We start from the raw sequence: 137,906 nt of genomic DNA on the forward strand, positions 1-137,906 counted from the left end.
AAACTGAGGCTTAGGGAGGTGAGCTTGTCCACTGCCACTCAGAGCTGAGAGTCAAGCCTAAATGTGGTGGTACAGCTGTAAAGTATCGCTTTATACCATGCCCTGACCCAACTCCACCTTCCCCACAATGAGCACGGGGGCAGGATGCCCACCCCAGCGTCCAGTAGCTACCAGACTGTTTCTGAGTTAACTCCTATGAGGCATGTAATATGTAAATTAAAGCAAAATGAACAACTCTGTGAATTATTGTTTTGGTTTAGTAATCTAATCATCTCTATAACAGGCTTTTATAAACTCATAAAAGGTATTAAGAGTGTGATAATTTTTATTTGAAGAATTTTGTCTAGCCAAAGATTAAGTTAATGATGTTATTTTTCTGAATATAGTTTGATAAATGTCATTCACTTTTCTATCCTTTTACTGTTTTCTTTTATTTTGCCTTGCATTGAATCAAAAGGTTGCAGCTTTTGGAGAGAGAAACACTTTTTCACAGAGAAAGCTGTTTGAAAATATAAACTACTTCCTTCCTCCTTTTTATTGGATGATTAAAGAAAAAAATTAAACGTCAACTTTACATTTGTTACACAGTGGGTAAAAATGTCCCAGGCTGACAGCGGAGGGGTTTTTCTTCATGAAATTGGGTTTGAATCAGGAGAGTTGTTTCTGCCCAGTTCCAAGCAGGTAGATGGTGGTGCATAACCAATTAGGAACCTCTCTGCCCTTGAGGACGGCCTCCAGTGAACATCTGAGACTTGGCTGCCTTCTCATCACCTCTTCACTAGCCACTTACCTCAGTCTCCAAAAAAGAAAATTTTGACATCTTAATTTTAATGTGGGCATTTGATATGGTGCTTGAGATAAATATAACTCTATGTAGTATGGAGACGGTTTAATGGGAAATGGTTGGCATTCTTTCTTGGTAAAGGCATGGGGGACAGGAGAGGTGGGGGAGGGAGAGAAAGGGAGGGGGTGAGGAGGAGGGAGAGAGAGAGAAAGAGGGAAAGACACACACACACACACACACACACACACACACACACACACACACACACACAGCAGTGAGGAAGAGAAAAGCAGAGATAAGCAAGGCTCCGCAGCAGCCTCCTTTCTAACTTGACACTCACCAGACCCTGGCCAGCATGGTTGTCCTGAATCCAATGACTTTGGGAATTTATCTTCAGCTTTTCTTCCTGTCTATCGTGTCTCAGCCGACTTTCATCAACAGCGTCCTCCCAATCTCAGCAGGTAAACGATGGCCACAACTTTCCTCTCTTCCATCTGTCAGGGGATGTGGGAGGAAGGAAGATTGTTTTGCAATGTGTCCTGATGTTTTTGCCATTCAACTCCCGGTGGAGGGAGGTTGGAAGGGAGACAGCTGCCCCAGCAGCTTCCTGACACCCGAGCTAGTCTCGGAAGCCCTTTCTGTCCTTGTTCCAACCGGCTCCTACCTGGCTGCTCAAAGCAGAGACGCTTTGAAAAATGGTTTCTGCCTCCCCTACTTCTCCCCATTTGCTGCATGATTTCATCTTGGTCAGGAATTTGGGAGAGCTTCAAAGAGACAGAGGAGTGCAAGTGATAGAGAAGTGGGTCTCAGATGTTTCTATAAATACATCTCTGACCTCTTCTTCAAAGGGGGCTTGCCTCACAGGGGCTGTTGTGGAGTAAACAAACCTCTTTCCAGACCCAGGCAGCATCCATGGCCACAATAGTCCCTCAAAGGGAAAATGCAGATGGCAGGGGACAGTGGGGTCGGGGGTGGACAGCGGGGAGCAGTTGCAGCCTCAGGACTAGGTTTTCCCTTTCTTCAGCCCAGTCTTCCTGGGTGCGACCTCCCTTCAGCCTCAGACACGGCAGCTGGAGGTCCTGAGAGAAGCGAGCTTTCTCTCAGGAGAAAGTGAGAGAGAGAAAGGAGAAGTGGAGGGGGTTCCACAGAGACAGCCAGGTCTGGAGCGGAGTGTGTCTCCCAGGTATGAGGCTGGGAGATTTGGGGAAGGGGCTGTTCTGCCAGCCTGCAACCTTTTCTGAGGTCACCAGGCTGTTGCCCTTGTCCTGTCTGGCCCAGAGCAGGGGAAGTATTGGATTACGAGGATGGCCTATTTAAACCTTTCTGAGGAAACTCAGATGTTTCCGGAGGCTTGAAGGAGGCAGGCAGACCCTCACAGCCCCCCTCAATTCACCTCAGTGGCTCCCGACTCTCCCCAGCGAAGTTTTAGTTATGCCCTCCAACATGAGTCTCATAAATACTTCAACTGAGATAGAAATTTCACGTCACTGCCTTTGCTGGAAACACAGGGAGGGCCAGAAATGCCAGGCTCTCGGAGAGGGCACATCTCTGAATCCAGCTCCCAACTGCTGTCCATTGATAAAAACAGCTCATCAGCAAGTTGTGTAGCCAACGTTTGTGGGCCGTGAGGGAGTGACTCAGAGACTGGTGTGGGGCTAATTATAAAAGTGTGAGAAACAGAAGGAGGCGGGGGCGGATTTGTGGAGAATTCAGGAGGGTGGGCAGGCAAGGTGGCATGGTGGTGTCACCGTGGGTGTGTGCCCACATACCCCTGCAAATTCAAGTTAAGAGCATCAAGCCTCTTCTAGGAGTGAGTAGTCATTATTCCCCAGTTGAAGGGAGAAGCTTGAGAGTTAATTTGGCCTAATTTGGTGGTTCTTAATCATGTTTGGGTCATAGATTCCTTTGATAATCTGCTGAAGGTTAGGAGTTAAGGAAACTCAGTTTTCTGGTTCCAGCCCTGCCTCTGATGAGCTCCCTGACTTCTGAGAGACAGTGGCCTTACACTATAAGCACCGTGTGGGCAGGGCATGTGTCTCTCTTGTACTTTACTGTTTTCCCAGGGTCAGAACAGTGCCTGGCACATAGTAATCAATAAATATTTGATGAATGAATAAATAAAAGCGTCTCATCTACAAACTGGGGTTTACCAACATTTTGCATTACTTAATGTAAATAGCACCAAAGTGGTTAAGGAGTTCAGAAAACTAGAGAGAAAAGAACCTCTGGTTTTCTTTTGAACTCTTTGTCTTGGAGAGGCCCTGGCACAGCATAGCTATCTCTTAGGTAAGGTTTTTGCAGACTGTACCAATCAGGGCAACAGCAGAATAAAGAAGCAACTCAGATGGTTCAGATAAAAAGATTTGAATGAAGAGATCACTTTGAGAGGTGTGGGTGGGGTTAAGGGAACCAACAAGGAATGCTGAGGCACCTAGAAATTAGCAACTGCAATACGCCTTTACCACCCTGTGCTTGAAGAGGCAAGAGGGGAAAACAGGAAAATGGATCCCAGGGAGATTTGGAGCTTTGGAGGAGAGGCCATCAAGCAGGAGCATTGGTCATGGAGGGACCTAAAGCAGGGAGAAAGTGAAGGAGAAATACACCATCTTCTCTCTCCTCCCATCCAAGCACCTATTGGCAGCGCCTCTCATTGGCCATCCCAACTTGAAGGCAGAGGGCAGAGCATGGAGATCAGGGACCGGAACACTGAGGGCAGAGAGCCAAGGGGAGGGTTGGGATGGAGAACAACCAGTGTGCACATCCACAGACACTTCTGGCTGGGAATGTGGTCATTAGACATTTGGTAAAACAATGGAATAGACCTAGGGGGAATCACTAAGGTAACCAGCTCAGTATCACAAAGATATGTTTTCTCTGGTGGTCACTTGGCTTTGTCCCCCTAATTTAGTCACCATGACTTTATGAAAGCACAGTTCAGAAATAAACTCAAGCTTAAAAAGAGTGGAAACTGTTCCTTGAAAAGACAACTTTAATCCTTTGAAAATACTTTCCAGCAGTTTGATATAAAATATTCTATATTCAGAAGCTTATAGACTCGTATTCTTCTATAGATAGGCTGTGTATACACAGAAAATAAGGGCAACCAGGAAAATCTTTTCATTCTGTGCATATAACTTAGTGAGTGCCTACTGTGTGCCTGGCACTCTAGTGTGTGCTTCAGGGGACACAGAGACAAGTAGGATGTGGCTTCTGCTCTGGGGGATTCCATGATCACCTGCTTTTGAAACACAGGTGGCATGTGGTAAATGCCCCGGAAAGGGGTTGCGATGGAGGAAGAGCTGTCACGGGCCTGTAGGCCAGTACTTACCGTCATAGATAATCCACTCCTTCACTGTCTTCAGGAAAGACTATTCCAGCAGTGCCATGCACAGCACCAGCTATCTGGATCTGAGGTTCATTACCTGGCAACCTCCACCGCTGGGTCCCAGAGGAGAACCAGGAATGGAGCAAGAAACATCAGAGGCCAGAACTGATAATAGAAATGCCAGTGCTAAAGCACATAATGTTTGATATACACAAAACTATTTCAGGCCTTTACTCTATGCCTATTAACTCTTACTTTGGACACCACTCTAATAGACGTAGATAGTACGTGACTTGAAAGGTGGTGAATTCCATGTAGCATATTAAATTGGGGATGGAGGAGTTGCTGCTGAAGATAGACACAATGACAGATGATAAGAATGATTTCAAAAAAAACAATAGAGAATTAGGAAATGGGTCTGAGATTTCAAAAAGAATAGTAGGTCAGATGCGGTGGCTCACGCCTGTAATCCCAGCACTTTGGGAGGCTGAGGTGGGTGGATCATCTGAGGTCAGGAGTTTGAGCAGCCTGACCAATATGGAGAAACCCCATCTCTACTAAAAATACAAATTTAGCCGGGCATAGTGGCGCGTGCCTGTAATCCCAGCTACTCAGGAGGCTGAGGCAGGAGAATTGCTTGAACCTGGGAGGCAGAGGTCACAGTGAGCCGAGATCGCGCCACTGCACTCCAGCCTGGGCAACAAGAGCGAAACTTCTTTTCAAAAAATGAACAAAAAATAGTAGATTAGAACTAACTCTAGAGACTCTGCTCTATCTGTAACCCCTGAAGGCATCATTGACTACAGCACATTAACTGGTTTTCATTATGATGAGCATGAATGATGACTGGATTGTGCCTGCTTTATCTTGCTTAAGAAGGTAGATAAATGCCATTTATATATTAGAATGATTTCTGTTGACATGGCAATTATTAAAAATGCCAAAAGCCCCACGTTTGGTGTATTGCCTTAACCACTGGTGGGTAATAAACCATCGTGACACTTGGTAGATTAAAACAACAATCATTTATTGTTGAAGTTCCTGTGTTTGTGGGTAAACTAAGGGTCAGCTAATCTAGCCTGGGTTTGGCTGGCCCTGGCTGGACTCAATTCTGGGTTTGTGGATTGACTTGGCTCCAGTATCCACCCACAGCTGTAGCTTAGTAGTAGTACAATTTCCAGAATGTGGAGGCACAGACACAAAGACAATAGTATTTACAGGAGGACAGGCCTTCCACACAGTTTAATTTGTGTAATTCTCACAGCACTCCTGAATGGGGGCAGCACCACTTCCCCTTTCAGATGAGGAAATGGCAGCTCAGAAAGGTTGAGTGACTTGCCCAGGGTCGTGCAGCTGGTATGTGGGAGAGCTGCAGACTGGAATCTGCTTGTTTACTCTAGGTTCAGGGCTTTCACCAATACGGACCAAATCTGCTTATGGTTTTGGATAAATAGTGATATTGGCTTTTAAAGTCCTGTAGGCTACCCTCCTATCCTCTGGAAACTCTCCTCTGGATTCTTTTTTGTTTGTTTTTTTGAGACCAGGTCTCACTCTGTTGCCCAGGCTGGAGTACAGTGGCGCGATCTCGGCTCACTGCAACCCTCCGCCTTCCAGATTCAAGTGATCGTCATACCTCTGCCTCCTGAGTAGCTAGGAGTACAGGTATGTGCCACCAAGCCCGGCAAATTTTTGTATTTTTAGTAGAGACGGGGTTTTGCCATGTTGGCCAGGCTGGTCTCGAACTCCTGACCTCAAGTGATCCGCTGGCCTTGGCCTCCCAAAGTGCTGGGACTACAGCCACCATGCCTGGCCTGGATTCTTTATTTTCCATTCCTTCCTACTTTTTCCTCAGGATATCAATGCCCAAAGCTCTAGCAAAAGATTGAATATTGCTTTATCTTAAAGTGTGCATGACTTACCAGGATACTGATTTATCTCTCCTTTGATGGTTCTTGCATTTTAATGGAGGTTAAGGATCTAAGCTAAACAATACTCTAGTGAAATGGTGTCAGCCAGGGTGTTTGGGGGTGGGGAGCCAGGGGAATCCACTTCCCAAGCCTTCTCTTTAGGCATGGTGAGCTGACCCATGGAGGCCCCTGCAGACACATGTGGCTTCCCTCATTGAATACAGGATTTTCCAGGAGGGCAGGATACTCCAGGTGATGTTTGGGTCTGGGTGTCAGAAACAAGATGGTTAGAACACCCAAATCCAGTCCTGCAGAGTGAGATCAGATGGAAGGATGTGATTTCTGTCGGGGTACTATAATCTTCTCCCGTTGCCTGCTGGGACGTAACCCAGAGCAGGCATTTTGTGGCCTATAGGGCCTGATGTCCAGCCTCGTGCTCCCCTGCCTGGAAGCCAGCCAGGCCACCACTTGGGAACTATCCATGTTCTTGGCACTAGATTATGGACCATTTATTTGTGTCTGATGCTGATCAGCTATTGTTTAATGCTCCGTAATGCACTTGCCAGCCATCTCCTCTGATTTACCGCCCCATATTTCCTATGGATAATAAAATCAGAGAGGGTTCTTAAATTAAAGAACTCTCTAAGGGGTCCCAGGCTTCCTGCCAACCCCATCCCAAGCCTCTGCATGCAGCAGTGGGCTCATGTTCCATTCAGACACAGAGAGAGGTGGGTGTGAGAGAGGGAGACTTTCCCTTCTGATAAGTTGGGCCAACCCCCCACCTTACCATTTGCCACACTTACACCTCGTTTTTCAGATCCACAGCCACCACTGCCACATCCATACAAAAACAACACAGCTTCAGAGTGAACAGAGAGCCGCTCTGGCTTTGATGAGACACCAAATAACCTCATGTCCCATTTTCTTTATTTTATTTTATTTTTGATTTTGATTTTTTTGAGACGGAGTCTCGCCCTGTCACCCAGGCTGGAGTTCAGTGGCGCGATCTCAGTTTACTGCAACCTCCGCCTCCTGGGTTTAAACAATTCTCCTGCCTCAGTCTCCTGAGTAGCTGGGATTACAGGCACCTGCCACCACACCCAGTTAATTTGTATTTTTAGTAGAGACGGGGTTTCACCTTGTTGGCCAGGCTGATCTCCAACTCCTGACCTCGTGATCTGCCTGCCTCGGCCTCCCAAAGTGCTGGGATTACAGGCATGAGCCACCGCACCCGGCCCCCATCTTCTTTAAATGCAATCCAGTCATAAGTACCACTTGTATTTCTCCTATGGACTGGCACCAATGATCCCACAAGCCTCTTGTTTTACAAATCACTTTCACAACTACAGTTGTCTTGCTCTTCACAGTAGCCCCTGCTGTGAGGGGTCTTGGGTGCAAATTGTGCCTCCCTTGGTTATGAACCGTGTGATGGTAGAGAGCTCACTTCATGCAGTGAGCCCCAAGTTTCTCATCCGAAGAATGGATACAGTAGTCTCTGTCTCACAGAATTGCTATGAGGATTTATTAATTCAACAAACATTCCATGAGTGCCAGCTATATGCCTGGGGATGCAGCAGTGAGCAAGCAGACAAAATATCCCACCCACATGGAGTTTCTGTCGTCTCTCTGAGAATAACTTATCCAGTCCTAAAAGATGAATGACAGACACGTGGGGCGAGACGGAGTTCGTGAACCAGCTACCCAAAGACTAAATCCAGCCTTTATGCTTAGCCCTTAGAGTACAAAAGGCGGGAGTTGGTGATTTCTAAAAATTGCCTTAGTGGCTAACATTTAAAAATTGAATGCTTTAACATTTTTTTAAAAAAGTATTTCTGGGCCGGGCGCACTGGCTCACGCCTGTAATCCCAGCACTTTGGGAGGCCGAGGCGGGCGGATCACGAGATCAGGAGATGGAGACCATCCTGGCTAACCTGGTGAAACCCTGTCTCTACCAAAAACACAAAAAAATTAGCCGGGCGTTGTGGCAGGCGCCTGTAGTCCCAGCTACTCTGCAGGAGATTGGAGTGAACCCGGGAGGCGGAGCTTGCAGTGAGTCGAGATCGCACCACTGCACTCCAGCCTGGGTGACAGATATAGGCTCCGTCTCAAAAAAAAAAAAAAAAAAAAAAAAAAAAAAGTATTTCTGATATCTATTTAGCAAAAAAATAAAATAAAATAAAGAAGCAAACCTCTTGAAAAGCAGGGCAAACTGCTGGACGCACATTCTGGCCATCACTGGAATGGAGATTCTGCAGCTCACTAAGTCTGCTTTTAACCCCCATCCACCTCCCTTACTACATCTACCTCTCTGGCCCCCTCTGGGCATGTGACGCTGGTCTCTGGGACCAGGAGCCTAACTGGCTTGGCCTCTGCCTTCCCATTCTTCAGCATCTGTCTAGAATCCCGAAGCTCTGCACAGCTCAGTTTGAAAGTCAGTGTTCTAGATCAGAGAGTCTCAAACTACAGCATTGGTTCCCAGCCCTGGTTAGACAAAAGAATATGCACCCAGGTTGCATTATGAAAGTCCAGAGTCCAAGCTGAGCAGACGAATTAAATCAGAATCTCTGGGGTGTTGAATCAGGCATCGGGAATGCTTAAAGTCTTCTAGGTGATTCTAATCTCTGGCCAGGGCTAATCACTGAACTACGGCCGGGAAGGAAATCACCTGGAGGGCTTGTTAAACAGCAGACCACTGAGACACACCTAGGAATTTCTACTTTAGTAGTTCTAGTGTGAGGCCCAAGAGTGTGATGCTGCTGGTTGGTGGACCACAGTGTAAAAGCCTCTGCTCTAGCTCACTTCTGAGTTCGTATGTTAGTTTCCTATGGCTACTGTAATAAATCATCACAAACTTAGTGGCTTAAAACAGCACACATCTATTATCTTATGATTCTGGAGGTCAGAAGTCTGAAATCCATTTCATTGGGCAGAAATCAAGGTGTTGGCAAGGCCAATCTCCCTCAGAAGGTTCTCGAGAAGCATCCGTTTCCTGCCTTGTCCAGCTCTAGAACTGCATTTCTTTCATTCTTTGGTTCCTGGCCCCTTTCTCCACCTTCAAAGCAAGCAGCATAGCATCTCGCTTCAGTGGTCACTTTACCTCATTCTGTGTCAAATGTACTCTGCCTGTCTCTTATAATGACCCTTGTGGTTGTATTTAGGGTCCACCCAAGTAATCCAGGATAAGCCCCTCATTTTAAACTTCTTAATTTAATCACATCTACAATGTCCCATTTTCCATATAAGGTAACAGTTATAGGTTCCAAGGATCAGGATCTGGATATCTGTGGGGGCCGCCACAGGTTACCTAGTTTTTCCACTAGGTAAACAGACCCATGAGTATTTTGTTAAAGTGACATCAGAATCAAAGACACAGGGATGTGTACTGTCTTCATTTGGGTTCCTTCTCAGATGCGGAGCCTGAGACAAGGATTTGAGTGCAAGTAGTTTATTTGGGAGGTGATCCCAGAGGGGCAGTGGGGAAGTGAGACAGGGAAGAGAAGGCAGTCAGTATGGAGTGTGTTTGGGAACAGATTACTGCTATGAGCAACTGGGGCTCAATTCTACTGGGGGCCTTAGGGAGACAAGCCTTAGGGAGACTGGGATATTTATCCATCAACTCCTGGGGATTTTCACCACTCTATTCTTCCTGCTTACCCCAAACAACTTCCCATGGTTGGAGAAGTGCTCTGGCATAGACAGAAGACCCTGTGATGGGAAGCTGAAAGCATGAGCAGGATTAACGAATGGGTGGGACTAATGAATACGGACAGGGAAGTGTCCTCTGCTGTAGACAGTGTGAGAGACCAACTGTATCCTGCTGGCCCTTACACAGTTCCTTGCCTCCATCATCCCTCTGGACAGTAACAGTTACAGCTCAGCAGCCCTTCCCTGCCGGGATGCGGAAGTTGGGATCCAGCGGGCCATGGAACCACCACTAAAAACACTAAAGTTACCTTTCATTGAGTGCTTTCTGGTTGCCAGACTATTGACACATACTATTTTTAATCTTCACAACAGTGTCACAAGGTAGCCATTAGTACCCCTATTTTACCAAAGAGGAAAGGAACATTCGTAGAGGTGCAGTCACGCAGTGCCTGGGTCAACATTCCACATCAGGACTTCAGACCCCAAACCGTGACACAGGCAGAATCGCAGAGTGGTTAGGAGTAGGGCCTCTGGTGCCACACTGCGGGAGTTCAAATCCTGTGTTCCCTTAGCTTTGTGACCTTGGCACATTACCCTGTTGGTGCCTCAGCTTCCTCGTCTATGTAATGGCTCTAAAAGTAGGATTTAACTCCCAGAGAAGTTGTAAGGATTAAGTGGTCTAATTGTGAACATAAAGTACTTTCAATAGTGCCTGGCATACAATGTGCGATATATACATGTTTTCTGTCATTCTTTCCAGAACCTCATGGTGTGTCTACACATGGCAAGAGGTCATGATCTTTTTCTATAATTGACTGTGTCAAAAGGCAGAAATCCCAAATACAACCCAAAGAACTTTTTGCTTAAAATATCCAGTGAGTTACGGCAAAAAAGAAGAGACTCAGCTTCCACCCACTTTGCATTTGTAAACCAGCCCCTAAAGAAGGAACACGTTGCCCAGAGAAGGAGGCTCTTCTCGTGGTGACCGGCTTTCCCAGATGCTTTAAAAATACACCTGGCCCTCTTCCATCTCCCAGCCCAGGAGCATTTAGCTCCATTCAAGCCCGCACTTATCTCTCATGGCAACCAGCATAAACACAGGCATGGGGCGCGTGTTTGGGAGCTGGCGACAGCTGAAGAAGAGGCCTCGTGGCTGCTACAGGCTTTGCACCATCAACCAGCTGGGGGTTGCAAATGAAAAAAGAGGAAAGAAAAGAAGGAAGCATCAGTGTGAGTCGGGCAGGTTCCTCCCTCCCAGGCATCCCGCACTTTCCTCACTCATCCTTCTGTACCACTCTCCTCTTCCTATGGGTGTCTTTGAGAGGTTTGGAGAAGGCACCAGGAGCATTCCTGCTGCTGCTGGGAGTTCTCTCCTAGGATGGTGCTCCACAGAGGACTTTCCAGGGGTTTCGGGCCTGGCATGGGGCTTCTTGGGGACCCAGGAGGACAAGGAATGGGGCGACATTAGCCATCCTACTTGGAGAGACCTTCCTGCCCACCTGCTTTTCTTACTTCACTAGGATTCTGGGTTTGTTCCAGTGTTTGGACTTGTCCCCTGCATGAGGGGCCTGTCGGGTGGGTTTTGATCATGGAGAGTTGAAATTGGACTGCCCATTGTCTCCAACAGGGCCAACTTGGCTTCTGAGACCATCCTTACTGGGATGGACCTCATGGAGTGGCCCCCAGAATGTTTCCACATTCTCTGTGGTCATCTAGGAATGAAATTCTCAATCATTGAGCACAATGTCCAGGACTTAGGGAGTCTCCAGGTGAGGAAACAATCTGTTTTCCTTCTGTCGATCTTCTTGAGAGCTGCGTGGAACAAGGTCATGGTAGGGAACCATCATGGTGGAAAACACAGGTGTCCCCTGTCTCTAGAGAGCAGCAGGGCCCCGCAGGAGCAGCGTTGGTTGGGTGGTTTGTCCCCTCACTCTTCCTGTCTGCCAGTAGAAAGTGAGGATTGAAGGACCGAGGTGACTTTAGGAACAATTTGGGCCCCAGAAATGCTCTCCCCAGAGTATCTGAGGGAAATGGTTTATTTGCCTTTCTTTTCTTTTCTTCCGTTATCTGAGTCCGCTGCTCTGGCCCTTACTTCTCTCTGCTGTGGAGTCCTGAGAATAAGAGTGCATTGACTGGACAGGCTTAGAAGCCGGCTGCCCTGGGCATGACTGCCAAGATGATTTTGTTCATGTTCGGTAGAAAGTCATATGGAGACATGTAGGCAGAGGGTTGGTCATTTGCCTGTTTACTTGTGTTTTTAGACAGACTTGCAGCACAGTCCTTAGGAGTTCAGGTAAAATTAGGACACATCTGTAGTGTTGGACAAGTCATTTGCTCTCCTATAGGACCCAGTTTCCTCATCTGTAAAATTAAGCGGGGGGACCAGACTTTAAATATCCTTTTAGACTTAGACTTTCCCTGACTTTGTGGCTAACATGCTGTTTGCAAATTTACAGAATTAGCACCCACACAAAGAAGGGGTCTTGGCGTGTGTTTCTCTTCTAAGCATTGTCACTGAGAACCCATGATGTGAGAGTTAAAGGCCTGGAGTTCCCATTTACACGGCTCTGGACTTCAGTGAGTCTCTGTAACCCATTAGCTGAGAGATCTTGGCCACGTGATCTTTGTTTTGGTTTCCTTCCTTCCTTCCTTCCTTCCTTCCTTCCTTCCTTCCTTCCTTCCTTCCTTCCTCCCTCCCTCCCTCCCTCCCTTCCTTCCTCCCTTCCTTCCTCTCGCTCTTGCTCTCTTTCTCCCCTCCGTTCCCCTCCCCTCTGCTCCATTCCCCTCCCCTCTGCTCCATTCCCCTCCCCTCCCCTCCCTTCTCTTCCTCTCCTGTTCCCTCCCCTCCTGTTCCCTTCCCTCCTTGTCTCACTCTGTCACCAGGCTGGAGTGCTGTGGCAATCACAGCTCACTGCAGTCTCCACCTTCTGGGTTCAAGGGATCCTCCCACCTCAGCGCTTCTTTCAGTAACTGGGATTACAGGCACATGCCACCATGCCCAGCCAATTTTTGTATTTTTTGTAGGGACAGGGTTTTGCCATGTTGCCCAGGCTCATCTTGAACTCCTGGGCTCAAGTGATCCACCTGCCTTGGCTTCCCAAAGTGCTGGGATTATAGGCAGGAGCCACTGTGCCCAGCCACGGTTTAATTTCTTAATATTGTAGTTTAAACATCTATAAAATGGAGATAATAAGAGTCTCCATTTTAGATTGTGATGGGGATAAAATGAACTAATACATACAGAGCTTTGCACTGCACCTGACATGCAGTTTGCTCTCAATTACTGGTTGCAACCATTATTCCAAATGGTGGAGAGAAACTGGAATTCAGCCACTTGCCTCCTCCTGGGATGCTTCATTCCACTATCATCCCATCTGCTTTTTTTTTAGACAGAGTCTTGCTCTTTCGCCCAGGCTGGAGTGCAGTGGCGCGATCTCGGCTCACTGCAAGCTCTGCCTCCCGGGTTCACTGCAAGCTCCACCTCCCAGGTTCACGCCATTCTCCTGCCTCAGCCTCCTGAGTAGCTGGGACTACAGGCGCCCGCCACCACACCCGGCTAATTTTTTTTTTGTATTTTTAGTAGAGATGGGGTTTCACCATGTTAGCCAGGATGGTCTTGATCTCCTGACCTCGTGATCTGCCCACCTTGGACTCCCAAAGTGCTGGGATTACAGGCGTGAGCCACCGCACCCGGCCCCATCTGCTCTTAATCGATGCTGAAGATTCCAGTTTCAGAATCGAGAGTCTCCATCTAAAGCCTGAGGCTGAGTTGGGGACATCCCAGTGCACAGGCTATGGAACCGGAGGTCTGGGTTCAGAATCCCAGCTCCACAGGACCTTGGATGTCATAGAATCAGTTTTCCTCACCTGGAAAAGGGGAATATACAACCCATAACATTATTGGGAGGATCCAAGGAGAGAGCCTGGGAAGGGCCCAGCTCTGGGCCCAGGTCAGAGTATGTAGTCAGGAATTACTATTGTACTTTGAGGGGCAACATTTGACTTTCAGGACATGGTATGCTCACACCTGAGAACAACACCTTAGCCATTCTGAGTTCGCAGCAGAAAGGCCTACTAACCGGCAGAGTTCACAGGCAGGAGCTCTTCCTGTGGCTGTGAGGGAGAAAGCGTCTCCCCTTCTAAGACGGGGTGATCTTACGAGGAAACCCCACAAGGCACTGCAATCCTGAGAGTGTCCACTTTTTGGAAACTCTGCAACTCTATGCAAAACCTAGCAAGAAGACAAGCCACTTACTGTATCCAATTCATCCGCATCAGAGCAGGCCCTCTGTCCACATGGCATCTGTCTTGTATGCTTCCTTTGAGGTGACAATGGCCATTAAGTCAGCAGGCCTGCCTAGTGCAGGTCCTCCTGGGCAATCAGAGGAAAATGATTAAATATGAGATTTTCAAGTGGAATGCCAGCAAACTGTGGCAAATTTAACATAGATGCCCAACTTTCTGGCCATATACCCATCCGCTGCTGCTTTGCATTTTGCTCAATGTTTTTTCCTAATTAAAATAATAAAATATAATAAAATCCATTTGAATTAAGATCCTCCTTCTTCTTATAGTTATTATGTATGTAATTTTTTTATTTTTAGTAAAGACAGGGTCTCGCCATGTTGCCCAGGCTGGTCTTGAACTCCTGAGCTCAAGCGATCTGCCTGCCTCAGTCTCCCAAAGTGTTGGGATTACAGGCGTGAACCACTACACCTGGCCTGCAGTGTGTTTTTAATTTTCATATAATGAAAATTATATACAATTTATAATATATAATTTAATTCTTATGTAATGAATGAGACTCAAAATTTACCCATTTTTCATCTACAGGATGGGCAAAATTCAAAAGGTGCAACATCAGACTGTTGGTGAAGGTGTGTGGAAACAGACACTCTCATCCACTGCTCCCAGGAGGGGATGTGAATTGATGGGGGCTTTGTGGAATTATTTGATGGACAATTTTATGAATTATTCATTCGTCAAACCTGGCTTTCAGTCTCTAGATTCATTACGACCATTACTTAAGATACATAGCATTTGAGATATTTCCCCTCAATCAGATGACCAGTATTTATTGTACCGCCTACAATATGCTTGTTATACAAGTGGTTGGAGTTTGTGTGAGAGCAAAGCAATCAAGACAAGGAGACAGCCCACCTGTGTTCAAGTCAGACTCTACTTCTTTGAGCTTCAGTTTACTTATCTCAGATAAGTAATGTTTCAAATGAAGGCCACATTCGGACTGTTGTAGGCCGATGCTTAGCACGTAGTGAGTGCTCAATACGTGTTGCTGAGAGTTGTGACAGCTGGTGTTGGCAGGCTACCTACGGTAGTTTAAAGACTGTTTTTGTCTTCTGCTTTAGGCCACAGGAAAACACCAGAGTAAGTTACAAATGAATTAAGATTTAAATATAAAATATGAAACTATAAAATTACTAGAAAAAACCTTGGGAGTTTTTTTGAGTAACTTTGGTGTGTGGAAAAACCCAGAAACCATAAAAGAAAATAATTATACATTAAATTCTGCTACATAAAAAAATTATGTGTGGCAAAAACAAACTCAAAAGGCCAAACAAACTAGGAAAAATATTTGCAAGTCATGTAATAAAGTGTTTCTTTCCTATGTGTAAGAAAAATAATGTAAGAGAAAAATTGACAACCCAATGAAAAAAATGGAAAAAGTATAAATGGCTTCAAAATGTTTGAACATATTCTCAGTCTCATTCACTATATGAGAAATGAAAATTAAAACCACACTGAAGGCTGGGTGCAGTGGCTCACGTCTGTAATCCCAGCACGTTGGGAGGCTGAGGCTAGCACATCACTTGAGCCCAAGTGTTTGAGACCAGCTGGCCAACATGGCAAAACCCCATCTTACTAAGACATATGAAAAATTAGCTGGGCGTGGTGGCATACACCTGTAGTCCCAACTTCTTGGGAGGCTGAGGTGGGAGGACTGCTTAAGCTTGGGAGGTCAAGGCTGCAGTGAACCGTGAATGCACCACTGTAGTCCAGCCTGGGCAACAGAGTGAGACCCACTTTTCACCTATCAAGTAGGCAAAATTCAAAAGGTCAAACATCAGACTGTTGGTGAAGGTGTGTGGAACAGGCGCTCTCATCCACTGCTTCTAGGAGGGGATGTGAATTGACAGGGGCTTTCTGGAGATGAATTAGGCAGTATGTATAAAAATTACAAGTGCCCATAGTTTTTGACCCAGTATTTTTATTTCTAAGAATTCATGTAATGGATAGTCTTACCAGCATACACAAAGATGCATGTGGAAGGTTATTTAGTTGCATTGTTTGCATCAGCAAATTTTGCAAATCATCCAAATGCACATCAGTAGGGGGCAGAGTGAACAAATTATGGTTCTTCCAAAGAAAGGGATATTATGCAGCCATAGAAAAGAAAGTGGGGTGGGCACAGTGGCTCACGCCTGTAATCCTAGCACTTTGGGAGGGTGAGTTGGGAGGATCACTTGAGGCCAGGAATATGAGACCAGCCTGGGCAACATAGCAAGACCTCATCTCTAAGAGAAAAAAAAGAAAAGAAAACAATGTGCATGCATTTTATGTAGTTATAGAAGAATAATTTCTTAGAAATACTGTGAAGACCCTGGTGCACTGGTGTGTGCCTGTAGTCCCAGTTACTCAGGAGACTGAGGCCGGAGGATCACTTGAATCTAGAAGTTCTGGGCTATAGTGCACTATGGTGATGGGATATCCACACCAAGTTTGGCATCACTACAGTGTCCTTCCAAGAGCGGGATGCCACACTGCTCCGGGAGGGGTGAACCCGCTCAGGTTAGAAACAGCAGGTCACAACTCCTGTGCTGATCATTAGTGGAATTATGCCTGCACTCCAGCCTGGGCAGCGTGATGAGATGCCGTCTCTTAAACAAAAATACTGTGAAGAAACCGAGAGGAAGTACCATATGTATAACAGAATGTTACAAGTAACCCTTTGAGTAAAAGGGGGAAAATATTATACCTACCTATTTGCTTGTATGTGCATAAAATAGTCCCAGAAGTATACATAGAAAACTAAGTAATGATCGATAATAAATAATTGGAACTGGGTAGCTGAGGGAGAGGAGTAGGAGAAAGAATTTTAATGTATACTTGTTTATATGTTTTGAGTTTTGAATCATATGCGTGTATTACCTATTCTAAACAATTAAAATACTATCTGTACATATAAAGTACCACCTTTCATCTGGAGCACAGGATGGGATTTTTTGTCTTTAAAAGTCCTTAGATCCAAAGCAGCAAGGAAAATTGAGATCTCAGAGAGTTTCCAGATTGGTAGAATCACAGGATTATAGTGCTACAGAAAGCCTAAGGTTTATCTTGCCAGCTTGCTCAGATGATAAGTGCTAGTGCTCAACTGAGTCCAGAGGGATCTGCCCTCGGTTCCCCAATTTCTGGAATCCAGGAGTTGTAGTGACTTTGAGACCAATGGGTAGAGATGCCAGTCTGTGCCAGTGGGCAGCCATGGGGCTCCCAGGAACCCAGCCTCCCTCCTCCCCACCTGTTGTGGACCCTTGGGCAATAGATCCTGGAGGTGGGGTGGGGGGGGTGCAGGGATGGATATGGGGAAAGGAATAAGTGAGCCAGGTGGTTTTGAATTACAAATGCCTGTAGAGCTAAACTGTCACCATGGAAAAATGAAGGCATGGAAACGTAGCGGCTGGAAGCACAGGGTCTTTCCACACAGTCACAGTTGTCAGCAGGTGTTGGAAATAACCCACCCTTTGGGCTCGATGCAGCTGGAAGCTTTTGTCTCTGACCTATGGCCAGATCTCCCGAATAATTTTTACAAACTTGTCCTCCCCTGTCAAGCCCTGGCAGAAGATTTAATAGCACCGGCTGATTTATGTTGGCCGCTGTAATCAAATTCAGAATCAAGGCGCAGCCAGCCATGGAGAGGTTTCTTTATGTTCCCTTGGCTCCTAATAGCATTGTCTCCTCCTTCCTCTCTACTTACCACATGCCATTTGGTCAGATTAGAACTTGAACTCAAAAAGCAGATGCCTTTCTTTAGATAAGGTCCAAAATAATTTCCTGGTCAGGGGAAAGAAAGGGGGATGGATTTGTTTTCTTGACTATGTGTGCAAAGGAGATATTTTTGATATATGACTTATATAAAATAATGACCGATATGAGATGACTGATTTTCTTTCATCCTCTTAGTGAGGGTAGACTTTTCCTCCTCAAGACATCTCTGTGGGTTAGGGGTGGGAGACAGAAGAGAGTAACCTTCTTATATTGTTTGCAGTGATTCAACAACCTGCTCAAGGCCTCTCAATGAGCGGCTTCAGGTTCCTCCAGGAGGCGCTGGTGCCTTAGCTCTGTGCAGCTCCAGGGGCCCCTAGACATTTGCTAACAAGGGAGTTGGGCTGACCTGCTCCCAACCCTCATCCTTGTGAACGTATCTTCTGGTTCTCTGTTGCCTACCTAAAATTTTTTCATTGTATTCTTTTTAAAATCAGGAACAATTTCAAACATTCAGAGAAAGTAAAAGATAATTGTTCAGGGAACACCAATATGTCCACTGTTTGGGGCTGAATTATGTCTTCCCCAAATTCATGTTGAAGCCCCAATAATACCCAGTATCTTAGAATGTGACTGTATTTGTTTTTGGTTTTGGTTTTGTTTGTTTTTTGAAACTGAGTCTCGCCCTGTTGCCCAGGCTGGAGTGCAGTGGTGCGATCTCGGCTCACTGCAACTTTCACTTCCCGGGTTCAAATGATTCTCCTGCCTCAGCCTCCTGAGTAGCTTGGATTACAGGCACCCACCATCACACCTGTCTAATTTTTGTATTTTTTAGTAGAGAAGGGGTTTCACCATGTTGGCCAGGCTGGTCTCCATCTCCTGACCTCAAGTGATCTACCTGCCTCGGCCTCCCAAAGTGCTGGGATTATAGGCGTGAGCCACCATGCCCAGCCAGAATATGACTGTATTTGGAGATGAGATCTTTATAAAAGTGATTAAGATAAGGCCATTAGAGTGGGCACTAATCCAACTTGACTGGTGTTCTTATAAGAAGAGGAAATCTGAACACACAAAGAGACACGAGGGATGCGGGCAGAAGAGAGGCCATGTGAGGACATGGCAAGCAGGTGGCCATGCCCAAGCCAAGGAGAGAGGCCTCAGGGGAAAACAAACTTGCCACACCTGGGTTTTGGCCTTCCAGCCTCAAGACCTATGAGAAACAAGTCTCTGTTGTTTAAGCCATCCAGTCTGTGGTACTTTGTTACCCCAGCCCTAGAAAACGAATCATGCACCGCATCAAATCTGCACTGGCTATCATTTTGCTGTGATTGCTCTATCATATATCTGTTTATTCATCTTTTTATTGATGGACTTCAAGTGAGTTGCAGATTTGTCACCCACTCTGGAGAACAGAATAGGGGAGGTAAACCCATGTTTGATTCAAGACCACTGGCACACCTGATTGAACCCTGTCTGTGTTTGGGATAAGCAGAGATTATTTACTCATGGGAGTTTACAAACCAGGAAACTGAAACCCAGAGATGAACAGTCATTGGGTTTGATTAGAAAGACGTGATTCTGGGCATTGGTAAGTGGTTCCAACCTTAGCTGGCTGAGTCAACGCTTCTGACTCCTTTGGGTGCCATTTCTTCTGAGGTTTCCTGCTCATTCTAGGTGGTGGTGGCGGTGGAGGATCTCCACTGTGTGCTGGTAACTGTTGCGTTTGACCTTGGGTGCATCCCTTAATCTCCCTGAGCCTTACCTGAAAAAGAGGATGACAGTACTAATATGTACCTTGTGGGGCTGTTGCGGGGATCAAAGGATTGAGTGGGGAACATCAAGGAATGTCTCCCATTGTTGGCACCTCACAACTGAGTTAGGGCAATGATATCTGCTATAACATGTAGCATTTTAGTGGCTTATCCTAATCAAAATTTACTTTTTGCTCACCTAACTGACCAGTGTCCCTGGTTGGGGGCAGTGCACCTCCATTCTGGCATTCAGGGGTGCAGGCCCTTTCCATCCCATGGCTCCACTGTCCCCCAGGAATTGAGTCTGTATACCCAGGCAGAATCATTGGCAAGAATAATGACATGCCCCCACCTTTCTAAACTGCAGAGGGCTGGGAAATGCAGCTACTTCACAGGGATCACTCTGGCCTATGGAAGAGGGAGCACACATTTTGGGGGGAATGTTAGCCTTTCCACACAGCCCCAACTCAGAGGAGGTCCTCTGATGGGAAATCAGTGGCTGGGAGTTAGTAGAAGAGGCAGCCAGCTAGCCCGGGAAACTCACCCCCCTTGACCAGAGCAGTGAGGACAGGAGGAAGGTTGGAAGTGGTTGGGAACCAGTGAGCCATCACCAAGGGTCAGGGTCAGATGACCACAGGAAGGCACCTCCTCCTAGGGCTGTGTGCAAGGTGCCTTTGGAACTCTAACTCCAATTCTGTACTATCTATGTGGTCCAGATCAAGTGACTTAGCTTCTCCAAGACTCATTTTCTCCTCTGTAAAATGGGGATAATCAGCTGTGAGGGTTAAATGCAATAATGCCTGGGAAATGCTGAGCCTGGGTCATTGTCATTTCATGATGTGGGTTTTGCCAAACAAGAGTCTGCAAGTATGCAGCGCAGGCAATGCTCCTTCCTCTCATCTCGGGGAGGATGATACTAACAAGTCATGGCCCTCTTTCCTCAGAGTCCTTCTTAACACAGCATTCCAGGAAACCTGTATTAATCAGCGCAAGTTAGGCTGGGCGTGGTGGCTCACGCCTGTAATCTTGGCAGTTTGGGAGGCCAAGGTGGGCAGATCACAGGAGGCCAGGAGTTCAAGACCAGCCTGGGCAGTATGGCGAAACCCTGTCTCTACTAAAAATGCAAAAAACAGCCAGGCATGGTGTTTTTCCTGTAATTGTGGGTACTCCAGAGTCTGAGGCACTAGAATCTCTTGAACCCAGAAGGTGGAGGTTGCAGCGAGCCAGGATCGCGCTGCGGCACTGCAGCCTGGGTGACAGAGGGGGACTTTATTTAAAAAAAAAAAATTTATAAAAGGCTGGGCGTGGTGGCTCATGTCTGTAATCCCAGCACTTTGGGAGGCTGAGGGAGGTGGATAACCTGAGGTCATGAGTTCAAGCCCAGCCTGGGCAACATGGTGAAACCTTGTCTCTACTAAAAATACAAAAATTAGCCAGGTGTGGTGGCAGGTGCCTGTAATCCCAGCTACTCGGGAGGCTGAGGCAGGAGAATCGCTTGAATCCAAGAGGCAGAGGTTGCAGTGAACCAAGATCATGTCATTGCACTCCAGCCTAAGCAACAAGAGCAAAACTCCATCTCAAAAAAAAAAAAAAAAAAAAAAAATCAGTCCAAGTTAGCAGATGAGATGAAGACTCTTTGTCCCCCAGAGGTCAGTCTTTTACAAGACTCTCCTGAGTAAACAAAACCATTGGATCTAGAGGTGAGATTAAAGAAAAAATTATTCTGACACTGGTTAAAATGGTAAGGAAGACTTTATCCAAGACCATTGCAATAGGTTTAAAGACTATTGTAATAGGACACAGAGATCAACCTTAGCTCCATTACAAGGACAAGTGGGGATTTATAGCCAAAAAGCAGGTTGGGTGGGTCAGTGGATTAAAAACTACTAAGAGGAGACATCATGATAGGGGGATTTTGACTGAACCAACTTAACAGGATTCTTGCTGAAGGCAGACCAGGATGATCAGTTCTCAAGGGTGGGGGATTCTCTCTAAACTGACTTATCAAGATTCTGGCTGTAACTGGACTCTGCAAGGATGGACACGGAAGCCCACGTTCAAGGCCTAGTCAAGAAGAGGGCTCAGGGGAACCTGACCAAAGCTTGGCCAAGGAGGGAATGGTTGTCGGTGGGAAGGTAGAACTTGGGTCCTCCTACCTATTTCTCTGTCCACCAGGGTTCTGGGATGGGACAGCAGACGTGAAGTGCTCCACGCTGGTGGGAGCCTTGGCACTGCCTCAGACAGTCTTTGCCTCTGGGTCCCTGGGAAGGGTGTGGGAGTTATCTGTGCTGCACAGGCTCTCTGTGCGGTAGTGGTGGGAGACACAGCATGAGGAGCACGCAAAGCAGAATCAATTTTGGCCCCATCAGCAGGGAACGGGCCTCTGTGTGGCAGCAGCAGGGACAGGAGCGCCTGGAACAGCTCCCAGGGATGTCGTATTCCAGAAGAGGTCTCTAGCCTGGCTGATAAATCCCAGAGCTGTAATTAAGACAAAATACTGTGAATGTGACACCTGCTGACAGCTGCAGGAAGGCCCCGGAAACTTGTATTGTGAATTAGATTTTGCAGGCAGCTCTGCCATGGTGAACTGGTGCCAGGCTAAGGCACCTGAGGGAACTTGAGGGCAAAGATTGCTCACTAAGGGGGAAGAGGGGAGATCCTTCACCCCTGTCTGGGAACCATCGATGTCTCAGGAATCACAGACCGTGGTAGATGCCAAAGCTGGGAAGGGGTTAGAGCTCATCTGGTCCAAGGCTTTCATTGTACATCTAGAAAAATCCAGACCCACAGGGGAAATGGGTTGACTTAGGTCACACGGTGAGTTAGTGCCAGGGCTAAAGACCAGGGCTCTTAATCCCGGTCTGGCACACTTGGCTGGAGAGCAGTTAAAAGTAGTTGAGCATACATCCAGAAATTTGACTTAAATTCAATGGTACGTGCTTGGGAAGACAGAGACGATGCCAGAGGATGAGACAAAGTTATAGACAGACAGACACAGAGACAGAGAGAGTAAGACAGAGACAGAAAAGAGAGCGGCAGAAGGAGAGAAACACAGAGAAGAGGCAGAAGATATTCGTGAGCCTGAACCATTAGGTTCAAATAGAGATTCAACACCTGCTAAGTTGGACAGGACCCCAGCAATCATCTAGTCCAGCTACTTTTGTGTTTACAATAATGAAACAAAGTACAGCTGAGTGGTTTACATATGTCAACCTTTTTAGAAAAAGTTTGATGCCATGTGGTTAAAGAAAAAAGTGCTTTTGGTGTGAAAAGTGGCAAAACTTCCATCTCTGAAGGTTTGTGAAATGAAATTTGAAAAATGAAGGGCTGTAAGAATATGACTGAGAATAGAGAAAGTTGGGAAAATGTGATGCAGATATTTCTGCAACTCTCTAGGACTCAGGACTGAGGACTCCCTGACCTTATTGCTACTTTCTCTGAGGTCTCAGACCCAGTTTCTGAGAAGGACAAAGGGGAATTCCCCAGAGAAGGAACACAGCCTAAGCCTCACCTCCCACTCCTCCCATCTTGACACAGCAAACCTCTGCTTTCAAGTATCAGCTGAAATGCCACCTCTTCCAGGAATCCTTCCTTGATATCTCACTTGGACCCGCTCCCCCTCAACTGTTACCCATTTCTTCCTTCTATAAAGCCCTTCAGGCATCCCTGCCCTATGTTAGCCACTCTTCTTTTTTGCCTTATACAACAGTTATCCAAGAATATGTCGATAAGAGAGCCCTTATTCTGTGCCAGGAATTCCAAAAGCTGTAGCTCTAATTCTCACAACAAATTATTAAAGTCGGCTTTGCATGCCCACTTTACAAGTAAGAAAGCTTAGACTCCAAAAGAATGAATAACTTCCTCAAGGTCACTCAGCTACTAAGTGGCAAAACCAGGACTTAAGCCCAACTTGGATGACTCCAGGGCCAGTACTCTTCCCATGAAACTGAACAACACATTCCAAGGGCAGGAACTGTGTCTAGTCATTGTATCTTCCACAATTTGGTACTTACTGTGTTTCTGAATGACTAAAACAGTAAATGAATGAATGAATGGACGTAAGTGTCCTTTCTTTCGAAGTTTATAGTGTAGGGCTTGGCAAGCTACAGCCTGTGGGCCAAATCCAGCCTGCCTCCTATTTTTGTATAAACTTTTATAAAACATGGCCACACTCATTCCTTTATGTATTGTCGATGGCTGCTTTCCTGTACAATGGCAAAGTGAGGTTGTAACAGAGACTGTGTGACCCACAAAGCCTAAATATTTACTGTGTGGCCCTTTATAGCAAAACTTTGCTGACTCCTGCTATAGCTTATGGTCTTTACTAAGCTGATTAAAACAACACTGCTTATTGCTAAGTAGTATAATAATGATCTTGTCTTTTATAATCTAAAATATTGTGTGTCCATGCTTGTGCACTGGGTGTGCCTATAAAGAACCAGATAGATTTAAATGTGTAACTGGTATATGCCACCTTATTATGTTATAGGCAGGCTTCATGCAAAAAGACTTGCCCACATGCCCTCTGGAAATCTATATATTTTGTTTGTTTGTGGTTTCGTTGTTGTTGTTGTTGTTTTGGTTACGTTTAGCTTTGTCAGCAACACTTTGACCCAGATGGGATGAGAGCTGAGACCCCTGGCCACGAAGGTCTTCCCTGAAGCAGAGGAGGGCAGGCTCCCTTTGGACAGTCTTGGTGGGGGTTGACTTTGAGGCTTACCAGAGCAGTATTGACAAGGCGGTTTTTGAGCCAAATGAAAAGCAGCCTGTTTGACTGACTGCTCTCCATTTCCTCTTGGCTTGCAGGGGCTAAGTATCCCCAGGCTCCCAACCTTATGTCCTCCCCTGGGCTGAAGGCACTCTTGTACTCCAGGCCTCCCCTACAGCAGTGTTCATGGGCAGCTGGAGCAGGGCTGCCTACCCATTGCTGCTCCCAGGAGCTGGCCCCAGACCCCTGGCATCTGGGGCAGAAACAACATCAGAGCAGGGATTGGCCAACTCCCACCCCTAATGCCAAACAGGCCAGGCACTGGCAGCACTCGGAGGCGTGACGAATCTCAGCCTGTCTCCGGCTAGTGTTCCCTGGCCAGTCCGCTTTGGGCCTTGCCTCACAATGACGGGCTCATCATTCAGCCTCGCTCATCTGCTCATCATTTCAGGACTGCTCTGTTACTCGGCAGGCTGCTTGGGTGAGTTGTGTGTGCATGTGGGTGTGCACGCAGATGCACATGCATTGTTTTGGAAAAAAGACTCTTGGAAAGCAGACTGTACTAGGAGGTTTCAGTAGCCTTTACATTTTTTTAAGTTTTTTTTTTCTTTCACAGGGCTGTTTCTCATTGTGAAAGCCTTTAAATTTTAAACTGCTCGGCCAGTGTTGAAATTGCAATGCAAAGGCGTTTCACGGTAGAGTTGGTGGGGACCTGGCGTACTTGCTCACGAGTGTGTGCACTTGTCTGTGTCCCTCTTGTGACCTTGACTTCAGGCTGGCAGCTGGTACCTTGGCTTGGAAGTAAAATTGTGCTCTATGGTCTGGGCCCCCGCTGGCGTTGGGTGGCTGAGACACTCTGCATCACTCTTGAGTGGACTGCCTTGGGTAATGTGGCTCAGAGGCACAGCCACCAAACCACCAAATTGTTCTTTGCAGGCTGCATCTTTGCCTGCTCGGGGGCATACAGCAGAAGGCAAACTCTACCATGTTCTTTCAGAGAAGTTCAAATTATGTGCAACTTTTAGGATCAGAATTTGTTTCTCAAGGTTTGTTGTGGGGATTGAAGGAAAATTGTAGGGTTCAGCCTTCTCTGGAACAAGTGAATCGGGGGGAATTTTGGGCAAATTGTATTCAGTTAATGTAAGAACTTTACTGTAGCTGAGACTCAACTCACTACAATAAAGTCAAAGCACTCCAAGATGTCATAAAGCATATACCCTTGGCCTTCTCTCTTCTCTTGGGTCTCTCTCTCTCATGCAAGTTCCCACAGGCAGGGAAAGGCCCCAAAGGAGGAGGAGGAAGTAAAAAGCTGACTAGTCCACCAACTGGACAGGCAGGTGCGGAACAGTTATGTGACTGCACTTGTAATTCTCCCAACCTGCTGAGGCAGGATGCTTATGTCAGTTCTTTCCTTTGGCAGTTTCTAATGACACATTTGTTGGGTTGAGGGGGTGGGAGGGAAGGCTACTTGATGGAAAAACAGAAGGCAGAAATGGAAAATGCTGTTTCCAGTAACCTATTGTGGGGCTGGCCTTGCAAGAGGGGAGATGAAGATGGACACAGTGGTGGTTCTGGTGTCATACTTATCTTAAAAAGGGACTAAAGGAGGCCAGGTGCAGTGGCTCACGCCTGTAATCCCAACACTTTAAGAGGCTAAGGCAGGCGGATCACCTGAGGTCAGGAGTTCGAGACCAGCCTGGCCAACATGACAAAACCCTGTGTCTACTAAAAATACAAAAATTAGCCAGGCATGGTGGCACACGCCTATAATCCCAGCTACTCAGGAGACTGAGGTACGAGAGTGGCTTGAACCCGGGAGGCGGAGGTTTCAGTGGGCCGAGAACGCACCACTGCACTCGAGCCTGAGCAACATTGTGAGACTTCGTCTCAAAAAAAAAAAAAAAAAAAAGACTAAAGGACTTTGGAGATGATTCGGACAAAACTCCTTGTGGTACAGATGAGGAAACTAAGTTTCAGATTGAGTAAGCCAGTTGTACTGGCTCACATGGCCACTTGCACCCGGACTTAACACTCTTTGATTCAAATTCATGTCTTTCCAAGAGTAAATTGGAGAGAATCTCTTTCCAAAGATGTGCCTCAGTTTCTTGAAATGAAACAGGAGAAAGTCTCCTTTTCAAGAACGGGTATTGAGTCCAAAGGGTAAAATCAGCATCATCAACAGCAGAAGCCCCAAACACTTGCCCAAAGCCTGCATTAAACAGTTACGCAGAATTTGGCAATGCACTGGCCACATACAACATGACCTTGATGTCTTTAAGTCGGGGCATGAGGTCCTGAAGTTCCGTGGTGGTTGACGTCTCAGCCTGGTGCTGAGCCACGTACTGCACCCGGGTTTCTGCGGCTCCACGGAGGTACGCACAGGATTGCTTTCAATACAACGGAGCCTTCCGGGGCTTTTCCAGACTGGAGCCTGAGCTCAGACACGATTCTACAGAGATGGTCCATGATACAGACCCACAGGCCACTCGGATGACACCAAAATAGACATGTGAAGTCCTGGCTTAGTTGACTGGGAGGGAGGAGGGAGGGGGAAGCTGCTCCCTACACGTCCACCTGATGGAAATATTCTGAGCAGGAATGAGCTGTAAATAAACTAGGCTCCTAAAAACAAACAGCTCCAGGGCGTCAGGGGAGGGCAGAAATAGATGGCCTTCCCCTGCTGGGAAGAAAGTGGGTCAAGGGGGAAAGGGTGAGGGGAATGGGGTGGGGGAGCTGAACAATGCAGAGGCCTCAGCCAGAAATGCAGCTGATAATTTGTGGTCACTGAAGAGGTCTCCAGTTTCCAGGAAGAAAGGAGAGAAGTGATTGCTTTAAATGATACAAGGTCCTTCATCAGTGGAAGACCACACAGGGTGCTGGGTGAAGGAAGGCACTGGAGGCCATATATGGTCTGGAAAAATAATGGTGATGAATGCATATTAGCAGTGTGGGCCTGCCAGCTTCCCAGGTGCTTTTGGAACACTGCAGCCTCAGCCCTTAGCTGTGTGCTGAGGCAAAAGACAAGCAAAGGAGAAACTGTAGCCAGGGGACCTTAACATTCTGGGATTGGTGTGAGCCTGCCAGCCTCCTCCACCCTACAACTGAAGCTGCCCACTCCTAGCTACTCAACCCTCTAGGAAACTTGGAGAAGTTGAAGAGGAATACATTGGCATTAATGTCAAGTTCTGGAACAATGTATCCGTATTATTTTACCACTGAGAAAAGTAGCCCATGGCAGCTGGAGCTGCCCTGACACTCAGAGCTCAGCCTGGTGTTTTGCAACACAGAAGCGATGTCACAGAACACCATCATCAGACAGGGTCACCCTGTGATGGATCGAGACGAAAATAAGAATCACTCAATCACAACTGAACATAGACGAAAACAGGACTATCATCCAACCACAAAAATGACTAAACATTCTCCTGTCCTTGCTAATATGAGTGATTACTGCTGTTTAAAAAACCAATCACAGCTTTAGTCTTGCTCCACTCTCTTCCTCTAGATGTGAATTAAGATACTCAATTATAGAATGACCCTTTCTTCCTGATGGCATCCAATTCAGAGTGAAGCCATACTTCATTTCCTCATAGTGTCCGCTCAATCACCTAGCAAGAGCCCAACCCTAGGATCAGTCCTTCCCAGCATCCTCTAACTGAGATGCCCCACGGTTCCTTCTCGTGTGTGTTCTACCTCTTTGCAGTGAGTCAGTAAACCCAGCTTGGTTCCCTGAAGCCTTTGCTTGGAGGTCACTGACGCTTTAGCCCCAAGTTGTTGTTATGGGACCTTCATTTCTACCACATGCAGTCATGGTGTAGAGCTCAAGAGAAAGGGCTCTGGAACTAGACTGCCTGGCTCTGTCACTTACTAGCTATATGACTTCGGACAAATTGCTTAACCTCTTTGCCTCAGTTAATAGATCTGTAAAATGGAGATGATGATAACAAAAGTAGTACCTAGCTTTTAGGGTTGCTGTGAAGATTAGGTGAATTTATATGTGTGAATCACTTAAATGGTGCCTTGCATGTGGTGTTTGTCACTATTAATTCAGCAAATGTTTGTGGAGTGTCTAGTGTATGTGAGATACAGTGCTAGACCCTGAGGATAAAAGCTGGCTCCTGCTCTCCCAGAAAGCACAGTTTGGTCAGAGGGATACAAGGAAATAGTTTTTCCCCTTGGAGAAAACCTAGCATAGGGGTAAAACCAGAGAAAAATATAGCAGGGCCACTCAATCTTGGCCTGGGAAGTCAAGGAAAGCTTCCTGTTAGAGGCAACACCTGAACACTTCTTGATGGACTGCTTATGGAAGGGCAGGGAGTGGGGTATAAGCAGCAGGCCTCTGGGCTCTGCAAGCCTTTCCAACTACAGATGCCATTTAGGTACTTTCTGCGTCCCACAAGGCCTGGCCCAGTGCCTGGCAGAGTGTGCTCAAATGAATAAATGTCTAATACTCATAAACTAGTGCCTGCTGTGACTTTTCTTTCTCAAACTCTGACCATTGTTGCCCCGGGTCCCCTGCAACTTCAAAACCACCCTTGATTCTCCCTGCTCTTTCCCTCCTGCAACACGTTGGTCCCCAGTTTCTCTGCATCAGTCCCTCCCTTCCTTTCCCGTGCCCTGCTGTATGCTCCCATTCTCCAAGACTGTCCTCCACACACCTGCACCTTCCCTGCACACAGTGTTCTCCAGCACCATTTTGATCCTGTTACTCCTTTACCCTGCACCTGCCGTGGCTTCCTACGACTTTCCGATTAAAGCTTAAACCCAGCCGGGTGCGGTGGCTCACATCTGTAATCCCAGCACTTTGGGAGGCCGAGGCGGGCGGATCACGACGTCGGGAGATGGAGACCATCCTGGCTAACACGGGGAAACCCTGTCTCTACTAAAAATACATAAAATTAGCCAGGTGCGGCGGCGGGCGCCTGTAGTCCCAGCCACTCAGGAGGCTGAGGCAGGAGAATGGCATGAACCCAGGAGGCTGAGTTTGCAATGAGCCGAGATCGCACCACTGCACTCCAGCCTGGGCGATAGAGCAAGACTCGGTCTCAAAAAAAAAAAAAAAAAAAAAATTAAACCCCTTTGTGGGGTATCCAAAACGGCATGATCTAGCCCCAAATTAACTTTCCAGCTTTCCCTGCATCCTGACCCCAACACCCACTGTTCCTCCTCTTCATTAGGCGACCACCTTAAAGTGTCTTGCCTCTGTGCTGTGTTTAACGTTTTTTGTTTGTTTGTTTGTTTGTTTGAGATGGAGTTTCACTCTTGCCTGGGCTGGAGTGCAATAGCACAATCTCAGCTCACTGCAACCTCTGCCTCCCAAGTTCAAGCGATTCTCCTGCCTCAGCCTCCCGAGTAGCTGGGATTACAAGCGTGTGCCACCACGCCCAGCAAATTTTTGTATTTTCAGTAGAGATGGGGTTTCACCATTTGGTCAGGCTGTTCTTGAACTCCTGACCTTAAGTGATCTGTCCACCTCAGCCTCCCAAAGTGTTGGGATTACAGGCGTGAGCCACTACGCCTGGCCTGTTTTGGAGCACCTGTCTGCCTTGCCTTCTTCAGGAGAAACTCCTCCCATAGCCTCTGTTGAGCTGGTGACAGACCCTGAGATCCTGCTAACGACTGGATCTCAGCCCGGTCCAGGGCAGGCTCTGCTCAGCTCCCCCCATGACCTGTCACCTGGCTGGGCAAACAGATTCCCTGTGGTGGATGTTTGAACTAAGACCCACAAGGGGATGTTCCAGACAAAACAGATGGGGGAGGTAAAAGAGGTGAGGCAAGACTGGGTCAGCCGTTATGGGAAGATGGGCGTGAAGACGCCAGAGAAGATGGAATGGATCAGATGTGCAGAAAGAAGCATAAAAAGGGAGATGGGGGGCGGGGGATGGAGGAAGGTAAGAGAAATACCAGGACAGTGTCATGCTCCATTGACTCACTGGCTCCAGCTCTTTCTGACAGTTGTTAACTTTACGATAAATCTCCTTTTTCCCCAGAGCCCACGTGAGGGAAGCTCTGCTTCTCACAATCCAAGTAGCCCTGAATGGAACACGGTCCATTCCTGCCATTCCTCCCGCTCCCCGGGGAGCCTCCCCTCCTTCCATCATCCACCTCCCCAGCTGGCCCTTCAAGGCCTCGCTCAAGTACCCATGACTTCCCCAGATATTTTTGTGGTCTGGAAGACTTCCTGTCTGAATTCTCCTTGCTCTTCCAGAATTAGCACGAATTCCATCTTTCCCAAAAGATGGCCAGGTCCATCCCAGCTGGTGGCCACCTGTTGTTCCTGTTTTTGTGAATTCCTTCAGTCCCTCGTTAACTTGTATGACCTAGAATGGATGCTGCTTTGGTGTTGGGTGTTGGGTTCTATGGAACTTTTTGTGACCAAGCTAAGCACCAAGCATTAGATAGGCCAACAGTTTTCATTGGGGCTGTTTTGGAAATTTTCAAGGTATTTTTAGTTGTTTCAAAGGCCGGGATGGGTAGCACCACTGTGTTTGTTGAGCTGGGTCAGGAGTGAGAGCTATCTTGCAAAGGGTGAGACAGAATTGTCCCACATCCTACATGACTTTGAAATGTCCCAAGGAACATTCATACCTATATATAATTACCTCATTCTATAACTGAATTCTCTTTTACACAGCATTTTTAAAGCACTGTTGTAATATAAATTGAGTTTTCTAAGACTACAATTACAGAGTAATGGTTGTGCTTTGTCTAGTTGGGAATTTTACCCAGTGTTATTTATTATTTCAGAAAATCACATCACATGGTGGACACATTCCTTGTAGCATGGGAGTTGCCAATACCATAATCTGTATTTGAGCTGTTGCATTCACTGTGATTTCACATAAGTGCAAGCATCAAACTACAGCATTATGTATTCTAATATTGTGTCTGACCACTTATAAACAAAATGTTTACTTTTATATCATAAGTCACTTTTTTTTTTCTTTCTTTCTTTCTTTTTTTCTTTTATTTTTTGAGATGGAGTCTCGCTCTGTTGCCAGGTTGGAGTAATCTCAGCTCACTGCAACCTCCACCTCCCAGGTTCAAGCAATTCTCCTGCCTCAGCCTCCTGAGTAGCTAGGACTACAGGCACACACCACCATGCTCAGCTAATTTTTGTATTTTTAGTAGAGATGGGGTTTCACCATGTTGACCAGGATGGTCTCCATCTCTTGACCTCGTGATCTGCCCGCCTCGGCCTCCCAAAGTACTGGGATTACAGGCATGAGCCACCACGCCTGGCCCATAAATCACTTTCTTATATTTTTCTTTTATGTAGAATTAAGAGCACAATATTGATTTTTTAAATCGTGTGTCAGTGTGCTGTATTATTTATGAATTTCATTTCCAGATAATAAAGGTGTCTTTACACAATATTTCCCATAAAATATTGGGCCTGAGAGGGCTGAGGGCCTTTGGCACAGGCCAGTGGAATGCTCCATCATCAAGGGTGCTAGGAAGTGTGTATGCACAGAGCCACCATTCCTGTGGACACCGCGTGACCTGGCGACTTCTGGGGAGCACTCAGCCCTTGTCTAGTGTCTGAGGCAGGTCCTGGAGCACAAAGTGGAGATGGTTGGCAGATGCTGGCCCCTGGGAGATAAGACAGAAAAGTGGGTTCAAGGCTGAGAGCATGTGGTGGTCAACCTGGCGCGCGTGTCCTGTGAGGTCAGAGGTATTGTGAAGGGGTGGAAGCAAAGGTACATCGTGACACCAAAACTGAGAACTGAAAAAGCATAGCTTTGGGTGATTATGGATATTGCTGCTATGAACATTTTAGTGCATACATTTTGGCGAAAACACACCCTTTTTTTTTTTCAGGGCCATTTCAAGAGAAATTTTTACTTGTTGGTATAAAAATAAAACTATAACCATTCAAGCTGGCTCTTAACTAAAAAGTTTATCTTGAAACATTTGCAGTAACTCCCACTGGATTCATTAGTTAGGGACACAAATCAGGGCTGTCTCAGGGCAAACACCAGAGAACACATATATGGTCCTGGCCAATGCACATCATTCAGAGATACTGGGGAGGAGATTCAAGCTTGGAGTCAGAACCTGAAATTTTAAAGATCACTTGCAATCATGATTCCGGATACACCCACTTTTCTATTGGTAGAAACCTAGGAGTGAAATTGCTGGGCTAAAGTGTATGTCTATGTTCAGCTTTAATAGAAGATAACAAGCAATTTTCCAAAGAGGTTGCATCGGTTTACATTCTGGCCAGCTAATGTGTGATAGTTGTGGTTGTTCCACATCCTTGCCACATTTCTTATATTCTGTCCTTTTCATTTTAGCCATTCTGGTGGATGTATAGTTGTATCAACCCAATGAACATCAGCAGTGTTCAGCAGAATGGATGAGCAGGTTGTGATATAGTCGCTCAGTGGGACTCTATTCAGCAGTAACAATGATAAACAACAACCTAGATGATTCCCATAGACAACATGTTAAGAAAGAGAAACCAAAGACAGGAGTTCATATTGTATGATTCCATTTACATAAAGTGCAAGGTTAGTCAAAATGAATCTCTGGTGTTAAAATTCAGGATGGGAAGGGGTGCAGAGATTGGAGCTTGAAGGAGCTTCTGGGAGCTGGGGGATGCTGTTTGTTGACCTGGGTCCTGGTTTCTAGGATTCGTCCACCTTGTGGAGATTTATTGGGCTGTAACTTATTGATCTGTGTACTTTTTGTAAGGCATACTTCAACATTGAACATTTACTAACATTGAACATGGATGAGACTTTTTGTAAAAATAAAGCTACAAAGGTTCAGGGCCCTCCCTTCATTTCCCGACACTGTGGATTAGGCTACCCATATACTGAGACATTAAACCGTAATTCTCCAGTGACATGAGTGACACGTGAATGTGTTTGTAAAGTCTAGAGTGAATATATGTGTTTTAAATCATGGGTGCGGGTGTCCTGTAAGTAATGCTGCCACTGGCCCTGGCTGCCTCCCTGTCTGAACAATTTCCTTCTGAGTACAATATTAAAGTCATTAGCAAGCACTTTCTTCACCTCAACTTCTGAGGGCATATGATGAGTCTGTTTGAACTTTACATTTCCTGCTACATCTACAAAGTAACAAGTCAGTATCTGAGGAAGGAGAAATGAACCTTATAATGGTCACAGTGTCCAGACAAATTATCTGCTTCTTTATGAACCATTTTAATCCAGCAAAGGCAAGGGCAAGGGCATAATTGCTATGTCAAGTAGCTGACAGGAGGCCCACCCACATCCAACAGGCTAGAAATTAGGATTTGGAAGTCTGGGGTGGCAGGATGGGTCTTCCCTGGGCACGGTGGGTGTGACAGAGGCCCCAGCACTGACCACATGCTAACGAGCAGCAGTTTTCTCTGAACAGCCCTTCCTGGCCTGGATCAGAAGAAGCGTGGTGGCCACAAAGCATGCTGCCTGCTGACACCCCCTCCACCACCACTGTTCCCACCACCATTCTTCAGAGGTGGCCGAAGTCCGGTGAGTACTTTGGGATTTATGAGAGAAAAAAAAAGTGCAGGCTACTCATTTGCACACCACACGGCCCCGCCTGCCTGCCCCACTCCACCTGAGCTGCCTCCGGAATCTTGTGAGAGCCTCAACCCTCCACGGTCACCCAGAGGTTGAGCCCTGGAATGGACATTTTGCAGTTCCTGGGGTGTGTCCATTCTCCAAATATCTTAAATAAATGATGGAGGGAGGGAGATTCTTCTCGGCAGGAATTGGATTTGGCAAAGTTTCTCATCTTCTCAAAAACCAGGAGGTGAATTTATAATATAACTTCCTGGGTTCCCATCAGCTGCTCAAATATGGAATTTCCCCTTCTGTTTTTCTTCTTCCCAAGTGTTTATGAAATTCCCTTCTGCAGTCCGTGTCTAACACAGACCATTTCCATGAGGTGACTCAGGAAATAGTTCTCCTGTAGCCACACTGAGGTGTGACAGGGAGCAGAATTTGGAAAGAAAGGACAAGGTGAGGAAAAGAACAAGATTCGGGAAACTGGCCTAGAAGGCAGCAGCCAGAGCATTCTGAGAACTTGGGATTCTCAGCTCTTTCCCAACACTGCTTCTCCTGTGCTGTCCAATTCAGGAGCCACTAGCCGTATGTAGCTATCTGGCACTTGCAGTGTGGCTAGTTCAAGTTGAGATGTGCTGTAAGTGTAAAATACACACTGGATTTTGAAAGAATTAGTATGAAAAAAGAATGTGAACTACTTCATTAGTTCACTTTCTAATATTGAATATATGTTAAAATGATAATATTTGGGTTTTGTTGGGTTAAATAAAGTATATTATTAAAATTAATTTCACTTTTTTCTTTTTAGCTTCTTGAAAGGTAAAAATGTGACTACTAGACAATTTAAAATTACAGTGTTGCTCTTACTGGTGGCTCACGTTAGTTATGTTTCCACTGGACATGCCAACCTAGACATTGGATAGAGGCCCCTGAAATGAGCTTCCTAACTCTATCCAAAGTGGCTGCAATTTGTCTGTAATTCACACAAGCCAGGTTTGTCTCAAGAGCAGATGAGAGAACAGAAACTGGTAGCCCAAGATGTCATCTTCTTGGGGCAGTCATTGGGGTGTCAGGGAACTGCCAGGCTTAGAGACCTGAACCCAGAGCAGGTCTGTGTCCAGGATGGTGACCCTTCCTCTGTCCCCTACGCCTGACCTCTAACTCTGTGTTGCTTTGTACTGAAGCTTCTCTCCCCAGACATGAAGAATCTCATCCTGGAACTGGAGACCTCGCAGTCCCCGTGCATGCAAGGCTCGCTAGGCTCCCCTGGGCCTCCCGGCCCCCAGGTTGGTACACTCTACCGGACCCCTCTTGCTGTCTTCTGTTTAGAGCAGGAAAGCCCACTGCACAGAGCCTCTTAGTGTCTGCTCCTTCTCATGTGATACAAAGCTGTTTTTCCTTCTCTCGCTAACTTCCTGCTCCAAAGCCACATGGTTAGAACACTGGCTCTTTGCTAGGTAAATTCTGGCCTCCCGACCTTGATTTCCTCATCTATGCAATGGGGATAATAATTGTCCCTACAGTACTGAATTTTGGGGGAATCAAATGAGGATGCTACCTCTATGGATATGGTTTTTATTAGTTACAATCAGACAAACACTTGATGATGGTGCCCCTTTTGTAACCATTGACCCGTCCTGTGGACCAGAGCTGCCTGTGTTCAGCACAGGGAAGTGGAGGCACAGAGGAGATTGTTTCCTGCCTCGCTGGGCCCCCAGGTGTTGCTACCAAGTAGCCCGCCCCTGCCCACCAAAGCTAAAGGGGAGAGTGAGAAATAGGCAAAATGCTGGAGAAAGGATTTCTAGACACACAAGGGTACCCTCCAGAAACCCCACCCCACAGACTCCTGGCCCTGTGGCCTACCTCCAAGAGGGTGCTCCATCGGTGAGGGACAGCTGGGCCTGAGCCTTCCATGGGGAGGAGAAAGAGGGCGTAAGGAGCAGTTAGTTCCCCAGGTACCTTCCCATGCAGGGGGCATAAAAATGACATCACCCACCTGGGTAAACCCTCGTGTGGCTTCCGGACACTTGAAGGCTCACCTGGATTACAAAGCTCCACAGGAGGGGACTCCAGCCTGTATCTCCTACGTCACTTCCTACCTCCATTGTCTCCTTGACTCAGACACAGTGACCATCTCTCACGTTCTCAAACACTCCAAACTTGCTTTAGCCACAGGGCCTTTGCACTTGTGGTCCCTGCTGTTTGGAATGTTCTTCTTTCTGGTTTTGATCATGGCCAGCTCCTGTTGGCCACTCAGTACTCAGCTTCCATGCCACCTCCTTAGAAGTGCCTTCTTCTACCACCCACTCAACCACTTAGTCTAAAGTAGTCTCCTGCCCGCACCCACCACCACAATCACTCTCTGCCACAATGACCTATTTTAATTCTCTGCATGATTTTATCATCCTATTATGATGTTCTTATTTGTTTTTCTGTTCCTGGTCTCCCCTCTGTAAAAGGTAAGGTCAATGGCAGGGGTTGGCAAACTATATCTGTGGATCAAATCCTGCAGCAAAGTTTCAATAAAATGTTGAAGTTTTATTGTCTGTGGCTGCTTTTGCACGACAAAGGCAGAGTTGAGTAGTTGTGACAGAGACCAAATGTGACCCACAAAGCCTAAGATACTGACAATGTAACCTTCTAAAGAAAACGTGTGTCAAGCCTTGGTCTGTGGGAACAGAGACATTGTCCATCTCGCTCACTATTATATTGCCCGTCTACAACAGTGCACGGGGTCGGGATAGGTTCTCCATAATTACTTGTTGGATACAAGAAAGAAAACAGGACTTTGAACCCAGAGTTGGCCAGAGGCTGACACAGAGAAGCTGGGAAGCCTGCAGAAAAGCAAGATGAGAATCTTTCGAGGTGCATTTCTATCTTCCCACCTTCAGCCAGTCTCCTCTAACAGGTCTCAGGCATGCTAGAACCCATGGAATATAGAAAAGAAAAGGGGGACTTTCTGCTGACCTCAGGACAGTGGCTCTCTGGTCACACACATCTGTAACCTCGTGCAATCCCCTTTGAAGCACCTGGAGGCTGTGTTGCCCAACTGCAGGGTCCTGTGTAGCCACCTTCATGTCCTTAGAACACAGTGTGGATGCTGTCCCTACTCAAAGTGAGGTCTGTGAACCAGCAACATTGGTATCATATAGGAAGCTGGTTAGAAATGCAGAATCTCATCCCCCTGACAAATTCATTCTATCAGAATCTGCATTCTAACAAGATACCGCCCCTCCACCAAGTGAACGGAGTGAGTCATCTGCACATTAAAGTTGGAGAGGCAATGAGCTAGTGTACAATGACCTTGTGAAATAGTTCTAGTCCACTTCAAGAAACAGAAAGGACTAAGGTTTGGAAGAATCAAGAGAATGGAATGAAAACCCCCCTCTTCCCTATCCAAAAATAGAAGGTGAAGAAATCAAAGATAGTGGTTCTCAAACTTATCTACACATTACAATTCCCTGGGGGAGCTTCAAAAATTACCAATGCTTGTTCCTCCTCCCCTGAGATTGGTATTTATTATTATTATCATTATTATTATTAGAGAGAGGGTCTCACTGTGCCACCTAGGTTAGAGTGCAGTGACTTGATCGCAGCTAACTGCAGCCTCCACTTCCCAGGCTTAAGTGAGCCTCCTATATCAGCCTCCCACAGGAGGTGGGACCACAGGTGCACATGCCATCATGCCTGGCTAATTTCTTAATATTTTGTAGAGACAGGGTCTCACCACATTGACCAGGTTGGTCTCAAACTCCTGGGCTCAAGCAATCCTCCCACATTGGCCTCCCACAGTGCTGAGATTATAGGCATAAGCCACCCCACCCAGCCTGAGGTTGTTATTTAATTGGGCTGGGTTGGGGCCTGGGCTTTGGGATTTTTCAAACATCTCCAGAGAATTGTAATATGCTGATAGACTTGGGAACCACTGGCTGAGGGGAGCTGTTGTTATTTGGACAAGTTTTATAGAAATCATATTTCAGGGAGGGAGGTTCCAAGATGGCTAAATAGGAACAGCTCCAGTCTACAGCTCCCAGCATGAGTGATGCAGAAGATGGGTGATTTCTGCATTTCCAACTGAGTTTTGAAGAGAGTAGTGGTTCTCCCAGCATGGAGTTTGAGATCTGAGAACGGACAGACTACCTCCTCGAGTGGGTCCCTGACCTCCAAGTAGCCTAACTGGGAGACACCTCCCAGTAGGGGCTGACTGACACCTCATACAGCTGGGTGCCCCTCTGAAATGAAGCTTCCAGAGGAAGGATCAGGCAGCAACATTTGCCATTCTGCTGTTTTGCAGCCTCTGCTGGTGATACCCAGGCAAACAGGATCTGGAGTGGACCTCCAGCAAACTCCAACAGACCTGCAGCTGAGGGTCCTGACTGTTAGAAGGAAAACTAACAAACAGAAAGGACATCCACACCAAAATCCCATCTGTACATCACCGTCATCAAAGACCAAAGGTAGATAAAACCACAAAGATGGGGAGAAACCAGAGCAGAAAAGCTGAACATTCTAAAAATCAGAGCACCTCTTCTCCTCCAAAGGAATGCAGTTCCTCGCTAGCAATGGGACAAAGCCTGACGGAGAATGACTTTGACGAGTTGAGAGAAGAAGGCTTCAGACTATTGGTAATAATAAACTACTCTGAGCTAAAGGAGGATGTTCAAACCCATCGCAAAGATGCTAAAAACCTTGAAAAAAGATTAGATGAATGGCTAACTAGAATAAACAGCATAGAGAAGACCTTAAATGACCTGATGGAGCTGAAAACCATGACTCGAGAACTACATGACGCATGCACAAGCTTCAGTAGCCAATTCAATCAAGTGGAAGAAAGGGTATCAGTGATTGAAGTCAAATGAATGAAATGAAGCGAGAAGAGAAGTTTAGAGAAAAAGAGTAAAAAGAAATGAACAAAGCCTCCAAGAAATATGGGACTATGTGAAAAGACCAAATCTATGTCTGATTGGTGTACCTGAAAGTGACAGGGAGAATGGAATCAAGTTGGAAAATACACTTCAGGATATTATCCAGGAGAACTTCCCCATCCTAGCAAGGCAGGCCAACATTCAAATTCAGGAAATACAGAGAATGCCACAAAGATGCTCCTTGAGAAGAGCAACTCCAAGACACTTAATTGTCAGATTCACCAAAGTTGAAATCAAGAAAAAAATGTTAAGGGCAGCCAGAGAGAAAGGTCAGGTTACCCACAAAGGAAAGCCCATCAGACTAACAGCAGATCTCTTGGCAGAAACTCTACAAGCCAGAAGAGAGTGGGAGCCAATATTCAACAATCTTAAAGAAAAGAATTTTCAACCCAGAATTTCATATCCAGCCAAACTAAGCTTCATCAGTGAAGGAGAAATAAAATCCTTTACAGACAAACAAATGCTGAGAGATTTTGTCACCACCAGGCCTGCCTTACAAGAGCTCCTGAAGGAAGCACTAAACATGGAAAGGAACAACTGGTATCAGCCACCACAAAATCATACCAAACTGTAAAGACCATCAACACTATGAATAAACCGCATCAACTAATGAGCAAAATAACCAGCTAACATCATAATGAGAGGATCAAATTCACACATATTAATATTAATATTAAGGTTAATAACAATATTAACCTTAAATGTAAATGGGCTAAATGCTCCAATTAAAAAACACAGACTGGCAAATTGGATAAAGAGTCAAGACCCATCAGTTTGCTGTATTCAGGAGACCCATCTCACATGCAGAGACACACATAGGCTCAAAATAAAGGGATGGAGGAAGATCTACCAAGCAAATGGAAAACAAACCAAAAAAAAAGCAGGGATTGCAATCCTAGTCTCTGATAAAACAGACTTTAAACCAACAAATATCAAAACAGACAAAGAAGGCCGTTACATAATGGTAAAGGGATCAATTCAACAAGAAGAGCTAACTATCCTAAATATATATGCACCCAATACAGGAGCACCCAGATTCATAAAGTAAGTCCTTAGAGACCTACAAAGAGACTTAGACTCCCACACAATAATAACAGAAGACTTTAACACCACACTGTCAACATTAGACAGATCAACGAGACAGAAAGTTAACAAGAATATCCAGGAATTGAACTCAGCTCTGCACCAAGCAGACTTAATAGACATCTACAGAACTCTCCACCCCAAATCAACAGAATATACATTCTCAGCTCCACATTGCACTTATTCCAAAATTGACCACATAGTTTGAAGTAAAGCACTCCTCAGCAAATGTAAAAGAACAGAAATTATAACAAACTGTCTCTGAGACCACAGTACAATCAAACTAGAACTCAGGATTAAGAAACTCAATCAAAACCACTCAACTGCATGGCAACTGAACAACCTGCTCCTGAATGACTACTGGGTACATAATGAAATGAAGGCAGAAATAATGATGTTCTTTGAAACCAATGAGAACAAACACACAACATACCAGAATCTCTGGGACACATTTAAAGCAGTGTGTAGAGGGAAATTTATAGCACTAAATGCCCACAAGAGAAAGCAGGAAAGATCTAAAACTGACGCCCTAACATCATGAAAGTAGAGGAGCAAGAGCAAACACATTCAAAAGCTAGCAGAAGGCAAGAAATAACTAAGATCAGAGCAGAACTGAAGGAGATAGAGACACAAAAAAACAACCTTCAAAAAATCAGCGAATCAGGAGCTGGTTTTTTGAAAAGATCAACAAAATTGATAGAGCACTAGCAAGACTAATAAAGAAGAATAGAGAGAAGAATCAAATAGATGCAATAAAGAACGATAAAGGGGATATCACCACCAATCCCACAAAAATACAAACTACCATTAGAGAATACTATAAACACCTCTATGCAAATAAACTAGAAAATCTAGAAGAAATGGATAAATTCCTGGACACATACACCCTCCCAAGACTAAACCAGGAAGAAGTTGAATCCCTGAAGAGAACAATAACAGGCTCTGAAATTGAGGCAATAATTAATAGCCTACCAACCAAAAAAAGTCCAGGACCAGACGGATTCATAGCCAAATTCTACCAGAGTTACAAAGAGGACCTGGTACCATTTCTTCTGAAACTATTCCAATCAATAGAAAAAGAGGGAATCCTCCCTAACTCATTTTATGAGGCCAACATCATCCTGATACCAAAGCCTGGCAGAGACACAACAAAAAAAGAGAATTTTAGACCAATATCCCTGATGAACATCGATGCAAAAATCCTCAATAAAATACTGGCAAACCGAATCCAGCAGCACATCGAAAAGCTTATCTACCATGGTCACGTGGGCTTCATCCCTGGGATGCAATGCTGGTTCAACATATGCAAATCAATAATCATAATCCGTCGTATAAACAGAACCAAAGACAAAAACCACATGATTATCTCAATAGATGCAGAAAAATCCTTTGACAAAATTTAACAGCCCTTCATGCTAAAAACTCTCAGTAAACTAGGTATTGAGGGGATGTATCTCAAAATAATAAGAACTATTAATGACAAACTCACAGCCAATATCATACTGAATGGGCCAAAACTGGAAGCATTCCCTTTGAAAACTGGTGCAAGACAGGGATGCCCTCTCTCACTACTCCTATTCAACATAGTGTTGGAAGTTCTGGCCAGGGCAATCAGGCAGGAGAAAGAAATAAAGGGCATTCAATTAGGAAGACAGGAAGTCAAATTGTCCCTGTTTGCAGATGACATTATTTTATATTTAGAAAACCCCATCATCTCAGCCCAAAATCTCCTTAAGCTGGTAAGCGACTTCAGCAACGTCTCAGGATACAAAATCAATGTGCAAAAATTACAAGCATTCCTATACACCAATAACAGACAAACAGAGAGCCAAATTATGAGTAAACTCCCATTCACAATTGCTTCAAAGAGAATAAAATACCTAGGAATCCACCTTACAAGGGATGTGAAGGACCTCTTCAAGGAGAACTACAAACCACTGCTCAACGAAATAAAAGAGGTCACAAACAAATTGAAGAACATTCCATGCTCATGGATAGGAAGAATCAATATCATGAAAATGGTCATACTGCCCAAGGTGATTTATAGATTCAATGCCATCCCCATCAAGCTACCAATGACTTTCTTCACAGAATTGGAAAAAACTACTTTAAAGTTCATATGGAACCAAAAAAGAGCCCACATTGCCAAGACAATCCTAAGCCAAAAGAACAAAGCTGGAGGCATCGCACTACCTGACTTCAAACTATACTACAAGGCTGCAGTAACCAAAACAGCATGGTGTGGTACCAAAACAGATATATAGACCAATGGAAAAGAACAGAGCCCTCAAAAATAATACCACACATCTACAACCATCTCATCTTTGACAAACCTGACAAAAACAAGAAATGGGGAAAGGATTCCCTATTTAATAAATGGTGCTGGGAAAACTGGCTAGCCGTATGTAGAAAGCTGAAACGATCACTTCCTTACACCTTATACAAAAATTAATTCAAGATAGATTAAAGACTTAAATGTTAGACCTGAAACCATAAAAGCCCTTCTTTTCAAGAAGAAAACCTAGGCAATACCATTCAGGACATAGGCATAGGCAAGGACTTCATGTCTAAAAACCAAAAGCAATGGCAACAAAAGCCAAAATTGGCAAATGGGATCTAATTAAACTAAAGAGCTTCTGCACAGCAAAAGAAACTACCATCAGAGTGAACAGGCAACCTACAGAATGGGAGAAAATTTTACAATCTACCTATCAGACAAAGGGCTAATATCCATAATCTACAAAGAACTTAAACAAATTTGCAAGAAAAAAATCAAACAACCCCATCAAAAAGTAGTGAAGGATATGAACAGACACTTCTCAAAAGAAGACATTTGTGCAGCCAACAGCCACGTGAAAAAATGCTCATCACTGGCCATCAGACAAATGCAAATCAAAACCACAATGAGATACCATCTCACACCAGTTAGAATGGCAATCATTAAAAAGTCAGGAAACAACAGGTACTGGAGAGGATGTGGAGAAATAGGAACACTTTTACACTGTTGGTGAGACTGTAAACTAGTTCAACCATTGTGGAAGACAGTGTGGCGATTCCTCAAGGATCTAGAACTAGAAATACCATTCAACCCAGCCATCCCATTACTGGGTATACACCCAAAGGACTATAAATCATGCTGCTATAAAGACACATGCACACATATGTTTATTGCAGCACTATTCATAATAGCAAAGACTTGGAACCAATCCAAATGTCCATCAATGATAGACTGGTTTAAGAAAATGTGGCACATATACACCATGGAATACTATGCAGCCATAAAAAAGGATGAGTTCGTGTCCTTTGTAGGGACATGGATGAAGCTGGAAACCTATATTCTGAGCAAACTATCGCAAGGACAGAAAACCAAACACCGTATGTTCTAGCTCATAGGTGGGAATTGAACAATGAGAACACTTGGACACAGGAAGGGGAACATCACACACCGGGGCCTGTCGTGGGGTTGGGGGAGGGGGGAAGGATAGCATTAGGAGATATACCTAATGTAAATGACGGGTTAATAGGTGCAGCACACCAGCATGGCACATGTATACATATGTCACAAACCTGCACATTGTGCACGTGTACCCTAGAACTTAAAGTATAATAAAAAATAAAATAAAAAAGAAATCATGTTTCAAACAGGCTTTGCATTTTGCATGTTCACCTGCAGATCCTGGGGGTGCTGTGGGAGCCTGGGGAATTTTGATGAATTTCTTCTCTGCTGTTTTGGAGAATATGGAAAATAGCTGACTGAGCATTTTGCAGGCACATTCTGGCTGTGGATGTGCAAAGCTTTGATGCAGTGAGTTGTAGGGTCCCTGAGCTGGAGTCGGCTCCTCTCCAATGGACAAAAATGCACTCTTTACTTGCCAACATTCTTAGTGTCTTAAAAAAGAAGATTTTTCCTGCTGAAGAAAGGCAAAAATTATTTGGCACCTAGTACCCACAAATTGACCATGGGAATTTCCAAGGTGGCAGCTGCTGCTATGTGCAAAACTTAACTTGTCTCTTGTCAGGCCCCCAGGAAAGTTTGGCAAGAGTAACTGAAAAGACATGAGAGGTGATGAAGCCTCTTGTTTTTAGCAAGTGGGATTTATTCAAGACACTTTGGTTGCTCTCAACAAGCACTTGGGATGTTTTAGGCAAACAAAGAGTTACAGGGAGAAAATTAAAACCACAGAGAGTAGATATGTGAGCATTGCAACCATGGAGCCACTGGAAATACAGCTCAGAAAAAGCTAAACAGGAGGAAGAACAGAGGAGGGGACTGGGCTGGAGGGCACAGGAAGAGCCTCCATGGGTCCCTGGAATCCTACATTTTCCCAGAGAATGAGGTTGCTGCTGTAGGAGCCCAGTGCACCAAGAGCCTCCCCACCCATACAGTTTCGGACTGATATATACTTTCTTCACTTTTTTATCTTGATTGATTAGGGTCCACCGGGGCTTCCTGGCAAGACAGGACCAAAGGGAGAAAAGGTATGAACTGAACCACTACTTTCTTCAACCCTTCTTTTCTTGGTAATTCCAGCCTGTTTTCTGGGCGTCCCACTGAGAATTTCCTAGTTGAGATTTCCAAACATGTGCCTTGGTGTGGGAGGCTGGGCGTCATGATGGCTGAGCTGCTGCAGCACCTATGAGATACCACTGGTGTATTTTGACGTAGCCCACTGACATGGCAGTGGGGCCGTGAGCAGCAGCCAAGCAGCTGAACCACATGGCCATGCCCAGTCATCAACTCTACTAAGCCTTCTGCTTCCAGAACATCTCTTCCAAAGCAGCCTCTCCTTACCTGTCTTCTCCGTCCATAGGGGGAGCTTGGCCGACCAGGAAGGAAGGTATGGTCCGCACTGTTCTGTGAGTGTCACATGGGCGTCTGTGCTCCACATGCATGTGTGTGCATGCGCTCCTAGGGACGGGGGACCAGCAGTGCACTTCAGTGGCCACTGATACCCAGGTGGACAGCAAGGGTGCTGCCATCTCAATGCAGGTGGACAGTGAGGGTGCTGCCGTCTCGATGGTGACAGTAGTAACCTCGCCCTTTCTGTCAACTTCTTTGTTCAGGAGCAGGAGCCTGCTACTGCCAGGCATTCAGACTTCTTCCAGGGGCTGCCAAGCCTGGCCAAAATCCACCCCTCTCACTTCCCACCCCAACCCCAGACCATCTCATTCTGCTACCCATCAGAGAAACCCTTCATAGCTGCAACCAGTGACACAGAATGACTCTCACTGTCTATTTGATTAAATTTGAATAAAGTGCCAGAGCAGACAGAAACAAATGGCTTTTGCTTTTTGGCTCAGCTGAAATAAATGGAGGTTACTTAAGGTCACAGTGACGCTGAGTGAACCAAACACATGTTATCAAGGCTCTCATTAGTGTCAAGGGGAGTAAATCAGCAGCCTATTGTATTTGCTGAGGTCAGTGGATACTGGCACTGAATTTCTAGGTCTTGATTATAGACAGGGGTGCAAAACTTTGGCCAAGAAAGATATCCATGGCTCTAAATGTAAATTACTGTATTTCTTGTTAAATGGTTTATTAAATGGTTTCATTGTCCACAAATTCCTTAAACAGAGTTTTGCAAGACAAAGTTACAACTCTTTAGGGCACAGATGAAAACTATAGCCAAGGCACAGCGGCTGTCTGAAGTGCTGGGGTGGTCTCCATGGCAATGGTCAAAGGATATTCTGCTGTGGTGTCCATGCTCAGGCCTAACAAGGACTATGATTGATTAGTGATGTGTGCCATGGATGTGGGAGGCAACAGTAGAAACCAGTACACATGCCAGCATTTGGCATGTCTGGGTTAGGGGCTGAGCCCTTCACATCTCTAGCTAACTGTGAAATTAGCTAATGGGCACAAGGTCAAGATAGGCCGTTAGCACCTGCACCCACTGTCTCTTGCAGGGCTTGCCCTTCCATAGCCCTGGCTTAGGCAGAGGCAGAGGTGACATGTACCATGTGCAAGTGAATACATTATTATGGGACCACTCGGGAGGAGCCTGTAGAGGGAATGGGAGAAGCCAGGCAAGGGTGTGGTATCAGGTGAAGTCCAGCTTTAGCAGTCTGATTCCCTAGGGGGAGCTTGAGAGTGTGAACTGCCCAAAGTTAAGGGAGCTGGGCTATTGGCTGCAGGAAGGGGAGTTACATAAATTACTGGGCAGCTCCAACTGCTCAAGGGCAAACCGCAGTTACAGGTTGCAGAAATGAGCTGTTAGCAGCAAGGAAGGTAGCCTCTGGGCGATGGGCACTCTGAGCAGGTCAAAAAGACCTTGAAAGAGTGCTGACAGCATCTGCTACTGCTCCCCAAATGTAATCCTATCTCGTTCCATAGCACATCCTTGGGAAGAACCCATTGGAATGCAGGGGACTTTTGGGTGGGCATGGGTAGAAGTGATAAAAATTGAAAAACCAAGTTTAGAATCCCTTTCTCACCACTCTCCATTTCTTGAGAAGAATAAGGTCTTGTTTGGTGATACAGTGTGACACCAAGGGCTTGTCAGGCCATCAGTCTTTGGAGAGTGGGGATGAAGGTCAGAGTAGCCATGTTTAGAGACTCCACTCTCTCCTCTGGGCCCCAGAGACAAGACATATTTATCAGAAGTAAGAAAACAAACCCAGTTGCCCTGACTTTTGTTCTTGGTCTTTGAAGGGTAGACCTGGCCCCCCAGGTGTTCCTGGCATGCCTGGGCCCATCGGTTGGCCAGGCCCTGAAGGACCCAGGGTAAGTGTGGCATGCTGTCAGGGCTCATGTGGTATCAAAACAAGAGGGGGGAAGATGGCAGCTTTCCTGGCTCCTGGCACATAGTCAGGGAATCCCTTCTTCAAGAGGGGGAAGAAGAAGAGAGCTTAAGGACTGGCCACAGGGCCCCTAATATTTCCTCCTTCACTTGGCCTGCAAGACCTTGGTCAGTGCAACAGCTGTGCTCCTGTGGGAGGAGAAATAGGGGGCTGATCCCCTTTTCTACAGGGGCCCTGGTTCTCCTTTGTCCTAGGAACTAGCACCCCACTCTGGTTTCCCTGAGATGACCTAAGAGGGGTTTGTGTCTGGGAAGCTCTTGCCTGTCATGCTGACCTGGCAGGGAATGGAGAGTTGAGTGGGTGGTGTCGGCTGGCTGAAGGATGGAAATCCTACATTCAGAGAGGGATTGCTGAGTGCTGATGAAATCTCCTTCCTCAGTCAGGCTATGGAAAGCAAGCACATCCCCATCTGCGCCTCTGTTTTTCTCACTGGTAGTCATAGACTAGAGAGTTCAGAGGCATGGCTCGGATTTTATCTGCAGAAGTCAGAGCTGGGCAGGTGGATCTCACCGTCTGCTCTGATTCATTTATTGGCTATATTATGGCAGCGGAAAACTGTGTTTCCAGTCCTCTTAGGAAAAGTCCCAAGGATGTTTTCAAAATCCTCTGCATAGAGCTGAGCTGTCCTACACAGCAGCCAGTGGCCACATGTGACCCTCAAGTCTGTGGAATGTTGCTAGTGCTCCTGTGGAACTGAATTTTTAAATTTTCACTGTTTAAGTTTAAAACCTTTACTAAATTCAGTTATTTGAAAACATTAAAGTATTTTTGGAGCAACTTGAATGTATGAATCTGCTTTTTCAACTATAAATGTTACGATCTCTAAATACAGATCAAATATTTTGGATGAAAATTTAGCACCTGAATGGAGATGTGTAAATGTAAATTACACAGCAGATTTCAAGTACTTATTACGAAAAACACAATGTAAAATATCTCAATAATTTTATATAGATTACAAGTTGGGATGATTAGATTAATTAGATTAAAGGAGATCTATTAAAATAACTTCGTTTGGTTTTACTTAAGGTGACTTCTTTTAAAAGTTTTAAATTAAGTATGTGGCTCATTTCTATTGGTTAGTACTGGTATAGAGTATTTTTAGTACGGAGGGTGGGTGCTGGAAGTCCCAACCACAAGTCATTCTGAGGACCCTTCCTATGTGAAGAGCAAAGCAGGCAATGTTTTTTGCATGTGTTGACACCTTGTTTTCTGAGGCCCCAGTTCCCTCATGCCTCCTCCACTACTCTCTCACTATCCTCGCTAGGAAAATACCAAGTATGACCATATACAACATCTTAGTGAGCAGTTGGTGTGGAGATCTGCTTTACCTTGGGCATTTTCATTTTATGTTTAATCTTAAACACAAGAATGAAATGTGGAGTATGAAGCTTTGAGACCCCGGGAGGGAGAAAGTGGGCGCAACTGGGGTCCTCAGATTTACAAGCCAGCCCTAATATCCCCAGTTCCTTCCCAATCTTGCCTGTGACTCTCCTAGTTCAGTTTCTCTAAAAAATATCATCATGGGTCTTTTCTTCTTTATCTTCTAATTCGCACAGGGTGAAAAAGGTGACCTGGGTATGATGGGCTTGCCAGGGTCAAGAGGACCAATGGGCTCCAAGGTCAGTGTGTGGTCTGGATGGACGTTCCCAGATCTTCTCTGTAAGACTCTGGAGCAGCTGCTGTCTACAAACATAGGGACTGGGTGGGGCTGCCGTCCTGGACTAGGGAATGTCATGGATATTGGAGAGCCTGCCTTTACCAGTCCTTTGGAGAACATCATGCCCTGGGATGCAGGGGCATAGGAATGCCATTCTTGCTGTTCTCTTGGGCAGGAAGAACCAAGCTTCTGGACATCAGAGCAGATGGAAACCTTTGATCAGGCCTTTGCAGGGTGATAAGAGCAATGCTCCTTGTAGGCCTGGTATAACCACAACCCTCTGGGACATCTTTGTGTTTGGTGCTGCAACCCCACTAAAACTCACAGTGCAATGTGGAGACACACCTTACCACCACAGTCAGGGATTCCTCCTATTCTTGCACCAAACTCAAAAGTTCTACAGGGCTGATTGTAAATGTTCCTTCTGCTTTCTTTTAGGGCTACCCTGGATCCAGAGGGGAAAAGGTCAGTGCTTTTCTGGGATGGTGTCCCAGAGCCTGGTCTGGGCTACTGGCTCTGGAATCAGAGATGTGCAGAGGATGGGCCTACGTCTCTCTTTAGTCTGCAACTGAAGCCACCATCCCTAGCTATTCCCCGCCCTTTGTCAGTGGACTGAGAGAGAAGTGAGGGACCTCCTGAAGCAGGGCAAGCTGGTAAGAGAAGGGCTCCCCATAGAGGCAGAGGCCCCTCATGTGGAGCACATAAGCAAATGAAGGTCGTGCCAGGTGGACAACAAGCACAGTTTGCATGGAGTGCTGGAGGAAATTGGTGATGCATGTCTTTAGGCCGAGCTTCCACCATACAACCTTCTGACCTGGCCAAAAACCGAATCAAAACTAGCATCAACCTGTGGACAAATTTCCTACAGGATGAGAGAGGATTTGGGGCCCAGAATTTTCTGTGAGTTTTCCTTTATGAATGCAAGAGATCTTCGGGTTTCAACAAAAAGTAGATCACGACGCATTCCTTCCCTGGACAAGTCACCTGATATCTCTGAGCCTATTTCTTCACTTGTAAAATGAGGGTTTTGCTTTAGGGAGCTTTTCAGTTTGAAATGCTTGAATTTCCCTCCCAGTATATTAACTCATTGACTTTGTCCTGTGGTTTCTTCCTAGGGATCCAGAGGTGAAAAGGGTGACTTGGGTCCCAAAGGAGAAAAGGTAATGGAGAAAACCCTTCCATAGAAATGATAAATGTCAATGCAAGTAGCAGCCACCACCCACCCCCATCTGTGGACTGATGATGGACTGATGGACAGGCCTCTATCTTGAAAATGACCAACCAAGCCTGTCCACAGCCGTTTCAGGTGTTATTTCAGAGGCAGTCACAGTATCTGTTGCTCTTTTTTACAGGGTTTCCCAGGATTTCCTGGAATGTTGGGGCAGAAAGTAAGTAACCTTGAGGTAGTGAAAATAGACCTCAGTAAAAATATCAGGTCCTTCAAGCACAACAAAAAGAGCTCTGCCTCCTTGTCTGTCAGTTAGGGATGGTGGGTTTAACCGTGGAAACTTCTGGTTTGGGATGGGAAGAAAGTTGCTTTTCACCCTGGGGAGAGGGTGGCGGGATGGTCTGGGGCCTCCCTCTAGCTCAATGGGAAGGAAAGGACAACCCATCTGGGTTTTGGGTTTTTGTTTGGTTTTTTTTGTTTGTTTTTGCTTTTTTGCTTTTCCTACCTGTTAGAGGGCTGTAATGCACTCAGATCTGAGCCACAAGGGTCAAAGCCCCTCTCAGCACACAGGCCCCAGTGTAAGGCACAGGTGTCTTTAGCTTAAGGTCACTGTGCCTTATTGCAGTCCTTCTTCAAGGGCGGTGCACATACTGCCAGAAGGACACAAAAGTATTTGAACTGAAGACTGCTAACATTTTTTAATAGTTAAATTTTGTATTTAAATAGTTAAATATTGGCCAGGCATGGTGCCTCATGCCTATAATTCCAGCACTTTGGGAGGCCGAGGTGGGCAGATGGCTTGAGCCCAGGAGTTTGAGACTAGCCTGGGCAACATGGTGAAATCCCATTTCTACCAAGAAAAATATACAAAACATTAGCTGGACATGGTAGTGTGCACCTGTAGTGCCAGATACTTAGGAAGCTGAGGCGGGAGGATGGCCTGAGCCCAGGAGTCAAAGCTGCAGTAAGCCATGATTGCACCACTGCACTCCAGCCTGGGCCACAGAGGCAGACCCTGTCTCAATAAATAAATAAATAGTTAAACATTTAACGGATATCTTGCTTGGGACAAGGCTTAATAAAAAAGGAGTCCATTTCAGGTAACTTAAAGAAAATTAATTATATAAGCAAATTAATGGAAATGTTAAAGGAGGAAAAACAGTTTTACTTAAAAATGTTTAGATTAGCTTTTCATTCAGGGCAACAGTGGACGTCAAAGAATAATAAATTACCGTAAAATTAAGTATGGCAGCTTCTCTGTCCTCTGCACCATTTACTAGACTTCCCATCTGAAGAGTTGTCTTCCCCTTTTATGACAGGCTGTTTTAAGATAGAGCTGATGTGATGACCACAATTAGGTCTTGGGAGAGAAATTAGATCAAGAAATTCCTGACTGCTTCCCAGCCAATGTAGAGAAGGGCCACACTTCCTTCTGACAATCCCTGAAAAAAAAAAAAAAAAATGCTGCTTGTGCTGCTGTTTTCTTCCAGCCGTAAAGACATCCCTGGGCCTCTCTAAACAGCCAGGGAAAAGCTGCAAACATCTCCATGGCCATGTAGCATCCATCCTATCCCCTCACACTCTCCCATTCCCTAGAGAATGTTGAAGGATGCGTGGGTTGGAAAGAAATAATAGATTTAAGGACAATTCTTGGTGAAACAAGACATTGGTGGCTTGGGTAGGGACACACTGGCTGAGTTGACAGATAATTTCAGAGCTTTACCCTTGATCCTTTCCATATACAGGTGTTCCCTGGAATTTTCTATTGTGTTATACCTCCTCTGACTGCCACGTGAAAAAGTGCCTGGGTGTTTTTTGTTCTCTCTGAGTGGCTGGGCAGCTCTTCATGGGAACTGGCTGCTGACTAACACTCATGATTGCTATTGCTAAATTTTTCTTGTTGGCGGTGCATTCTGGGCCGTTGGGGGATTACTGGAGATAGGAATGAAGTGCCCTGTGGGTTCATGACCCAAAGAAACAGTAAGTGGGGCCGGAATCCATGTAGAAGAAAATGGGGAAGAAGGCAAGAAACTAAGATGGAGAAAGGGGTTTTGTGAAATATTGGCCTTAAACTATGAAATTCTGCAATGAGTACATTGGGTTTTGATAGTTCACCATAGAGCTTTACAAACAGGAATACTGTTTCCATCGTTCTCCATGCCTTTTTCAATAATTATATTGAATATCTGAACATACGTTTGGAACATCTCTGCCCACAAAAGAGCTTTCATCTAAATCAAATGGCAGTGAGCTGGAACTCAAACCAATGCTTACTAAGAGTGGGCCAGCACATAATCCTAAGTAAGAGTCATTAAATGAGTAGAAACTTCCCAAAGATGACAGTTGGCAAAACTGTGTCCAATCATTTAAAAGCTTCCAGATTTGAATTTTGTGCTGAAAACAACACATAAGAAAACACAACATAAAATTGCAACTAGAAGGAAAGCATTTTTGCAGACAGCTTGTAGTAAGTAGCACAGGCCTGCTGTGCTGGATGCCCCAGCCTCTCACTGCCTGTTCTGGGTGATGATTTGTCCCTCCTATTTGGCCATCAAAATGTGTGCTGCTCCGCACCTGTCCCTCTCAGGTAACAGATAACCCACTTAGAAGTACCTTCTTCCTTCCCTCCTCTTCCTTGAAAGACATGTCTGCCTTTGTCATGACTTCATCACTCTCCCAACCTTCCAGGACAGCCCAGTTGGCATAGATTCGGAATGATCAAGGAGACTGCCCTCATACCCTTGACTGGCTAGACCTGTGTAGATGTGCCCACTCCACATGCCCTAAGTCCTCTCTTGCTTCTCTTTCCTTCTTTCCAGGGTGAAATGGGTCCAAAAGGTGAACCTGGGATAGCAGGACACCGAGGACCCACGGGAAGACCAGGAAAACGAGGCAAGCAGGTAAGGATCCCAGGGCTTACCACGCGCCTGAGGTCAGAACTTCCTGACCTGGCTGTGTGTGGAGCGGCAGGCAGGTGGTGTTAATCAGAGATATTCTGTAGACCTAGACTCCAGTGTCCTCTGGGCTAGCAGACAGGAGCAGCACCACTTCCAGAAGCTGCTGGCATCTTTAGGCTAGCCATAGTTGGAAGTGGATGGGATAGGATGCTCCATTAGAACTGTGCCAAGGCCAGAAGCAAGAGTAGATACTTGGTTCATAAAAACAAGTCTGTCTTAACTAAAGCAGCTAGGAATGGAAGGCAGATATGGTCATTTACCCAGAAAACCTATTTTATGCTTCAATGTCCCAGACAGAAATGAAGTTTTAAAGACAAGCCTAGATATTTTCCTGCTGTTAAGAGGTCTTCTGGGTCTCAACAATAGGGTGGTTTTTCCCTACTCAGGTCTCCAATTTGTAAGTGACCTTTTTGCTTGGGTTTATTAACATGCTTAAGGCAATTGTTCATTCTGAACTCCCCCTGGTCAGAAGGCTCTTGTGTTTAGCCATGTGATGTGACATGACTGCTCTAGAGACAGCCTTGGCTGTCTTATATATAATCCTGAGAGGTAAACATCTTTGGACAGAAGCTTTTTCCATTCTTTTACTTATTTCCTTAGGCTATATCTGTGACCCACAAACTTAATCTTACATCAACATCACCTGGGGGTGGGGCCGGTGATTAAATACAGATGTACAGATTCCCCCACATCAGGTGCAATGGTTGTAGTTCCAAGCTTGCCACTCCTCGTCCCTCGCCTAGGCCTTATTTTCCAAAGACCATAATATAATTGACCTGGAATGAACTTTCAGCATGGGTTTGGTTATTTTTTTTAAGCTCCATGTGATTTTAATGTGCAGCCAGGGTTCAGAACCATAATAACACTATGAAGCCAATTCTGGTCTTTTCCCAATCAATTTAGAAAGAACACAGGCTCCAACCTGGAAAATGGAGACTGCACAGTAACTTTCAGAGTTACAGTCTTCCAGTCCAGTTTCCAAACTTTGATCATGGGTAGCAGGGTCATGGTTTCACAATAATGCCACAGATACCAGTTTCTTAAAAGTAGGCTCAGATAAAAAAGGAAACAAAATGGGGGAGAAATCTTTTCTTGTATCACTTTATCCCGTCCCAATGAATTCCATTCATAGTATTTTAAGCTTGGGGTTCCAGAAGCTTCCTGGCTTCCTTCTGTCTTGGGCAGTGTTTGTCTTTTCCTAGTTCCCGGTAATAACCAAAGCCAGGAAGGCCATTTATTGAGCCTGCTGAGACTGATTCCATTGGAATCGTAAAAGCTACACCAAAACCACATCTGGGAGCTCAGAGAAGTTAGAGAAATGAGTCCAAGCTTTTGACAAGACATTGTGAACAACCCGAGGATGCTGCAAACCCTCCGTGTTGGTGTCGCTCCAGTTGGCAGATAGCAAGTTGTTAGCCTTAGAAGCCTGCTGCGGTACTTGTTTTTGTCATGAATTAATCTCCCAGCTTAGAGTCTTACATACCCTTTGTTTGTTGGCCAGCAGTGCTGACAGTCTCTGAAAGTTATTGTTAAGTCAATCCAAAGCCAAAAATCAGAAATTCAGAAGGGATCTCAGATAGTAATTTCTGTGCCCGAAGGATTACAGAGACCACTTAATCCAGTCTCCTCAGGTTATTCACAAGGAAGCTGAGGGTCAGGGAGGTGGAACTGCTTGCCTAAGACCCCTCCACGAAGTCAGCTTCAAAGCCAGGGTTAGAATCCAGAGAGTTGAGTTGAGACCAACTTTCCCCACATGACTTCTTCTCTCAGCTACCTTCATGCTTCAGGACTTGCCTTCGGGCAAGCCCAGGAAAGCAGCTGTTGACTTTATTATAAAAATTTTCTCAGTTGGGCGTGGCGACTCACGCCTATAATCCCAGCACTTTGGGAGGCTGAGGCACGAGGATCACCTGAGGTCAGGAGTTTGAGACCAGCCTGGCCAACATATAGTGAAATCCCGCCTCTACTAAAAAATACAAAAATTAGCTGGGCGTGGTGGTGCACATGTCTAGTCCCAGCTACTTGGGAAGCTGAGGCAGGAGTCGCTTGAACCCAGGAGGCAGATGTTGCAGTGAGCTAAGATCACGCCACTGCACTCCAGCCAGGGTGACAGAGCAAGACTCCATCTCTCAAAAAAAAAAAAAAAAAAAAAAAAATCTCCTGCCATGTCTGTTTAAAATGAAAAACAAAAAACAAAAACCTTCAGTAACTGAGAAACAATTTCCTTGAGAGAGATCACCCAACTTTGTGGCAAATAAGGAATAAAGAATGCCTTTCCTGGAAAGCTCTACTCAGTGATTCTTGCTGATAGAGATATGGCTCATTCTGAGCGATGGCCGATAAGAGGAATATTCCATTACTGCTGGTGTCAGAATGAAGGAGCATTTCCAGCTCCTTCAAACTTTGGCACTTCCTGTGCTCAGAGCCAGCTGACAAGGCCGTTAGAAAAACAAGCCTGAACTGTGGCTATATTAAGATGGTGTGACTTCCTTTGCCATGCTGGGACCCAGCTTGGTTACTGCAGGGAATGCTTCAGCTTGGGCTGAGGCTTAAGAACTCCCTCCATAAATATGAAATCAGAAATAAACTCTGACCTCACGGATCCCATATTCAGAGTTCAAGAACTCCTTGGACATTACGAAGAGGGCTCCCAGTGCCATGTGGACCAGGCGGCAGGTCACCTGTCACCGTTGTGGCTGAAAAGGAGTCCCAAGCATGCCTGCTCCCCAGATTTGAGAAATACTACATTTCATCAGGTGGGCAAGCCTGCCAAGGCGCAAGTGTCGTAAGAAGAACCAGGCCAAAAACGTCATGTGTCAATCACTGCTCTGATTAGACCTGAGGCAAGAGCAGACAATTAGCAAATTGCTCAGGGGAAGAGTCAATAGCGTGCACCAGCCTTGGTTTCAGGGTGACTCCTAAGGGCAACCCTGAGGGAGAACGAAGAGCCCAGTCTTTGCTCTTGATGCTCCCAGAATAGGCAGAAAAGAGGACACTCCATGTGGAATGGCTGTAGCCACAGGTGTGCCCTTTTTAATAAACCAGGACTTGTTTAACTCTGTGAAACACATGGAACCAGGCCAGTTGCTGTGATAATTGGCTTACCCCACATAGCTCTTTGTTCTGTGCAAACCACATTTTCACCTCTGAGATCTTTGTTACTCTCACAACAAACCTATGTGGGTGTAAATTTACTGGCCCCATTTTTAAGATGACGAAACTGAGGTATAAAGCAGTGACATGAGTTACCCAGAGTCTCGAGGTCAAGGTGAAACCTCTGGATTTACAGATCAGCAAAGCTGCCTACCTTTGTGTTTCTAGCATCTTTGTCCTCCCTTATTTCATCTGGGGAAAGGAGGCGAGCTAGACAGATTCCAGCCCGTAGGATGTGTATGTCTCATGGGGAGACATCAGTGAAATGACCACACAAATAATCCATATGCTGTGATCTGGGATAAATGCCATGAAGGAAACAGACTGAGTTGTGAGAGCTTATGGTGGGGTGAACTGACTCTGTCCAGGAAGGTCAGGGAAGGCTTTGCCATAGGGCGTTTGAGCTGAGAGCCAAAGGGTGAGTGACAGTTAACTAGGCTAGGGGGAAGGAGGAGATTTTGAGGCAGAGAGAAGGGTCTTGAGAAGGGGGATAATAGACATGGTGCCCTTGAAGACCAAAAAGGCCAAAAGGCTGGAATGAAGCTGGAAGGCCTGGCCATGCAAGGCTTCGCAGGCTGCGGTAAAGAGCTAAGTCTTTATCCTGAGTGCAATGGGAAGCCAATGAGTGAAAATAGCCCATTTCTAGGCCTCTATTTCCTCATCTGCCCGGGGCCTAGAGTAGATTTGTCGGATTCTTTTCAGCTGCCATGTACCACATTTGTAGGACAGAGCAAGAAGTAAGGTCTGCAAACTTGTAACCATCACTATCTCAAATGTCACTTGCCCTAAGCTTATTAAGAGCTTGATGGTCAAGACCTCTGGAGCTGCATCCCCCGCTGGTTAAGTGCAAGGTACTTAAACAGCACCTTGCTGTTTAAGTGCTCCTTAAGTACAAGGTGATCTCTGATTTAGTGATAAATGGGGCAGGAAGCTTGCTATGTCGTGCTTTCATAACAGGCTCTGCCTTTCTCTCTGTCAGGGACAGAAAGGGGATAGTGGAGTTATGGGCCCACCCGGCAAGCCTGGGCCTTCTGGTCAACCTGGCCGTCCAGGCCCCCCAGGGCCCCCAGGCCCCCCATCTGCAGGTAAGAGCTACACTGCTTCACTTGATCCACTGTTGCAGTACTGGCCAGCCTCCCGGAGAGAACACAAGGAGATGCCAGCAGAGATGCCTTGTGTTTCAAGTTAGAAACTGCCAGAGGCACTCCAATATCTTTATAATTTCTCCACAATTTAGCTCATTCAACTTTTATGCAAGAGAGATAAATGCCATTCTGAATTTGTTTTAGCATTCTGAAGAACAAATAGAGGAAAGAAAAAAAGCACATTAATGATGTCATTTATACCTTAAGTGAAAAATAACAGGAACATATTTCATCAACTAATACCTTTTTCTAGATAAAAGTTTCATGGCTCCAAGCAAGTCTCTTAAACCTAGAAGTAAAGGTGACATTGCAGGTTTTTCTATCTTACAGTATTATACGAGAGTCCTTATTTGTTTGCAATGGATATAGAAAGAGGCCGGGCGTGGTGGCTCACGCCTGTTATTTCAGCACTTTGGGAGGCCTAGATGGGCAGACCACTTGAGGTCAGGAGTTTGAGACCAGCCTGGCCAACCATGGCAAAAACCCTTCTCTACTAAAAATACAAAAATTAGCCTGGCGTGGGGGCACACAGCTGTAATCCCAGCTACTCTGAGGTTGAGGCAGAAGAATCGCTTGAACCTGGGAGGTGGAGGTTGCAGTGAGCTGAGATTGTGCCATCTTGAAACTCTGTCTCAAAAAAAAAAAAAAAGATACAGAAATAAATTACTAAAATGAAATTGAAAAATAAAAAGTTGGCCGGGCACGGTGACTCACGCCTGTAATTCCAGTACTTTGAGAGGCCGAGGTGGGCAGATCACGAGGTCAGGAGATCGAGACCATCCTGGCTAACAAGGTGAAATCCCGTCTCTACTAAAAACACAAAAAATTAGCCAGGTGTGGTGGCAGCGCCTGTAGTCCCAGCTACTCGGCAGGCTGAGGCAGGAGAGTGGCGTGAACCTGGGAGGCAGAGCTTGCAGTGAGACAAGATCACGCCACTGCACTCCAGCCTGGGCGAGAGAGCGAGACTCTAAATAAATAAATAAATAATAAATAAATAAATAAAAATTAAAAGTCTGCTATTGAGAAGGGCATAGATATGCTGTTTCCTTGTTTGTTTTCGAGACAGAGCCTTGCTATGTCACCCAGGCTGGAGTGCAGTGGTGCGATCTTGGCTCACTGCAACCTCTGCCTCCCGGGTTCAGGTGATTCTCCTGCCTCAGCCTCCTGAGTAGATGGGATTACAGGTGCCCGCCACCACACCTGGCTAATTCTTGTATTTTTAGTAGAGATGGGGTTTCACCATGTTGGTCAGGCTGGTCTCAAACTCCTGACCTCGTGATCTGCCCACCTTGGCCTCCCAAAGTGCTGGGATTACAGGTATGAGCCACCATGCCCAGCCGCTGCTTCCTTCTTTTACCTCATTCAATTTTATTAGCTAAGCCCTTTATTTCTTTCCCTTGTCAGCTCATGGTAGGGGCTTTCACAGCACATCAACTGTATAAAGACAGTATCAAGAAGATCATTTGTTGACTGCAACATTTTTTTGTCTTCAGTTATACAAAATGAATCCAAACAATTTTTATTCCAACTTTTTTCTTAAGAAAACGAAGACATTTATAATTCCATAGTGTATTCCCCCTCCTCCTGTGTTTATGGAAATACATTTGCAGCCACATCATGGGATGGGCAAGAAATGTCATATTTTGTTAGATCCTTTAAACTAAGTTAAATCTGGCTCTGAGAGTCCAACCTGCTAGGATGCCAAAACATTTAATTCAGGCATTATTAGGATTTTGTCACTACTCCTCCAACAACCACTAATGGGTTGGGCAAAGATCCTGGTGAATTATGGCAGAAAAATGTCAGGGAAGGTCCCTCCAACCTTTGGTCTACTCCATTCACCTCTGAAATAGAGTTGAAATAGAAATAGACTTGTCACCCAAGTCCCTGTGGTCCACAGATACCTGGTGGCTGCTGTTCCTATGCTATACGTGGGTATCAGAACACTTTCAAGGCTGGGAGTCCTGGTCCCCACAGTTCAACTGTCCAAGGAGCACCCCACAACCATTCTTTCTGAGACCCGTCTCTTCCCCAGGATACTCTCCTGTCCCTGTCTAGGAAGTCTCTCGTCTTCCATCCCTGACTCCCTCCTTCCTGATACTCCTCATATACCAGCACCCCAGTTAGGAGCTTTGTCCTTCAGAGAACAGAAGGCAGAAAGAAAAGTTTGTTTCCAATATTACCTGCTTTTGGCAAGGGCAAGAAAGCACCAACTCTTGCTACCTCCTTGAAATAGGGAGAGGAGGAAGGAAATACTGGGAGAACACACATTGATTAGTATGGGTAATAACTTATGTTTGCGGCACCTGTTTCCATGTTGTTAGGGGAATCAGATCTGAGATGCAACCCAGGCCACGTGCCCACACTCCATAATTCAGTTTTGGAATTGGCTGGATGCTCTGAATCAGGGTCCTTTCAACTAGTCCTCATCCTCCATGGTCCTGGGAGGCGGGATGTCCCCCTGGAGTCCCATCACTATGAGCTACCAACCCCAGAGACTGAGAGCATGACCTGAGGTCTGGGTTGTGCCTTCAGAAGGGACTCTCTTGGCCCCTGGGGTACCTAGGGGCTCACAAAACTGGGGAGTAGGCCGGGCGTGGTGGCTCACGCCTGTAATCCCAGCACTTTGGGAGGCCGAGGTGGGCAGATCACGAGGTCAGGAGATCGAGACCATCCTGGTTAACATGGTGAAACCCCGTCTCTACTAAAAATACAAAAAATTAGCCAGGCGTGGTGGCGGGCGCCTGTAGTCCCAGCTACTTAGGAGGCTGAGGCAGGAGAATGGCGTGAACCCGGGAGGCGGAGCTTGCAGTGAGCCGAGATCGCGCCACTGCACTCCAGCCTGGGCGACAGAGCGAGACTGTGTCTCAAAAACAAAACAAAACAAAACAATACTGAGGAGTAGTCCAGGGGCATGTGATGTGTGGATGCGTGGGAGGTCTGTAGTGGACTGGGATCTTAATGGTCTCACTGTGTTTATCTCTGTGTGAAGACCAACCCTCACCTGACCTGAACTCTGGTTCCCTCCTGGGGCTGGGGGATGGATGAGAAGGGCTAGGCTGGAGCTGTCAGCAGCTCCTCGGTGCCCGCTGTTTCTCTTGTCTTGTCAGTATTCTGTGTATTGCAATCCTGTCCTCTCAGCAGGCCCCACAGAGTCATACCTTTTCTCCCTGGCCTTCCAGCTCCCTCTCTTCCACCCAGTATGCCCACCTCCCTCTCCCTCGACTACCCCAGCCTCTGCCCAATCACACCCTGCCCTCTACCCTTCAGAGGATGCCATCTCTGGAGCTGGAGCTATTCCTGTGGTCTCTCTGGGTCCACATGGCCTGACATGGCACTCCTCTCACCTCCTGTCCATCCAACGAAATTCTCTCTTCCTTCGAAGTTCTCTTTTCAGTAAGGCCTTCCTTGGCCCCTAACAGGATAGATCACCACCCCCTCCCCGAGCCCTGGTCACATATTGCCTCTCTGTTATGGCCTCTCCATTGGTAACGTTTCTGCAGATGTGTTTCATCCTCTTGCTAGATCCTTGAGGGCAGTGTCAGCGGCTGAGTCAGCTTCACATCCCCAGTGGCACATGGTATGTGGGTGGATAGGGCTGCTTCCTGCAGGGGCTCCCAGGCAGGGGTTCTGTGGGTTCACAGTCCATCTCCTTAGGAGCCAAGCAGGATGGGGCCATCTCTTTGGACTGATGCCCCTGCCCCCAATTCCATCCTTTGAGTCACTTCCTTTCTGAGGAGCCTTCCTGAGTGAGGGGGCTGAAGAGAGAAAAGAGAAGATGGGGCAATAAATAATCCTGCTCTTTGGAAAATTTTGGAGGGGTGGGGAGAGAGGGCGAGGAAGGAGTTAAAAAGAGCTATCCGGACAGGTGCAGTGGCTCACACCTGTAATCCCAGCACTTGGGGAGGCTGAGGTGGGCGAATCACTTGAGGTCAAAAGTTTGAGACCAGCCTGGCCAACATGGTGAAACCCCCATCTCTACTTAAAATACAAAAATTAGCCGGGCATGGTGGCGGGCACCTGTAATCCCAGCTACTCAGGAGGCTGAGGCAGGAGAATCGCTTGAACCTGGGAGGCGGAGGTTACAGTGAGCCAAGATCTCGCCACTGCACTCCAGCCTGGGCGACAGAGTGAGCCTCTGTCTCATAAATAAATCAATCAATAAGTAAATAGGATATCCCTGTGTTTGGGGCCAGCTGGATAATCATCCAGAGTTGGACTAGGCCCCCCAGATTCACTCCTGACATTACCTTTGACAGTCTGATAAAAGTCCCAAATTCACTCCTAGGGGGAAAACAACTCTGTAGAGCTACACCCAAGGTTTTGCACCCCGTTTCCCCGGGTTCCAGAACCCCTGCCCCAAGGCCATCATGAGATAGCCTCAGCCTCTGCAGACCACAGATAAAAACTCCCCTGGTCTAGTCCTACCCTCCTCTTAGAGATAAGAATCTTGAACCTCAAAGAGAAGTGATGCCTGCAAGGTCACAGCACTGACTGGGGGCCACCCTGGTCCAGAATCGGTCCATGACTCCTGTGAGTGTCAGCCAGGCGACCTCTAGAGGTTGTTGTGCTGGTTTCTCTGCCTTCTCTTAGATTCCCCTCTGCTGATCTTTTCCCACCGAGGCAGCCAATGGAAGTGGGAGGCTGCCTGGGCAAAGATGGAGAGCCGGGTCCTCTGGCTGCAGGGGGTGGGGATGAAACCCGGCCGAGACATGATCCCCCAGAGGTCAGGGTGGGGAAGTTCAGGTTGCTGTGTCCTTCAGTGTAGCCTGGCAGAAAACAGGCAGGGGTAATGGACACCCTCCAGCAACTGGGAGGAAGCTGCAGGGACACTGCAGTGGTGGCAGCAGGCTCCCTGCCGCGTCCTGTCAGGAGGTGACCTCAGTTTCTGGTGCCCAGTTCTGTGGGACTGGATGGTGCTGGGAGAGGTGGAAAAGGTGAAAGCTTTGTACTTACCTGAGTTAGAGGGAAAGAGGGGCTAAGAGGTGGGAAGGGAATAAAGGCAAAATGCCTTTAGGATGTAATTTGCAATAATCAAATTACAAATTTGGCCGAGTCCTTCCTGTACCCAGACAGAGTATAAGTGAATCAGCGTGGTACCTGGGAATTGCTGGCTTCCTGAGAGCATCAGTATTCTTGGACGTTTGTCTTTTGAACGCATAGTGTTAAGTCAAACATGAATTCAAATCTCAGCCTCACCATTCATCAGCAGCTAATGGGACAAACTCCTGACTGTCTCTCAGGCCACGGTTCTGGAGGAGTTGTTGGGGTCACAGAGCCTTCTGGAAGACTGCTGCAATCCCACCCTCATATTCTTGGTCACAGAGCTTTTCCACTTCAGTTTCCCCAAGTGGTTATTCCTAGGCTGGTGGACTCCCTGTCTCTCTGGGCTCTTCTGAAGATATCAGAACACACACTGGAACTCTTCCTACAGAATTATATTTGTACTTCTTGTTAGAACAGACAAGCAGAGCTTAGGATAAGATGTTGGCACAGCTCCATTCCCCTCGTGCCGTCAGCATTCTGATTGTAGGCATACGTGTCAACCCGCTCGGGAAGGTTCAGTCTCCTTCTCTGGCTGCAGTGGTTTCCCCGGGGTCCTGGCCGGATCTCTCCCCTGGGGTCATTTCATTTCCTGCCCTTCTGTATCTGTGAACTGTGTTCCCAGGCCCTGGCTGCCGCAGATGTCATACTACCTGACACCAATGACTGGCTGGCCTCCAAACCCACCCCCTGCTATTTTCCCAGAAGAAGGGATCCTCACTTATTTTTCTTCTCAGTCCCCATCTTTTCTTCTCTTTCCTCACTTCCTGTTGGATGGCTCTTGCTCTGGTGCTTTTCTGCCAGCCAGAATGTGACTTTTGCCCTTTTCCAAAGACTGTTTCTTTCCAATTAGTCTGCATTCATTCATTCAATCATCAAACACTTTCCATGCCCCTACTTTGTGTAAGCCCTGGTGGATGAAAACAGGCACTAGCCCTGTCCTTGTGGAGTGACATTCTACTGGAGATCAACCTTGATGGAAAAATTCCGCAGTATATAGAATCACAAACAAAGAGAAGTGCCATGAAGAAAAGGCATAGGAAACCATGAAATTGTATCCCAGATATACATGACAGAGTCTGAGGATTCAAAAAGACCTCCTTCAGGAAGTGATGTTTGGACCCAGATCAGAAGGGAGTTGAGAGGCAGCTGGGGAGGGATGGAGGATGAAGGGAGGATGATATCTGGCAGGGAAATGGCCCAGTTCTCAACCTTGGTGCAAACTGGAATCATCTTGAGAGCTTTTAAAAATATGGATGCCTGACCAGGCGTGGTGGCTCTCACCTGTAATCCCAGCACTTTGGGAGGCTGAGGCAGGTGGATCACTTGAGTTCAGGAGTTCGAGACCAGCCTGGCCAACATAGTGAAACCCTGTCTCTACTAAAAACACAAAAATTATCCAAACGTGTTGGCATGTACCTGTAGTCGGAGGCAGAGGTTGCAGTGAGCTGAGATTACACCACTGCACTCTAGCCTGGGCAAGAGTGAGACTTTGTCTCCAAAAAAAAAAAAAAAAAAAAAAAAAAAAGATGCCTTATACTAAAGTGGTTAAAAAAAACTTTTTAAAAAAATAAATAAGTAAAAGTATGGATGCTGCCCAGGTTCAGTTTAGTTTTCAGAAGTCTTGACAGAATTGGTTTGGGCATCATCAGAGCCTTTAAAAACCAAGGTACTGCCCTCACAGCTCTTCCGCATAGGTAGGGAGTACACCTTCTGATCACGTCTTTTCAAGACATGTCCTCACTTCTTCAGCACCAGGGGAGGGTAAATGGACTGGGCATATACTAACGTTCTATTTTCTTCCAGAAGAAATGAAAGAAACCCACACCCAGAAATTCCTCTGTAAAGATCCTACATTGGCCGGGCGAGGTGGCTCACGCCTGTAATCCCAGCACTTTGGGAGGCTGAGGCAGGCAGATCACTTGAGGTCAAGAGATCGAGACCAGCCTGGCCAACATGGCAAAACCCTGTCTCTACTAAAAATACAAAAATTAGCCAGGCGTGGTGGCACACATCTGTAATCCCAGCTACACAGGAGGCTGAGGCAGGAGACTCGCTTGAACCTGGGAGGCAAAGGTTGCAGTGAGCCAAGATTGCGCCACTGCACTCCAGCCTGGGCAACAGAGCAAGACCCCATTTCAAAAAAAAAAAAAAAAGATTCTATATATATGAAAAACAAAAGTTTTTTAAAATAATAAATGTTAACAGTCAATAATGTATTTGTCAGCAAGAAGCCCTCTGTTAATAATGGTCTAAACGAATAGGGCATTGTTTTTATCCAATAAAGAAATCCAGAGGCAGACAGTAATTGGCTTTGATTCAGCCTCTGACTGTCACTGTCAGGGCCCCAGGCCCCATGAGCCTTTCCTGCATGTTGGCTTATCTTCTCATGCTTGTGACTTCCTGGTTGCAACATGGCTGCTGCAACACCAGACGTCTTGCCTGTCTTCAAGGCAGGAAGGAGGGGGAAACTGTCTCCTACCAGCTATTTTTCTTCCCTTATCTCCTCCATGTCTTGGATCAAAAGCATCTCTTTGAACCTCTCCCTCAGGCATTCCCTGAAATGCTGTGGACTTTAACCTTTTTTCTGTTGCAAAGGTCACTCACATCTCCCTGGGTTGTTTGGTCTTCTCTTCCTTGGCTCTAAACACAGCAGTCTGTTGCTTCCTAGGACAACTTATAATGGGACCCAAAGGGGAAAGAGGATTTCCCGGGCCTCCAGGAAGATGTCTTTGTGGACCCACTATGAATGTGAATAACCCTTCCTACGGGGAATCCGTGTATGGGCCCAGTTCCCCGCGAGTTCCTGTGGTAAGGCTTTCTGGGAGAAGTCTGGGGTGGTTATCCATGAGGACCTCTCACCTGATCCTTAGGGGGCTTTGTGAAATCCTTTCAGTAAAACTTACTTTTTTTCATGACTCCGGGTACATGCTCATTATAGGAAATTGGAAAATAAGAGAAAATCAAAAGAGGAAAACCAAATTGCCCATTTGATTATGAGTTCATTTTGGGGTATTTTCTTTGTCTTATTAAAATCTAACTTTTATATGGTTGAGATTATATTGCATACAAACGTTGTACTTTTGGCCAGGCACGGTGGCTCACACCTGTAATCCCAGCACTTTGCGATACTAAGGCGGGCGGATAACAAGGTCAGGAGTTCGAGACCAGCCTGGCCAATATGGTGAAACCCCATCTCTACTTAAAAATATATAAAAAATTAGCAGGGTGTGGTGGTGCACACCTGTTGTCTCAGCTACTTGGGAGGCTGAGGCAAGAGAATCGCTTGAGCCCGGGAGGCAGAGGTTACAGTGAGCTGAGATCGCACCACTGCACTCCAGCCTGGGTGACAGAGCGAGACTCCATCTCACAAAAAAAAAAAAAAAAAAAGTTGTACTTTGTTATCTTAGTTGAAATCCTGCCATGTTTTCACACTCTATAAGTAACATTTTAAACTTTTTATTAGAGAAAATTTCAAATACATATAAAAGCAAAGCAAATAGTGTAATGAACCCCTATGTACCCTTCACCCAACTTTAATAATGATCAATTCATGGCGAGCCTGTGTCCTTGTTTTCTCTTTATGCCCACTCACTACTGCCCATCCTCTGTTGGATTATTTTGAAGTAAACCTTGGACATCAATTCATCATAATCATCCATCCAGTGTGGCTGTGCTACAATTTACTTAACCAGTGTTGGTGTTTAACCAACCTATTGCTTATTGGCCACCCCCAAGCTTTTTACTAATGTAAATAATACTGTAAAGAACATCTTTGAGTAGGATAATTTTAAGAATCACTTCCAGATGTCAAATTATTTGACTATATGACATTGTCTTTTAATTTAATCTTGGGAACATTTTAAATATTTAAAAATGTTAAATCCAAGGCTGGGTACGGTGGCTCATGCCTGTAATCCCAGAACTTTGGGAGGCCAAGGTGGGCGGATCACCTTGAGGTCAGGAGCTTGCAACCAGCCTGGCCAACATGACGAAACCCCGTCTTTACTAAAAATACAAAACTTGGCCAGGCATGGTGGTGCACACCTGTAATCCCACCTACTCAGGAGGCTGAGGCAGGAGAATTGCTTGAACCCGGGAGGCAGATGTTGCAGTGAGCCAAGATCATGCCACTTCACTCCAGCCTGGGCAACAGTGCGAGACTCCGTCTCAAAAGAAAAGAAAAAAGAAAAAAAATGTTACATCCGAGTGAATATTTTAGTTTCAAACTTAGACATTAGGAACTGAATTGAGAAGGTGAGGCAATCAAGACACTGCTCTCACTTCAGAAGGAATGCTAGAGTGTAGTGTGCCAACTCCTCTTTCCACTGTTGAGCAGCCCGAGGATAGTCTGTTTCCTCCTCCAGCTTTTTCCCTGCCCCCTGCAGAAGTGTTTTCTGGAATCCTCACCAGTGTGTTCTCTGGCAGATTTTTGTGGTCAACAACCAGGAGGAGCTTGAGAGGCTGAACACCCAAAATGCCATTGCCTTTCGCAGAGACCAGAGATCTCTGTACTTCAAGGACAGCCTTGGCTGGCTCCCCATCCAGGTACCCCCAGGCCATCACCTCAGGACATACTCCCTGCCCAGGAGAGAGATGCATCCATTAAAGGAAGGGAAGGCCACCCCACTGGGCCTGGGAAGGGCTTTCTGTAGTCTGTCTGCATGGGAGGGCTGAGCATCCTCCCTCAAACTGTTTCTGAGCAGCCCTCCATTCCCCCACCCTGACCCCCAAATAGAAGCCCCTCTCTGAGTCAGGGTTCCAGGGGGTCTCCACATCCCTGCATGCCAGGTTGCTGTCTTGATCTGACCCAGCATTTAACCAGCTACAGAGCTCTGGGCGACAGGAAAGGAGTACCTTTCCCACCCCTGGGAGGAAGTCAAGGCATGCCCCAGCAGTGCCATCGGACCCAGAACAAATGACCTCCCTGCCTGCGGCTGCCTTGGTATGCCATGCTCCAGTTAATGTTGTGTGCTTCTTTGGCCAGCTGACCCCTTTCTATCCTGTGGATTACACTGCAGACCAGCGCGGCACCTGCGGGGATGGACTCCTGCAGCCCGGGGAGGAGTGTGACGATGGTAACAGCGATGTGGGTGACGACTGCATCCGTGAGTGAGGCCCAGCCCAGGAGGACCTGAGGCCTGAACAGCAGGGGGGTGGGACTTGGGGCCAGCCCTGGACACCAGCTGTGGTGCTTTGGGACCTTTCTAGAGCCAGAGAAGGGTGTACCCAGGCTGCCTTGTGCCACCCACCCCAGCCCCTGCTGCCCCAATTTCAGCCCATATGTTAACTCTTCCACCACCCAAGCACCTCACCAGGGGTGGATGTCAAGGATCCTGCCCCCAGTTAGGGCTTCTTTATCTCAAAATGTAGCCACCAGGTCCTCCCAGTCCTCCGTCTTAGCAAACCCATGTTACAGGTGCAGAAGATAAAAGTGATGGGCTCTCACTTTGCATGAAGGAGTGAAAGGCAAAAGGGAGAGGCCAAGAATCTGAATGAGGGCTCATTTACCAGGTAGAGCTCTAGTAGCAAAGCCCTCCACAGGGGGAGCTGGGCCAGCCAGAGCTGCCATCAGCCTTGTGGGCTGCTGCCTTAACTGGTGGGCAGCAGGCTCTGGAGGGCTCGCTTTTGTTGTTGTTGTTGTTTTTTAATCAAGTAACAAAACCAGGAGGTGTGGTGGAAAGCATGAGCTTTAGAGTCAACAGACGTTGAATGCAGGCCCTGAGAAACACCAACCACCCTCAGGCTCCAGGCAGAGGCCACATGATGGGTGGGGTAATGGGGGGCAATTTACAGCTCTGAGCCTCACTTTCCTTGCCTGTAAAATGGGTATGATGTGCTGGCTGCTCAAGTCCCTAGAGATCCTGTGAGCTAATATGTGCAGGAATTATCTGGATATAATAAGGGTTCAACCACCACTCCCTGAATTCATGTAGGGCTTGTGGTTTAAGCCCCTCCTCTAAAGAGCCAGGCTGGAGCTCAGGACTGTATGTGTGTGGATGCAAAGTCGTGGTCCTTGTTCTTAAGAAGCTCAGGGGAGGCTGGGCACAGTGGCTTATGCCTGTAATCTCAACACTTTGGGAAGCTGAGGTTGGAGGATCACTTGAGCCCAGGAGTTCGAGACCAGCCTGGGCAACAGAGCAAGACCCAATCTCTACAAAAAAATTAAAAATTAAAAAAATTAGCCATGCCTGGTGGTACGCAGTTGGATGTTGAGGTGAGAGGATGATTTTTGAGCCCAGGGGTTCAAGGCTGCAGTGAGCTGCGATTGCACCACTGCACTCCAGGCTGGGAGACAGAGCGAGACCCTGTCTCAAAAAAAAAGTTCAGGGGAAGGATGACAGGGCAAAGTGAGTGGTGGGAGATGCTGCTGACTGTCTCAGTGTGGCCGAACTGTCTCCTGACAGCTCCAGGGATGGCATCCCCGAGAAGGCTGGCCCTGCCCAGAGTCCCTTCGGCCTCTGGTGTACAGTGTCAAATAGGAGCTCTCACAGTGGGAAGGAACTAATGGACTCTGCCTGGCATGTGAAAACGAAGCTGGGGTCCATACTCCAACACCCTCCCATCGTGTGAGAGCAGAGGTCTTTGCTGAAGATCATGTGGCTCCCCAGGGACACAAGGCTGGGCTCACCAGTGTCACGCAGAAGCTCTCTGTTGACAGATGAGAGTCACCACGCACCCTCACTGGGGCTCAGCAGTCTCCCAGCCCTCACTCCTGGGACCCCACAGTGGCTTTATGAGGTGGAGGTCATGTCAGTGTCCCAGTTTTGCAGATAACGACCTGGAGTTTCCCCACCCCTCAGCTAGTAAGTGGTCAGGTGGGGCCAGAGCCAGGGTCTCCTTCTTCTTGTCCCATGGCACATCAGTGTGGGACCAGAGCCTGAGGGCAGTCCCTGGAGGAGTGTGAAGCTTAATGGAGGTCAGTTCCTTAAGGGGTGCAGCACTTAGGGTGGATCCCTTGGGCTGCATGGTCCTTACAAGCTGAGGCAAGCCTGTCGCCTCTGCTCCTTCTCAGGACTGCACCTCCTTATGTCCCCTCAGGCTGTCACCGTGCCTACTGTGGAGATGGTCACCGGCATGAGGGTGTGGAGGACTGTGACGGCTCTGACTTTGGCTACCTGACGTGCGAGACCTATCTCCCTGGGTAGGGATGGCTCCTCTTCCTCTCTGTCCTCCCTCTTTCTCCCTCCCTCCTCTTTGCTTTCCTTCTTTCCTTCACAAATATTTTGAGTGCCTCTCCACTTTGTGGTGCCTTCTAGACACTGAGGTATGGTGACGAATGACACAGCACGTGCTCCCTGCCCACCACGTGCCCTCTTGGTCAGCACTGCCTGCATGCCACTGAGGCTGAGCCACGGCACCCACAGCCACCTGCTCTGTCCGAGGCCCAGAGGGGAGCTGCGGTCTCTGTGCTCAGCTGCTGCCATGTATGAGCAGCCCCCAAACCCAGTGGTCACCACGACTGCTTAGTCTCCTGGGCTGTGGGCCGAGGTGGGAAGCCCAGTGGAGAGTAAAGGTCTCAGGGCATTTCCAAGAATCGACGTGTCTACCTAACCTGACTTCCCTGGAACACCCTCAGGCATGCCTGTGACTGCAAGTGAGATCAAATCAGTCTTTATATCTAATTTTGCAAGCTCGTGGCCCCTCCAGGAAAAGTACTCCCTCCGAGGACCCCTCTAGTTATTTCTGAGAATCCTCAGCGGCTATTTATGTTGCTCAGGACAAGTATTCTAGTGTCCTGGCTCCACGCTGGCACCTGCCAAACCAACTGAGGGCCACCGCCCCATGAGGTGCTGATTCCATGCCCAGATTGTAACCGCTGGGCTCCTTCCAAGGTGCAGAAGGTACATGTCCCCCCAGTCCTTACAGAACCAGAGTTGTACAAAGTTCTCAGGAAAATGAGGAGGCCGTTCCTTCCCACCCAGGCCATGCCCTGCTCTCCCCTGGGTTCCAGAGTGGATCTACTGGTGCCTCTGATCTCTTCTGTCCTTGAGTCCAGTCTCTTCAGCGTTTGCTCCCATCACATTTCCTCTTGTAGACTCGGACCCGGGCCCTTGGCAGGGCCGGGGAGCCATGCCTGTCTTTCCATTGCCCGCTCTCTGCTCTCTCTTCCAAGGGGGTCTCCTAACACTGGCATATTAGTATGTTCAACCAGGTTGCGAAAACTACAGACCTGTAGTCTCCCCCGACTCCAAGCCTGTTTAGGCTTGGCCCCCCACTCCATGCATGTGTCTGTGTGCAGTGCTCCCCTCCCTGAACGAAGGAAGGCCCCTGACAGGCCTCTGCCAGAGTTGGCTCTTCATGGCTCCACAGAGACAAATGAGTATAGACGATCAGATATGGAGTGCAGGATCGAGTAGAGCCCAGGGCTCCCCCATGCTCACTGTGGTTACACAGCTACACCCCAGAAGCCTCCCAGGGATGCTTGTGACTGTGCCTGTGAGGTTTAACACCCTGTCTCGGATGATCATCCGGGCTACAGAGGTATAAGCTGCACTGTCCAATATGGTAGCCCCCACTCACAGGCCGCTGTTCAAATGTAAAGTAATTATAAGTAAACTTAAAATGCGGTTACTCAGGCCAGGTACTGTGACTCACGTCTGTAATCCCAGACCTTTGGGAGGCCAAGGTGGGCAGGTCACCTGAGGTTGGGAGTTCGGCACCACCCTGGCGAACATGGTGAAATCCCACCTCTACTAAAAATATAAAAATTAGCTGGGCTTGGTGGCGCGCGCCTGTAATCCCAGGTACTCAGGAAGCTGAGGCAGGCCTGGGAGGCGGAGGTTTCAGTGAGCCAAAATCATACCACTGCACTCCAGCCTGGGGACAGAGCAACACTCCATTTCCAAAAAAAAAAAAAAAAAAAAAAAAAAAAAAAAATGCAGTTGTTCAGTCACAGTAGCTATATTTCAGGAGCTCAATAGTCATATCTGGCCAGTGGCTTCACAGGTACAGGACATTTTTGTCGGTAGGGTGCATTGTAACAACAGTACTGGAAACCTTTCAGGCCTTGAGAAGGGAGTGATTCCCTCATAGATGCTGTGCTAAGAGCAGGGCGACCACCTCCTTCCACCCAGGCCCCTAGCTGGAGCTCAAGGCAGAAATCCCAGAGACATGATTCAACTCCCCCAGGCCTCTCACTCCAAATGAGAATGGGAGGTTTTTATAGAACCACTGACCCTTGGCCACTGTTTGATGAGGTTTGACTGGGAATCACCAGCATATAAGAGGTGGCCTTTTAGAATGTGTCTTTGCCTCCCTCAGGTCATATGGAGACCTGCGATGCACCCAGTACTGCTACATCGACTCCACGCCCTGCCGCTACTTCACCTGAGGGCCGTGAGGTGGCCTGCGCCCCACAGAACTGGCAGCAGCTTCTCCACCGTCATCAAACTGGCCGTGTCCTGGCCCCGTCTCCACCCACCTTTGTGTGACAAAAACAAGGACAAATTCCTGCTACTAAGACATGCTGTTAACTCAGTCTGACTGGAAGAATTTAGGACCACTGCATCCTGTCTTAATCCAAGGTACTGGAAAACCTTCCACATGCCCAGCCTGAGACCTGTTCCCCATCGCTACCACCCGGCCGAACAACCGGCTACCATGCTCTTCCTCTTCTGGAATGTCGCTGACCCAGGCCGTGGACTTCGCTGAGCACTGTTAGACACACAGAGACCTGCAGGCTGTTTTAGTACGTTTTGATCTCTTTGGGGAATCTGGAGTACAGGCCTCTCCGCCCCTGACCTCCGAAATGAGCAGGCACTCTCACTCACCCTGGGCAGCTCGCTGTCGGGTCTCTCTAGGCCTATGAACCACAAAGCAGGGAAGTGGGCACATTCTCTCAGGGTGGCTCACAGCTTTGAACCTGCCACAGGACCCCAGCCCAGCCTGACGTGGATGTGGCTGCCCAGGAAGAGACTTAACTGTGAAAAAGTACTGAGAACCCACCTGACCCAGGCTTGCCCCAAGCAGAGGACAGACAAGACGCTCCTCTTCTCAGTGTTTCCCAAAGGGATGGCTCTTGTGGTTCAAAATCTCCGGCACCATCTTGACCTCTTGGCTCTCTCTGCACTTTGGCCCTGTCTCGAAAATGTCCCTCAGGTCCATTTCCTGTCCAGAAGACTCACGAAGACTGTGTGACCTGCACAAGGCCACACCTGGGCAGGCTGTTGCTATCTCCTTGGTCCTTAGGCAGATACTTCCCTGGGTCCCCCATCTAGGGCCAGCTGCAGAGGGCTTCTCTCTAGGCAGAGCGTTCCTGGCCGGAGCTCTACCTCCTTGCCTCCTGCTGACCCCGACAGCGTCCCGTGGCATTTCTTTCCTGTCTGCATATTGCATAGCCTTGTCCTCCTGTGTGCCTGAGCTCCTCCCTTTTCAATAAGATTATTAGTCCTGCATGTCTGTGAGCTGCCTTTCATCACCATTTTTCCTGAGTGGGGCTTAATTTTATTTTGGAAAGATATCTCCAAGATGAGGTCCACCCCCACAGCAGCAGATCTCAAGTAGAAATTGCCCATTTGTTACCAGCTGGAGGGACACCCCTGGGTTTTTGTACAAAGCTATTTGATGAGCCTGAGCCTTGGGGACTCAGCAGGCTGGAGCTTGGGGCCTGGTGGACCATCACCTGGTGTCTGTAAGTGGACCCAGTCTCCCACAGGTGATATCAACCTGAGGGGGGCATCTTTAGAGGCAGGCACATGGGCAGCCCTGTTCCCTTCGCCTCCACTGCAAGGCCTGGGGAGATGTTGTTTTCATGCTGCTTCTACCATCACACTGGGGTTTCCGGAGGGGAAATAAAATAAAGGCAGTTCATTTCCCCGCTGTGGCTCTCTCTTCCGTTGGGGGTTATGGGGGGCAGTGTCTCAGCATTGCCAGATGGAGTGAGGAGTCGAAAATCAAATCTGCTTCCCAAACTCTGTGGAGGGTTCTGGAATGTGGAAGCATTCCAGCTGCCTCAGGCAAAAGGGAGGAAACAGATCCAGAGAGGTCATGGACTTGCCCGAGGTCACAAAACCTAGTCTTGCTAGGCCAGCCCTGTCCTCAGCCCTAGTTTTAGGACCTTGTTTAGGATGGAATGGAGGGCTAGTACTACTCCTGGACCTGGCCAAGAGAGGCCCTGTCCTGGGTCCCAAGGCTGGAGGGCCCCACCCTGGCCCTCCTCTGTCCATTACTCTCTCCACAGGGCGAGGTGTCTATGTGGCCAAAGTGACACACCCTTTGGAGCTTGCACGCCCCACTCCTAGACCATGCTCCAGGTACCTGGGAAACCACAGTTCCCCACCCAAGTGGTCTTGAGCCTGCTTCCTGGACCTGCAGCCCTCTTGCCCATGTTTCTCCTCCTGAGTGTGACCTGTACACATGCAGGCCTGGGGGTGACCAGCAAAAAGTTGTTTGTAGGAATTATAGATGGGGCTTGGAATGTGGGCTGGGGTTTCCTCATGGACACACATGAGGCCCTTCTTAGCGTGGGATGGGCCGGGGTAAAAACAGAAGGGGATCTGGCTGTGGGCTGGACGCTCCTCTTCTCTTGCTACCACAGGACTTTGTGGAATCTAAAATTCCAAATTCAAACCTGGTCTTCCATTCTTTATGAAAGTATCCTTTTTGAGGGAAGCAGAACATATTGAATCATTTAGTTGGGAGTGGTGGTATGTGCCTATAGTCCCAGCTATTTGGGAAGCTGTGGCGAGACATCACTTAAGTCCAGGAATTTGTATTCGTCCGTTTTCATGATGCTGACATACCTGAGACTGGGCAATTTACCAAAGAAAGAGGTTTCATTGGATTTACAGTTCCACGTGGCTGGGGAAGCCTCACAGTCATGGCAGAAGTCACATCTTACATGGATGGCAGCAAGCAAAGAGAGAGAATGAGAAAGAGTTTGTGCAGGGGAACTCCTCCTTTTAACACCATCAGATCTCATGAGACTTGTTCACTATCATAAGAATAGCATGGGAAAGACTTGCCCCCATGATTCAGTTACCTCCCACCGGGTCCCTCCCACAACATGTGGGAATTCAAGATGAGGTTTTGGGTGGGGACACAGCCAAACCATATCAGGTGGCATGTGCCTGTAGGCCCAGCTACTTGGGAGGCTGTGGAGAGAGGATCACTTGAGTCCAGGAATTCAAGGCCAGCCTGGGCAACACAGTGAGACCCTCCCCTAACTCCACCTCTAAAAAAAGCAAAACAACAAAAATAGTCTGTTATTTGATTATAATGTAAATACCTAGACATGTGGTATGTGAGTGTCCATATATACTCTTTCCTGGACCCTGAAATATTAGGGATGGGCCTAGGGATCATGCCAGCACTTTGATAGGCCAAGATGGGTGAATCGCTTGAGCCCAGGAGTTTGAGATCAGCCTGGGCAACATGGCGAAACCCCATCTCTATAAAAATCAGCAGGGTGGGGTGGCGTGCACCTGCAGTCCCACCTACTTGGGAGGCTGAGGCAGGAGGATCACTTGGGCCCAGTAGGTTGAGGCTACAGTGAGCCATGATCACGCCACTGGACTCCAGCTATTTCAAGGGACGGTTCTGAAAGGCTCAGGACATGAAAGGATTCAAAGTCACATGTTTTAAGAATATGTGTAATAGTAGTAATTCGGGCCCTTTGGCATTTTGAAATTGAAAGATGAGAGATTGCGGAAGATGGGCAGCTCCCAGCCCTTCCTTGAAATCCTAACTGTGAGGTAGGGAGCTGGTTCAGAAGTGGGTGTGCTGCCCAGGGAGCCACAGAGTTGGTATCCAAGAGCTCATCTGTGCCAAGTAAATGTGTCCTGAGATAATCTGCTGGTCCAGGAGGAAGTTGGGGTGCTACTATGAATGTGGAGGGAAGAACACTGAACAGGGGGTACAGGTATCTGGTTGATCACTTCTCATGATCTCAATTTCCTCATCTGAAAAAGACTTTCAATAAAGGCTGAGTTTTCTTCCAACTCTAACAGATTGTGGGTGTGATGCCTGCCCTTCAGCTTTGACAGAACATACCCTAGGAGCAGAATGGATTCCCTTAGCTGCTCCTGAGGCTGTCACGTGGGGTGGCTTAGAGTAAGACAGGGGCTCAGAGATGCAGTTGGTCACCAAAGAAGGCTATGCCAGTCCATATGCTTTCATTGGCAAGAACAGAAAATCCAATCTGAATACCACAAGGTGGTATTTATTGGTTCATATAACCAAAAGTCCACTGTGGTGGGGTGGAGATCAGGCATGGTTCAGTCAAGGTCATCATTCTATTCCTCTGCTATCCTCTCAACTATTTGAACCTTTCCATTAATTTGATCCTTAGGGTGGATCCTTAGGGTGTTGACTGCTGCAGTTTCAAGCTTACATCTGCACCCTGCAAAATCCGGAGGAAGAGACAATGCGTATTCCAGTGGCTCTCAAGAAACTCCTTTCCAGGCAGGCATGGTGGCTCATGCCTGTAATCCCAGCACTTTGAGAAGCTAAGGTGGGTGAATCGCTTGAGCCCAGGAGTTCGAGATCAGCCTGAGCAACATGGCGAAACCCTATCTCTATAAAAAATCAGCTGGGTGGGGTGGCGTACACCTGCAGTCCCACCTACTTGGGAGGCTGAGGCAGGAGGATCACTTGGGCCCAGTAGGTTGAGGCTACAGTGAGCCATGATCACACCACTGGACTCCAGCCTGGGTGACCGAGTGAGACCCTTTCTCAAAAAAAAAAAAGAAAAGAAAAGAAAGAAAACGTCTTTTCTTGAACTCCCCAGCAAACCAAGGAGGCTCATAGCCTGTTTCTGAACCAATTTCTATTGGTCAGGAGAATGGCACTTGCTGACGAATGAAGGCTGGGTTTCTGAACCCATGGAGACAAAGGTTATAAGAATTTAGGACCACTGCATCCTGTCTTAATCCAAAGTACTGGAAAACCTTCCACATGCCCAACCTGGGAAACTGTTCCCCATCACTACCATACGGCTAAACAACTGGCCACAGTGCTCTTCTTCTTCTGGAATGTTGCTGACGCAGGCCATGGGCTTGGCTTAGCACTGTTAGACACATTACTCTCAGCCTGTCCTTGGAGATTCTCCAGAAGCACAGAGGCTACATGGGGGTGACTTCTGGACCAAATATTGGGGAGTACAAATTGGGGGAATGGGTGCTGAGCACACATAATGTCCATTCCCCTGGTTATCTGGTTTTGCTTCTCCTTTTGGCAGGAATAGGTGCTGAGTTGCTTGAGACAAACACTTGGGAAGACTGCTCACACAATACCCACAAGGCTACTGGTTGATTTTTTTTTCTTTGAGATGGAGTCTCACTCTGTTGCCCAGGCTGGAGTGCAGTGGCACAATCTTGGCTCACTGCAACCTCTGCCTCCTAGGTTCAAGCGATTCTCCTGCGTCAGCCTCCTGAGTAGCTGGAATTATAGGTACATGCCACCACGTCTGGCTAATTTTTTATTTTTAGTAGAGATGGGGTTTTGTCATGTTGGCCAGGTTGGTATTGAACTCCTGACCTCAAATGATCCACCTGCCTTGGTCTCCCAAAGTGCTGGGATTACATACATGAGCCACCGTGCCCGGCCTTCTGGTCAAGTCTTTTAATTATTTTTGTTGTTGTTGTTAGAGATTGAGTCTCACTACGTTTTCCAGGGTGGTCTCAAACTCTTGGCCTCAAGCGATCCTCCCACCTCCATCTCCCGAAGTACTGGGATTTCAGGCCTGGTTGATTTTGACAGGTCCACTCACAGAGACTGACTTCTCACGGCGTGCCATGGGTCAAGAAAGATGTGGTGTAGTTTGTGAAAAAAGCATAAGATTGGATTCACACATCTGAATTTGAAACCTGGCTCTGCCACAAACTCGCTGTTTAATTAACCCGCTTAATTTACTTAACTTCTCTGAGTCTCTGTTTTCTCACCTCTAAATGGGGAATAATAGAATAGTAGTACCTTATTTCAAGGTTGTGGTGAATTGTAGTGATAACATGGTTTAAGGCCGGGTGTGGTGGCTCATGCCTGAATCCCAACACTTTGAGAGGCCAAGGTGGGCAGATCACCTGAGGTCAGGAGTTCAAGATCAGCCTGGCCAATATGGTGAAACACCCAACTCCACTAAAAATATAAAACTTAGCCAGGTGTAGTGGTGCACGCCTGTAATCCCAGCTACTGGGGAGGCTGAAGCATGAGAATCGCTTGAACCCAGGAGTCAGAAGTTGCAGGGAGCCGAGATCATGCCACGGCACTCCAGCCTGGGTGACAGAGTTACTCCTGGGTGGCAGGAGTAACAAAGCAAGGCTAGAGATGTCACTGGAAAGAAAGCAGTAGTCACTCAAAAAAAGGAATGGTTGGCCGGACGCAGTGGCTCATGTCTGTAATCCCAGCACTTTGGGAGGCCAAGGTGGGTGGATCACCTGAGGTCAGGAGTTTGAGACTAGCCTGGCCAACATGGTGAAACCTCATATCTACTAAAAATACAAAAAGCTTAGCTGGGTGTGGTGGCAGGCACCCGTAATCCCAGCTACTCGGGAGGCTGAGGCAGGAGAATCATTTGAACCCGCCAGGCAGAGATTGTAGTAAGCCTCATGCATTGCACTCCAGCCTGGGTGACAGAGCAAGACTCCCTTTCAAGGCGGAAAAAAAAAAGGAATGGTTATGACATTTTTCAATTGCAGCAGTGTGGGAGAAATATTCCTCCTGTTAATGTTGCAGCTGGCTTTCTGAGTGTCGGCTATGACAGTCTGAGGCATGGTAGGGGCACAGAGCTGACTTATTCTATCTGGACTGATTTTTTTACTTTCAGGACTGGACTGGTTTTGATGCTTTCACGCATAACAGAAGCTCAAGCTCTGCTCAGCTGACCCCGAAGGATCCAGCCTGTCTCTGGGCCAGAACTCCTACCATGACCAGGGAAGTGTAGGGTTGGGATTTGACCCTGGGCCTCTTATCTATCCAACTGCGAAGCCATTTTAGTAAGATCTGTAAAGCAAAGTGAGGTTTTTGATGGAAGCTTGGTCACCAGCACCTCACTTAGGAACCAGTGCTGGGGAAGGGGGTGGGGCAATTTCTGAGTGTCTCCTGGGACAGACACACAGGCCATCGCTCTGTTAGGGGCATGGAGGGTATGTGTGGGTCAAATTGCTAAATAATCTCCAAAGCTCATTACAATTAATGGGCCGACCTATTCCCCAATGCCCGCTTTACTGGAGTTGTTCGGCCCCATCCTTCCCCCACAGTAGAGTGAGCCAATTAAAATTTTCAGCGAAGCAGTTCTTCAGCACTTGTGTGATAATAACCAGCTTACAGGTCAAGGACCTTGGCAATTCACCAAGGAGACTGTTACATTTGAGCAATTCAACATTACAATCCATGGGCCCAGAGGTTTCAGAAGCCTGCTTCCAGCCACCTCCACCAGGGTGCCAGGCATGTGAATGAAGCTAGCTTGGACTCTGCAGTCCAGCCCATCTGCCAGCTAAGTACCACTGAGTGACCTCAGTTAAAGCCACAAGAAGCTCACCTGCCTAGCCAAGCTCTGTCCCAATTCCTAACCAACAAATCCCATGACATAAAATGGTGATTGTTTTAAACCACCAAGTTCTGGGGAGTAGCTTGTTACTTAGCAACAGATAACTGGAATAGTGCTCTTGGTAAGAAATGGCAGGAGGGAAGCAAACTATATGCAGTGAATAAAGGAGGGAGGGCCGAGTCAAGAGAAGCCATTGGGTGGCTTTTGGTGCCCTCTGCATGAACCATGAATAGAAATGTCTTAACTCCTACTGGAACTTTCTTATCTGGCCAGGGACAATGCCAGAATTGGGAGGGGACTTAGAGATCATGTGGCCCAGTGTTCTCAAACGTGGCAGTCACAGGGCATGTGAATGTAATAGATGGCATTAATAGCCGCAATTCTTCCCACCTCCCTGTGTCTACACCCTTTCCAATCTCTTTTGCAACTCCTCCCATCAATTTTGGGGAATGGATTTCCCCACTTACTCCTTCATTCTGAACTTAGCTTTCTAACTTGCTTTGGCCAATGGCGTCTTAGCAATTGTGACAGAAGCATTTTGTTTCCTCTCTTATTCTTACACCTCTCTGCCTTTGCCATGACAACATGCCCAGGCTAGGCTGGTGGAGATGACATGGAGCAGAGCTGTCGCCCCCACTGTACTGTCAAGGCCATCCTAGATTAGCTGAACCTCAGTCAACTGCCAGGTGTATGAGGGAGCCAATCAAGACCAGAACTGTCCAGCCAAGGCCAGTCTAAAGCCAACCCAGACTTGTGAGCAAAATAAATGCTTATTAGTCATTGAGCTTTGGGATGGTTTGCTACAGAACATTACGGTGGCAGTAGTTCTGTCGCCCCCACTGTGCTGGCCAAGGCCATCCTAGATCAGCTGAACCTCACTCAACTGTCAGGTGTATGAGGGAGCCAATCAAGACCAGAACTGTCCAGCCAAGGCCAGTCTAAAGCCAACCTAGACTTGGGAGCAAAATAAATGCTTATTAGTCACTGAGTTTTGGGATGGTTTGCTATAGAACATTACGGTGGCAATAGTTAACTGAAGATAAAACTCCCTTCAGTGATGGACACCACCACTTCCCCACTAAGAAGGTTCAAGTCTAACTACTGTTGCCATCTGAGGGAACAAGCACATTGCAGAATAAGTAGCAGAGGATTTCTAGACTTAACATGTAATTTAATTCAATCCAAATGTATTCAGCACCCACTAGAGACACTACAGCAAATTAAAAAGGAATATGGCCACTGCCCACCTAGAAGTGTATACAGTGTAGCAGGGGAGCCAAGAGCACAGGTAAATGTGAGCACTGCGGAAGCAGAAGTGGAGGATGGAAGCAGGAGGGCAGGGCCACTTCCAGCCAAATGTCAGCTGGGAGTCACAGGTGTGTGTAGCACGGCATTCGAGGCGGAAGGAATCTGGTAAACTAAAGTGACAACAGGATATGTCTAGGGATTCAGTTTAACTGTTGCATGGTTCTCAGACCCAAAACTAAGCCTTCCTTTTCAGACCAAGTAAAATGGCCTCAGATGTGATTCAGTTGTGAACTTCACACCTTTTAAAAACTGAAGTTCATCCTTCAGTTTTGAATGTCACACCTTTTAAAAGCTGAGGTATACTTCCTAACGATTATAAACACCAAATTAAAAAGGAATCCATTTAGTTAGCTATTTAGCCTTAAGCACAGAAGTTTCTTAAAAGAACCATATATTGCTCACTGATTTCTAAAAGAAAATGAAACCCACCAAGATATTAAATGTATTGCTGACCTTCACTTTTATTTAAATATAGTGATCTTTTAAGAGAACAAAAAATACTTTACACAGCAAGTATTTTACATAAATGTAAACATGCATGTCTACTTCACAATTAAGCAAAAAAACTTTTAGGCACAAGATTTTAAAAATAAAGAATGAGACAACAAAACCAAGACAGAAATAACAGAAGTAACAAAAACTCACATTTCATAACTCTTCAATTGGTCTTGTCTTCCAACCTATTGGTTAAGGCCTGAGTTTCAGAAATCCTACCTTCCTCGCCAAATAGAAACATCCACTTTGGCTGTATATAACATTATCCACGTAACACACTAATTCTCTTTCAAAATAATGTAATAAATACATCATTCATACACACACACACACACACACACACACACACACAGACCCCCACACCCACACCCTGCTGAACCAGCTTCTCAAATAGGAAAATAGGGATTTTGGAATTTTCAGGTTTTCCTACAACCGAAGCACATACACACACGTTAACACCTTACACAGAAAAAATGGTTCTGCTACAGAAATAAAATCGTTAATGAGTGGCATGATTACAAACATCTAGTTCATTTGTATTAAGTTTCCTCAATCACAACTTTTACTAAGGCTTACTAAGCACCTCAGATACTTCAGATTTAATTAAGTCTTTCATCTCATCTAATGACCCACAGTACAGTAGACATTGTACAGCGCAAAGAAAAGGCAATTTTAACAATTCAGTTAAAGATTTCTAAATCATGAAAGTCAGCATGGATACTTTCAGCTGTCTCCAAATGCCTGGAATGTTTTCCTATGTCTATCCACTGCACTTCACTGGCTGGGTAGTTTTCTCTGCCTTCTCCCCAACCAGGCTACAACCATTTGAATGTCCATTCCTGTGGATACCCCAAGGAAGAGATGAGAATGACAGTCCCTGCTTTTTTTTTTTTCTTTTTGTAGCAACAGGGTCTCACAATGTTGCCCAGGCTGGTCTCAAACTCCTAGACTCAAGCAATCCTCCCACCTCGGCCTCCCAAAGTGCTGGGATTACAGGCATGAGTCACCACACCCAGCCCAGTCCCTGCTTTTCAGGCGCTCATACCAACCAGAGTTCAAGCAAAAAAAAAAAAAAAAAAAAAAAAAAAAAAAAAGTCAGTATGTACATACAGGGCACTCCATGTGGGCTGAAAAAAGACAAGAGTCCACAAAGATGGCACCCACAGAGCCTCAGAAGTGGGGTTTGGAGGGAGAGAGACGGAGAATGAGAGAAGGCACAGAGGCAGGAAGAACAAGTCCGGTTTGGCTGGCAGGAGGGCATCTGTGAGAAGCCATCTGTGAAGCCAAATTCTTGACTTCCAAAAAGAAAAGATTCCTTCTCTGGTGGGTAAAGCTGGAGGGCAGAGGGCAGAACCACCAAAGGCTTTGTGCAGAGAACAAAACTGAAGCCGTGCTAGAGAAAAACCAGACGGTGTTGGGCAGGACAGATGACAGGACAGAGGGTCTGAAGCTCAGGAAGCTTGACTCACCAAGCCAGTGCCCCATGCAAGCATTTCCTATAGAAACATGTCTTGACTCAACATGCCAAAAACCACAGTTCTGTCTACGGAAATCAAGGCTTTCAGAGAAAAGTTGGTGGGGGAGAGAGACAGAGAGAGGCTTAAATAGATATTTTTAGTTCAAGTTCCTAGAACCTGCCCCAGTTTGAGCAAGTTAAGAGCAGTGAAACAATTCCTACATCCAGTAACAATTCAAGTCTCCTAATTGTGACCTTGCGAAACCTTCCCTGAGCTGTCATTACCAAGGAATTATAAAGCAATTATCAATCCACTATAAATAAGTTCCTACCTGCCTTTAAATCCACCAAAATCTCATGATGGGCTGAGAGCCCAGCACGGGGTCCTAGTGTAGACCTGTTACCTACACTAGGGTAGATGGTGTGAGCATGCTGCTGGGCAGTGGTTCCCTGGGCTCTGGGCTCACTATCACGATGAAACAGTTGACTCTATGAGGTTTCACTGTGACCAAAGCCCCCACCACAGACCACCTATTTCCTTTGTCCAGACTGCTTCCCGTCCACTAGCTGGGGAGGGAGAGGCCATGAGTGGAGGGACCTGTGGAGGAAAAATTATTATTACTATCTTGATGTCCACTGAACCAAAGTGGATGGAAATTTCTCAGGACATACTCATCCAAACTACAAAAACAGGCTACTCCATACTGATTACAGGATGATTTATCACACATTCATCAAATATAGAACATTGACTAGTGACCAGTTTCCTCCAACAACAGATCCATTTGGAAACGGCACACTGTAGAAGGCAATCTTGTGACTTTCTTCTAGTTGTATATAAAAAATACAAATCGGTTGGGGAGTCAGGTACAAACAGTGGTACAAAAGCATGAACAGATATGCCTGATCAAAGAATGTGCTCACTTCATATTGCAGAACTTCTATCTAGATTCTGATTTTTAGAAACTCACTGCTGGTTCATTTGTTCGGAGAGGTTTCTTCACATCTCTCTTCCACTCCTACCTCCCCCTGCTAAAATCCACTGACTGAAGAATACTTAGTATGGATCCACATGGAACCAAAAGCCCCAACTGAATGGAGTCACATGCATTAGCACAGTGGCTACCGGTTTCATCTGCTCACCCAGCCTCATGTATTTAGGGACTGAATTCAAGCTAGAAGCACCCAACACTTTTGTCTTTTGGAATCTAATCAAAGTGCCAATGTACATCTAAAAGTCCCATGTATAGGAATCTCTTGATTCCTGCAAATGAGACTCAAGGGAGAGAACAGTGAGGAAAGCCCGGAGAGGGGGCAGAAGACTGGCCACAAGCCGGGTGTGTACTTCCCTTTCTTAGTCTGTAAATGACAGGTTGAGCTCGCAGGACTCCATGGTCCTCACCAGCTGACACTCAAGGACTCCATTCTGTATTCTGAGGTCCATTTCTATCTAGGCTTGTCAGGCTGAGTCAGACAAAACTTCCTTACCACTTTGTGTCAACAATTTAAAGTGGTTTTAACATATTTCTATGATGTAGTTTGAGGTTTCCCTCTCTCTCCTACCCCTCAAAGACTTTCATTTCACTGGTACCAACCACTTGGCCAAACAGATGGCTGCTGAGGTTTAAAATTGAATCTCTGGCCTGGTGAAGATATGGCCTTTGAGTAACCTAGACCAGGGCACATTTATCTGTTTTTCATTAACAATGTTAACTAAATAGAAATATAATTCTGTTAGCTCTTCTACAGGTCTACTTAAACTTTGAAAGATGAGATTGTTCAAAAATGACACAAGAAAATCACCCATCACCACTAAGTTAAAGACTTGAATATGTGAGAGCTCCAGAGCCTCAAACTCCTACTACAGTCACTGATCCATAACATTTTCCTCTTGGCAATGGACACCACGCCAAAGTAGCTCGGTCTTGCGGCATGTTTGTGCACCAAAAAGTAGATTTCGAAAGATCCAGCACTAGTCATCACTGTCACTGCCAGACTCACTCAACTGCAAGTCATTTCCTATTAAAAAAAAAAAAAAAAAAGTAAAATTGTAGAATCAAACAAAAGTACAGAATTTGAAAATGACTTCCTCACAATTTTTTTGGTTAATTGCCTTGGCTATCACACTACAGTAAAACCTTGTTAGTTCAACTTAGGGAAGAAAACCAGTTTGGCTCACTGAAACAAAACGATGCTTTTGGTTATCTGCAACGCACAACAATACTGCTTATTAGGGTAGAGGAAAGGAGAAGTAAGCTAGATAGCTTTTAAATGGTTTAATAAATAGCAAGAAAATATTTAAAATATGGCTGAGTGCAGTGGCTCATGCCTGTAATCCCAGCACTTTGGGAGGCCGAGGCGGGCAGATCATTTGAGGCCAGGAGTTGGAGACCAGCCTGGTCAAACCCTGTCTCGACTAAAAATACAAAAATTAGCCAGGCATGGTGGCACGTGCCTATAGTCCCAACCACTCGGGAGGCTGAGGCAGGAGAAATCAACTGAACCCGGGAGGCGGAGCTTGCAGTGAGCCGAGATTGCACAACTGCACTCCAGCCTGGGTGACAGAGCGAGACTCCATCTCAAAAAAAAAAAAAAAAGAAAACATTTAAAATAACTGATTCACCATTCAGTAGAACTGATCACATTAAGTTGCTTTATAAAGGCAACTTAAGAAAATATCCAGTAGGCTTCTCATTAAGAAAGGTGAATACTGTTAACACCAGTAATATGCTAATGCAGTTTCTGCTCCGGCACACCTCTGTCCAGGATAGTCACGTTATCTTAAACTTCAAATCTGAACTAATGAGCTTTACAAAGCCCAGATTCTTGTTTACTATGCAGAATTTAGAATATAACTACTCAACATTTCAATCTAATACAATAGGAATACATATAACAGAATCCCAGTTGATACTACTTGTAACAAAAGGGATTTTCTTTATTTCCAAATTGCTAATCTCTAGGCCAGTTCTCCTCAAAGTCTATTTTGAGGACTCTAGGGTCCATGAAACCCTTTTGGGGAGTCTGATCCTGAGGTCACCCCTTTTCTAATTACCTGCAATGCCAGATTTTCTTCATATACTTCAGACTATGTTAAAGATGGGGCACATATGGCAATGTCTTGAGATATTTTTGGTTGTCATGCGGCTGGGGAGGTGGGAGGAGATTGGTACTGGCATCTAGGGGGTAGAGGTCAGGGATGCTCTTAAATATCCTACAATGTGCAGGACAACCTCCCATAAAGAAGACTTATCTGGTCCAAACCGTCCATAGTGCTGAGGTTGAGATTATCTCTGCCTGGTCCACAATAGTTGGATTAACTAGGTTAACTTCCCCACTGTTGCCTCTAGACCTTCCAACTTCCTCAAAGGAAGATGTACCAAGAGAGAACATTCATCAGGGTTCCAAAGAGAGAAAAGCATAGAAAATTAGCCCTCTGCTCACCTTCAAAACAAATAAATTTTTGTTCTTGTTTTCCTGTTTTACTTTAGTATCAACTGCATTAAAAGCCACTGAGGCTGGGCATGGTGGCTCATGCTTGTAATCCCAGCACTTCAGGAGTTGGGGAGATTACTTGTACTCAGGAGGAGTTCAAGACCAGCCTGGGCAAAACAGTAAGACCTTGTCTCCACTGAAAATGTTTAAAATGGCCGGGTGTGGTGGCTCATGCCTATAATCTCGGCACTTTGGGAAGCCAAGGTAGGTGGATCGCTTGAGTCTAGGAGTTTGAGACCAGCCTCGGCAACATGGCGAAACCCTGTCTCTACAAAAAAATAAAAAGATCATGCCACTGCACTCCAGCCTGGACAACACAGCAAGACTCTGTCTGAAGGAAAGGAAAAAAAAAGCCACCACACTGTCTGGGGACAGCAGATTCTTTTTTATAAAAGTTCAAGATAGGCCAGGTGTGGTGGTTTACACCTGTAATCCCAGCACTTTGGGAGGCCGAGGCAGGCAGATATTTGAGGCCAGGAGTTGGAGACCAGCCTGGCCAACATGGCAAAACCCCATCTCTAATAAAAATACAAAAATTAGCCAGGTGTGGTGGGACATGCTTGTAATCCCAGCTACTTGGGAATCTGAAGCAGGAGAATCGCTTGAACCCAAGAGGTGGAGGTTGCAGTAAGCCAAGATTGCACCACTGCACTCCAATCTGGGCGATAGAGTGAGACTCCGTCTCACAGGCAGAGAGCAGTATGGTGGCAGGTAGCTCCCCGAAAGCCTGGTATAAAAGCAAAAACGCCTACCTGTTCATGTTTTAGTGTTTTCCAGAATTCACACACACCGGTATGAGCCAGTAGGGAATAGAAATAGAAAGAACAGATTTTTCATCTCATTTCCCTTTTTTACTGTTTAGTAACTCACACCTTTCTGCTCCAAATTATTTTTAACAAGATCCTCTCCTATGCCTTAAACATCTTTAGGTTTGTAAGTTCTGGCATAGGATAAATAGAAGCTGCACCTCTCAGTCATAAAAGGGGGCACACACTTACTGAGGGTGTTCATGAGCTGGTTGCTTCCTTGTGGCCGGCTGGTTCCGTTGGCAACGGCAGGCCTACTGTTGTAGGGCTGCTGGTGTGAAGGTTGCGGAGGAGAGGCTGGGCCATTGTCCTCGCCTCCACTGCTGGAGCTGTCGTCATCACTTCCCGAAGAGCTCTCAGAGTCTGAAGAGCTGCTCCCACTGCTGCTGCTCATCTGTTCGATAATGTCAACTTCAGCCCTTAGCTCTGGAATAAATGATATGATGTGGATCAGCACAGCAGCCGTTTTCAAGGCAGTGCATTGGAGCTTCTATAACTAGTAAATCAGCAAAACCAACAGCAATAAGAAATAATTTAAAACAAAGTCCTTAAAATTCCTTAAAAAACATACAAACAAAATTACCAAAACCAAAACACAACCTGTTTCCAGAGACACAATGGAAACATTAAATTCACTCAAAATAAACAAAAAGCAAGACTGTTTCAGAATAATGGCTGTTCTGTGTAAGAAATTAATTAAGTCCATTTGCCTTTATCTACTAAAAGGAGAATTATGAATATTATGAACTATGGGATACAAGTGTAATTCCCACATAAGAGAAGACAAATATTATGTAAAGTGGTTGAAAAATATCTGACTAGGAGTTGAAAGGTCTGAATGCTTGTTTTGGATTTACCTCTAACCAGCAGTGACACCCAGGTAGAAGTCAATGAATTTTCTTTTTTTTTGAGACGGAGTCTCGCTCTGTCGCCCAGGTTGGAGTGCAGTGGCACGATATCGGCTCACTGCAAGCTCCACCTCCCGGGTTCACGCCATTCTCCCGCCTCAGCCTCCGAGTAGCTGGGACTACAGGCGCCCGCCACCACGCCCGGCTAGTTTTTTGTGTTTTTAGTAGAGACGGGGTTTCATCATGTTAGCCAGGATGGTCTCGATCTCCTGACCTCGTGATCCACCCGCCTCGGCCTCCCAAAGTGCTGGGATTACAGGCTTGAGCCACCGCGCCCGGCCAAAGTCAATGAATTTTCTAAGCCACTCTGGAAAAAAGCCAGACAGCCTCTAAGGTCCTTTCCAGCTCTCATGTCCCATAAATAAACGGAGGCTTGCAGGAAGAACCACGGTGACTAAAGACAAATAGTAAAACAACATTCTTCCTCTTCACATATCTGACTGACAGCCATGCCTGTCAGGTACTGCATTTTTTACAGATATAAACTAGGGAAGGAAAAACAAGCCTTACCTAACCATTTCAATGTTAACTAACCATTTCAAAAAAGGTGCCAGATTTTCCTGTCCAAGCACACACACCACGTGGCCTTAAATGGCTATGGCTCCTTTAAGCGTAATTGGCAACAACTAACCACTCATGCTCTGATTCCTATTCAACCTAAGTGAAAACTTCTGTAACAGCATTCCAGTATCCATGAGGAAAAAAAAAACAAGGGACAAAACAACTGTGCACAATGCAGAGTGATGTCTGCAGCCGTTCTACAGGGTAGAAAAGGCAAACTTCCCAGGGACAACTCTTTACCTTTCCCTACTATTATTATGGATTTAGCTGTTTTATAAAACTTATAAATATGAAATATGACACTTGGCCTCACAACTTCTAAAGAGTCTGGAGGACTAAAACCATTCATCGTGTGAAGGAGATAGCCAAGGTAAGCTTCTTTGTCTTGGGTTTGCAGTGGAGAGAACCAAACCAGACCTTTAAGTCTTTCTAGGAGAGTATCTGTTTCTATTGGTCCTCATGGCCTCTTTCATATTTACACACTTCCTGTTAGCACAGAACATTTGCTTATGGTATTTTAAACGGCACTTTAATCCTTGTTTTTTTCCCCCAAAAAAGAGATGTTATTGCCCAGGCTGGAGTTCAGTAGCTACCAACAGTACCAACAGGCACGATCATAGCACACTGTAGCCTCGAACTCCCAATTTCAAGCGATCTTCCTGTCTCACGGTAGCTGAAACTACAAGTGTGCAGCACCATGGTCAGCTCCTCCAGCCTCTATACCAATGTAAAGCTCAGAAATGTTGCCACCTACGCTTAGTTTTCACCTCCAACACCTAGAATCCTTCCTTTCTCCGGAGCCTTGGATATGCCATATGGAGCCATATGTAGCTTTAGATGGAAGTCATGCTTGTTTAAATCCTAGGCCTCTAAGCAGAATGCTACCAAGATAGCCACAAACTCAAGTTACTATTCCAGGACTCACCCTTGTCAAATGAGATAAATGGTAGAAGCCCCCACCCTCCCCATTTCTGAACAGTGAGCTCTGCAGACATTTTTTTGATGGCATTGAATGCCCCAGCCACCGTATCAATATCAATACAGCAGCCATGTGATCTCCACAAGGAAATCAACACTCTACTCCAAGTTGCTATCGTGGATCCAGAAAACGTTCTCTACCTCTTTTGATGTCATCCAACTGAGGTTCAGGTGAGGGGTTATCTTTCAAGGGAGAAGTTTTGGGTCCAACTGGAGGCTTCGTTGGAGCTCTGAATGGCATAGGTGGTGGAGGTGGTGGTGGCTGTGACGTCTGTGGAGGACGAGTGGGCTGCTGTTCCATTCGGGCCTGGATTTTACTGCTGCCCTCAGCTCTGAAAGGAGATACAGACATTAAATTAGAAGGGCAAAAACAGTGGTTCTCAAATTTGTCCAGGTGACTGAAAACTCGTAAGTCTCTGTAGAACCCCATACTCTTTCCAGACCACTTCAAAATATTGATATTTGCAATTTTATCATGTGAGCTATTCATTCAACATTTGAGTGTCTACTGTAATCCAGTACTATGTTATGTATCAGAGATAGATGAATAGAATATTTACTGCTCTCGATGAGCTCAAATGTATAGCAAACAAATGTAGGATACAATGCAACTGTGAGAATCCATTTTACTAGTAGAAAATACATTCACAGCATCCCTTAACAATGAGGGTAAGTTCTGAGAATTGCATCATGAGGTGATTTCATCCTGCAAACAGCAGAGTGTACTTACACAAACCTAGATAGCATATAATTTTTTCACATGAAAACCCAAATGTCCCACCACCATTACTGAATATCAATCATTTCCCCTACTTGATCTGCAATGCCAATATCAAGTGCCATGTATCAGGTTTCCATACATGCTCCATTAGAATCTTAAGGGACCACTGTCATATATGGAGGTCACTATTGACCGAAACATCATTATGTAGTTATAATCATGAGTGCATGAGCTCCTAAATAAAGTAGCTCTTAAAATACTGCCCAGCTTGCAAATTTTCCATTATCTATATACTGCTTGTTCATTTCATCACATGCCAGCTCTTGCTCACAGACAAGCAGAATTCCACCCCAAGCTGAGAATATTCTATCAGTTAACAATTTCTTTTGTAAATGGACTAGCCCGGTGCTTCTAAAACTTCTGTATATGCACAAATCACTTGGTGATCTCTGCAGATTCAGATCTAATAGGTGTTGAGATTCTGCATATCATCTAGGTGATATGATACTGTTAGTTTCCGTATCACACTGCGTAGTAAGGGAATATACCATAACCATCAGATATTGGAGAAATAACAGTAGTACCTGGTTCACTATAGGTAATGAATACAAATAGAGTGGCAGGACAGGAGCAAGGGATTCTGCAACATACTCTCTGGGGTAGGTCAAGCTTTCTAACCCTCAGTCTCCGTATCTTTTTTTTTTAAAAGATAATAGTAGCACCTTTCGTACTTGCTTCGGCAGCACATATACTAAAATTGGAACGATTCAGAGAAGATTAGCAGGGCCCCTGCACAAGCATGACACACAAATTCATGAAGGATTCCGTATTTTTAACAAAAGAAGTAAAACAAAATAATAATAATAGCACCTTTCTAAAAATTACTTGTTAGATAAAACAATGCATATAAAGCATCTAGCAGAGTGCCCGGGACATGATGCTCCCTCAATAAATGGTACCTATTTTTATTTTCTGTGGAATGAGTGAATGAAAAATATGGCTTAATGAAGCATAAACAAAAAACATCAGGTTGTTACAATCTTTACAATTTAATGACTGTATAATAATAATTACTGTATTATAAGTGAGCTATGATCATGCCACTGCACTCCAGCCTGGGTGACAGAGCAAGAGACCTCGACTCTTAACAAAAAAAACACCAAAAAAACAAAAAACTGTATTATATGGTAACAAATAGAACCACTAGGTTATTTCTATTTATAGAATGAATTTTTATTTTCAAATAAACTATTTAACTGGCTTCATTTTAGACATGTAATAACTGTTGAATTAAAGAGTTCACTATATTTAAAAATAGGCAAAGTTTTATTTTGGTATTATAGTGATCTCAAATGTATCTTGTAAAAAAATTAATGTTTTCACTCCAATTAAGTATACTATATATTATTACTTCATAATTGTAAGTTTATAAGTTATCCCTTGGGTGGTACTGTAGCAATCACGAGATTAACAAAATTGGCTTAATTATAAAGTATATCCCTTTCCCCAATGGTTCCCATGTTTTAGGTCTTAAAAACATTATTTCTTTTTATTGCATTTGAGGAAGACATATTTTACTGATTTGTCTGAGAAGACACAGGTAGAGTTAAGACTACTGATAGAACACTATGAGCAAGCAGATGTTCACAACCTTATAAAAACTGAATAGATAACAGAGGTTTGGAAACATGACATAAACCTGCATCTGGCTATTCACATACCTTGTTTTCTTCACCTGAATGCTGCTACTGAGTTTTTCCAGCACATATTCACCAGTGTCATGATTAATAATAAGCACACAGTCTTTCTGGTAAGGCCGTTTGTTCCCCTTGAACACAGTCATGGGTGGTGTGGATCCCTATTTGCCACAAAAGTATAAGATGATCAAACTAAACATACCAGTCATGAATATCAACTGAATTTATAGATGACTCTACCTGATGAAATCTTTCATCAGAGCTATTCAAAAAGAATAGGTTGAACCGATTTCTATTTTTAACTCCTGGTTTTCCAGGCAAAAATAAAGGAGAAATAATATAGCAAGCATCTGTGAATGTGCAACACATTCTAAGTAATCAAAAAGGTAGTACAAAAATTTTAAATTATTATATACATTCTGAGAGAGAAAAATTAATTAACCATTACTTGCACTATACTAAGCAGAGTTATCTCTGTGAGTGATCTCTTTACTTTGTGAGTGATCTCTTTACTTCTTTGTCATTAGAGAGACCAGGGTTTCCCCTTCTCATGTCAAGCAACCAACAGAGCATTTTCCAAGAGAAGATCATTATCCTGGTTGGCTCAGAATAAATAAATCATGTCACTCATCTGCCTAAGCCTTTCAGTCACTCCTCAATTGCTCTCAAGTCAAAGGATAAAATCTTTAAACTAGCCACTTGGCCTTGCACTACCGGGCCCTTCCCTGGCTCTCCACCTCACCCTGCGGCATACTCCCCTGCACATGTGCTTCGGAGCAGAAGGCAACTGGCTTCTCTCTGATCCTCAAACTCTCTCCTGCCTCTGGGCTTTAACAAGGCTTCCCGCCGGCTATATCCTGCCCCCTCTCTTTAAATGACCAAACCTCCAGATCTGCTCACAGCTTACTTCCTTAAGGAAGTAAGATTTTGTAGAATAACAGCTATATTTTCTTGTGTTTATTTAAACTCCAGACCATAAGCTCCACAAGGGCAAGAAATGTGCTTGTTTTGTCCAAGGTTGTATTCTTCATGCCTAGTAATGGGCCAGCGTGTGGGAGGCGTTTGATTAATATTTGTTGAATATAGTATTTAATACCTTGCTTAGAATAAAAAAAAACCGCTTGGCTCTTTGACTCCTTATTTATATAGTAAAAATATAGAGCTAGAAAGGACTTTAGGGACCATTTATCTAAACCTTTCATTTTACATATGGGAAACTAAGGTCCAAAGGGAGATGATGTAACTTGCCAAAGGCAACGAGTAATCAAATAGCAGTTTGGATGGGCAATTTTTCCTCAGCACAAAACTTTCCAGATCTCTCTGTCCAGAGACTTTTCATTCTATCACCAGCTACCAAGAACTTATGTTCCAGAACAGGGGTGTGACATGCAATAAAACATGTTCGCTAAGAGCATCATGTGACCCTTTGGTGCTTTGTCATTAGTGCTGCCTTGGGTAGGGCTTCACAAAAGTCTTTCTCTGCAAGGGTTCTTAATCCAGCTTTCAATTTAGTTCTTCATCCCTAAATCAGCTGAGTGTGTCAATCTCTGGCTCTTGCCTGCCTTAACTCCTGGCTTGGTTGCCTCACACTCCTGAGCTGTTGTGGCCGTATAATCAGCAGGGCACCTAAGGCTTTTCTCTCTGGAGTTGCTTGGGAGAAAAGCTGTATCTCAAAGAGGGGCTAGGTGTGTCCAGACAGGAACCTTGTCTACTTAGTGGCAGATAGGGGAAAAGGAAGATTGGGGAAAATGACGAATAATCTTGAATCTTGAATAATCTTTTTTTTTTGAGAGGGAGTCTCACTCCATCGCCCAGGCTGGAGTGCAGTGGCGTGATCTTGGCTTACTGCAACCTCTACCTCCCAGCTCAAGTGATCCTCCCACCTCAGCTTCCCAAGCAGCTGGGACTACAGACATGCGCCATCACCCCCAGCTAATTTTTTTGTATTTTTGGTACAGACGGGGTTTCACCATGTTGCCCAGGCTGGTCTTGAACTCCTGAACTCAAGCTATCTACCCACTTCCACCTCCCAAAGTGCTAAGATTACAAGAATTATTTTTAAATCAAGCACCTGCCTAGCATGAAGTCCACCCCACCCCACTCCCCAAAATTCCTTTTTTCCCTTATGTTGCCACTTTAGAAATCTAAACATTTTTAAAAGTAGGAAGTTTAAATTGCAATAACATAAAAGATGAAGATCCATTGTGATCCTACATTTAAAAAAACAATGAAATAAACTCACAGGGATATGTGGCAGTGTAATTGTGACTTCATCTCCTTTGCCAACTTGAAGCTCTCCTTCACAGGAAGTGTCTATAGATGCTGGTTTAAAATCATCTAAAGGGAAAGGAAAGAAAACACTTACCCACCAGGTTACTTATAATAAGGGCCTCCTGGACATCTCCATTTAAGAATTAAATTTGTTATTACTCAGATGAATGAAAAATAAAAATAATTCAGAATTCTTAAAAACCGGTTTCATTATGGAAAACTTCAGATATACAAAAGTAGAGAAAATCGTACAATGAGCCCTGGTGTACCATTATCCAGTTTCTATTATTACCAACTCAGGGACAATCCTGTTTCATCTACACCTCTACAAACTTTTCCTCTGACCCCCTTTGGATTATTCTAGGGGGAAAAAAGAATTTACAGGCCATTTTATTAAAGATATTCCCTTCTCCCAAGGGAGAGATGAAAATGAAGATCTCATCATCCATAATAAGTTGCTTTTTTAGGGTTGTGAGGATCAAAAGTAACAGCATATGAAAAAGATCCTGTGACTGTAAACTCTATGAAATACGAAAGGCCACAGCATCATCAAAAGCTGATTTCACTCTGCATAGAAACTGTCAAAATTAGGATTTGCCATACTCAAGTTCCATAGCTGTTTTTTTTCTTTCTTTCTTTCTTTTTAAATAGTGATGGGCCTACGCTGCCCAGGCTGGTCTCAAACTCCTGGGCTCAAGCTATCTGCCCGCCTCGGCCTCCCAAAGTACTGGGATTATCGTGTCAGCCACCACTCTCAGCCAGTTCTGCAGCTTTAACCAAGACAATTCTGTAGTTCATAGCAGACAACTTAACTGTATCTCCACAAGTTATCCTGCTCGTGTTTCTAAACTGCAGTTAGAGTACAACATGAATAGCCATCTTAATTCACATTCACATCTGCCTCAAACTGCAGGGCAGGTGCACACATGAACTGTATGATTTAAATTCCACATTGCCCTTCACCAAAAGAGAACATCAACTTAGTAAACTCTTCAGGAAATGATGTTCTTATCTCATTCCCAATCTCCTCTCTGAAAGAGCTGGATCTGCTGTCAGTAGGAAGCATAGTAATGGCATGGCAAGTGACTACACAAAGATGGGATTTCATTATCTAAGACGCCCTCTTCACATGTGTTGAGTCACATCTATCAGGTCCTCTGACAAAAACAAGTCTTAACAACAGCGTTAGCGCCACGGAAACCAGAAGTTCATGAATCACGGAGGGATGCTCTGTCAGCCAATTCCTAACTGCCAAACCTTCACCCAGGACATAGGGTGGAAGTGCACTCTCAACAGAGTCTATAATCATGTAGAAAAAGGTCCGGCATAATGACTATTTCGCCATTCCTTACGCCTGCTCTCTTCTGCTTCCAAACATAGACCAATCTTTAACCTATCCCAGGCTCACGAACTCTGATTTGACTCTTTACCCACAAGGAACTTGGTCTGGAGGAAAAGCCCGTATGGTATAGGTGACCTCAAAAGACATCCAAGTCAAATGAAGCACAGAAAGGAGATGGAAGAAAACTCTGAGGCGCAGAGAGGATGCCAATTCTTTGGCTGTAAAGGGGACAAAGCGCAGTATCTGGGAGTCCAGAACCAAGTCGGAGGAGGAAAGCAGGGAAGAGAAGGGGTTCGGAGGGAGTGGATGAGGGTCGTAATAAACAAGAAGCGTCTTTTAACTGTGGAGAACCCTGATGGGAGCATTGGAAAGGAGGGGAGGGGTTTCGAGGAAGAAGTGGACCCGGATAAGAGGGGGGAGGTTTGCCTTGGGGGAGGGAGGTTTGCCTTAGGGGCGGGAGGTTTGCCTTAGGGGCGGGAGGTTTGCCTTAGGGGCGACGTCGGGGGAGGGGAGGGATGGAACCAAAACGAGGCCAAAGACCTTTGGAACTAGTGTTTGAGACTATAAAGTAGAAGAATAGTAGGGAGTGACGAAGATTTGGGAGAAATAATCTGGGTAAAAGAAGGGCCAACTCGAGGTCCCAAAGGATTGGGGGTTCGAGAGAAAGTAACTGACGCTGGCAGGGGGTTCCCTGGAATCTGAAGGGCCGAGAGAAGAAAGGAGTCAAGGTTGACATGTGGCGGCTTGAGCGGCCGAAGGGAACCGTGGGGAGCGCTGACTTACAACGAATAGTGTGAAAGGAGGCCCGCGGTCGCTTCTCGAAGCTCTCCCCGAGTCTCAGGCAATGTTCCTCGCGGTCCAGCAGCGGGTTCGCGGTCCCATTCATGGCCCCGCACCGGCCTCGCACCCAGATCGGCGCTCTCCTGGCGCAGCCGCGATCGGAGCTTCCGGCGCTGGCGTCTGGGAGGACTGTGCTCCCGGGACACCGCTCTAGGGGGCAAGGAGAGCAAAGCCGGCACCCACCCGGGTCCAGAAGCAAGTCCTGTTCTCTGCCTCGGGATAAAGGAAGAATCTGAAGGGGCAAGGCCGGGGGACTTCCGGCGTCGGGTAGGAACTTCCGGGTTCCTAGCGGAAGTGGCGGGGGCGGTGCCATGGCGAAAGAACTCCTCCCGGAGATTCCCAATTTGTGATTCTCAGAATTGGCTCAGGGTTGTTTCGCAGTTCCTCCCATATTCTGCCTCCGAGATCTGGGGCTGGCTGTAGGGTGAGTGCGCCTGGCCCTACCCCTACAGGTGAATTTAGGAACTGATGATGGTGATCCCTGAGCGTGGCTGACTAGATTAACGCGGGTAGGCTAGCCATCACGGACGCCCTCCTCAGGGTCCAGGGGCCCATGCGGCCTAGTCTATCCTGAGTGTCCTGAGATGGATCCTCGGGACCTCAGCCACGCGTCACTGGGTCTCTTTCTCCACTTTGCGCAGTGATGGCGGTGCGAGGGCCTCAGTCCCTGAAAAGTGACGTTCCCTCTGGTTCCTACGACAGCCTCTTGTGAGTGCGGTCAGGAAATGAGCCCACCCAGGCTTAGCTTCATTTCCCCCGAAAAAACGGAGCTCCGACCCTTGGGAAACGGTGACCTCACTTGTATCTGGCAATTGACCACCCGCTTCCAGCTAAGTCCATTGTGGTTTTTAAGTCACCCCTTTCGCGGGCACCGAAAATTGAGTAATATTTTCTTCGCAAGGTTTCCCAGTCAGTTCGTGAGAGCGTCCTTTTTTTTTCTAAACTAAATCGATTTATTGTAATAGTTGACTCATCTGGTTTGAATAAAAGTATGGTGCATGAGATAGTCCTGGCCACTGAATGAATTTAAGCCCTCTGAAGTTAGGGACTGTTGTCTTTGTCGTCTTTGTGACCTCTCATATAGCGGGGAGGATTTTTTTTTTGTACAGTCTGCATCTCATAAACATTTGGTGAATTGAACCTGGCGTCTTGAACCGTTCTAGAACCACTAACCAGAATCTCATTCTTTTGTCTGCGAAGCCCCTGTGCTGTTTGAAGCGTGAAACTCACCTGAGGAAATGCATCTGATCCATTAGCATGGATTCATATTATTTGGGGATGGAGAATCTTCAGCTGTGTTAAGTGTTACCTTCAGTTTCTGAGATGACTTCTTTGCCAAGGAAGAGGCTGCAGGCAAGGGTTCTCAGCTCTGAAGAAGAGGAGAAACTGAAAAGAGACCAAACTTTGGTGTCTGATTTTAAACAGCACAAATTGGAACAAGAGGCTCAGAAAAACTGGGATCTTTTTTACAAAAGAAATAGCACTAATTTCTTCAAAGACAGACACTGGACCACCAGAGAGTTTGAGGAGCTAAGATCATGTAGAGAGGTAAGCTAATATTACGCCTTATCTGAGCTGTTCTTAATTTAAAATGTGAAGAGGGCCCAGTGCGGTGGCTCATGCCTGTAATCCCAGTACCTGGGGAGGCCGAGGCAGGCGGATCACGAGGTCAAGAGATTGAGACTATCCTGGCCAACATGATGAAACCCTGTCTTTACTAAAAATACAAAAATTAGATAGGTGTGGTGGTGCACGCCTATCGTCCCAGCTACTTGGGAGGCTGAGGCAGGAGAATCGCTTGAACCCGGGAGGCAGAGATGGCAGTGAGCCGAGATCGCGCCATTGCACTCCAACCTGGCGACAGAGCGAGACTCTGTCTCAAAAAAAAAAAAGAAAAGGAAAAAAAAATGTGAAGAGGTGTGCTGTGTATTGCATTCCTAGGGAGAGTGCGAAGCAGAGAATTAAAGAAGCCTATCAAAATGCTTTGCATTTTAGGAGAGAAATATACTGTTCGGTCTTAACGTCAAAGTTTTAGCAGTTTCTGATTTGGTTAACATATAGGAAAGAGAACTTTAGTGGACGTTTTCTATTTCTTTAAGTTGATCTGATAGTTGTAAACATTATATATTAAATTTAAGAGCCAGGTATGGTGGCTATCACCAGCTAATCGAGAGGCTCAGGCAGTCGGCTTGTGCCTGTGAATAGCCAACGTGAATTAGCCGTCTAGGCAGCATAGTGAGACCATATGTTCTGAATTTTTAAAAATTTAAACATTAAAAATTTAAAAACCAAAATATAAATTCATACTGAGTGACTTCAGTGACATACTCAAAATAATAATAATAATAGTTCATGTTAGTGAACTATTTACCATGGCTCTTTTCTACGTGTCCTATCATTTGACCCTTATACCGGCTCTGTGAAGTATAAGTATTAGTATTGTACTCATTTGTCCCCAAGGTAAAATTGAGGCACAGAGCTGTTTAAGTGATTTGCCCAAGGATAGAATGCAGGGGAGGAGTTGAGATTTGAGTGCTGGCAGTTTAATTCCGGAGCTATTGTGCTGTTTTTTTCCTCCACACCAAACTGTTAATGTTGGATGACAAATGAAGTACCAGTAATAGCTTTTGCTTATTAGTTCACTTGTTGATGGTCTCCTTCATGGGGTCAGAGACCTCGCATATTCTGGACCTTTTAGTTTGGTTTATTTCTTCATTATGCAAATGTAATGTGCTATAACTTTGAGCTATCTTTCCCCAGTTTGAAGATCAAAAGTTAACAATACTTGAAGCTGGCTGTGGGGTTGGAAACTGTTTATTCCCACTTTTAGAAGAAGATCCGAATATCTTTGCCTATGCCTGTGATTTTTCTCCAAGAGCGGTTGAATATGTTAAGGTTGGTGCACCATCTGCGTATTCTGCTGTGTTTCTGTTTTCTTGCCCATCTTGTTTGATCTGCCTTTTTTACCCATGTGTCCAATTCTAGTCTTCCCTGGAGCTAACCAGCTATAGTCACCATATATGTAGTTTTCCTGCTTACATACATATACAGTGAATGTAGAAACACAGCTTTATTCAAGAAAAGCAGGAAAAAAGGCCATAATATCCATGTAATTAACATCCATAATTAACATCTTTTGCTTTACAATTACTATTTTAAAGTATATTACAAATGTCAAGACATTTCACTCCTAAATGTTTGCATACATCGCCCCTAAAAAGAAGTCCTTTTTCTACACAACCACAGTAAGTTTATCATATTTCACAAAAATAACTATAATCTGGCCTGCCATGTTGGTTCACACTTGAGGCTGGTGGATAGCTTGCACCCAGTAGTTCAAGACCAGCCTGGGCAACACGGTGAAACCTTTTCTCTACCAAAAATACAAAAATTAGCTGGGCATGGTGGTGCTTGCCTGTAATCCCAGGTAATTGGGAGGCTGAGGTGGGAAGATCACTTGAGTCAGAGAAGTGGAGGTTGCAGTGACCAAAGACTGTAGCACTGCACTCCAGCCTAGGTGACAGAGCGAGACTGTCTTAAAAATAAACAAACAAAGTAACTATAATCCCCCAGTGTCATTAACATCCATTCCAAATTCAGATTTCCCCAAATAGTTGCCAGTGTCTTTTGATTTTTTACTTTTTTTTAAGAGACGGGGTCTTTCTCTGTCACCCAGTCTGAAGTACAGTGGAATGAACATGGCTCAATGCAGCCTCAACCTCCTGGACTTACGCAATTCTTCCACCTCAGCCTCCCAAGTAGCAGAGACTACAGGTGTGTGCCACCATGCCTGGCTAATTTTTTTTTTTTTTTTTTTTTTTTTTTTTTATACTTTAAGTTCTAGGGTACATGTGCATAACATGCAGGTTTGTTACATGTGTATACTTGCCTGGCTAATTTTTTTAATTTTTTGTAGAGATGGGGTCTCACTGTGTTGCCCAGGATGGTCTCGAACTGCTGGGCTCAAGTGATCAACCTGCCTCGGCCTTCCAAAGTGCTGGGATTACAGGTATGAGCCACTGCACCTGACTTCCAGGTGTCTTTTATAGCTGGTTTTGGTTTGAGACATGGTTTCACTTTGTCACCCAGGCTGGAGTGCAGTGGTACAATCACAACTCACTGCAGCCTTGACCTCCCTGGCTCAAGCAGTCTTCCCACCTCAGTCTCCTGAGTAGCTGGGACTACAGGCATGTGCCACCATGCCCAGCTAGTGTTTTTTATTTATTTATTTATTTTAGAGATAAGGTCTCACTGTGTTGCCCAGGCTGGTCTCGAACTCCTGGGCTCAAGCAGTCCTCCCACCTCAGCCTTCCAAAGTGCTGAGATTACAGGTGCAAGCCATGGCAGATGACTCTGGCTAGTTTTAAAATTTTTATAGAGATGAGGTTTCCCTATGTTGCCTAGGCTGGTCTCAAACTCCTGGGCTCAAGCAATTCTACCTCCTCAGCCTCTTAGAGTGTGGGATTACGCCCTGCCTATAGCTGTTTAGAATCCAGTCAAGCACTACCTCTTACACTTAAGTCCTTTATTTTTTATTTTATTTTATTTTTTGAGATGGAGTCTCGCTCTGTTGCCTAGACTGGAGTGCAGTGGTGCAATCTCAGCTCACTGCAGCCTCCACCTCCTGGGTTCAAGTGATTCTCCTGCCTCAGCCTCCCGAGTAGCTGGGATTACAGGTGCCCACCACCATGCCTGGCTAATTTTTGTATTTTTACTAGAGACGGGGTTTCACCATGTTAGCCAGGCTGGTCTCAAACTCCTGGCCTCAAGTGATCCACCTGCCTTGGCTTCCCAAAGTGCTGGGATTACAGGCGTGAGCCACCACGCCTGGCTCACTTATGTCCTTTAAATCTCCTTAACCTAAAATACCCTTGCCCTACCCCATGCCTCTTTCCCCATTGATGATAGATGAAGCCAATTTTCTGTAAGTTTCGAAATTGGTCTGATTGTTTCTTTACATTACTGTTTAGTTTATTCCTCTATGTTCTATGTTATCTGTGAACTAGAAGTTAAATTTAAATCAGGTAAAATATTTTTGGCAAAAATGCTTTGATAGGTAATGTTGTGTCTTGCATATTACATCCTGTCATGAGGCAATAATATCTGGTGATCTTACTGGTTTTGATCATAGGGTTAATATAGTAACTACCTAATTCCCCTATTATAAAATTCCCTTTGCCATTAACCAATATGTGGGGGACACTTTGGTGACATTGCAAGTATCTCGTTCCCCATCAACCTTTCATAGTTTTAGCATTCGTTAGACTTTTTAAAATTTTAACTTATTTTTTTAATTTTTAAAAATTAATCTTCTTATTTTTTTAATTGACACAGGGTCTCGCTTTGTCACCCAGGCTGGAGTGCAGTGGTGTGTATTAGAGCTCACTGCAGCCTCAAACTCCTAGGCTGAAGTGATCCTTCTGCCTCCGCCTCTCAAGTAGCTGGAACTACAGGCACATACTACCACCCCTGGCTAATTTTTGTATTTTTGTAGAGACAGGTTTTCTCCATGTTGCCCAGCCTGGTCTCTCTGGACTCAAGTGATCTGCTTGCCTTGGCCTCCCAAAGTGCTGGGATTACAGGCATCAGCCACCGCATCCAGCCTATTTTTATTTATTTTTTGAGATAGGGTCTCACTCTGTCACCCAGGCTGGAGTGCAGTTGCACAGTCATGGCTCACTGCAGCCTTGACTTCCCAGGCTCAGGTGATGCTGCCACCTCAGCCTCCTGAGTAGCTGGGACTACAGATGCGCACCACCACACCCAGCTAATTGTTTTACTTTTTGTAGAGATGGGTCTCACTACTTTGCCTAGGCTGTTCTCAAACTCCTGGGCTCAAGAGATCCTCCCATCTCTGCCTTCCAGAGTGCTGGGATTAACTCCCACCTCTCCCTCCCGAAGTGCTGGGATCAAAAGCGTGAGCCACCACACTCAGCCACATTCGACTTTTGAAAAAAGTAACCTTATCAGCCTAGGCAACAAAGTATGAATCTGTCTCTACAAAAAAAAAAAAAATTATTTTATTTTATTTTTTAACTTGAGATGGAGTTTCACTCTTATTGCCCAGGTTGGAGTGCAGTGGCACGATCTCAGCTCACTGCAACCTCGGCCTCCCAGGTTCAAGCAGTTCTTCTGCCTCAGCCTCCCGAGTAGCTGGGATTACAGGTACTCGCTACCACACCTGGCTAATTTTTTTGTATTTTTAGTAGAGACGGGGTTTCACTATGTTGGACAGGCTGGTCTTTTTGAACTCCTGACCTCAGGTGATCTACCAGCCTCCCAAAGTGTTGGGATTACAGACATAAGCCACCACACCTGGCCAAAACATTTTTTTAATTAGCCAGGTGTGGTGGTGTGTGCCTGTAGTCCCAGCTGTTTGGGAGACTGAGGTAGGAAAATCACTTGAGCCCGGAATTTGAGGCTGCATGAGCTATGATCATGCCACTGTACTCTAGCCTGGGTGACAGAGCAGGACCCTATCTCAAAAAAACAAAATAACAAAACCCACACCCTTCATTTTTAAGAAGTTAGTATGTTTACTGTAGGCAACTGAGAAACACAAGAAGCAAAGAACAGTCATCCACAATCACAAGCAGTTTACAGTTTGACTTGTCCTTCTAAGTCCTGTGTGTACATATACACAGTATCCAATTTTATGGGATTAAGATCTTGCAATATGTATCATGTTTTATCACACATTATGGATATTTACTAATTGAAAACCCCAAAGCTATATGAGTATTTTGATAACCAAGAACACCCTGCAGCAACTCAATCTGTTAGAAGAAAATATAATGCCACCTGTCTTGGGACAAAAATTTCATGGAAGACAAAAATGGCAACAAACCTCTAGCTAGAAGTATTGGCAGAGTTCCCATTAGAGGACTGTATTGCCTTAATGCTCAATTTAAAATGAAACATAAAGCAACAGAGTATAATGCAACACTAAGTATAATGTTTCCATACTCTATAGTGTTTCTATAATAAAGCAACACTAAGTGTAATGTTTCTAAGAAAATTTATTATGGGATCTTTGCCACTACAATATTACCAAGAAGGTATGTTTCCATTGAATTACTTCATGTATTCCCATAGTACAGCCAAGAGAGACTCACATACATTAGTGGCTATTGTCAAAATGTAAATATGAATACATCTGCATACATCTGTCTCTTTATATTTTCTTCTACTCATCTGCTGCCAAACTAATGAACAAGTCCCAATATATACATTGCTCAGAGGTGGTTTAACAATTCCATGTCCAACATGCATCTTTTCTATCAATTATAACAAAAAGATATTTACAAATTGGCAAATTCACTAGCCCTATTTTTAAAATAATTTTGTGGGTGCATAGTAGATGTATATAGTTATGGAGTAGCTCTGCTTTTTATTATATGTTGTCACATCAAGACATCTATGAAGCTTAGGTTTTTCAAAATAATGAACTCTGTCCACAATAAACATAGGTACTTTACTCAAAATGCACCTATAGACCTGTGGTTATCATCTAAAAACATCTTCTAGATATGGAGATTCTGGCAAGGATCCCTTCCCTCCACCCCTTCTTCTTCATCCTCTTCTACCATTCTAATGACTAAGTACAGGACTATATCTAGTTCCAAGAAGTCAATTAACAACGGTCATTCCAAGAGGATAGTCCTTTCTAAGAACTGAAAAAGGGATTATTTTACTACCTCTACTTTTAGCATACATTGAGCATCAGGGACTTGTTTATCCTTTAATACACAGCAGTATTAACTGAAATGCACATATAGAACGATGGCTAGACCACCTGAACTAATGTGACTTAAGGGCACAGAACCCTTCTCTCTGCATACTTCCTCCTCCCCCACCCCCCACCCACTACCACCCAGTGAACAGTCAGCATACCCTCTAAGACATCAGTTTTAACAATTCCATTCCCAAAATGCAACCAATCCTAGGAAATAACAGAAACTGCTTAAAGGATGTTACATTAGTCCTCTACTTTTGTTACTTCAGCTCTCTACGATGCCAGAAGTACACGTATGTTGTGTACTTTTAAATGTCTAGAAAGACTAGATGTTTCAAATAGGACTTAAGTTTTCCACTATATATACCATAGCATTGAATAAATGGTACACGTACATAATAAGCTGTCATTTGAAAGTGCCATCTAAATAGGAACATTCTGGCATAGAACCCTGCCTCTATCAACTCAGTGGATATGTATAAGCATCTGTAATGCTTAGAGGGGATTTTAACAATTTCACTTCCCTGAGTGTTTTTAAGAACAGTCTTTCCTGTGAATTTGAACACAAAGTGTATTCAGTGTATTAGGTTACTGACTCTACTTTGATCATACACTGTCAACCTCTTTAACATCTAGAACTAGATGTTGTAAATGAGGACTCATTTGTCCTTCATATACACTGTGTACATAGCAAAGTAAAATAAAATGCATGGACATCAGGTACAGTGGTCAATCTTGCCTCGCTATAAACACATTGGTATAAGGCCCTTTGCACTTTATTCTCCTCCTTTTCTCCTGACCCAGTACAAATGTAATGATATGTACTGATTAGAGAAGTGGTTTGATCATTCCATTTCCAAAAGGTAATATTTCAGTGAATTTTAACAAAAGGATATATACAAAATGTGTTATTTACTACCCTGCTTTTAACATACTTTGTGCACTTCTAAACATCTAGAAAGTTTAGACGTTTTAAATAAGGACTTAAGTCTGCCCACTATATACACAGATTTTTAAAAATGGTGGTATCATATTTACTATAACATGCTTTCCTCATTCTACATTATTTTATTTTGCAGAGTTTTCATGTTAGTACATGTAGATTTTATTTACCTGTTATAGTATTCCATAGAATGGATATACCATACTTTATTTAACAGTTACCCTACCGGGTGTAGTGGCTCATGCCTGTAATCCCAGCACTTTGAGAGGCCGAGGTGGGCAGATCACGAGGTCAGGAGATCGAGACCATCCTGGTTAAAACAGTGAAACTCCGTCTCTACTAAAAATACAAAAAATAGCCAGACGTGGTGGTGGGCGCCTGTAGTCCCAGCTACTCAGGAGAACTGAGGCAGGAGAATGGCATGAACCTGGGAGGCAGAGCTTGCAGTGAGCCGAGATCGCGCCACTGCACTCCAGCCTGGGCGACAGAGCGAGACTCCATCACAAAAAAACAAAAACAAACAAAAGAAACAGTTACCCTATTGATATTTATTTGGATTGTTTCTAATTTTTTGCTCTTACAATAGGGTTAATATGATCAGCATCATACATATGTTCCCAAAATGTGTGTATGCATTCGTCTCTATGAAGAGTAATGGAAGAAGTAGAATTCCTTGGAAGATGAGCATGTACATTTATATTTTAATAGACAATGCCAAGTTTCCTTCCAAAAAGATCGTACTAATTTATAATTTCACCAATAATATAAAGGTACCTTTTTTTTTTTTATTGCCTCAACACTTGATATCCGTCTTTTTTATATTTACCAATCTTTTGGGCAAAAAATAATGTCTCCATATTTTAATTTATTTTTTTCTTATCACCAGAGAGGTTGAAGGCCTTGTGGAAGGTTGATAGCATTAGTTAGCTGTGAGTTCCTTTAGTCCACATTTGTTTACTGAGAGCTTAATGTGTGCCAATCACTGTTCTAAGCACTGGAGTTAAACAGTGAACAGACAGACAAAAATTCCCACCCACATGGAGCTTATAGTAGGAGCTGTCTATTCATATCCTCTGCCTACTTTTCTATTGGTTTGTCATTTTCTTTCTTATTTTCAGGATACATTCTAGATATTTTGGTATATGTGTTGCAAACAGTTCTTCCAGTGTATTCAGCATCACTTTACAGTATCTCTTTTTTTTTTACACAAGGATTTTTTTTTTTTTTAGACAAGGTCTCACTCTGTCACCTAGGATGGAGTATAGTGGTACAAACGCAGCTCACTGCAACCTCGACCTTGCGGACTCAGGCGATCCTCAGCCTCCTGAGCTGGGACCACAGGCTTGCACCACCATGCCTGGCTAATTTTTTTGAAAATTTCTGTAGAGATGAGGGTCTGCTATGTTGCCCAGGCTACACAGAATTTAAATTATCATGGCAAAATACTAATATTTTCCTTTTGAAGTTCTATTTTATGCCTTGTTTAGGAGTCCTTTACTCCTAGGATTTACTTTATTTTTCTTAGAGATGAGGTCTCATTAGCCCAGGCTGCTTTCAAACTCCTGGGCTCAAGCAATCCTCCTGCCTCAGCCTCCCAAAGTGCTGGGATTGCAGGTATGAGCCACTGCGCCCAGCTATTCCTAGGATTTAGACGTAATCACCTATATATTGCTCTAAATAATTTTTGGTTATATAGTTATTTTATAATTTTGGTTATGTTTTTTAATCTGGAAAAATTAGGATCATTATTTCTTTGAATTCTTTCTTTAGCTCTTGTTCTCTCTTCTCCCTCTGGGATTCCAGTTACGTGTGTAACATTTTCTATTGCCCCACAGCCCTTATATGCTGTTGTTTTAGGGTTTTTTCCCCCACTTTTTTCCTTTTTGCATTTTCAGTTTGTGTGATTTCTATTATCCTATCATCAAGTTCACTGACTCATTCCTAGGTAGTACATGTTTTGTTGAGGAACCTATTGAAAGTGTTCATTTCTGTTACCATGTTTTTGGTTTTTAGCATTTCTCTTTGAGTCTTTTTATAATTTCCATCCCTGAAATTATGTGTCTGATTTTGCATGTTGTCTGTCTTTTCCATTAGAATCTTTAACGTTTTAATCATAATTATTTTAAATGCCCAAGCTTTTGGATCCAACATCTGTCATATTTGAGTCTGGCTCGGGTGATGGCTTATTCTCTTCACACTATGTTTTTTCTTGCCTTCTGGGATGTTTTCTACTTTTTGGTTAAAGCTAGACATAAGGGCCAGTAGATACTGAAGGATAGGGATTTGTAACAGTCTAGTCAGGAATTGGGCTGTTGTTTGAAGTCTGTTGCTGTCTGTGAGATTTGTTGTTGCTGTGGGCACCAGAGACTTCAGACTCCTCTAGCAACTTGTTTTTGTCTCCTCTCTTGGATTTGGGTCTTCCCTTTGTACTGTTTCCCAAAGAAACGGCCTGTTACGGCTCGGAGCCCCAGCTGCAGTGGACTGTTATTCTTGGAGACTTGGTGGTGGCGTGTGGGAGAGGGGTTGTTCTCTAATGTTCTGCTTCTCCAAATTTGAACTGGTACTGTGTGCCTGTGTCTCAAGGGTAGTCGTTTGTCCTTTAGTTCAAATAGGTAGCCAGTTCTTCTGAACACAGTAAATTGAATGAGAAATTAATTTTTCCTCATTCATAATTGTCATCTTTATTGTCTACCTTTTTATCTAATTGTCACCTTTGTCTATCTTTTATCATATAACATACAAATTTCCTGTTTATATATACAGTGTACACAGGTCTGTTTTGGGACTCTATTTGGTCTCGGTGATATGTTTGTCTCCATTCTCAAACCGTGTTATTACTACGTTTTGTAATATATTTTGATGTCCAGTAATGAATCTTCTTTATTATTCTTCATTCCATTTTATTTATTTATTTATTTTGAGACAGAGTCTCACTCTGTCACCCAGACTGGAGTGCAGTGGCATGATCTGGGCTCACTGCAACCTCCGCCTCCCAGGTTCAAGCAATTCTTCTGCCTCAGCCTCCCGAGTAGCTGGGACTACAGGCATGGGTCACTACACCCGGCTAATTTTTTTAGTAGAGACGGAGTTTCACCATATTGGCCAGGCTTGTCTCAAACTCCTAACGTCATGATCCACCCACCTTGGCCTCGAAAAGTGCTAGGATTACAAGGGTGAGCCACTGCACCTGGCCTATTTTTTAAAGATGAGATCTTGCTCTGTTGCCCAGGCTGGCGTGCAGTGGCACGAATCATAGCTCACTGCAGCTTTGAACTCAAGCGATCCTTTCACTTCAGCCTCCCAAGTTGCTGGGATTACAGGCATGAGTCACCATACCTACTTCATTGTTCATCATTTTAAAAATTGACTTGGCTGTTCTTAAAGATTTTTACTTTCTGATTAATTAGATTCACCCTGTCAAGTTTCTAGAAATCTATTGGGAATCAGTTGAGATTGCATTGGATTTACAAATGGAATTATGAATAGAATTGATATCTTTTTAATTTTGCATTTAATTTTCCCTTCCAGTAACTTTGTATATCTATTTATTCAGGTCCTCATTTACATGAAAGAAAAGTTTAATATTTTTCTTCATAATACTCTTAAACATGTGTTGAAGCCTACCAACCAAAATGTACCAGGAACACATTTGTAGTCGAAAAAAGGTTAAGTTTATTTAGCTTGCTGCATAAAGAGAAATTATACCCCAGAAGAACTGTGGGAGCATCTCAACAAGGGGAATTAGAAGGGCTTCTCAGAGGGTTTAGGCTTGTAATAGATTATTCAAAGGAGGATTAAGGAAGCCAGAGGCCAGCAGAACATGGTGGCTTGCGCCTGTAATCCCAGCACTTTGGAAGTCTGAAGTGGGAGGATCACTTGAGGCCAGGAGTTCAAGACTAGCCTGGACAACATAGCAAGACCCCATCTTCACAAAAATAAAAATAAAAATTTAGCCAGATGCAGGGGTGCGCACCTGTAGTTCCAGCTACTCAGGAGGCTGAAGTGGGAGGATGACTTGGGCTCAAGAGGTGAAGGCTGCAGTGAGCCATGATCATGCTACTGCACTCTAGCCCAGCGGACAGAGTGAGTCCCTGTCCCTTTAAAAAAACAAAAAGAAAGAAACAAGCAGAGGCCAGTTTTGAATCATCATCCCTCTGGAAATAACGTGCTACTAAAATGCTCAGTTTTGAATACGTAATACTCTTATTCTCTCCTCAGCTAAAAATGATTTATTAAAGTCTTGCCCCTTGTAGCAGTAGTGACTATTACATGCGTTATATGTCAGTGATTTATTAATCAGTTTTATCTGGTAACAAAGTGATCATTTCTATGTATAGGAAATAGGATCGCCTTTTGATGTTGTATTTTTCCAAATATATCAGCATAGTGGTCGCATTAAAATTCATTTGTGTTTTTTCCACTCTAGCAAAATCCTTTATATGGCACAGAAAGATGCAAGGTATTCCAGTGTGATCTGACCAAAGATGATCTTCTGGATCACGTACCACCAGGGTCTGTGGATGTTGTTATGTTGATATTTGTGCTCTCAGCTGTTCATCCTGAGAAGATGCACCTTGTCTTAGAAAACATTTACAAGGTTAGTAATTTGGGGCCTGTACTTGAGGGTTGGACAGTACAGATTCTTTTACTTACCTTCCCTAATGAGGCTCATGTACTGTCTAGATTCACATAGTCTCTCCATTCTCACTAGGTAGGCTGTGTAGTCAGTGTATAGAAAGGGGTTCTCTGGCATAAAACATCCACCCTAAATTCTGATTTGTGCAGTGCCATGGCTGCTCTTCAGAGCTTTGCCAGCCCTGAGACAAAGATGATTTTGCAGTTACCTGGGATCCATGGAGTCCTGCCATAAGGTGAGAGGAGTTATGGTTCAGTGGTCGAGAGTACACAGTTGGGCCAGGTGCAGTGGCTCATGCCTGTAATCCCAGCACTTTGGGAGGCCAAGGCAGGTGAATCACTTGAAGTCAGGAGTTCGAAACCAGCCTGGCCAACATAGCGAGACCTTGTCTCTAAATAAAGGCTAATGTATGATCATTGGCAGATCACTTAACCCTTTTGAGTATTGGTTTCCTTATCTCAAGTAAGAATAATAATCACATTTCTTTGTCCCACAATTGGGTGATGATACAATGAGAAAATGTATGGTTGAGCTGTCAAATGCTAGGCATAGATCAGTTATTGGTACTGTGATTGAGCTATGTACATTGTGGCACAGTGAAATGAGAGCTGAGACTCAGAATAAGGAAAACCAACCTGAATCAGTAAAAAGCCAAAACAACATTCTGTTGTTTTTTTTTTAAGAGGCAGTTGAATACAGTTTGAATACTAGGAAATGGTGAATAAAATGTTGCAAGAAAGTGCTTCGATGAGGATAACACTTTCATTTATTGTCTCTAACACTTTATTTATTTATTTTTGAGACAGAGTCTTGCTGTGTCACTCAGGCTGGAGTGCAGTGGCATGGATGTGGCTCACTGCAGCCTCAACCTCCTGGGCTCAAGCAATTCTCCCACCTCAGCCTCTAAAGTAATTGGGACTACAGGATGTACCACCACATTCAGCTAATTTTTAATTTTTTATAGAGATGGGGTCTCACTATATTGCCCAGATTGGTCTCTAACATTTTAATCCTGTGACATTGGACATTCCAGGGTGCTCTTGGAGGTACTTAAGAAGTGTCTTCAGGGCCGGGCGAGGTCGCTCACGCCTGTAATCCCAACACTTTGGGAGCCTGAGGTGGGCAGATCACTTGAGGTCAGGAGTTCGAGACCAGCCTGGCCAACATGGTGAAATCTCATCTCTACTAAAATACAAAAATTAGCAGAGCATGGTGGCGGGTGCCTGTAATCCCAGCTACTCGGGAGACTGAGACACGAGAATCACTTGAACATGGGAGGCGGAGGTTGCAGTGAGCTGAGGTTATGCCACTGCACTCCAGCCTGGGCGACAGAGCAAGATTCTATCTCAAAAAAAAAAAAAAAAAAGAGTCTTAGTGTTATGGAGCCCTGCCCAGTCTTACTATGTGTTTAACTAGTAGGCCATTTTGGTTTCATATTATGGGCATTTCAGTCTGTCCCCTTAATAATTATCACAAATTTATTTTAAGTCCTAATTTAATCAGGTTTTATTTTGATGGAGTTCTCCAAAGTCATATTCAGCCTGCTTTTGTTTCATAGGTATTAAAACCAGGCAAAAGTGTCTTGTTTCGTGACTACGGGCTGTATGATCATGCCATGCTTAGGTTTAAAGCCGGCAGCAAACTTGGAGAAAACTTTTATGTTAGACAAGATGGGACCAGATCATATTTTTTTACTGATGGTAAGATGAATGGAATCCAGTCTTTAAATGTTTTATTCTTTGTTTCTGTTTGATTGCATTATCACTGCAAGGCTACTCGGAGAAGGCTTGTGACATGTGCATGAGCCCCTGAAACAAGCCCTCTACTGTACAATACTTACACAGCACCTGGAAGGCACAGACCTGGCCTCTGCCCTTGAAGAGCTCACAAGCCTTCTCTGGTGTCAGTGACTCTCCTAGTGAGCTTGGGTTAATGGACAGCTTCTGACATGCCATGTGGATGCCCTACTAGGAATTGTGATGGAATAAGAGGGAAGGCAAGTCAGAAACTTCTCCTTGTCCACTTAAAAATAAAGCAAATTCGACAACATAGTGCCTTGAGATTACTTTCCCATGGCACAAAGTCAGGAAACCTTTTTCTATAGAAATGATGGGATCTGTTTTGGGGTTTGGTTTTTTTGTTGTTTTTGAGACAGAGTCTCATTCTGTCACCCAGGCTGGAATGCAGTGGTGTGATCTCGGCTCACTGCAATCTCCACCTTCCAGACTCAAGTGATCCACCAAAGCCTCCTGAGTAGCTGGGACCACAGACACATGCCACCATGGCTGGCTAATTTTTTGTATTTTTGGTAGAGTCGGGGTTTTTACCATGTTGCCCATGCTGGTCTCAAAACTCCTGAGCTCAAGTGATCTGTCTGTCTCGGCCTCCAAAAGTGATGGGATTACAAGTGTGAGTCACCATGCCTGGCCTGGATCTGTTTTTAAATAAATATGCAAATTTGCTGTAAAGAGGTGTTTATTAGTTTTACTCTGTCGCCCAGGCTGGAGTGCAGTGGCATGATCTTGGCGTATTGTAACCTCCACCACCCAGGCTCAAGTGATTCTCATGCCTCAGCCTCCCAAGTAGCAAGGATTATAAGTGTGTGCCACTACGCCCAGCTAATTTTTGTATTTTTAGTAGAGATGGGATTTTGCCATGTTGGCCAGGCTGGTCTCAAACTCCTGGTCTCAAGTGATCTGCCCACTTCAGCCTCCCAAAATCCTGGGACTGCAGGCGTGAGCCACCATGCCTAGCCTACAGATGTATTTAAAAAGTCATTTTTGATAAGAAAATGTGGAACACTGTTTCAGTCTTTTAGGTGTCTTGAACAAAGTCTACTTAATCATCTAGATAGGAAGATAATTACCTTAACCTCTATTTTAACAAACATTTTTCTTCTTGAAACGAAATATTCTTTTAGATACCAAAATGAACTAAAATCGAGTGATTACTATTAAAGCTGCAAAATTATTTGGGAGTCTGAGGCGGAAGGATCACTTGAGCTTAGGAGTTCGAGACCAGCCTGGGCAACAGTGAAACTTTATCTCTACTAAAAATTAAAAAAATATATATTAGCCAGGAGTGGTGGCATGCACTTGTGGTCCCAGCTGCTTAGGAGGCTGAGGCAAGAGGATCGTTTGGCCCCAGAAGACAGAGGCTGCAGTGAGCTATGATCATACCACTGCACTCCAGCCTGGGAGACGGGGCGAGAAGCCTATCTCAAAACAAAACAAAACAAAACAAAAAAACTGCAAAATTGTCAAAATAGGTTAAAAATTAAAAGATTTCTTAATTCATAAAATTTAAACCAATTGTAAATATTGAGAAGATGAAGTGATATCTGCAAAGTGCTTCAGAGCATGTTCTCTGGAGCAATGCTCTTAGTAAGAGTCTTTATTTTTGCTGCCTAGCCATTTATTCTACTTGTTTCATTTCATGTGTAGTGATGTATTATTTGGGTTAGATTTTCCCGGAGCTAGGTCACCATTGGGTGTTTTTCTCCACTCCAATCACAAATTTTCCTCCTTTGTGTTAGGATGAATAAGATGTTTGATGTAAACAAATTGAACACATGCAGACCTTGTAGGAATTTCGCCAATTTTTATGTTTTTGTTCAGAGATGGGAAACAATAAGAAAAATTTTACAAAGGAATATAATTGGCTGGGTGCAGTGACTCACGCCTGTAATCTCATCACTTTGGGAGGCCAAAATGGGTGGATCATTTGAGGTCAGAGGTTTGAGACCAGCCTAGCCAACATGGCAAAACCCTGTCTCTACTAAAAACACAAAAAAATTAACCAGGCATGGTGGTGTGTGCCTGTAGTCCCAGCTAGTTAAGAGGCTGAGGCAGGAGAATCTCTTAAGCCCAGGAAGCGGAGGTTGCAGTGAGCTGAGATCGTACCACTGCTCTAGCCTAGGTGACAGAGCAATATTCTTTCTCACAAAAAAAAAAACAAAAATATATATATATATATATTTAATTTTTAAAAAAAGGAATATAGTCAATTTGGAATTGTTTTTACTTGGGCTTTTGTATTTGAGAATTCATAATAAGGCAAGATGCGCACACCGAGTTGTCCTTCACCTTGTTCTGATTAAATTGTTTAATTGAAGGTTTCTGTTTGGGTAGAAGAGGAGAAGGAGTGTATTAGTTCCCAAATCAAAACCTTTAAATTTTAGCACTGAGGTTTTCATTTTAAAAAATATTAACATAGCCTCAGCCCCTATCCCTCCTCCTCAAGGACTGCAAAGCAAATGTAATGTTATGAAGAGTTTTGAGCATTGTCGATGCTTGTCTTACAGAATTCCTGGCTCAGCTCTTTATGGACACAGGTTATGAAGAAGTGGTAAACGAGTATGTGTTTCGAGAGACGGTGAATAAAAAAGAAGGCCTGTGTGTGCCGAGAGTTTTCCTTCAGAGCAAATTTCTAAAGCCTCTTAAGAACCCATCTCCTGTGATCCTGGGCCTGGATCATAAGTCCTGACCTTTCATGAGATTGGCATTCATACCTCCCCTTGAAGAGGATAATTTAAAATCACTCTTTTGCCTGGGCGTGGTGGCTCATGCCTGTAATCCCAGCACTTCGGGAGGCCAAGGTTGGGGGATCACCTAAGGTCAGGACTTCGAGACCAGCCTGACCAACATAGTGAAACCTCGTCTCTACTAAAAATACAAAAAAATTAGCTGGGCATGGTGGCGGGTGCCTGTAATCCCAGCTACTCAGGAGGCTGAGGCAGGAGAATCACTTGAACCTAAGAGGCGGAGGTTTGCAGTGAGCCGAGATCATGCCATCGCACTCCATGGGCGACAAGAGTGAGACCATGTTTCATAAATAAATAAAATCACTCTTTTTACTTTATATATTTTTTGAGGCAGGATCTTGTGGTACGCAGGTCGGAGTGCAGTGGTGTGATCACAGCTGATTGTAGCCTCCACGCCCCTGGGCTTAAGCAATCTTCCTGCCTCAGCCTCCTGAGTAGCTAGGACTACAGATGTGAGCCATCATGCCTGGCCCTTAATTTTTTTTGATTGGCATATAGAGTAGTACCTCTTTATCATGGTTTCATTTGCCACAATTTCAATTACCTGTTTTCAACTACAGTCAGTTACTTTTCTTAAGATATTTTGAAAATATGTCTTAAGATATATTTTCAACTGTTTTCAACTGCAGTCAGTTACTTTTCTTAAGCTATTTTGAAAATATCTTAAGAAATAAGATATTTTTATTTGGGAGGCCGAGGCCAGCAGATCCCTTGAGACCAGGAGTTCAAGACCAGTGTGGGCAACATGGTGAAACCCTGTCTCTACAGAAATACAAAAATTAGCCAGGTGTGGTGGCATGTGCCTGTAGTCCCAGCTGGGGTGGGAGGTTGGCTTGAGCCTGGAAGGCGGAGGTTGCAGTAAGTTGAGATCACGCTACTGCACTCCAGCCTGGGCGACAGAGCAAAAGTCTGTCTCAAAAAAAAAAAAAAAATTGGGAAGACAGATCACGTTCACATAACTTTTATTAGAGTATATTGTTAAAATTGTTCTTTTTTTTTAGGGTTTGGTACCATCTTGGTTTCAGGCAACCACTGGGGGTCTTGAAACATACCACCCGCAGAAAAGGGGGGACTACTATGTACTTTTTGTGTTAAAAAATAGAAAGTGTATGTGTGTGAGAGACATGTAAATAAAACTTCAAGGCCTGAAAAGTAGTGAAAGTTTTATAGAATAACATAATTTAGCCATATTGTTCACTGTAAAATTCCGCAAAGAAAAGCCTAAGGACCCTGTAGCACGTAAAGAGATTCTTGTCATTACTCATGTGACTGTAGTGTTCCTCCAGGCAACATGTCAGACAACCATGGAGTAAAAATGAGGCCAAGTAGACTAAAATAAGACACTCATATGTATTTCTAGCCTAAAGGATTGTTCTGTTTTCTTTTTCCAGTGTCATATTTGCCCATTGGTCTCCCCTTTAGTTCATTTACGTATTTCTTCAAAACCAGTGTTCCACAAATACCACTTTTGCTCTGTCTGTGCTCAAGAACCCTCCATGGCTCCCTACCTGATTATTGAGACCCTTTATCTCTGGGCCAGTTCCTTGTCACACTGTTTGCCCTGGGAGAGAGAGGGGATGGTCATCACCTGTCCTCCCCTCTGCCCCATTTGTCCAGTGCTGTTTCTCTGAGAAGATGGCTGGTGTCTAGAGTTAGAATTTCAGAGTTGAGAGGGGCTTTAGAATGGACGTTCCAACTCCCTACTGGGAAATGAGGAAGCAGTAGCAAGGGGTAAATGATGAGTTCAAAATCACGTAGCTAGGGTTGTGGAATATGGGGAAATCCCTAAATTGGTCTGCTGACCTGTTTCCCAATCATTGCCTTTTAATGACGTTTCCTTTATGAAGTAAAATCCAGGTGATTTTGTTCTGCTCCCAAGAGTTAAGCCTGTAAGCCTTTCTGTTCGCCTTTCTGCAGAATGTGAGAACACTGTCTTGAGTATGTGACTGGGCTGCACATGCAGCAGGCCTGGGCCCTTCAACTTCAACCACATCTGGAGGAGGGGTCCCAGTGTGAAGGGGTTGGATGATAGTCATAGTGGTTCCGTACAATCAGAATAAATCCTCCTGGCTCCTGAAGAGAAGAGGGGCAGGCAGCAGGGCTCAATCTGTGCTTGCTGGGTGTTGTGATTCTGCCATCTGTTCTCAACTTCTTGGGAGGGGCTGATGGAACTTGTAAAGAAGGTAGACCTATAGGGGTCCTCATGGGCCTTCTCCCAGTGAGAGCCCAGCCCTGTCCAGAAGCAGCCTCAGGCTCCCCACTTTCAGTCCAGTGCTCTCTCCCAAAGCCCCCTCCACCAAATGAATCCCACAGCCAGCTACAGCCCCAGACGCTGCCCACTGCCCCCTCAGGGAAGTCCTTTCAGTTGTGTCCCTACTAGGTCTGACCAATGTTTCTTGGATTTTAGTGGCTAAGCTGGATAAAGACAGGCCATTTAAAGTAGAAAAGTGAGAGCCTGGGTGATGTAGCAAGACCCCATCTCTATGCAAAAATAAGAAAATTAGCCGGGTGAGGTGGTATATGCCTGTAGTCCCAGCTACTCGGGAGACTGAGGTTGAAGGATTGCATGAGCGCAGGAGTTGGAGGCTGCAGCAATCGAGTGAGCCATTGTCATGCCACTGCATACTACAGCCTGGGTGCAGAGCGAGACCCCGTGTCCAACTGGGAAAAAAAAAAAAAAAAAAGCAAGGAGCTGTGTAGTGTAGTAGGATAAGCCTGTGCTTTTGTTGTCAGAAGTCATTTGGAATTTTGGCCTCATTCCTTAACCTGTTTGAACCTCCCATTCTTCATTTTTATGATGGGGATAACTACTAACTTAAAAGTGTTCAGAGGATTAAAGGAAGTACATATATATGACACATAAGTATTTCCCTCAGTCTTCATTTTTTGAACATAGAAGTTTAACATGCATACAGAAAAGTGCACAAATCATAAGTATTTAGCTCACTGACATCACAGTGATGTATGACACGTCCAGCATGATTGGCACCCCAGAACCCACCCCACCCCTGTGTCTCATTCTAGTCACTGTCCCCGCAAGGTATTCTCTATTCTGAAGTCTAACACCAGAGAGTAGTTTGAGTAGTTTTTCTTCTATTTTAAAAATTCTCCCCAAAAGAGTTTGAGGACAACTTACAAAAATACAAAAATTACACGATTTTAAGTAGGGAAATTGGGCTAACAGAAAAAAAAAGTTGAGGCCAGGAAAATAACCTTATCCACACAAACTGCATTACAACAGGTCTTTTACACTTAAGGATAAATAACAGATTTTGCTTCCTAGTGGTCAGCGTAAAGAAGGAAACAAGATCAAGTTCAGACTCCATGCAATAAACCTGAGGCAGCTACTCCTCATCTGGAGATCTAAGGAAACTTTCCCTCTAGTTCCCATAAATAGGACACAACAGCAAACTTAACAGCATTACCAGTAATAAAAACAAGTATCAAAGCATTGTTTCTGATAATATAGCTTAACATAGATATAACCCCCAAGGGACTATCAAATAAGTAGATGAAGAGGACTGAAAGGAGATGGTCTAGGTGGGTTTTAGAATCCCTAGAAGACTAACAGGCTGTTGGTCCTTCTGTCAGTTTTCCATCAATAGTGTTCTCAGTGGAGGGTTTGTTGTGAATCTAGGAACCAGGAGGTCTAGGTTATTGTCCCTTAGAAGGGTAGCTATTGGGCAGACTGGCCAAGAGACAAGAATGACTTCAGAGAAAGCAAAACAGGTTGATGAAGGCCTCTTTGCCAGTAGTTGGCTGGGCGTATACCTGTGAATGGGGCCAGCAGTTTTCTCCCAACACAACTTGGAGTTGTGTCTGCCCACAGGAGTCATTAGGGCCCCAAATTCTAATTCCATAATCTAATTCTATGTATGTATATATATACATATATATATTAGATTACGTATATATACGTATATATATAACTAAGATTTATTTTTTCATGGGTGGGCCAGGGTTGGAAGTGGGCCAGGCAACTGCCAACTTTAAGATATATTGATTGTAAAATGTACTTATTAAATTAATGAGGTGACCCAGTCCATCAGTATTTTAACTATGAGTCAGTAGATTGGTTCATAAGCATTTTAAAGGCCAAACATAAAAATGGCTTCAGTCTCACTGCCTCTAGGTCCTTGTGTTCATTCTCCCTGGCCACATTTCCATCAGTGCACCCTAAATTAAGACAACAGAGGATCAGGTTCTCCCACAGTTTGGGTGCTTAGGGACCAGGAAAGCAAGATCATGGTTGGTTTAGTAGCAAGCTCTGTGGAATCATATAGACTACAAAGAGTCAACCAATATTGCCTTGTCTTCACAGCCGGAAAACAGCCCCAGAAACGTAATGAGTGCTGGCTAACAGTACTATAAAAAATAGTATAAATACTATATTATATTAAAATATCCTATATAGTACTATATGTTTCTTTTGAACTTTTCACATATATTAATACATGTAGTATAGTGATTATATATATATACACACACTCCATACAGTAGTGCTAATACAATCTTATTACAGGATTTGGAATATGAATAATGGGAATATGAATAAATGGGTTCAAGTGCAGGACTTGCCCAGTGCAAACTACCAACTTCTTTGAACTTCAGACTTCACATGTCTAAGACTGAGATCTTAGTACCTAGTACCTGGCAGGGCTACTGCCAGGATTAAGTGAGATCAGTCAGATGGGAACGCTTGGTTTACAATAAAGTACCAGTCAAGTGCTAGTTATTTCTATTATTTCATATTTCTCCAGAAAGTATATTGTTACATCAAAATGGTAGAGCAGCTCACGAGCCAACTCTTTTTCAAGAAGGTTTAATCTTGGGGGTCCTTGCAAGGGCTCAGGATTTGAATGTTGTACCACAAGGTGGTGCTAGACACTAGATGTTTTTATTGGCCTTCTACTCCCATCTTAATTAGTTACCTAGTGTTCGTTTTTTATTGTTATTGAAGAGCATGGAAAATATTTATTACAAACGTGTTTTCTAGATCAATTTATAAGCTCATAAGATCAATCCCATCTTAGTTATATAGTGTCCATTTTTTAATTGTCATTGAAGAGCATAGAAAATATTTATTACAAATGTGTTTTCTGGATCAACTCGTGAGCTCATAAGATCAGTTTTGGCCTCACTGGAGATTAGAAAGCAAGGGTGCTTTTACCCAATGTTCAGTCTACTTTGCCTACTGAAGGTGTTTGCTTTCAGTTAAATCTGGGAAGCATTTTAAGGTAATGTGTGTGATGGGCTCAAAAGGTGTCTACAAGGTCCCCGGGATGCTGGGGAGCATGAATATGGACTGGACACCAATCAAGGGTCCTAATTTTTTTTTCCTATGAGTAAATACCCCTTTGTACTTTCCTATCCCCAAATGGTTTTGTGGATTTGCTTTTTAATGTTGTTTGGAATTAAGGCCAAAGCAGAGAAGAGACTGCAGTACAGATAATTGTCTGCCTCACGCAGATATTATTTATAGCTATCTTTGATAGCATTTGATTCCCTATTTCACAATTGTCAACCGAGGAAGGGAAAATTGTGAAATGAGTAAACCAAGAGTGTTTTGCAGAGCCATGTTCTCTACTGGGGAGCAGACATTTCTCACAAATTTAAGTAAGTTCTGCTACTGAAACCAAATGTTTTATTTAAAAAAAAATTAGTAGGGCACAGTAGCACATGCCTGTAGTCCCAGCTACTTGGGAGGCTGAGGCAGGAGAATCACTTGAGGCCAGATGTTCAAGACTATAGTGTACTATGATCTCACCTGGGAATAAACCAGCCACTGCATTCCAGCCTGAGAACATAACAGAACCCTGTCTTTAAAATAAATAAATAAATAAACATTTTAAAATAAGGACAGGGCAAGGTGGCTTATGCCTTTAATCCCAGCACTTTGGGAGGCGAGGCAGGTGGATCACCTGAAGTCAGGAGTTCAAGACCAGCCTGGCCAACATAGTGAAACCCTGTCTCTACTTAAAAAAAATAATAATAATAAAATAAAATAAAATAAAATAAAATAAAATAGCTGAGCATGATGGTGCGTGTCTGTAATCTGAGGCAGGTGAATTGCTTGAACCTGGGAGGCGGAGGTTGCAGTGAGCCGAGATCGCATCACTGTACTCCAACCTAGGTGAAGAGCAAAACTCCGTCTCAAATAAGTAAAATAAATTAGAAGTTTTTCACTTTTCCTTCCTGTCCTTCTCAAATGTGTGGCATTTCATTAAATTGTGTTCAATGGGTACCAACTGGGTGCAGGGCACTCTGGGGTCACTGTGGCTGGAGTGCAGGGTAGGGGTGAGGGGATAGTGTGGGTATCAGAGGCATTTGAACCACAGCAACTCCATTTTGAATAGGGGCTGAGTAGAATGAGGCTGAGACCTGCTGGGCCACATTCCCAGGAGGTTAAGGCATTCTTAGTCACAGGATGAGATAGGAGGTCAGCATAAGATGTAGGTCATAAAGACCATGCTTATAAAGCAAGTTGTAATAAATAAGCCAACCAAATCCCAGCAAAACCAAGATGGCGACGAGAGTGACCTCTGGTCATCCTCACTGCTACAATCCCACTAGCCTCATCACAGTTTACAAATGCCATGGCAATGTCAGGAAGTTGCCCTTTATGATCTAAAAAGGGGAGGCATGAATAATCCACCCCTTGTTTAGCATATAATCAAGAAATAACCATAAAAATGGGCAACCAGCAGCTCTTCCGGCTGCTCTGTCTGTGGAGTAACCGTTCTTTATTCATTTACTTTCCTAGTAAACTTGCTTTCACTTGATGGACTCTGAATTATTTATTATGCTAGATCCAAGAACCCTCTCTTGGGATCTGGATTGGGACCCCTTCCCAGTAACATGTGCCTGTGCTGGAAGGTAGGGAAACAGCTCCAGTCGTATGTTCACTCAGCCAGAGTAAGATAAACTAGGAAAACAAATACAAACACTCAGAAAACCAGCAGAAGAAAAAAGAGGAAGAAACGCTGTGGAAAACGTGAGTGCCATACTGTCACTGTCATTTGGAAAGAATATTTCCACATTTTCACAATGGAGGCGTTATAGTCTGTGGTCTGGGGCATGGCCATGGAGAAGAGAACATGGCACGTAGCTCCTCGGAGCATGTTGCCAAACATGTCTACATCTATAAGAAAAATATTAGGACTGGCAAAATGAGACAACTCCTGAAAGAAAGAAACTGCTAACAAAATGGGCAAAATGGTCAATCCTAATTAGAAATAATTATAAATCAAAGGAGACCCGGCACGGTGGCTCATACTTACAATCCCAGCACTTTGGGAGGCTGAAGACAAGATCACTTGAGACCACGAGTTGGGAGACCAGCGTGGGATACATAATGAGACCCCTACAAAAAAATTTTAAAAGCCAGTCATGGTGGCATGTTCCTGAAGTCCTGGAACCACCTTTGCAAAATATAACAGTGAGAAAATTACAACAGTGAAATAAATCTGACCTAACGGACTATATCTTGCTTCTGACCTCCAAGCTGCCCTTGTTCATTCCTGGGTGTTGGCTGAACTAACTTTGGGAGGAACTTAGTTTATAGTTTAACTTTGAAATGAAGATAATAACAGCTCTTTCCTGAAACAAATCCCCTTCTTGCCTGGTGACCAGAGTGTCTTTTTAGGACGAACAAATTAGCCACAAGATTCGTAATTTCCCTATTACTCCTACAGTAACATCACTATTGTAGAACCTTTTAATTGGCCTTTTAAGGAGTCTTTTCAGGTTTTTGCTTTTTTTTTTTTTTTTTTTTTGAGATGGAATCTCACTCTGTCACCCAGGCTGGAGTGCAGTGGCATCATCTTTGCTCACTGCAACCTCCGCCTCCTCAGTTCAAGCGATTCTCCTACCTCAGACTCCCTAATAGCTGGGATTACAGGCGTGCACCACCACACCTGGCTAATTTTTGTATTTTTAGTAGAAATGGGGTTTCACCATGTTGGCCAGGCCAATCTCAAACTCCTGACCTCAGGTGATCTGCATGCCTCAGCTTCCCAAAGTGCTGGGATTACTGGTGTAAGCCATCATGCCCGGCCCGGTGTTTGCATTTCTGATGACTGCCACTCAGACCTGCCAGCTGTTCCTGTGGTCCCCACCCAGGAATCACTTCAGCCCAAGAGGATAGCTTCAACTCCATAAGATCTCATCTCTGACCCAACCAATGGGCACTCCCCATTCCCTAGCCCTGCTGCCCACCAAACTATCCTTGAAAAACCCTAGTCTGAATTTTCAGAGAGACTGTTTTGAGTAATAAAACTACAGTCTCTCGTTCAGCCGTGAATGAAAGTCTCTCCGCATTGCAGTTTCTCTGTCTTAACAGATTGGCTGTATCTGGGCAGCAAGCAAAATGAACCCATTGTGTTAGTGGAAAGGGGTCCCAATCCAGACCCCAAGAGAGGGTTCTTGGACCTTGCACAAGAAAGAATTCGGGGCGAGTTCAGAAAGTGAAAGCAAATTTATTAGAGAAAGAAACAAAAGAATGGCTACTTCGTAGGCACAGTAGTGGCATGGGCTGCCCAACTGAGTATACTTACAGTTATTTCTTGGTCATATGCTAAATAAGGGGTAGATTATTCCTGAACGTTCTGGAAAAGGGGTGGGCAATCTCCAGAACTAAGAGTTTCTCCCCGCTTTAGACCATACAGGGTAACTTCCAGACATTTGTAAACTGTCATGGCACTGGTGGGCATGTGTTTTGCCATGCTAATACATTATAATTAGTGTATTTTGAGCAGTGAGTATGACCAGAGATCACTTTCATCGCCATCTTGGTTTTGGTGGGTTTTGGCTGGCTTCTTTACCACAACCAGTCTTATTAGCAGGGTCTTTGTGACTTGTTTCTTTTTCTTTCTTTCTTTCTTTCTTTCTTTTTCTTTTTTTTTTTGGCATGAACATAGCTCACTGCATCCTTCACCTTTGAGGCTTTGTACATAACATTATAAAACTGGGCCAGACATAATGGCTCATGTCTGTATTCCCATCTCTTTGGGAGGCTGAGATTGGTGGATCAGCTGAACCCAGGAATTCGAGACCAAGCTGGACAATATGGTGAAACCCCATTTCTATAGAAAATACAAAACTGGGCCGGGCACGGTGGCTCACGCCTGTAATCCGAGTATTTTGGGAGGCTGAGGTGGGCAGATCACGAGGTCAGGATATTGAGACCATCCTGGCTAACATGGTCTCAAGGGGTGAAACCCCGTCTCTACTAAAAATATAAAAAATTAGCCGGGTGTTGTGGCAGGCTCCTCTAGTCCCAGCTACTCAGGAGGCTGAGGCAGGACCGTAGCAGGATGAGCCACAGACAAAACTCCTCAGACACCAGATTAAAGAAGGAAGAGGTTTTTTATTTGGCCGGGAGCGTCGGCAGACTCGCATCTTAAGAGCCGAGCTCCCCGAGAAAGAAATACTCGGCCTTTTTAAAGGCTTACAACTTTAAGGGGTCCACGTGAAAGGGTTGTGATAAATCGAGCAAGCGTAGGAAACGTGACTGGGGGCTACATGCATCAGCTAACAGAACAAAAAGTTTTACATGCTTTTTTCATACAGTGTCTGGAATTTACAGATAACACAAGTAGTTTAGGCCAGGGGTTGATGTTATTATTGTTACTTTGTTTAACTCCTAGGACTGGGTGGTGGTGCCAGGGTTGTCTGGCTATTTATCTTACTTTTGTTTCTTTCTCACTTTCCTCCTGTCTTTGAACTAGGCAAGGTAGGGGGAGGAGGGCAGCAGGAGTAGTAGTGGTCTCCTTCCTTAGGAGAATGGCATGAACCTGGGAGGTAGAGCTTGCAGTGAGCCAAGATTGTACCACTGCACTCCAGCCTGGGCGACAGAGTGAGACTCCATCTCAAAAAAAAAAAAAAAAAAAAGAAAAGAAAAGAAAATACAAAACTGATCTGCGTGTGGTGGTGTGTGACTGTAGTCCCAGCTACTCAGGAAGCTGAGGTTGGAGGATCACCTGAGCCTGGGTAGGTTGAGGCTGCAGTAAGCTGATATCCAGCCACTGCACTCCAGCACTCCAAAACTGTTCACAAGTATAGTTTCAGTTATGTTTAATGATAAATATTATTAAAGGATAGGGAGATGCTATATGGAGGAAAAAAACTTCACGCACAAGAAGGAAGCAATCCAAAACAGTTACAGTATTTATTTCAGGGTTGTTCAATTATAGCTGTTACTTTTTCTTTATACTTTTCTGAAATTCATGTTTTCTGTAATGACCCTTTATTACTTTTACATTACCAAAAAAAGGTACTCTAGCAACCTTAGAACTTCTTTCTGAACTTCTTAAGTGAACTAAAATCCTTGTGACAATTCTACTAGAAACGCTATTTCAACCTGTAAGATTCTTACCTACCATGAGCTAAATGATAACCTCCCAGAAATAAGAGAATGGGTTTTTTTAGGATATTTTCTTTTTTCTGTAGGGATAAGGGGAACTTTTCGTTCACCCTCTAAAGGTTCTATAATTTGAATCTCTGGAATAAACTTGACAGTAGACAGATTAACAAGAGGAAAGACATGCAAATATGCATGGAGGCCTCACAAAATATGAAACTCCCAGAAGAGCCAGTGTGCGTACCATCTTGAGGCCATGGAAAGGAATAGGGGACCTGGGGCTTGGTAGGGGTGCAGAGAGGGTGTGGAGAGGGTACACCTGGTGCTGCACTTGGTGGGGGTGTGAAGAGAGGAGGTCATGGCACAAATTCTAGAAGGGAGGGGGAGGAAATGCACAGCCCACAGAGGTTGCCTTACACAGATAAAATCTCTCAGGTAGCACTCTTCAGAAGGGTGGCCGCCTGTGGTAATCTCTTTCTGGGACGTGTCGACCCACAATCTCTTCTTCCTGTGATATGATTTTTCCTAGCTCCATCTCTAGGCAGCTAAGGGGGCCTCAGAGAAAGCCTCTGCTTGCATCTGCTGTTTGCTAATGTAGATTTCCTTTTACAAAATTCTTTTGTACATTTCTTTCACAAAAGGAGATCTTTTCAGAGCTATTCCTGTATCTTCAGTTTCTTGGAATAGCCATCCCAAAATATGCCAAAGTATATTTGGAGGTGGCATTAATTTTCATCTTCCACAGTCATATTTTGGGGTAGTGTTCTGAGCCAACATTCCAGTCCCCTGGTCCCTGAATGTCATGGTGAGGTACCTTGGATGGGGATATTTTTACCTGTTCAGGGGCTGGACTCTCCATGGCTGCCATGATTTTGGAAATGTTTATTTTTTAGTTTGGGGAAATTTACTTATTTGAATTATTTATTTAATGATTCCCTAACACCTAACACTTCCAGGACTACCCCCCCGACTGCCCCCCGCCCCAACCTCCAACACACACACACACACACACACACACACACACACACAGACGGTTTCTCCTCGAACTCTCTTTTTTTTTCTGTGAGACACCGTGTCACTCCCGTCACCCAGGCTGGAGTGCAGTGGCACGATTGTTACCGGAAAGGGGTCCCAATGCAGACCCCAAGAGAGGGTTCTTGGACCTCGAGTAAGAAAGAATTTGGGTAAAGAAAGAATTTGAGTAACCTGAAAGCAAGCTAGGAAAGTAAAGGAATAAAAAGAATGGCTACTCTGTAGGCATAGTGGCCCCGAGGGCTTCTAGTTGGCATTTTTATGGTTATTTCTTGAGTATATGCTAAACAAGGGGTGGATTTTTCATGAGTTCTTTTGGAGTGCGGGGAGGGGGGAGGAAAGGGTGGGCAATTCCTGGAACTGAGGGTTCCTCCCCCTTTTAGACCATATAGGGTAACTTCCTGACATTGCCATGGCGTTTGTAAACTGTCATGGCACTGGTGGGCGTGTCTTTTTGCATGCTAATATATTTAATTAGCGTATAATGAGCAGTAGGACCACCAGAGGTCACTTTCCTCACCATCTTTGTTTTGGTGGGTTTTGGCCAACTTCTTTACCACATCCTTTTATCAGCAAGGTCTTTGTGACTTGTACATTGTGCTGACCTATCTCATCCTCTGACTTAGAATACCTAACCTCCTGGGAATGCAGCCCAGTAGGTCTCAGCCTTATTTTACCCAGCTCCTATTCAAGATGGAGTCGCTGTGGTTCAAACACCTCTGACATGATCATGGCTCCCTGCAGCCTCAACTTCCCAGGCTCAGATGATCCTCCCACCTCAGCCTCCTGAGTAGCTAGGACTACAGGTACATGGGACCATGCCTGGCTAATTTTTTGTACTTTTTAATAGAGATGTGGTTTCACCATGTTGCCCAGGCTGGTCTGCAACTCCTGGACTCAAGTGATCAGCCCACCTTGGCCTTTCAAAGTATTGGGATTACAGGCGTGAGCCATGGTGCCTGGCCTGGAACTCTTACTGTAACTGCCTGACAGGTTCTTCCTACCCACTGCACAAAGAAAATCATTTCTCAGCATTAGGCCAGGTGCAGTGGCTCATGCCTGTAATCCCAGCACTTTGGGAGGCTGAGGCAGGCAGATCACTTGAGGTCACGAGATCAAGGCCAGCCTGGCTAACATGGTAAAACCCTGTCTCTACTAAATATACAAAAATTAGCCCAGTGTGGTGGTGAGCACCTGTAATCCCAGCTACTTGGGAGGCTGAGACAGGAGAATCACTTGAACCCAGGAGGCGGAGATTGCAGTGAGCCAAGATCATTCCACTGCACTCCAGTCTGGGCAGCAGAGCAAGACTCTGTGTCACACACACACACACATACAATCTCAGCATTGCAGTGGAGAGTTCAATTGATGCCATGCCATGTGGGAGATGGAGTTATCATGCAAATCAGTCTCATCGAAGGCTTATAGGTTAGGAGTTTTTCAAAGGTCGTTTGGGGGAAAGGATGGGGGTGGCTAGACAATGGGTGCTTGGTTGGGGTGCAATCATAGGGATGTGGGAAATGATCTTCTTGCATGCTGAATCACTCCTGGGTGGGGCCACAGGAGCTGTTGATCAGTAGGTCCAGGTAAAGCATGGGTGTCGGACATGCAAGAAACCTGGGACAGTATCCCAAAAGGTCAATCTTAGGTTCTGAAACAGTAGTGATGTTATCTGAAGGAGTAATTGGGGAAGTTGTGTATCTTGTGACCTCCAGAATTATGGCTAGCAATCATTTATGTCTACACCTTAGCAGAATTCAGGCTCCTCCTTGCCCTCTATCCTAGTGGTCTCTAATTAGCTTTACAAAGGTGGTTGAGTTTGGGGGAAGGGCTATTATAATTTAAACTATAAACTAAATGTCTCCTAAAGTTAGTTTGGCAGCTTGAAGGCTAAAAGCAAGATGGAGATTGGCTAGATCACATCTCCCCCACTGCCATTGATACAGAAGGGCTGGGCTCCTGGCTAAACCCCACCCTTAAGCCTGGAACCTCAGCTGTAAGTGAAAACAGGAGCTCCATTTTTCCACCCACATGTTGCCTTTTTGGCCTGGCATTTCCCCATCCTGTGCTCATAAGAGGATTTCAGCTGGCAGAGTAACACAGCAGCTGAGCATCAGGGATACAAACAGCTGATTGTCAAGGATACAAGTGACTGAGCAGTGAGCAGAGAAGCAACTGAATGTTGGAGACTATGGGTAGATGTGGCTAACTTCAGATGATGTGGCTTTGGAGAGGGGCCTGGCCTCAGGGTGCTCAGCTTCAGGGAAAGATCACCTTCTTCCCGCATCATCCCCTTTTCAACTCCCCATCCCGCTGAGAGCCACTTCCATTGCCCAACAAAATCCTCTGCATACACTACCCTTCAATCTGTTCATGTGACTTGATTCTTCCTGGATGCTGGACAATAACCTGGGTGTTGAGAGGGCAGGGGCTGCCACCCTGACCCTCCACTGAGCTGGCTGTCCTCGGACGGCAGAGCTGAAAGAGCATGGTTGTAACATGCTTGGACGCTGTTATGGGGCCTGCACCGAGCCTGCTCCTGGCAGAGAGGAGCAACTGGCTAGTTCCAGCGTTCGTTTTTTCCAGTTCCTGCACTCACTCACTCTCTCAAGGGGTTTGAGCGTGAGGTGGCCAAGTAAACAAGCCACACCCCAATAGCAAGTACTGCAAGGGGCTCAAGAGAATGATCCTGTCTCATAATTTTCTGTTACAATTTTTGCAAAGGTGGTTTCATTATTATTCTTCTTCTTTTTTGAGACGGAGTCTTGCTCTGTCACCCCGGCTGGAGTGTAGTGGCATGATCTTGGCTCACTGCAACCTCTGCTTCCCAGGTTGAAGCGATTCTCCTGCCTCAGCCTCCCAAGTAGCTGGGACTACAGGTGCGTACCAGCACGCCCAGCTAGTTTTTGTATTTTTAGTAGAAATGGGGTTTCATCATGTTGGCCAGGCTGGTCTCAAACTCCTGGCCTCAAGTGATCCACCCATCTCAGCCTCCTGAAGTGCTGGGATTAAAGGCGTGACCCACTGTGCCCCCCAGCCTCATTATTAAAATGTTGAACCTACTGAACTGATGCTATAAATTTACAATCTGTGCTCTTCTTTTTTCACTATCTCTCAAGTGTTTTGCTTTCTAGGATATTTAACTTACAATCTTTTTTTTTTTTTTTTTCCCTTGAGATGGATTCTCACTCTGTCACCCAGGCTGTAGTGCAGTGGTGTGATCTCTGCTCACTGCAACCTCCACCTCCTGGGTTCAAGCGATTTTTCTGCCTCAGCCTCCCGAGTAGCTAGGATTACAGGTGCATGCCACTATTCCTACCTAATTTTTGTATTTTTAGTAGAGATAGGATTTCGCCATGTTGGCCAGGCTGGTCTCAAACTCCTGACCTCAAGTAATCTGCCTGCCTCTGCCTCCCAAAGTGCTGGGATTACAGGCAGGAGCCACAGCACTCAGTCCAATTTATAGTCTTTTCCTTGAGTTCCTAACTTCTCCTTTCATATTTTTAAATTCTGAAGGAGGCCAGGCACAGTGGCTCACATCTGTAATCCGAGCACTTTGGGAGGTCAAGGTGGGAAGATCACCTGAGGCCAAGAGTTCAAGAGCAGCCTTGGCAACATAGTGAGACCCCATAGCTACCAAAAAAAAAGTAAAATAAAATTAGCCAGGCATAGTGATGTATACCTGTAGTCCCAGCTACTCAGGAGGCTGAGTCGGGAGGATCCCTTGAGACCAAGAGTTCAAGGATGCAGTGAGCTATGATAATTCCACTGCTGTCTAGCCTGGGTGACAGAGTAAGATTCTTTCTCTTAAAAAAACAAACAACAACAACAAAAAAAAAAACGCCAGGTGTAGTGGCTTATACCTGTAATCCCAACACTTTGGGAGGCCGAGGCAGGTGGACCACTGAGGTCAGGAGTTTGAGACCAGCCTGACCAACATGGAGAAACCCCGTCTCTACTAAAAATACAAAATTAGCTGGGCGTGGTGGCGCATGCCTGTAATCCCAGCTACTCAGGAGGCTGAGGCGGGAGAATCGCTTGAACCCAGAAGGCAGAGGCTGTGCCATTGAGCTGAGATTGTGCCATTGCACTCCAGCCTGGGAAATAAGAGCGAAACTCCGTCTCAAAAAAAAAAAAAAAAAAAAAAATTAAAATTAAAAAATAAATTCTGGAGGAGTACAGGCAAGGCAACCTCACCCCAATATATGGCTCCCTGGTATAATGAGTATTTTGAATTAAAGATCCTAAAAGATCAATAGATGCTAGAAGAGACTTTTTCTCTATCTACATAAAGACCTGAAGGACCCACCAAGGATTGTTTTTCTTTCCGCTTCTTGCTTTCTCATCTATTGCAGAAAAGAAGAGCAAGAAATTAACCACACCTAAACAGACTTATTCACAAGATAATATTCTTCTCTCAGGCTCAATTTCCAGAGAGCACTTTGGGGAGCCAAAGTGGGACAATTGCTTGAGGGCAGGAGTTCGAGACCAGCCTGGGAAACGTAGCACAACCTACAACAAAAAACTTAGGAAAAAAAAAGGCCAGGTGTGGTGCCTCATGCATGTAATCCCAACACATTGGGAGGCTGAGCAGGGAGGATTGTTTGAGCCTAAGAGTTTGAGACAAGCCTGGGCAACACAGTGAGACCCCGTCTTTCTAAAAAAAAAAGTTAGCTGGGCATGGTGGCATGTGCCTATAGTCACAGCTACTTAGGAGGCTGAGGCGGGAGTGAAACTGCCATTGCAAAATTATAACTGAGACAGTGAAGGAGATCTGACCGAACCAACTCTATCTTCCTTCTAACCTCTAAGCTGTCTTTGTTCATTCCTGGGCGTAGGCTGAACTAACTTTGGGAGAAAAGTAGTTTATAATTTAAAACTTAGTTTATAGTTTAAAACAAAGATGACAACAGCCCTTTCCCAAAACAAACCCCCTTCTTGCCTGGGGACTAGACTGCCTTTGTAGGACTGAGAAACTAGCCACAAGATTAGAAATTATGGTTTAGGAGTCATACAGCTAGAGGCCACAAAGTTTTAACCCTCCTTAAACTGCTCCTAAGATCAGTGCTCAGATGTTTTGCAGACCCTGCACCTGAGGGATCAGCTGGCACCACCCGGATGGATAAACTGGCTCATCTGATCTTGTGGCTCCCACCCAGGAACTGACTCAGTGCAAGAAGACAGCTTCACCTCCCTATGATTTTATCTCTGACCTGACCAATCAGCACTCCTGGTTCACTGGCTTTCCCCTACTCACCAAGTTGTCCTTAAAAACTCTTATTTCCTGGCCAGGTGCAGTGGCTCACACTTGTAATCCCAGCACTTTGGGAGGCTGAGGTGGGATCACTTGAGAAGAGTTTGAGACCAGCCTGGCCAACATGGCAAAATCCCATCTCTACTAAAAATACAGAAATTTGCTGGGCATGGTGGCGTGTGCCTGTAATCCCAGCTACTGGGAGGGATGAGGTAGGAGAATCACTTGAACCCAGGAGGCGGAGGTTGCAGTGAGTGGAGATTGTGCCATTGCACTCCAGCCTGGGTGACAAGAGCGAAACTCCATCTCAACAACAACAACAACAACAAAACCTCTTATTTCCAAATACTTGGGGAGACTTATTTGAGTAATCATAAAACTCTGGTCTCCCACACAGTGGGTCTATGTGAATTACTCTTTCTCTACTACAGTTCTCCTGTCTTGATAAATTGGCTCTGTCTAGGCAGCAGGCAAGGTGAACCCATTGGGTGGTTACAGGAGGATCACATGAGCCCAGTAGGTCAAGGCTGCAGTGAGCTGTGACCACACCATTGCACTCCAGCCTTTGGGACAGAGCAAGATCCTGTCTCAAAATAAAATAAAATAAAATAAATAAAAAAAATCTTTTTTTCAAAGAGAACCATTTACAAGCTAATCTCTGTTCCCTGATCCATTCATTCTCCCTAGTAATCATTTATTGTACCTCAACATAATTACCTATATTTCCCTTCTACTCACTTCCCTCTCAAATAAGGCTATGTAAGTATCTGGGCCCCACTGGGATATTGAGTGATCACTCTGATTCTCCCCTGTGTACACATTAATAAGTTTTAATGCCTTTTTCCTACTAATCTGCATTTTGTGAGTTGATTTTTCAGTAAACCTTCAGAGGACAAAGGGGAAGTTTTTCCCTTGGCCCCTACTGTCAGAGGCATTTGAACCAAAGTGACTCCATCTTGAATAGGCGCTGGGTAAAATAAAGCTGAGACCTACTGGGCTGCATTCCTAGGAAGTTAGACATTCTTAGTCACAGGATGAGATAGGAGGTTGGCACAAGATACAAGTCACAAAGACCTTACTGAGAAAACATGATGCAGTAAAGAAGCTGGCCAAAATCTGCCAAATCCAAGATGGTAATGAAAGTGACCTCTGGTCATCCTCACTGTTCATTATGTTAGAGTCAGCAGTTAGGCAGCCATGAGCAGGGCAGGGGAGGGCCCCCTCTGCAGGAATGTCAGGTGACCATCAGATGATGGTCAGGCAGTTGTTAAACTGTCTCTCTAAAATAATTGGTTGCAGCAAGTGCTAGGGAAAGACAATCTCCCAATAGATAGAAAACACCTGAAACTAGCTGGGCACCATGGCTCATGCCTGTAATCCCAGCACTTTGGGAGGCTGAGGCAGGTGGATCACCTGAGGTCAGAAGTTCAAGACCAGCCTGGGCAACATGGTGAGACCTGCCCCCCATCTCTACTAAAAATGCAAAATTAGCCGGGTGTAGTGGTGCATGTCTGTAATCCCAGCTACTCAGGAGGCAAGGCTGGAGAATCGCTTGAACCTGGGGCCAGAGGTTTCAGTGAACTGAGATTGCACCATTGCACTCCAGCCTAGGTAACAAGAGTGAGACTCCATCTCAAAGAAAAAAGGGAAAGGAAACACCTAAAACTGGTAATCAGCAGCTTCCTGGTAAGATCTTTGGAGCTGGACAAGTGGGCTAAGGCATGTTCACTAAGAGGCAAAACAGCAGAGTTTAAGGGTATATGACCTTCCTCTGGGAACACTTGACTGGTAAGGGAAAACTGCCTCAGCTGAGCATGCGTACAACTTCAGTAAACACACTGCACATACAGACAGCCCACCCCAAGGGGAGAGTTAAGGGAAGAGAAGTAGAAACCCTGGAACCATACCCATTTATAAAACCTCAAGTCGAGGGCTGAACAGGGCACTTGGATCTCTCAAGTCACGCACTTAGCCCTCTTCAAAGTGGACTTTGCTTCCTTTCATTCCTGCTCTAAAACTTTTTAATAAACTCTCATTCCTGCTCTAAAAGTTGTCTCAGTCTCTCCCTCTGCCTTAAACCTACTTCTGCCCCTTGGCTGAATTCTGTCCTCCGAGGAAGCAAGTATCTAGTTGCTGCAGCCCCATGTGGATTTGCTGCTGGTAACAATTATATACTAGTTATGATGTATTAGCATGCTAAAAGACACTCCCACCAGCACCGTGACAACTTATAAATGCCATGGCAATGCCTGGAAGTTAACCTACATAGTCTAAAAAGGGGAGGAACCCTCAGTTCTGGAAATTGGCCACCCCTTTCCCAGAAAACTCATGAATAATCCACCCCATATGTAGCATATAAGCAAGAAATAACCATAAGTATACTCATAGAGCAGCCCATGCCTCTGCTCTGCCTATGGAGGAGCCATTCTTTTGTTTCTTTTCTTCTCTAATAAACTTGCTTTCACTTGGACTTGCCCCAAATTCTTTCTTGTGCAAGGTCCAAGAACCCTCTTTTGGGGTCTGGATTGGGACCCCTTTCTGGTAACACTACAATTCTAAGAGCTCTTTTTTATTGGTTCACCTATAGGAATAAACTGAGGCAAAATTAATATAAGCAGAGAGTTTATTTGGGCCAAATTTGAGGACTACAGCCCTGGAGACACAGATTCAAGTTAAGTTGCCCTGAATATATGCTGTGATTAGCAGCACTTACAAGTGGATTTTGTTTTTGTTTTTGTTTTTGTTTTGGAGACAGGGTCTTGTTATGTTGACCAGGCTGGTCTTGAACTCTTGACTTCAAGCAATCAACAAGTGGGGTTTTTTTGTTTTGTTTTGTTTTGTTTTTAGATGGAATCTTCTTTTGTCACCCAGGCTGGAATGCAGTAGTGCAATCTTGGCTCACTGCAACTTCTGCCTCCCAAGTTCAAGCAATTCTCCTGCCTCAGCCTCCCTAGCAGCTGGAATTACGGGTGTGCACCACCACGCCCAGCTATGTTTTGTATTTTTAATAGAGACAGGGTTTCCCCATGTTGGTCAGGCTTGTCTCGAACTCCTGACCTCAGATGATCCGCCCACCTCAGCCTCCTAAAGCACTGAGATTACAGTTGTGAGCCACCGCGCCTGGCCAATAAGTGGGTTTTTTTTTTTTTTTTTTGAGACGGAGTCTCGCTTTGTCGCCCAGGCTGGAGTGCAGTGGCCGGATCTCAGCTCACTGCAAGCTCCGCCTCCTGGGTTTATACCATTCTCCTGCCTCAGCCTCCTAAGTAGCTGGGACTACAGGCACCCGCCACCTTGCCCCGCTAGTTTTTTGTATTTTTTTTTTTAGTAGAGACGGGGTTTCACTGTGTTAGCCAGGATGGTCTCGATCTCCTGACCTTGTGATCTGCCCGTCTTGGCCTCCCAAAGTGCTGGGACTACAGGCTTGAGCCACCGCGCCTGGCCAACAAGTGGATTTTTAAAGGAAAAAAGAAGGGGCAGTTCCTAAATTGAACATAAACTACTAATTGGCATATATTGTTCCTTGTATCACAAATTCCAGGAACATGAAGATAATGGGTGAGGGTCATATTGTGCAACTTGTGATAGTATTTTAGGTAATTTATCAGTCAGTCTGGAAACTACATGGAAGGAAAGAAAGAACAAAATGTCTTTAAACAATTGTTCCTAGGCACGGCTCTCTGGGGAGGGGTGGGTGTGACTGAAGATTCATTCTCTGAAGATTCCGTCTCTCTGGGCCTGATAAATTTTGCATACCACACATTTTTCAGACTTCTCTGAGCTACTTCTCTTTCTCACTTCAGTGTTCATTTTAAAAATAGTAACCTATTATTTCACAGATGCAATGTCTTATTGCTCTAAAGCATGCATAACAGTAGAGAAGGGGTCTTTAAGAGGGGCAGCAGTTGTCCCCCAAGGGGGCAAAAATTGGTTCTTTTGGGATTGACAAGAGAATCTTTTATATCACAGTGATCTGTGGCCTTCAAAAACTCAACCCTATCCAACAAAATCATATTCATTCTTCTAGAGTTGAAGTGTCTTTGCCTGGGCTGGAGTGCAGTGGCGTGATCATAGCTCATCTCAGCCTGGAACTCCTGGGTTCAAGTGGTCCTCCTACCTCAGTTTCCCGAGTAGCTGAGACTACAGGTGTGTGCCATCACACCCAACTAATTTTTTTTTTTCTTGTAGACAGGTGGTCTCGCTATGTTGCCCAGGCTGGTCCTGAACTCCTGGCCTACAGCGATCCTCCTGCCTTGGCCCCCCAAAGTGCTGAAATTACAGGTGTGAGCAACTGCACCCAACTTCTTGTCCATTAATATTTAATTTCTCTCTGCGTAGTCTCGTTTCCTCTATTTTTTCCTTTCTTTCCTGTTTTGATCTCTATCTTTATTAGGGGCTTTTCTCAGATGTGTGGTGACCCTTGGTTTTCCATTCATATTTTTTTTTTAATGTGGAGCTAAAAGGCTGCTTGGAAGCTCTGAGCACATGAGGTGGAGTTGTCAACATGGGCTTCCTTTTATTTATTTATTTTTACTTATTTTGTTTTCTTTGATCTCTGTTTTGTTTCTTTTTCAGGTCTCAGACAAAAATCTGGAACGTGGGCTTCTTCGTAGCTTATTTGGCTGGGCTTTTGTATTATATGAACCACAGAAAATAATCTTCCAGTATGGTATTGTTTTCAATATAGTACCTCAACCCCAATTTTGCCTGGTATCCCTTTATCCAGAGACCTTTTGTTTTCAACTTACAGTCTTATTCTGGGGTGGGGGATGTACAGTCTGGCTGTGTGGACTTGCAGGAGAGATTTAGGGTTCTAACTACTTCTTACTGACTTCCAAGTAATCCTCCTGTATTCAGTCTTATATGCACCCTCACTTATACTAGATGTAGCTGGTACTACCAAAGCCTGGTCACAAAACTCTATGGGAGTCTCAATGCAAGTTGAGTTGCTTCTTAACTTTCACCCCTGCTGGCTTAAAACTCAGCTTCATAAGCCTGCTAAGTCAGTTGCTATTTATCCTGTTTTCCAGCCCTTCAATTTTTTAAATGAAAATTTGTATTTTTAATTGACAAATAATAATTATATATATTTATGGGATAAATATGATGTTTTGATATTAATAGATGTATACATTGTGGAATGATTATATGAAGCTAATTAACATATCCCTCTCCTCACGTACTTCTTTTTCTTTGTATTGAGAACATTTAAAATCTATTCTTGGCCAAGCATGGTGGTTCACACCTGTAATTCCAACACTTTGAGAGGCCAAGGCAGGAAGATTGCTTGAGCCCAGGAATTCAGGGGTTCCAGACACCAGCCTGGGCAACATAGCAAGACCCTGTCTCTGATGAAAAAAAATAAAAGTAAAAATAAATGTTTAATTTTAAAAAATTATTATTGTTATTATTTTTACAATTTTGAAACTGTAGGGGCCAGGAAAAAATTTCCCCTTTATTCTCTGAAGAATCACTAAAAAATCACTCACAAAATGCAGATTAATAGGAGCAATGGCATAAAAACTTAGTAATTGTTTTCCTTGTTGGATCCCTCAGGTCTTTATATAGATAGGGAAAAGGTTTCTTCTGGCATCTGTTGATTGCTAAGGACATTTAGTTCAAAATACTCATTATACCAGGGAGCCATATTTGGGGGTAAAATTCCAGGTGCTCCTTCAAAATGTACATTATTATTGACTATGGTCACCATGTACAATAGATCTCAAAAACTTATTCCTCCTGGCTAACTGAAATGTGTGCCCTTTGTTCAACATCTCCCCTACTCCCCTCCTCCCACTGGTGGTTACCAGTACAATGGTAACCACCATTCTACTTTCTGCTTCTATGAGCTCAACTTTTTAAAATTCCACATATAAGTGAAATCGTGATATTTGTCTTTCTGAATCTGGCTTATTTCACTTAGCATAATATCTTCCAGGTTCATCCATGTTGTCGCAAATGATAGCATTTCCTTATTTGTAATGTTCCCTCAAATTTAATCAATTGTATGGGGTTTATGTGATAAAAAATCCTTCTGCTGTCATTTTCGTGGGGTTTCCAGAAGGAGCCTAAATAGGTACATGTGCTTAGTCTCTCTCTTTTTTTTTTTTTTTTTTTTTCTGTTTGAAGACAGGTCTCCCTCTGTTGCCAGGCTGGAGTGCAGTGGCCTGATCATGACTCATTGCAACCTCTGCCTCCCAGGCCCAAGCAATCCTCCTACCTCAGCCTCCAAGTAGCTGGGACTGCAGGTGTGTGCCACCATGTGTGGCTAATTTTATTTTTGTAAAGACAGAGTCTCCTTATATTGCGCAGGCTGGTCTCAAACTCCTGGGCTCAAGATCCTCCTGCCTCTGCCTCCCAAAGTGCTGGGATTACAGGCATGAGCCATGGTGTCTAGCCTAGCCTGTCATCTTTAAACAATTGGGTTGGGAAGGAAAAGGTAGCACATAGATATTGATAGATTATTGAAGCAGAAATAGATTAGCATAATTGTCCATTGTAAAGGGGCTGAATGATCTGGAGAAATGGAGGCAACTCAGGAAAACTGAACTTGGTGATGTGTGCTTAGCACTAATGAAAAGTGGCCGGGCACAGATGCTCATGCCTATAATCCCAGCACTTTGGGAGGGTGAGAGGGAGTATAATTTGAGGTCAGGAGGTCAAGGTTGCAGTGAGCCATGATTGTGCCACTGTTCTGCCTGGGCAGCAGAGTGAGACCCCAACTCTTTAGGGAAAAAAAAAAAAAAAAACCCCAGAACCAAAGAAATGTTAGTTCCAGGGATTCCCAGGGACATAGGCAGGGTCCAAGAATGATGCTGAGTTAAGGTTAGGTGGCTGTTCAGAGAGCTACTTCAACTTGTGTCCCATATTATGGATCAAGGACCTTAAAAATAGCCATAGTTTTTTTGTTGTTGTTGTAGTAACTCAATTTGTAGGATTGTTTCCTAAGAGATAATCTGACATGTTCAAGGACTTCTTCACAAAGATGTTCATTAGCTGCATTATTTATAGTACCAAACATTAGAAATAGTCTAAACCAGAGATCAGCAAGCTATGGCTATAACAGTGACAAGGAGGCCTAGCATGACCAACTCCATTTTGCTCCTAACCCCCCTGCAGTGATAACCTGTATCTTTTAGGTTAATTGCTTTTGCTTATCTCTGCACATAGGCCAAGCTAACTATAGGAGGAATTTAGTTTATAGTTTAAAGTAAGGATGGTAATAGTACCTCCCCCAAAACTAACCCCTGAGGAGATAAGGAGGATGTATACAAGTAATAATGTTATGTTAAAGATTCACAAGAGCATTGTGACCTGACCAAGGACAAGGTTTCACCACCTTCTTGGACCCTTGCTGCCACCCCGATGTCTGTGATCACTGGCCACTTCTTGACCTCAACTCCTTCCCTCTTCCCCTCACATAAAAGGAGCCTGAAATTTGTATTGACTTAAAATGGTTCTTTAGGACACTACTCTTCCATTTTCTTGGTTTGCTGGCTCTCTGAATCAAAGTCACTTTCCTTGCCTCAACCCCTTGTCTCTTGATGTATTAGATGTCATGCAGTGAGTGGTACACACTTTGGACTCAGTTACATGACCCACAGAATCATGCAGTCCTTTTATTTTGGTAAAGTTGTGTTAAATACGGCACACCCGTGTATGTATTGTTTATAGCTTATGGCTTCTTTCATGCTACAAGGGCAGAGACTATATGGCCAATAAAGCCTAAAATATTTACTATCTGTACCTTTTTTTTTTTTTTTTTTTTTTTTTTTTAGAGAAAGGGGGTCTTGCTATGTTGCCCAGGTCGGTCTCAAACTCCTGGACTCAAGTGATCCTCCTGCCTCGGCCTCCCAAAGTGCTGGGATTACAGGTGTGAGCTACCGCGCCTGGCTATCTGGACCTTTAAGGAAGTTTGTTGGCCCCAGTTTAGATGACTGGTACGGGAATGGTCAAGCTAAGATATAGCCATATGATGGAACAGAATGTAGTCAATGAACATTGTGTCTAGGAAAAAAAATGCTTTCAACATTTTAATAGAATGTTCACATTATAATGTTAAGTTAAAAAAAGCTAGATATAAAATTATACAATCTGTTCTGAACTATATAAAAATATGTACAGAAAAATACACTGGCAAGAAATTTAGTATCATAAAATATTTTCTTTTTATTTCTTTTCTTCTTTTTTTCTCCCCAAGACAGAGTCTCACTCTGTCCCCCAGGCTGGAATGCGGCGGTGTGATCTTGGCTCATTGCAACCTCCGCCCCGCCAGGTTCAAGCTATTCTCCTGCCTCAGCCTCCTGAGTAGCTGGGACTACAGGCACGTATCACCATGCCCAGCTAATTTTTGTATTTTTAGTAGAGACGGGGATCTCACCATATTGGCAAGGTCTTGAACTCCTGATCTCAGGTGATCCACTCCCCCTCGGCCTCCCAAAGTGTTGGGATTACATGCGTGAGCCACTGCACCT

At 45.0% G+C, this 137,906-nt stretch overlaps 3 protein-coding genes, 1 non-coding gene and 1 pseudogene across 12 annotated transcripts; 4 read left to right on the forward strand and 1 right to left on the reverse strand.

Annotated features, from left to right (window-relative positions):
- Nucleotides 1–990: 990 nt before the first annotated feature.
- COLQ (collagen like tail subunit of asymmetric acetylcholinesterase) lies at nucleotides 991–72,387 on the forward strand. Of its 2 annotated transcripts, none has more exons than XM_050777605.1 (17): nucleotides 991–1,245; nucleotides 33,485–33,597; nucleotides 34,818–34,919; nucleotides 44,076–44,120; nucleotides 44,453–44,479; nucleotides 46,294–46,365; nucleotides 48,002–48,064; nucleotides 48,541–48,567; nucleotides 49,218–49,262; nucleotides 49,455–49,490; nucleotides 52,090–52,170; nucleotides 56,360–56,465; nucleotides 64,240–64,379; nucleotides 65,997–66,116; nucleotides 66,556–66,676; nucleotides 68,610–68,712; nucleotides 70,833–72,387. In XM_050777605.1, the coding sequence occupies exons 1-17, from the start codon at nucleotides 1,140–1,142 to the stop codon at nucleotides 70,900–70,902; spliced, it is 1,377 nt and encodes a 458-aa protein (XP_050633562.1). In that variant the 5' UTR covers nucleotides 991–1,139; the 3' UTR covers nucleotides 70,903–72,387. The 2 variants fall into 2 exon arrangements, with proteins under 2 accessions (XP_050633562.1, XP_050633570.1); XM_050777613.1 differs by lacking the exon at nucleotides 991–1,245 and adding an exon at nucleotides 20,850–24,599.
- LOC126946928 (uncharacterized) lies at nucleotides 57,608–63,858 on the forward strand (annotated as a pseudogene). The gene has a single exon (XR_007722805.1). The product of XR_007722805.1 is annotated as an uncharacterized LOC126946928 (transcript).
- Nucleotides 72,388–79,803: 7,416 nt separating the features above from the next.
- EAF1 (ELL associated factor 1) lies at nucleotides 79,804–95,245 on the reverse strand. Its single transcript, XM_050777626.1, has 6 exons — nucleotides 94,876–95,245; nucleotides 92,722–92,816; nucleotides 90,504–90,640; nucleotides 88,203–88,393; nucleotides 85,807–86,040; nucleotides 79,804–83,332 (listed from the first exon to the last, which is right to left on the reverse strand). The coding sequence occupies exons 1-6, from the start codon at nucleotides 95,243–95,245 to the stop codon at nucleotides 83,286–83,288; spliced, it is 1,074 nt and encodes a 357-aa protein (XP_050633583.1). The 3' UTR covers nucleotides 79,804–83,285.
- On the forward strand, nucleotides 89,510–89,616 carry LOC126949391 (U6 spliceosomal RNA). The gene has a single exon (XR_007723698.1). It is a non-coding gene; the product is annotated as a U6 spliceosomal RNA (small nuclear RNA).
- METTL6 (methyltransferase 6, methylcytidine) lies at nucleotides 95,080–136,962 on the forward strand. 7 transcript variants are annotated; one of them, XM_050777650.1, is made up of 6 exons: nucleotides 95,080–95,199; nucleotides 96,133–96,480; nucleotides 97,693–97,827; nucleotides 108,037–108,207; nucleotides 109,805–109,946; nucleotides 112,550–128,553. In XM_050777650.1, exons 2-6 carry the CDS (start codon nucleotides 96,256–96,258, stop codon nucleotides 112,729–112,731), a joined length of 855 nt encoding a protein of 284 aa, XP_050633607.1. In that variant the 5' UTR covers nucleotides 95,080–95,199; nucleotides 96,133–96,255; the 3' UTR covers nucleotides 112,732–128,553. The 7 variants fall into 7 exon arrangements, with proteins under 7 accessions (XP_050633607.1, XP_050633632.1, XP_050633614.1 ...); XM_050777675.1 differs by lacking the exons at nucleotides 95,080–95,199; nucleotides 112,550–128,553 and adding exons at nucleotides 95,226–95,356; nucleotides 134,008–136,962; XM_050777657.1 differs by lacking the exons at nucleotides 95,080–95,199; nucleotides 112,550–128,553 and adding exons at nucleotides 95,226–95,356; nucleotides 129,254–133,989.
- Nucleotides 136,963–137,906: the final 944 nt, after the last annotated feature.

Source organism: Macaca thibetana, chromosome 2 (genome assembly GCF_024542745.1).
Source record: "Macaca thibetana thibetana isolate TM-01 chromosome 2, ASM2454274v1, whole genome shotgun sequence".
Classification (NCBI taxonomy): Eukaryota; Metazoa; Chordata; class Mammalia; order Primates; family Cercopithecidae; genus Macaca; species Macaca thibetana.

Excerpts from the sequence above, each read along its gene's own strand:
- METTL6 (XM_050777650.1), top strand. The coding sequence starts at position 96,256 with ATGACTTCTTTGCCAAGGAAGAGGCTGCAGGCAAGGGTTCTCAGCTCT. Across the intron at positions 108,208-109,804 it reads TCTTAGAAAACATTTACAAG|GTATTAAAACCAGGCAAAAG; the intron begins GTTAGTAATTTG and ends TTTGTTTCATAG. Across the intron at positions 109,947-112,549 it reads ATCATATTTTTTTACTGATG|AATTCCTGGCTCAGCTCTTT; the intron begins GTAAGATGAATG and ends CTTGTCTTACAG.
- COLQ (XM_050777605.1), top strand. The coding sequence starts at position 1,140 with ATGGTTGTCCTGAATCCAATGACTTTGGGAATTTATCTTCAGCTTTTC. Across the intron at positions 34,920-44,075 it reads CTGGGCCTCCCGGCCCCCAG|GGTCCACCGGGGCTTCCTGG; the intron begins GTTGGTACACTC and ends TTGATTGATTAG. Across the intron at positions 48,065-48,540 it reads GAGGACCAATGGGCTCCAAG|GGCTACCCTGGATCCAGAGG; the intron begins GTCAGTGTGTGG and ends GCTTTCTTTTAG.
- EAF1 (XM_050777626.1), bottom strand. The coding sequence starts at position 95,245 with ATGGCACCGCCCCCGCCACTTCCGCTAGGAACCCGGAAGTTCCTACCC. Across the intron at positions 88,394-90,503 it reads ATTCAGGTGAAGAAAACAAG|AGCTGAGGGCAGCAGTAAAA; the intron begins GTATGTGAATAG and ends ATCTCCTTTCAG. Across the intron at positions 83,333-85,806 it reads CCAGCTCATGAACACCCTCA|GAAATGACTTGCAGTTGAGT; the intron begins GTAAGTGTGTGC and ends TTTTTTTAATAG.